Source organism: Rousettus aegyptiacus, unplaced genomic scaffold (assembly GCF_014176215.1).
Source record: "Rousettus aegyptiacus isolate mRouAeg1 unplaced genomic scaffold, mRouAeg1.p scaffold_m13_p_3, whole genome shotgun sequence".
NCBI lineage: Eukaryota > Metazoa > Chordata > Mammalia > Chiroptera > Pteropodidae > Rousettus > Rousettus aegyptiacus.
In genome coordinates this window covers 93,791,279-93,935,457 of record NW_023416306.1, presented here as the reverse complement: position 1 = coordinate 93,935,457, position 144,179 = coordinate 93,791,279, and the positions used below count along the sequence as shown (strand labels likewise).

General features: G+C 35.4%; 4 protein-coding genes across 8 annotated transcripts; 2 read left to right on the top strand and 2 right to left on the bottom strand.

The window, feature by feature from the left end:
- Window positions 1-40,134: 40,134 nt before the first annotated feature.
- Window positions 40,135-98,102, bottom strand: SEC23A (Sec23 homolog A, COPII coat complex component). Of its 4 annotated transcripts, XM_036238359.1 has the most exons (21): window positions 97,989-98,072; window positions 97,479-97,560; window positions 82,344-82,585; window positions 81,470-81,527; window positions 81,194-81,280; window positions 80,054-80,290; window positions 77,291-77,370; window positions 76,372-76,516; window positions 74,240-74,398; window positions 73,041-73,156; window positions 68,436-68,559; window positions 66,864-66,944; window positions 65,672-65,761; window positions 64,378-64,484; window positions 61,959-62,112; window positions 56,332-56,409; window positions 54,064-54,225; window positions 52,220-52,306; window positions 50,499-50,654; window positions 48,761-48,826; window positions 40,135-41,528 (listed from the first exon to the last, which is right to left on the bottom strand). In XM_036238359.1, exons 3-21 carry the CDS (start codon window positions 82,562-82,564, stop codon window positions 41,439-41,441), a joined length of 2,298 nt encoding a protein of 765 aa, XP_036094252.1. In that variant the 5' UTR covers window positions 82,565-82,585; window positions 97,479-97,560; window positions 97,989-98,072; the 3' UTR covers window positions 40,135-41,438. The 4 variants fall into 4 exon arrangements, with proteins under 4 accessions (XP_036094252.1, XP_036094251.1, XP_036094254.1 ...); XM_036238358.1 differs by lacking the exon at window positions 97,479-97,560 and having other exon boundaries at window positions 97,989-98,102; XM_036238361.1 differs by lacking the exons at window positions 97,479-97,560; window positions 97,989-98,072 and adding an exon at window positions 86,559-86,761.
- A 15-nt stretch (window positions 98,103-98,117) lies between these two features.
- Window positions 98,118-114,760, top strand: GEMIN2 (gem nuclear organelle associated protein 2). Of its 2 annotated transcripts, XM_036238362.1 has the most exons (10): window positions 98,118-98,349; window positions 98,746-98,830; window positions 100,184-100,273; window positions 100,551-100,610; window positions 103,041-103,154; window positions 105,021-105,065; window positions 106,284-106,352; window positions 109,281-109,391; window positions 110,394-110,452; window positions 114,353-114,760. In XM_036238362.1, exons 1-10 carry the CDS (start codon window positions 98,213-98,215, stop codon window positions 114,390-114,392), a joined length of 810 nt encoding a protein of 269 aa, XP_036094255.1. In that variant the 5' UTR covers window positions 98,118-98,212; the 3' UTR covers window positions 114,393-114,760. The 2 variants fall into 2 exon arrangements, with proteins under 2 accessions (XP_036094255.1, XP_036094256.1); XM_036238363.1 differs by lacking the exon at window positions 98,746-98,830 and having other exon boundaries at window positions 98,168-98,349.
- A 1,544-nt stretch (window positions 114,761-116,304) lies between these two features.
- TRAPPC6B (trafficking protein particle complex 6B) lies at window positions 116,305-129,004 on the bottom strand. The gene is made up of 6 exons (XM_016138587.2): window positions 128,603-129,004; window positions 122,920-122,987; window positions 122,048-122,165; window positions 120,964-121,047; window positions 119,321-119,414; window positions 116,305-118,597 (listed from the first exon to the last, which is right to left on the bottom strand). Exons 1-6 carry the CDS (start codon window positions 128,681-128,683, stop codon window positions 118,566-118,568), a joined length of 477 nt encoding a protein of 158 aa, XP_015994073.1. The 5' UTR covers window positions 128,684-129,004; the 3' UTR covers window positions 116,305-118,565.
- A 3,020-nt stretch (window positions 129,005-132,024) lies between these two features.
- PNN (pinin, desmosome associated protein) lies at window positions 132,025-139,722 on the top strand. Its single transcript, XM_016138585.2, has 9 exons — window positions 132,025-132,221; window positions 132,879-132,950; window positions 133,338-133,406; window positions 134,533-134,605; window positions 134,721-134,815; window positions 134,978-135,053; window positions 136,185-136,340; window positions 136,417-136,555; window positions 137,284-139,722. The coding sequence occupies exons 1-9, from the start codon at window positions 132,109-132,111 to the stop codon at window positions 138,654-138,656; spliced, it is 2,166 nt and encodes a 721-aa protein (XP_015994071.1). The 5' UTR covers window positions 132,025-132,108; the 3' UTR covers window positions 138,657-139,722.
- The last annotated feature ends 4,457 nt before the right edge of the window (window positions 139,723-144,179 follow it).

Below are 144,179 nucleotides of genomic sequence, written 5' to 3'. Positions count from 1 at the left end.
AAATTAAGGCAAAACCAAACTGACACAAAGAGTGATAAATAGTAAAAAGAATCGTTTGGTGCTAGGACAGCGTTAAAGAAATTTCAACAGAGTGGATCCTCTTTGAGCTGGGTTGTATAAGATGAACTGGGCTGTGAAAGGTGGAAAGGAAGACATTTCCAGGCAGAAGGCATAGCCTAAAAACATCTGCAAGGCTGGAGAGCTACACTACCTCCTCAGATGTGTTATGTGCTCTTCAGCCTCCCCTTCTTGGTAATACTTCTCTAGCTGGTAATTCTCTTCCCTCTTATCCAAACTAATATACTCATCAGGGCTAATTGGTTAGTTTGGAAACAAGAAGCCAAGGTTGACTCCAAAATATTTGATTAGAACAACAGGAAGGATGGAGTTGTTATCAAGTGAAATGGAAGACTGTGGGAGAAGCGGTTTGAGGCGAAAGGTAAAGGAAGCTGCAAAAAAAAAAAAAAGAAAAGAAAAAAAAAAGGCATCCAAAGCTGCACACCCTACACTGGCAGCATCTGTCTAGAGAAAGATAAGTCTTTTTCTAATTCATATAAAACAAATGTTATGGCTCTAAGAAAAATCAAGAGTTTGGTTTCAGGCATGTTAAAGGATTTATCATGCATCCGAGTAAACTGTCAAGTAAGCAGTTGAATAAAGAAATCTGAAGTTCCCTGAACAAGTCCAGAAAGAAAATGTAATTTGGGAGTTGCAAGCTTAATTATACTATTTAAAACCATGAGACTGGATAAATCACCAGTGGAGAGGAAATAATAAAGGAGAGATCCCAAAATTGAGTTCTGGAGTCTCCAGTGTTAAGCAGAGTGCTGAAGAGAAACCAGCAAAGGAGACCAAGAAAGAATAACCAGTAAAGTAGGAGGAAACTCAGGAGAGGTACCATGGAAAAACAAAAACGAGTGATATCCAAATACTGTGATAGATCAAGTCAGTTTAGGACTGCAGCGTGACCACTGAAGCTGGCAATACAGCAGTCATTAGTGACTGACAAGAGCAGTTCTGGTGTAATAGTAAGAAAGAAAGCTCTATTTGATGGAGTTTGAGATTGCAGAGTGGGGAATAGGAGACAGCAAGAAGATACAGAAGTTTTGCTGTAAAGAAAAGCAGAAGAATGAAGCAGTTGCTGGCAGTTGTATTAACTCCCATTATTTCTGTTTGTTTGTTTTAAGTTGGAAGAAACAGTCATATGTCTGTATACTAATGGAAACTGCTCAGGAGAGGGGAAATAATGATGCAGAAGAAAGAGGACAGAATTAATGGAGCAATGTCCTTGAGTACATAATAAAGGATGGGCTCGAGGGCACAAGTAGGATGGTTGCCATAGTTAAGAGCACAGACCGTTTCTCCATAATGATAGGAGAAAAGGCAGAGTACTGGGGCACAGATGCATGTAGGTAGGTAGAAGTGTAATGGGAATTATGGCATTTCCATTCTGATTGTTCTATTTTCTCAGAGAAATGGGAAGGAAAGTCATCACCTGAGAATGAAGACTACAAAATATTGGAAGCATTATTGGCAAAAAAAAAATAAAGTCTAATACAAAAAAGAAAAAGTTGGCAAGGATCTCAAACAACAGAAACTTTCATACAGTACTGAGGGGCATGAAAATTGGTAGGACCATTTGGAAAACAGTGTGACATTATTTAATAAAGGCAAAAATGTGCATCTCCTATGACCCAGCATTGCCATTCCTGTGTATTTATCCTATAGAAACGTGTGCACGTGATCATGGCCCACATACGAGAATAATTATGGCATAATTGCTCTTATACTATACTAGGTGGTAAAATTATTTTAAAAAATAAGAATCAATAACAATCATCAAGACTCTGGTTACCATACAAAAATAATTATGACATAATTGCTCTTACACTAGGTGGTAAAATTATTTTAAAAAATAAGAATCAATAACAATCATCAGGACTCTGGTTACCACTAGGAGGAAGGAAGGGGCCTGTGATCATGAATGAACATACTGAAAGATTCTCAAGTACTAGCAAGTACGGTCTTGTTTCTTAACCTGGATGATTTGTTAAACTGTGCATATATGTTTTATACACTTTTAGAAACTGTTCAACATAAAAGAAATGTTTTTAGTCCCATAGTCTTGCCAGTCGCTTTTGATTTAGAACTGTCTCATTGGGTAAATATTGCATCAATTCAAGGTTCTCCCTGGATACAGAGAACATTTTGATGGTTGTCAGATGGGAGGGGGATTTGGGAGGTGGGTAAAAAGGGTGAAGGAATTAAGAAGTATAAATTGGGAGTAACATGGGGATGTAAATTATAACATAAGGAATATAGTCTGTAATATTGTAATCACCATGTATGGCATCAGATGGGTACTAGGTTTATTAAGGTGCTCACATTGTAAGTTATATAAATGTATAATCACTATGTTGTATACCTGAAAATAAGATAATATTGTATGCCAACTGTAAGCGAAAAATGAAAAAATTATTAAAATTAAAAATAAATAAATATTCTCCCACTCCCCTCTGTCTTCCTTTTCTTCAAAGATGATATAATTTCCCAAGGGGGTTATAAAAAATCTTGGCAGCTAAAGAAAGACATCTGGTCCACATGCATTTACCTGTGCTCACTAGCATCTACTAAAGTGTAGCTCACCCCATCTGGTTATAGAACATCATGTGCTGATGTTTAATACATATGTACTCAGTTTCTGCCTCAGCTCCATGACAATCTCAAAGACAGTGCACTCTGAAGCCTCCTCATTCATACCTGGCCCCTCTTTCAGCTTATCAGCTCTTAGAACTTCTGCATCATGCTGCAGGTTCAGGAAATTTCAGCTGCTTTCTCGGTACCACCCTGCTAAACATGAGGACTCAGTGAAGCTGCCTGGGCTTATCCACTTCCTCATTCTTTGCTTTCCATCATCCTGTACCATACTATGAAATGCAAGGCACAAATCTTCTTGCTCCAGGCATCTCCCAAACCTAGCATATTTCTCTGATTTCATTTCCCTTCAATCCATTTCCCTATAAATATCCACATTCTCCATCCCCTTTATTTTCAGGTTGATTTTATAAAACTTTATTCTTAGTCCACCAGGGTCTGACTTTTAATATTTAAGAAAAGCTTTGGACTATAGACTAGTGGTTACCAGAAGATAGGGGGCGAGGGTGGGGGAGGTAGATGGGGTAAAGGGGGTCAAATATGTGTTGACAAAAAAGAAATCTAACTGTGGGAAGTGAACACACAGTGTAAATATATGTATGCCTTACTGTTAAAGTATACAGCTGAAACTTACTGGATTTCATTAACCAATAGCACCATTAAAATAAATAAGTAATTTTTATAGAAAAAGCTTTGGGGTATAGAAATTTCTCAAGTATCTGGTAATTGCCATTAGCTGTAATTCTGTCCAGTTTTACTTTATATACTTTAAATACCTATTGTTAGGCACATACTTTACTTATGACTATTATGTCTTCCTTATGCATTTACCTTTTTAACACTACGAAATCTCCTTTATCTCTTGTAATAAACTTTGTCTTGAAGCCTATTTATCTGATATTGATATACTTTCCTCAGCTTCCTTATGGTTATAGTTTAACATGGTATATTTTTTCCATCCATTTATTTTCAACTTATTCTGATTTTGCTCTGAGGCTTTCTGTTCATTATTTTTCAATTCTTTTACTCTCTGTCCTTTAGATTGGATAATTTCTATTTATCTTTCTTAAAGTTCATTGACTCATTTCAACAGTCTTCAATCTACTATTAAGCCCATTTAGTAAATTTTTATTTCAGGTATTATATTTTTTACTTTTAAATTTACACTTGGTTCTTTTTTATAGTTTCAATTTATTTGCTGAGATATCTTAGCTACTTATTTATTATAGAAATATTTTTTCTTTTATATCCTTTAACATAGTTATAATCACCACTTTAAAATACTTGTATGCTAAATAGAATAGTCAGTCTTTTCTCTTCAGCATGGGTCACATTTTCTTATTTCTCCATGTCCGGTAATTTTGGACTGCATCCCACACGTCATGAATGATGCATTATAAAGACTCTTGATCCTCTTACATTTCTTCAAAGAGTTTTTTGTTTGCTTGTTTGGAAAAAGTTAAGTAGGCTGAACTCAAACTCAAAACTCTAAAATCTCAGTTCAGTTCTTTTAGCCTTGACTGGGAGGTTTGGAATCTTCCTACTCACCCAGTTATTTGGGCAGTCGATACAAAGAATTTGGGCTCCCTCTCTGAGGCTCTCCCTTTTCTAGGATTCCTCCCTTACTTTTCAGTTGCTGTGGTTGCCTCAAACTTTATCCTCAGTAAGATTGTGGTTTTTCAATCCATGCTTTGATTTCCTAGTGTGGCATCTGGGATTTACCTTCAGTCTAAAATCTGTAAGAAATGAGAAACCCACTCAGTGCTGCTTCCTTCCTCCGACTATCCAAATATATGGATACAAATATATGTCCCTACTTCGGTTTGCCCTCCAATGCCTTGAGATGACTGTGTTTTCTATTTTATGCAGTGTTTACAGTTATTCGTGAAAGGGTTAACTCTAATAGGAGCTACTAAGGCATTATCAGAAGCAAAGACTAGCACTTGCCATTAAAATCCAGGAATTTTGTGACTATTGTTGTGGTGGTGGTGTTTGTTCTAGATAGAAAATAGGTAAAATGTTTCTTTCTCTCTGTGCTTCTTTCCCTGGGGCTATAAGATTCTATCTCACAGTCTAATTTTAATGCTAAAAGGACTAAAGGAAAATCTGAAAGGGGAAAATGCATAGATAAACGTTTCAAAATATCCCTCTGAAATACAAATATATTATAGAAGAGGTAACATTAAAATCATCATTTGAACAAATTAGGTCGCTGGTCTAAGAGGTCCTGAAGAAGGATCCATGAGAGGGGAGGGTAAGGAGGAGATAAAAACAGGTAGAACTGGTGAGAGACAGACCTGAGCAAAGAAGCCCCTTAGTGAGGTGTGAGATGGGAGGAAAGGCTGACATCTAGTAGATGAAAGATGTGCCCAAAAGATAGCTTAGAGCCTAAGAAAATAGAGAAACCTTAAATTTTAGAATTATGTCTTCATGGCATTTAAAGCTAAAAGATGCCAGATCATCTAAATTCAAAAGGTTTATTTTGGAGACAAGGAAACTGAGTCTCATGTTTTGCTTGCCTCATAATTTAGTCAAGGTGCTCGCTCCCCTCAACACAATGTTGAAGCTGTCAAATTCTTTTTAACAATAGCCTGGGGCCTGTTCACATTTATATTTTGACTAATCAATGTTGTGTATGATAGCTTTAGGTCTGAGCCACTCAATTCATCCTTAAACATGCTGGAGAATTCTAATGTAGAGCTTTTTGTTCTTTCTCTGTATTATCTTGGAGTTTTAATCACAGCAGAGTGAATTGAGGCTTTTTTATGATTGCACACAATACACCAGGCTCCAGCTCTCTTTTTTAATTTTGATAAAGCCATGTGGCCTCTCATGGATTGCTTGGTTTCGTGTCCAAGTATAGATGGCTCACAGGATTTTACGAAGATTAATTCAGATTAGCTCAAAAGTTTATTGAAGGAGGTATCTATCAGGTGTTCCTGTCTGTCTGTGTGACTGCTATTGATAATAATAAAATGATATGAGTTTCAAACTCCCCTGTCCCATGCTGCCTTCAGATTTAATCATTAGTCAGAATCTGCATTCTTTCCTAAGGTATCTTTTTATCATATCAAATACAAATAACAAGCTGAGATCAGTGAATCTAAAAAATTTTATTTTAAATACTGCTTCTGTTTTTACAGGTTTGTCCTCTCCTCTCCATATCTAGGTTAACATCTTCTGGACAAATCAATAAACATCAGGATGAATATAATTGTCTTTTTACTCAAAAGATAGGATATGCTTCTAAAGATAGCAGTGGCCAAGTAAGAAGAGATTAAACCATTGTTCATGGCCCAAGGCCAGGAATTGCTATGGGTTTGTTTTTTTTTTAATGATGCACCTTGTCCTTCTACCTTCCTGCCAACCAGTAAGAGCCCAAATAGTAATTTAACCAATAGCCCCAAAGTGTCCAATGTATCTAAGAGTAATCTAGCTCTCAGAAAGAATGAACGTAAGTAATGTGGCTTGTTTTCATTTCTCTTATTTAAACAAAAAATAGAGATTATTTTTAAATCCACAAAATTTCACCATATTATTTTTAAGCCTGTAATTGTCTTTGCCCCCAAAAATAATTTAAATTCTAGCTCTTAGAAATAACAAAAACAGCAGCCATTTGTTAAGCAACTACTATGTGTAGAATCAAAGAGAAGAAGATGCTGTGCCTAATCCACGAGAGACCTTAGGGCCTCTTCTAAAACTCTAGGGATCATTTAACTTTTTAAAATAATTTTGGGGTTTAATATTAAAATCCTCAGTGTGAATATTTCCTCCAGTCCTAAATTATGGCTGTCAGTTGCAGTCACAACCCTGGTGACCTCCACAATATGTTATCAGAATTCATATATAAATAAGATATTGGATCCTGATTATTTTAAAACAAAATAAATTATTTGTTATTTCTCAACAACTACTATGTAAATATACTGCAGAATAAACAATATCTGATGAAGCAAATTTACAGAATCAATCACAAACTCCCACTAGGCTCTGAAATGACATCTCAGACATTGCTATCAGTCTCTCCTGTTCAAGAGTCCTTACCAACATCGACCGTAGGCACCAACCACCAACTAGCAGGAACAGAAAGGGGAGGTCAAACAGACATCCTTTTAACACTTTCACGCTATGTCTTTGACTCTTTGTGAGGTTTTTTTTGGCACCATGTCCCTGGCAGTTACTGGACTCAATCCCCAATAGTCTAAAGAAAATAAATAATGCCTCCAGACCACTTTATCCTATCTGTGTATAATTGGTGTGTAATGTTAATAAATACATTCATGTCAAAATTTTTTGCTACTGCCCTAAGGCAAATTTAGAAACCTCCTCTCTCACTAATTGAATGTACTCGTTCTATAAACAAATATTTGGGCGCCTACTAGTTATCAGGCAACATAGAAAAGCAGGACCAAACTAAGCAAAGAAGGGGATGGCCAACCAGGCAGAGGAAAGCGTGCGCAGTTTTCCTCCTGCCAACCAAGCGCATCTTCCGCTGCTCGGTTGCCTCTAATCGCTCAGCAGCACCGATCCATCTGGAGTTGTGGGCAGTCTTACCTCTATTAATCCCGACCCACTAAAGACACTTTGTATCAAGAAAAACAGATTATATTGTATAAGGACTTGTTTTGGTGGTAAACTGTAATTCAGACCAGTTATTGCTTATCCTTACAAATTAACCCATCAAGTCTACTGCCATACGACCTTGTAAAAGCCTATCCCGGCTGATCTCAAAGCTAAGCAGGGTCAGGCCTGGTTAATGCTTGGATGGGAGACCACCTAGGAAGACCAGGTGCTGTAGGTGTAAAAAAGTAAATAATAAGGAATTGTGTTGTAAGCTGACAATATAAATGACAGGTAAGAATAGTGGTATTATTGTGATTTTTAAGATAAATTATACTTTATATCATTTTAAAATTTTTCTTCGGAAACTCTAACACCCTCCCCCCAATTAAAATGCCTGAGTAGATAAATTATCACTAAGATACATGTACTTTTTAGCCATACGATGCTTTAGTAATAAAATGAAAACTTGTTTTTTAAGTATCATAATTCTTTGAGTTCTTTATTGAACTAATACATCTTGAAACAAAATGAAAAACTTAAGCTGAGAGCCATACTTGATTAGATTGGAAAAGAACGCATTTGCTTGTAGTTTAGCATTATAATTATATTTTAGCACACAATACGTCCCTAAAGGTTTTACTTCAGAAATAATCCCCTGGGAGTCTACTTCAAGACATCAATACATACATGTATACATAATGAAGTATTAATGCAAAAATGTAATATGTTAAGCTTCAAACAAAGTTAATTTATGCCCTTTTTCAAATGGCATTCTGAGTACAATATTTAATATTAATACTGAAATATAAAAACTAAATGCAAAACTATCTCAAACGCATTCCCGTAGGATAAATAATTTAAAAAAATACAACCAGATGAAGGTGACATCAAGATTATGAGTATCCTGTGGAAAACAAAGACTGCTACCTTATTTCAGATAGAAACAAAAATATGTAAGAGGTTATCACCTACTACAGTTTTCTCAAACCAGGTGAAAAGGAGAAAGGAAGAAGGGCACTTCCAGAGGACTCACCCTATGCAGGCACTGTGGTAGGGTCTCTGGATTCAGCAGAGAACAGCAGATATGTTCCCTGCCCTTATGAAATTAACATGAAACAGACAAGAATTGACAATATACAATATTGCAAACTGTGATAAAACAACCAAGTGTTCACTTTAGATTAGGACCTACACACCACCAAGTCCCAAAGGTAAATACACAGAGCCTTTTTGTTGTTAGTTTTAATGTTTTTATTTAAATTTCTATGGAGGGTAACAAAAATAAATAACATTATGAGAATTTAAGAAACCTTGCCTATGTCTTATAACCATCGTCTCTACGCTATAATTTCTGACTTCTCTTTCCTTAAATTGTAACAAAACTCTAGTGTTTACTTCATATTGAAAAAATATTATGAAGAATAATAAGCTGTTTCAAGGATGGCTTTCATATATATTTAACCTCAGTGATGGTATCACACAGAATGTATGGCCCTTGGCCCAGACAATATGGAAAATATAAATGGACATATGTAGCATGGTTGCAGTATTCAATCTGATTTTTAACCACTAGTTCCAGGTTCCATAACATCAATTTAGTGGAGGCAGATATTGATTATGAAGACCCCTAAAGGAAAGATAGCAACACTATCCATTTCTCCTCATTTTCCCAATAGCTCCTCAAGGTCAGGCAGCATGTCTACTTCATTCAGTAAATCTTCATTAGGCCTAGGACAGAGCTATCTACAAAGGGAGCTCTTCTAGATGCCCTTAAGATATTAAAGGATTCAGTTAGTTATTTTGAACAAAAGTAAATTTGGCATCGTGAAATCATGAATAGATAAATCTGAATGAAAAAAAAACATGCATGTGAGAAAGTGGGAGAAATTAAAATGGAATTGTGGGTCGGGGGCAGCCTGAGAAAGGCTAGGAAAATCAGGTCAGAGAGCTGTAATTGTAGATAAGGAAAAGGTGTCAAAGGAAATTCCAGATGCATTTCTCATCCTTATGCAGAGGGAAGATACAGGGAGCTTGGGAGGGAAAAGAGATGGAATTTAAGAAAACTATCAGGATGTGATTAAAGAACATCAAAAGGGATGAGGACCAGAAGTTAAATGGTCATGAAGTTACAATAATTAACGGTAGGAAGGAATATGGGGGAAGGAGAGGGAACCAAAGAAGCCAAGGTTCCCACTTTTCACACGAAGAACACTGTTTTTATTGAGACTGAAAGTTTTCTTAAAGCGACTTGGAGGTAGGACTAAGGGAGGTAACAGGAGGTATAAAGCCCCCTCCTCGAATCATCTCTCATCCCTGAAAATGGTGCCGAACAAAAGAGACATGGCCTCTGGCCTCATAGAATTTACAGTTTAGTCTAGAAAACAGATTTTTAAGAAAAGGAAAAAAGAAATAATGAAGGAAAAGGAATTATGTAAAAGAATAACTCAAATGGGATGGAGGACATAATTTAGATTATAAAAATCAATGAAAGCCTTTTAAATAAGTGACATTTGAACTAAAGCCTGAAGAATGAATTGGACAAAACCAGGAGAGAGAGATTTGTAAACAGAGAAAATGACATGTGCAAAAGCCCTGGAGCAGAAAAAGGCTTGCCACCTCTGAGGACCAGAGATAAGAAGCCAGGTGGCCAGTTCAAAACAAGCAAAGAAGACAAGGCAAAAAATCAGGTTGAAGTAATTGGCACTTTACAAATGAGGAAACTGAAGCTCCAAGAGGTTAAGAAACATGCCCGAGGCTTACCCAGCTGGAAAATGAGAGTCAATTCCAGAACTCAGGTCAGTTTGACTTAAAGCCTACACTCATCACTAGGCCAACAAATGCCCCAGACTTTCTGATCTTAAGAGTCACCTGAGGTACTTATTAACATACAGATTTCTAGGCCTTACCCCAAAACTTCAGAATCCTATAAGGAGGAAAATTAATTAGAGTCCTACAGCAAAGAGACACTACAATCTAACTGGATAATTTCAGGAGAGTTTAATAAAGGAAATGTATTAGTTGTTGGAGCTATCATAACAAAATACCACAGAATACCACTGGATAGCTTAAACAACAAAAAATTATTGTCTTACAGTTCCGGAGGCTAGAAAGGGTAGGGTTCTTCTGAGGACTATGAGGGAGAATATGTTCCATGCCTCTCTCCAAGGTTTTTGGTGGTTTGCTGACAACTTTTTACACTCCCTAGCTAATATCTGAACCACTGAAATCTACACCTTCATCGTTACATGGCATTCTTCATGTGTGTGTGAGGGGAGGTGGAGAACAGCTCAGATTTCCTCCTTTTATGAGAACACCATTCACATTGCAAGAAGGCCCACCCTAATATTAACTTAATTGTCTAAAGACCCTATTTCCAAAGACCTTCCAGTTTTCAAATGTCATATTTACAGGTTCTAGGATTAAGACTTAAACAACTTTTGGAGATGCAATTCAACCCTTAACAGGGGCTATCTGCAAAGATGTGGGCAGGGAAAGCACAAGTGACCATGCAATATTCCAAGACTAGCGACAGTAATTTCCTATCACCATTCCCTGCGGCCTGCAAGAAGAGAGCTGGGGAGGTAAATACCCCAACTTCCCTCCCTCCAAACTCCTGTTAGAGTTGAAGCCAACCAGAAGCCATAAGATAGAGGAGCCCACTAAATTATTTCTGAAGGTCACCCTCCTGAGAGGTGAAACAGGATGGGGAAGAGTCAAAAGTGGGCCCAGAAGGACAAACACGATATTTAGCCAGAAGACACTTAAAACCCTTAAAATTGACCCCAGAAAATTCCTATACTCAAATGCAGTTTAGAAAACATTTGCCACATTAAACCGATTGGAAAGATATGTTCTTGAGCCTCAATAACTCCTACTCATGTAACCTAGTACTTTTCTCATTTTTAAAGAAAAATTTGGAGGAATTTGAACTGCTTAATAAGAAAGACATCTATTGAGTTCCAGTCAAGATAATGGAGTAGGTAAACACTGTGTTTTCTTCCTCTCAAGACCACATCGAAATTACAACTAAATTACACAGCAGTCATCACCGAGAACCACCTGATGTTTGACTGAACAGTTAGTGCTATAACTAAGGACATACAGAAAAAACTACTTCAAGACCAGTAGGAGCAATAAAGATGCAGAACAGCCTAGTCCCACTCCCATTTGTGGTGGTTAAAACTCAAGAGGGATATCCTGACTGTGAAGATCCCCCCCCGAGGAGCAAGGGGTCCCAGTTTCACATCAGGTTCCACTGCCCGGGGTTCTCGGGCCTAGAAGAGAATCCCCACAACTTCTGGCTGTGAAAACCAGTGAAGATCATGGCTGAGTAAGACAGAGGGCAGCTAGAGTCTCAGGAGTTCCTCTTAAACGTCTCACACATAGACTTCCTCATTGATGAACTAACTCACTCTGAGCTCCAATGCTTGTGTAGCAGTGCAAAAGGCACCAGGGACATACAAGGAGGAATTGAATTATCTGGCTTCAGGGCAAGGACTGGAGGGGAACCTTTCTCCCAGAAAGAAGGGCTGACAAGGGCATTGTTCCTGGTATGCAGACACAGGCACCCACCATATCTGAAGATCCATCACATGGCTGACTACTGGTCACTCTCCCCTGGTGATTCCCTGAGACCCCGCCTCACCCGACTTGCAGGGCCAACCAAGCCACTTCCAGTGGCTTTTCCATACAAATGGCCTGTTTGGGTTCATGCCGTGGACTTTCCTAAATTTCTCAAAGTTTCACAAGCCCCCAAACAAGCAGCATCTGGCCTCAGCATGTACCATAACTCTCACTAAGCAGGCCTGATCCCAGCAATAGTGGCAGCTGGCTTCGGTTCACAGCTTAGCCTCTCCCAGGCACCTCCGAGCCCAGCACAAGTGGCAATCATCTTCAAATCACTTTGAAGTTCATACAAAATGGCCCCCAGGTAGGGCACAGGCAACAGCTGACCTTGGCCTGCAAAAGAGTCCCCAAAACCATGAGGCCCCAAAACCAACACACTCAGTGATCAGCTTCAGACCATGCCAGAGCACCACCCAACAACCTCCACAGGCAACACACCCAAAGGGGAGACTGGGCAGGCAGGCACCAGAGCTCTACTAAAGTGAAACCTGCTCTGTAGAGTCAGCTCCTGCACAACAGCTCTTCCACTATAGTCATGGCCAGTCCTCACAACCAGTCAGCCTGAGGGTCAATCCCTCTCATTGACATGCAAACAGTAACCAAGGCTCAACTACAACAGGAGGACACATACAACCTACACAAGGGAGTACCTGGCTTGGGTGACCAGGGTTACTACACCACTGGGCCCCACAGGACACCTACTACATAAAGCCACTCTGTTAAAACCAGGAAATATAGTAGCTCTACCTAATACATAGAAACAAACACAGGGAGGCAGTCAAAATGAGACAAAAAAATATGTTCCAAATGAAAGAAAAGAGCAAACTCAAGAAAAAGAACTAAACAAAATGGAAACAAGCAATCTATAACATGCAGAGTTCAAAACACTGTTTATAAGGATGCTCGATGATCTCAGTGAGAACTTCAACAGGATAGGAAACATAAAAACAGAGATAGAAAACATAAAAAAGAAAGTCAGAAATGAAGACTACAATAACTGAAATAAAGGACACATTAAATAGAATCAACAATAGGTTACATGAAATAGAAAATCAAATCAGCAATTTGGAAGATAAGATAGCAAAAAACACCCTATCATAACCGCAACAAGAAAAAAGAATCCAAAAAAAGTGAAGACAGTTTAAAGGGCCTCTGGGACAACATCAAGTATACCAACATTTGCATCATTGGGGTACCAGAAGGAGAAGAGAAAGAGCTAGGAATTAAAAACCAATTTCAAAAAATAATGACAGAACCTCTCTAATCTGGAAATAGACATATCAGCCTAGAAAGTACAGAGTCCCTAACAAGATGAACCCAAAGAGGCCTACACCAAGACACATCATAATTAAAATGCCAAAGGTTAAAGACAAAAAGAAAATCTTAAAAGTAGCAAGGAAAAAGCAGTTACCTACAAGGGAGCTCCCATAAGACTATCAGCTGATTTCTCAACAGAAGAGACTTCTGTAAGAAGAGTTAGTTTTTACAACAGAACTAAACTAGCCCTGGTCTCTCATTGTCTTTGACAAAATTCTCATGCCTTTATGACACTGTACTCACAGAAACTGTGAATTAATTGAGGAAGACTGTAGAATTGAATCGGCTCTGACTCCTGGCTCTGACCCTATGAATGAGGGATGTCCACAAGGTCCCGTCCTCAAGAGCCCTCTCAGCTTCTGGAGACTCACGTCTGTGGCCACTTTTATGGAGTCAGTGTGTCTCCTATTTGGCCTTCCTCTTTTCCTGCTGCCTTCGATCTTTCTCAGCATTACTGTCTTTTCCAAAAAATCCTGCCTTCCCATGATGTGTTCAAAACTGCTTCAGTTTTGCCATTTTTATCTCCAGTGATGGTTCAGTCTTAATTTGCTTTAGGATTCACATGTTTATCTTTGTGGTGGTCCAGGTTATCTGCAGAGCTCCCTTCCAACACTATATTCCAAATCGATTTTTTCCTGTCAGCCTTGTTTACTAACCAACTCTCACACCATACGTGGTAAGTGGGAACATGAGGGTGTGGGTGATTCTGGCCTTGGTCTCTAATGATAAATCTTTGCCCTTCCAAGTCTCAGCCTTCTCTTGATTTCTTCACTTCAGTTTGTATTTGAATTGACAACTGAACCAGGGTAAGCAAAATCTATAATAATTTCTACATTTTCATAGTCCATGTTCTGTGGTTATGATTTTTGTCTTGATGTTCAAATACAGTCCTGCTTTTGCACCTTCTTCTTTCACTTTCATCAGAAGCAAACCTTGCTACTTTCTGCCAGTAAAAATGGTGTCATCTGCATGTCTTAAGTTATTGATATTTCTTTTACCAATTTTCACTCCTCCTTCCTCTGAGCCTACTCCAGTTTTTGTGTGTGGTATGTCTAAGTAAAGATTAAACCAATAAGGAAATTAAATGCACCCTTATCTGACATTTTTGCCCATAGGAAACCATTCTACTTTTCCATACTCTGTCCTGACAGTAGCTTCCTGTCCATGATACAGGACAATCAAGTGCTGAGACATGGCCATTTATTTTAGAGAAACCCATAGCTTTTCATGATCCACAAGTCGAAGTCTTTACTGCAGCCTATAAAATGTAGACTAACCTTCTGAAATTCTTTGGAGCATCCCAGTATCCAAAGAATGTTCACAATTAGATCTCAAATGCCTCTTCGTTTTTGGAATCCAGCTTGAACTCCTACCATTTCTTGCTCCTTATAAAGTAGAAGACTTTGTTGCATCACTTTGAGTATCACTTTACTTGTGTAGGAAATGAGAGCCATGCTTTTATACTTAGTGCACTCTTTAGCATCTCCTTTTTCAAAGATTGGGGTGTATATTGAATATTTTCAGTCTGCAGGCCATTATTTTGTTTTCCATATTTATAGACATACTTGTCTCTGTGGCTTGAAATAATTCTATCAGTGTCCATTTACCTCTGTGATTTATTTCTTCCCAACACTTTCAGGGCAACTTTCACTTCACTTTCTAGAATTCAGGTTCTTCCTCATAGTAATCTTTCTCAAAGTATCTGTCATCCTTTTGTCTCTTCTGTATAGATTTCCAGTATACTATCTCTACCTTCCCTTTATTTTCTCTCATTCAGAGTGCTTCCTTGTAGGTCACTCAGCACTCCTAGTCTGGGTTTGAATTTCCCCTTTTATTTCTTGAATCTTCAGATAGAGATAGTTTTTCCTTTTTTCTTATTCTCTTCTATGTCCCGCCATTGACTATTGTAATAGTTCTCTTTATCTCTATGTGAAAGTCATTGCAAATTCACATTCAAGATTCTAACCCTGCTTTTAAAAATTACCTTTTATTTTTGTCTCTTGCCTGTCTTTAACAAGTTTTAGTGTTTCTTCTGTCATTCATCTTGATTTTTCTTTCCTTTTCACTTTTGGCACTGTCTTTTCACATTCCTTTCTAATAATATTTTTTGTTTCAGTCCACGGTTCTTCTGGTTCTTGGTCAATTAAGTTTAACAGTGCAATTCTGTTTTTTATGTGGATTTAAACCCATCAGGAATATGATTTACATTATATTTTGGCACTACAATTCTTTTAACGCTCTTCTTCAGCTTTAATGTTTGATATCAGCAGTACATGGTCAATACCACAACCTGCTCATGGCCTTGTTTTGGCAGAGAGGATACAGCTTTTACATTTCCTGCTTCCGATTACATAATCTACATGATTTCTATATTGGCCATCTGGCAATGTTCATGTAAATGGTCATCTGTTTGGTTTTCTGAATTTTATGTTTGCAATGGACAAGTCCTTGGCATCACAGAAATTCACAAGCCAATCTCCTGACTTCATTTCTGACCCCCTAGTCCAAATTTTCTGACATTTGATTCTGCTTTATTTCCTACTTTTGCATTGCAATCACCTGTAATTATCAGTATGTCTTGTTTTGGTGTGTAATCAACATCTTAGTTGATACTTGTGTAAAAGCTTTCAATTTCACCTTCTTCAGCCTCTGTAGTTGAGGCATAGACTTGAATGATGGTTATATTAAGAGGTTTATCTAGAAGTCTGATTGTATTATTTAGTTCAGTCTTGCACTGTAGCCTATAAGTATGCTTCATGTTGTCTTAGTATTAAAGCCACTCTATTTCTTCCAAGCTTGTAATTTCCAGAGTAGAACACTATAGATGTACCATTCTGGTCCAGCTGCACTACAATATTTAGATGTTCCATTTCTTTTTTATAATTTCCAGTTTACCTTGGTTTGAGCTTCTTAACATTCCATGATTTGATCATTATGTGCTTTGCAGTATCGTACTTTCCCGTCACCTTTTGTGCACATCAGCTGCTAGACATCCTTCCCCCTTTGATCTAGTTGTGTTATTAGTAACAGTGCTATTTGTATTTTTTCTCTGCTTTTCCCAGTAACTGTTTGACTGTTTTCCAACCTGGGAGTCTCATCTTTCAGCACTATCTCATATTTCACTTTGGACTGTCTCACATAGGTTTTCAAGATGAAAAAAAGAAAAAGAAAAGGAGGAAGGAAGGAAGGAAGGAAGGAAGGAAGGAAGGAAGGAAGGAAGGAAGGAAGGAAGGAAAGGAGGGAGGTAGGAAGAGGGAAGGAGGGAGAGAGAAAGAGCAAAAAAGAAAGAAAGAAAAGAAAAAAAAAGAAAAGAAAAGAAAAGAGAAGAGAAGAGAAGAGAAAAGAAAAGAAAAAAGAAAAAAGACAAAATACATGAGTGGTTTACCATTGCTTTGGGCTCCTCAGTGTGTGTATCCAAACCACATCATAATCACCAAGTGCCTACGAAGTTTGAATATATTACCTAGTCCGAAACAAAATTTTTAGTCTTTTGTACTTCTCAATGACTTATCTTTATCACGTTTCCCTAGAATTATACCTAAGTGATTAGTTCGGTGGTTTAGTCTTGATTTAATATTAATTATATTCAAATATCTATCTGTGTAATATCTTTTTTTTTTCTTAATTTTCTATTTGGTCTCTTTTCAAAGGTTAAAGTTAAGACGACCTAGGTAGAAGGGGACAGTCTCAGCACCCTAGCAACTAAATAAGGCTGAATATTTTCAGCCCATGCTTCTTAATAACAGGTTTACCAAGAAAGTCAAATAGAAAATAAACCACAGTTGGGGGGTTGCCACTAACAGGAGTGCAGGAGACACATGTTCTCTTTTATTGTTCTATTTTGGATCCAATATTAACTTCTCTTGGATCACAATGCTGCCTCTATTGTTTTCCTATTAACTCGGTGCACCCAATGGGAACATCTGGCCAACACTAATGAGCTATTCATTGGAGAAACAAGAACAGGGTACCAGGAGCCAAGGTTGAACAATTAGAAGGAAAGGGAGACTTGGCTCCTGACCTAAATTGAATTGTTTTTGAGAGACATAAACAGATTTTTGATTATGTAATCCCTTTATTTCTCATTTCCTTTAATACGTAAAGGGCAATTTTCCCCTTTCAAATGCTAAGAGCTGGATCTGACATTATTGCATCTATGAGACTGTCTGGACTGAAAGAGGTGCCCTGTTTAACCCAGAAGGATGCAACGTATTTTTTCCCTTTTTTGTTATCATACAAACTGCTGTTTAGAAGAATTAGTTAATAAGTACTGTCTTTCTTCCTTTGCATTTATTTTTCTCTCCAAATTGTATTCTAAGAGAAATTTAGTCTGCCTTTACTAAGGGAAAAAAAAACTGTTTGAAGGCATAAAGAACTGAGATAAGAGGAAGTGTAGTTAACTTACACTTTTGCAAGACTTGACTTTGAGTTGGCTTTAACCTACTCTTCTCTTACATTTTATTGTTTGCATTTCAATAATGGAAGAGATATTTCTTCTCATGCACTTTCCCTCTGCCCTTCTTCCTCCCCCTCCCCCGGCCTATACACCTCATCCTTCTGAGCACAGTTAAACCTACCTCTTCAGTGGCAACTTCCCCAGTTGCATCAATCCCTCTGATCGTGATCTTCTCTGATTTCCTATAGCTTTTACTTTCTGTTTATGTCACTCTCCTTAGCACTCAAGCCCATATCATCTTATCTTCCATTGGCAAGAAATCTAATAAAGAGACTGCACTGGTTCCCAAAACAGGAAGTAAAAAAAATTAAGGTTCATCTGTGTCCAAAGATTCAATCAGTATCATCAGGATCTCTTTCATTTTCTTTTTGGCTCTGCTTTTCTCTGTGCAGTTACTTTCTTAGGTAAACTTTCCTCACAACGTGGCTTATATAATCCTAGCAGTTAGAGACCCCAAGAAAAAAGACCCTCTTTCTCAAAGTTCCAGTAGAAATCCCAGAGCTGTTGGTAAGAGGCCTACTTCTGAGTTACATGCTCATCTCTGGAACAGGAGTCAAGATCAGCTCCACCTAAAATCCATGCACTGAGAAGGAGGGAGGGAGGATTCCAAAAAGAAAAGAGGGACTCCCACACCAAAAGGAACAATGCTACATAGACCCTCCCCCCACAAAAAAAGTTGTCCTATCTTAGCATCATTACTGCTCCATCTTTGTGTGCATACATTTTGTTTTTGCCTGCCTAGACAGTAAGTTCCTGAAGATCAGAGGCTTTCACTATTCTTCAGCATCTGGCCTGGTATGAAACACATCATTAATGAATATTCTATATATATTCACTGAGTAAAAAAAAAAAAAGTCCTTTTGCCAAAAAAAAAAAGAGAAGCCAGTGTAAACTTCACAGTCTCTACACAGTTGGACACCTCCACCAACGGTAGAGGAAATCCTCACCACTGTGGCCACTATTTTCCATAGTGGCTGTACCAATTTGTAATTCCGCCAGCAGTGTATAAGGGTTCCTTTTCCTCTGCATCCTCTCCAACATTTGTTATTACTTGTCCTGTTGATTATAGCTATTCTAACAGGTGTGAGATGGTATCTCATTGTGGTTTTGATTTGCGTTTCCCTAATAGCTAGCGATGTTGAGCATCTTTTCACATGTTTGTAGGCCATTTGCATATCCTCTAGGGACAAGTGTCTGTTCAGGTCCTCTGCCCATTTTCTGATTGGATTGTTTGGTTTTTGTTGTTGTTGTTTTTGAGTTCTTTCAATAATTTAAAACTAAGAAGTATAATTTGCAGGCCATACAAAAATACACAAGGAGGTAGGATCAGTTCATGGGCCATAGTTTGTCCCTACAGTGTTTCAGTTTTTTTTAGGAAGACCTTCTTATGATTTCAGTGAAATAAGATAAAAGCAAAAAGCAAATATGTCAAGTTTAACACTTTCAGTTGAATTTTAATTTTTTGAGAGATGATACCAGTCACAGTGTCTGTTTTTCATACCTAAGTGTACTAAAATCTGATCTCAGTCTGAGGGCTTACAAAAACCATTTAATTGTGTTCAGTGGGGTTTTCTAGAATTTCAACCGTAGGGCTTGGTACCGGAAAAACACCTTCTGCAGGCTTAAAAGCCATAGTTCGAGCATAGTGAACATCAGGTTACCAATGAACCTATGGTTATTTAGCTAACAGTTATGTTACCATTTATTCAGCACCAAATTTATCAAGTATGTCGTTAATCCAGGGAAGGCTTTCCTCAATTCTGTATAATTTCAATCAATGTTTTACTGATTACCATATTCCAGACATTGGATAATAATAGCAATGAATATTTTACTTATTCCACAAAGGAATTATAGTAGCCAAATAACATTTATATGGTGTTCTAAAATTTTCAAATTGTTTTAAGAATTATTATGTCATTTATGTGTTATTATTAATCCTCCTCTTGACTTGGTGAGTTAGTTGGCAAAGTTATGTTATTATGAAAACCCACTTTATGACAAGGAAACAGAAATCTAGAGAAGTTAAGGGACTTGAAGAATTAGAACTTAAGCAGTGCTTTTTTTCCCATGATACTTATGCAAAAATAGAGATTTTGTATATAAAGTCAGACCTTTTATGAGAATCAAATATCTATGGTATGCCAGAAATTTAAATCCACACATAAAGACAGATATAGAACAGTGAGACTATCAGTCTCTTCGCAAGAATAGAATTTTAAATTAAAAATCCTCTCTTGTGAGGCAAACAATTTCCAAATCAGAAGATAATCTTATTTGCTGTGCCTTTGGAAAACTCTAACAATGGAAATGCAGGCATCTTTCCCTCAGAAGATACAAATACATGTCCCCCTAAAAGTAGACCAGTCCTGAAATAACAGATGGTCTTATCCCTGCTCCTGCTTTGCCAAGATTTATCCTCTTTGCTCTTGCCACACATTTCTTTCCATCCTGAGCTAATCTCTGCCCAAGGAACCAGAAGGCATCCGAAAGATTCTAAAATGAAACAGTTATTCAGAGAGGACATCAAACATCCCAAATATGGAGTATGAACTATTACAGAGCTCAATGACTGTTGAAGCACAAAGCTCAAAGACTTCCTCCTAGGGACACTTCTACTTACCTCCCAAGAACCTACCTCATTCATCACACATCCATGATCTTGCCTCAGTACTCCATTCCCATATAGAACTCTTCTCTTAGCATGGATTTAGCATTTGTTCAAGGCCTGATAGCCTTAATTCAGTATCATAATAGTACCTATATATTTACCATATCTCCAACTAGAATGTAACCTTTTGACATCAGTTTCACTTTCTTATATCCTGGCCTCTCTGTCGATATTTACCACAGCATTAGTCATGGTGACAGTCTATTTCAATAGTGTCCTCCAAAGAACCACGACTCCCCGCTATTCACACACCCATGTGCTTCCTTCTTTAATTAGAGTATACTCTCTAGTTAGAGTTATTGTGTAACTAGCTTTAATTACAGAATGCAGAGGAAGTGATACTGTGCCAGTTCCCAGCCTAAGCCTTGAAAAGACCCAGAACTTCTGTTTTTTAGTCTATGGAAGTTCTGAGCTGTTCTATAATAAGTTGGCCTACTCTGCTGTAGACAGAGTAGCCTATCATCTCAGTGTTTCATTTGAGTCCAGCCCCGAGCTGACACACAACTTGAATGAGCCACAGGAGTAGCCATTTGTAAGATTAGCAGAAAAATTCTCCAGCAGAGCCCATGTTGTAGAACTATAAGACAATAAAGTTTTATTATTTTAAGCCACTAAATTTGGGGGTTAATCTTGCAATAACGAGTAACCAAAACAGGTACTTGGAAAGTATATATTGAATGAATAAATAAATGAATGGAATTCTCAATTTTCTTATTGCTTTTGCTACAAAACTACCATAGCAACAAATGCGATATTAAAAACTCATACAGAGTGGATTATAAAAAGGAGAATGCATGAAAAGAGAGAAAATAACATGCACTGGGAACCTACTATGTCCCAGACACTATACCAAGGCCTTTTCACATTCACATTTCGTTTTCTTAGCAACCACCCAATCCATATTTTTTATTGATGAAAACTAAAGCTCCGACAAGTAAATTAACTTTGTCAAACTGTTGTAAAATGTAAAATTTTTACCTCGGTTACAAATATTTTTGTTTACAATGCCCATGTTGTTTCCATTCCGTCATACCGCCCTCATAGATGCTTATAGCCGGTAGGTGTCACCATCAGCCCCATCTTCATCATTGGTTTTCCATGGGATTTTGAGCTGCTTCCATGACCCCATACACTCACGTTTCAGCTCCCTATGCATGTTGCTACTAGGCTGATACTGCCTCCTTTTTAATAAAATCCATTTCAATTCCTGGAATCATTACAAAATTCTAGTAACTCCTTTTTGAAAGACAGTTGCTTGTCCCTTCAGGGCAGTCTGGGTACAAGAGGCCCTTGGGGCCAGGAGACCAGACCTGGGACTGGACTCAGTGATCCTTCCAGTCTAGATGTACCACTTGTAAAGGTAGTATCGCAGAAGCTTAGAAAAGCAAGAGAAGCCATGCATCCCAGTCCAATGCATTAATGCTTACTAATAATATCCTAGACACCTGTGGATATGCTGGCTCAGTAAGTTTGGTGTGACACTGATTAAGTATGCATTTTTTACAAGCTTCTTAATTGCTATAGATGCATAGTCAGGTTTGAAAACCACTGTTCAGGTCCATTAAAAAATATAACTAATTCAAGAAAAACTTAGTTTTTACTCCTCAGAGCATATGTCATACTAATGGTATAAAAAAGATAATACATTTGTAATTATGTGAATTGTTAATCCTGACATCTTTAATTCACTAGATGTCATCAACTACCTTTGTTAATGCTGATTTATAAAAAACCAGTTTAATATCTCATGAGGTGGGTTTTTAAAGTCTCAGTAGTCATCCTGAAACTGTTACACTTACCCCCAAAAAATGAACAGGTAGATTTAGATTTTGTCCTTTAAATAGATACTAATGCATATTTCCAACTGATATAATTCTATAGATTTAAAAATATATACTTTGCCTTCATGCTTCTTTACTTTTCTAATTATATGTAATGTGTCATGATGTCCAGAAAGTGAAATCTGATTAGCATCCCCATAAAGCTGTTCCTATGTTTGCACTAAAATATCCATGAAAATATAAGACAAAACCCACGACGCATATACTAACTGATAAATAACCTCCTGCCAGAATCCTGGTGGAATCAAACGAAGCCTAAGGCACTTGAAATGTACTGAGAAAAACTATTTGTTGTTCATTGCGCCACATACTCTAGTTTGCATTATGAAAAAGAAGCCACTTGGGGGAAAAAATACACAATCAAAAAAATTTTTACTTGTTTTTTAAAAATTTTTAATTAAAGTATAATATAGATACGGAAAATCTCGTGGATCATAAGCGTATACCTCATTGAATTTTCACAAACCAAACTCCTCTGTGTAACCAGCAGCCGGATCAACAGACAGAATATTACCAGCTGCTCGGAGGGTGCCCGCAGAGTCCATCCCAACCACTACTTGCTCCCACCCTTCCAGGGTTTGAAGCTTCATCTAAAATTCAAAAAGATGTTTCAATCCTTTGATTCAGAGTCCAAAAGAACATAGCAAATGGAGACTAAGGCAGCTGCCCTCTGTGCTCCCTTGGTCCTTCTCTGTGTGTCAAACGCAGTACCATACGGACACCCCTACCCTCCCCACTCCTCCAAGTCTCTGCCTCCAGGAAGGATGCAAATGCAGAAAGCAGTGAGGTACGAAGAATGTGCACAAAGTGGGAGGAGATGCAAGGAGGGACTGGTGGCAGTTGGTGGCTTCAGCCATAGGAACACTGGGATTACAGGGGATTTTTTGCAAATTGTGGTGGTTTGCATATCACAGAATCAAGCATTAGAGATAGGCGGCACACCAGTTGAATGAATTCCCACTTAAAATGGAAAATTTGGTTTAAGATTTAGTGTATTAATCTTCCTTACACATCTCCTCTGGGGAGCGGGGCGGGGGGGGGTGGGTGGAGGGAGCCATATCAATACATCTTTGGACCCTATCAACACATCTCTGTGGAAGATATGGCAAGGGGGTAATAAGAAAAAGCCTACTCACCCCATCTGATGACAAATACAGGGTGTGGATTCATCTTGCCTCGTTCGAGGAAAAGAAAGAAGAAAAACCAACTTGTGTCGATGGCGGGAAATAACAAGATAAAGAAAAAGAGAGCAATATTTAAGAGACCTGAGAAAAAGAGCTCTTTTTATATTGAAAATAAACTCATATTCCAGAAGAAATTTTCCAAACTGTTTAGCCTTCTAAGTACAGTATAAAAAGACACAGGCTCTAACAAAGAAATGCAAAACGAGGAGGGAGCAGGCTGAAATGAGATGGTGAGATGATAAATGATTTTAAAGAAATTAAAAACAGTATTGCACACAGCATTGTTTTGGTGAATGGTTTGACAATATCTACTAGGCCGATTATATATATGTTCTATTATTCAATAAATCTTCTTGTAGGTATAATATTTATACTAGGAAATGTCATAGAGGTACCAGGAAACAAATTTTAAGTTAATAATACTGTATTGAATACCGGAAATTGCTAAGAGTAGATTTCAGGTGCTACCATCTCAGACACACACACATACACACACACACACACGCACACACACGCACGCTGCCATCTGTGAGAAAGTATGTTAATTAGCTTGAGTATAGTAATCATTTCATAAGCATATCAAATCCTCATGTTGTATACCTTAAATACATACAATTGTTATTCTTAAAAAAATAATAATGTTTATTGCAGTATTGTTTATAGTAGCAAAAAAAAAAAAACAGACAACTCTTAACTATCTAACTATAGATGGGTAGGATGGTGGTATGTATAAATGATGGAATAATATATGTATTTGAAAATGAGCCACTATACCTACTCAATACAATACAGACAAATGTCACAAATATAATGATTTGTGGAAGAGGCCAGACAAAATTCGATATTGGTATATTTCATGTATGTAAAGGTTAAAAACTAAACTACGATATTTAGGGATGTATACTTAGGTAGTCAAACAATTATAAAAGAACAAGATGATTACCATCGAAGTCAGAAGAACATTACCTTTGAGGGTCTCTGCTTGGGATGCAGCATATGTGGAGGCTCTGTGATGCTGCAGTGTTCTCTTAAGCTGGGCTAGTTCACAGTTATTCTTATAATTTCTCAAGATATGCATTTAGGATTTATACACTTTTCTGCATGTGCATTATATTTCATGACTTTAAAAAGTTTTAGAAACATATTAGCAGAATTAAAATCTAGGTTAAAGGAAAAGACAGGTTTGATAAAAGAAAAAAATGAAGAGGAACTGGTATACTCTTATAAAATATAAAGAAAAAGACAAAAGAAAAAAACAATGAGAGAGCCAGGCAAAATGGCATAGATGATAGAGGCTCTGTTTATCCCTCCGGCAACCAAATCAAAGTTGTGACAGAAACAAGGAACAGTAGCAAGGAAAAATCACCTGGGATAAATAAGCCATACAACGAGCAATCCAAGAATCACCCTGCAACAGCAGAAAGTAGGACTGGATGAGGACACAGAGCTGCCTGATCTCGGGCAGCTGAGTAAGACAGAGGCTGTGGTAGCGGCAAAAGCAGAAGCCTCCTAAAGGGCCACATCCCAGAGAGGATTTTCGCAGTGATGGACCTGCTCATTCTGAGTACTGGTGCTGATTGGGCTGCGCACAGGGAGCACCAGGAACTTACAGGGAAACATTGTTGGAGTGAGGGCCAAGGTGAGGCTCACTCTGGACAGAAGTGCCAGCAGTATCCATTGTTCCCTGTTGGGCCCTTCTCCCTCCCAATGCACTGGACACAGTGCCACCATAGCTATAACATCATCAAACTGGATAACAGAGGTCGCTCTGCCCAGAGGATTCCCTAAAACCTGCCTCCCCAACTTGCTGCCCCACCCAAATCACACCTAGGTGTATCTTCAGCGACTCAGGTGCTCCTTGCTGAGCAGTACCTAGACTCACACTGGAGGTAGTTGGCCTAGGTTTCTGGTGTGGCCTTTTGAGGCAACTATAAAAACAGCATCTAGGGATTGCTTGCTGAATCTTACCAGGTGGCCCCGGAGGGGTGGAGGCTTGAGCTAAATTTGGCCAACAGTTGAACCCCTCTCAGGACTGTGCCACTGCACACCTACTTCACAAATCCACACTAATAAGACCGGGAGACTTAGGAGCTTTCCTTAGTACATAGAAACAGACATGGAAAGGCAGCTAAAATGGGAAGACAAAGTAGCAGAAACCATAGGAGAAAAGAGAACAGAGATCCAGAAACAGCAGAGTCAAGCAGTCTAACAGAGGCAGAGTTCAAAACACTGGTTATAAAGATGCACAGTGAACTTTTGGGAAGTGTAGGGAACTTCAAAAAGAGATAAAAATGGAACTAGAAGTTATAAAAGGGAACCAGTCTGAAATGAAGAACACATTATCTAAGATGAGAAATATAGTAAATGGAATAAATGAAGGAATAAACAAAGTGAATAAAGAAGAGAATCAAATGCCTTATCAAGAGGATGGGAAAGTCAAGGACATACAATTAGAAAGCAAGAGATAAGATGCCAAGACTGTAAAAATAATTTAAGGAGCATATGGGACACTATTAAAGGTAAAACTATTCATGTCATAGGGATACCTGAAGGAAAGCAGATGTTAAAGAGATATGTGAAGAAATAATGAAGGAAATGGACACAAAACCTCAGGAAGCTCAGAGAATTCCAGAAATCAGGGATCCAAAGAGGCTCACACCAAGACACATCATAATTAAAATGCCAAAGGTGAAATACGAAGTAATTACGAAGAATATTAAAAGCAGCAAGAGAAAAACAGATAGTTACTTATAAGGGAACACCCATAAGACTGGCAGCTGATTTTTCAAAAGACACTATGCAGGACAGAAGGGCTCGACAAAAAATATTCAACAAGATGAAGACCCAGGATCTACAACCAAGGATACTTTATCTAGTTATCATTTAGAGTTGAAGGACAGGTAAAGATCCTCCCAGACAAAAATAAGCTAAAGGAATTCATCGCCACCAAGCCAGTATTACAGGAAATGTCGGAGGGACTTCTCTAAGAAGAAAAAACATGTATTAGAAACAGGAATAAAGAATGGTAACAACTACATTTCTATCAACAAGTACCTTAAATGGAAAAGAATTAAGTGCTCCAACCAAAAGATAGAGTGGCTGAAAGGATAAGAAAATAAAACCCCTACATATGAAAAGGAAAGGGATAAAAAAAGATATTGCTTTGACGGATCTAGAAGGTATTTAAATCAGACAGGAAAAGATAAACACTATATGATTTCACTTATATGTAGAATCTAAGGAATAAAAAGAACTAATCAAAAATAGTCTCACAGATACAGTGGACAATTTGGTGGCAGACAGAAGGGAGGAGGGTTTGGGGAGCTGGGAGAATGAGGTGAAGGGTTAACGAAATACAAATTAGTAGCTGATGGATGGTCACAGGAAAGCATGGCATAGGGAATGCAGTTAGCATTAATACGTTGGCTAGGTGGAGGGTCAGGGGAGGGAGCAATTGGGGGAATTGTTTTACGAATGATATAGATGTCTAACCAATGTACTCTATACTTGCAACTAATTAAAATTAATACTTTAAAAAAAACTCAGATATTTCAGAAAATATATGCACCCATGTGTAAATATTCAGACATATATATTTTGTTACAAATTTCTATTGACCAAAAGAAGAAGCCTAGAAGGAGTTAAAAATGAGAGAGCAATAACACAGAAGGATCATTCCATAGCTCCGCAAATGACCAAAACGAAGGCAAATATGGTAGGAATAGTTCAAAAAGAAACAATTGACTGAAGCAATGTTAAAACATCCCTGATAAAACCAATATTTTTTAATTTTTACAGTAACCTAAATTTTAAAACCCAGATAGCATTTTAAAAACTGTGTGAGGGACAATAAGCAACGAGAAAGTAGGAGATAGGTTAAACTGTTCTGCATGGTAATCAAAGATACAGTTTTATCCTTTAATGCTTAGATAAATTTAAGTTAAAGAATGCTTTTTAAAAAACTTTGAAATTTAAGTACCACTAGCAGAATTTAAATATGTGTGTACCTATTTCTAAAGGAAGGTAAAAGCAAAGAAAATGAGATCATATTTAGAAACAGTGGGAATGCAGAGAAATAGAAAACAAAACACGCAACAAGAGGACAAGTATCACCAAATGTATTAAAGTCAAGGATGGCAGACTGAGTCCCAAATGGCTGTGTTTAAGAGCCCCATATAAAATGAAGTGAAAGTGAAGTGACATAAATAGGAAGTGACATAAATGAGAAAGAAAAGAAAATGTATGAAAGACAAAGGCAAACAAAAAAGAAGCACCAGTGAAAATACTTACATAAAATTAAGAGGAATTTAAGGATGAAAGTATTAAGAAGGACAATAGAACCACTTTTTATTAAAAAGCGATATGGCAAAAAAAAAAAAAGTGATATGGCCCTTAGTACCAGCATAACAGTTAAATGTTTATATGTTGACCAGAATTGTATTGAAATACATATGGGAAATATGTCCTTAGAAATACAAGTATACATTTCCAGCACTCAATGATAGTAGGAGATGGGAATAGTCTCCATCTTGACAAAAAAAGTTAACCAAGTAAATAAATAAATAAACAAGGACAATATTTCAAGAAATACACAAGAAGATCAATTAAATGGATATGTACCTTAAATTATGTACCTCACAAGCAAAACATTGCCTCCTAAAAATCTGCTAAGGAAAAGAAAAAAATTGAAGCCATCATTAGGATCAATTTAGAAATAACCAAAATACACTATATATAAAAGGATATGGTATCACCAATGAGGCACTCAGAGGAAAATACTCATAAGTACTTTAAATATTAACCAAAAAAGCATCAAAATAAATGAATTGGGCATTTATAAGAAAGCAATAAGCAAGTCAAGAGTAAATACGAAGAGAAATGAATTAAAGAAGAAAGTAATAACTAAGAAAACAGAAAAATGTTAGAAAAAATAACTCAAAGACGGTTCTTTGAACGAATTAATAAAATGGACAAACTTCTGCTGAATCTAACCAGGAAGCAAAGACAGATAATACTCATACAGGATCAGGAATCTGGATACAAGAACTTTTTTTAAAATAAAAGATAAACAGTTTTCAAAATCTTGTTCAAACAATTAACTAGTTTCACACCAGCTAGTCAAGGAAAAATCATAAAAATCTAACAGTAACAAATGCTCCATGTATGTGGTGGATGCTCTAGGACAGACTGCTGAGGGCTGCTTTAGTTCTAAGGTTAGGCAAGATTTGAGACTTCAAGTAGTTCAAGTTGCTCTCGTTTTGGTCTGCTCCCAACACAGCAAATAATCAGTGCAATGAGTATCCAAGATGCAGGTGGTTGAATGCAGCTCCCCATACCTCCCTTGCTTTTCATGGTGACACACAAGAATTTTAATTCACCAGGTCAGAGGAGCATAGAATGAAGGGCTCCTTAATTTTTAATACATCCGGACACATTAAAAGTCCAGAAACAGCTTTTGCTACCAAAGAAGCCAAGTTGCCTAAGTCTAATATTCTTGATATTCTTTTGTACCTGCTCTGAGGCAATATACCCTTATCTGCACTGCAAAATCCAGGTGTTTTCCATTTATGTCTATACCAAGGCTTGGCCATAACCTTTCACAGAGTAACACCCACTACTCTGAAAGGTCTATTCACCTGTTCGGTTATTCATTCAAAAAGATTAGACAACTTTTTATGTGCCAAGAATTGTAATAAACCATGAAAATACAAAAACTTTGGGCAAAAATAACTGTGCTCAATAAAAACAGCACATTCTAGTGGGAAAGACAGACACAATTAAAAAAAAAACATAATTGTGTATAGGTAGCTATCAGAGCAAGCCATGGGAAGTCAGGGAAGGCTTCACTGGGAAGGTATCTTTAAGAACAGGGGCATATTCACAGGGGCCAGGACATGGAAGCAACCAACGTGTTCCTTGACAGATGACTGGTTAAAGGAGCTGTTGGACATATATACAATGGAATGTTACTCAGCCATAAGAAGAGATGAAATACTGCCATTTGCGACAACATAGATGGACCTCAATATAATCATGCTAAGCAAAATAAGCCAGACAGAAAAAATTGAAAATCACATGATATCGCTTATATGTGGGATAAACAGAGACTCATGGACATAGACGATAGACTAGTGGTTACCGGAGGGGAGAGGTAGGAAAGAGTGGGAAGTAGATGGGGCAAAGGGGTCAAATATGTGGTGACAGAAAGAAATCTAACTGTGAGAGGTGAACACACAGTGTAAATATATATATCCCTTACTGTTAAAGTGTACAGCTGAAACTTATTGGATTTCATTAACCAATGTCACCATAAAAAAATAATTAATTTTAGAAAAAGAATAGATATGCAGTATCTATTTCTGTCTGACTTATTTCACTTAGTGCAAATGGCAAGAGTCCCTTCTTAAGACTCAGTAATATTCCATTGTGTGTGTATACTATCATATATATTATATTTTATGTAGTATGTAAAATATATGTATAAGCCGCATTTGCAACAATACTGTATTGTATACTTGAAATTTGCTAAGAGGATAGATCCCAATTTAAATCTTCTCACCACACATAAACACACACGCACCACACATACCCCCCCCACACACAATGGCAACAATGTAGAGGTGATGAATAAGTTATTTAGCTTGCGATCTTTACAGTGTATACATATATCAAAACATCAAGTTGCACACCTTAAACATATACAATTTTTATGTAAAAGATATTTCAATGAAGTTAAAAATAAAAAATAAGTATAAATTTTCTAGCTAAAGAGGCTGCCTGTCTCCTCTCCCTCCCACAACCCATCTGCAAGTCCTATTACTTCTGCTACCCACCTCCAAGCATCATCCCTCTTGCCTAGATGTCCAAAGGTACTTTCCCTCTGCTCTCCTTATTAATTACATCCAGCATTATTACCCTTCAGACTTTTCCACTCCGATCATACATTGCCTTACTTAAATCTACCACGGGATCTTTGCTGTCTTCAAAGTGAAATATAAATTTCTTAACCCGGTTTAAATGACTCTTCAGGATCTGATCCATGTTTTTCTCACCAGTTTCATCTACTGTATTTTCCCAGTGTATTCACTGGGAGAAACAGAAACTATCCAGTTGAAATAACCCCCTAGAATCTTGGAAGTGAATTACTTGTTAGATGTTCTTGCAGGTACCAACATTCTCTTTGCAACACATGCCTAATATAGTACCAGGGCCTGGGATAATAATAATTAGAGAAATAGACTACAACGCCATTAAAAAAAATAAACAAAATCAGAGCCCTTGGAAGAGGAGGAGAGGAAAGGAGGAGATTGCCAGTAGTAAAAGAAAGAGATTTTGAACGAGTGTGAGGCCTTGCGCCCCAACCCAACATCAAAATGCTTGGTGGAGGAGATAAGTGGCAGAGATTCCAAATAAATATTAATCTCCAATCGAAAGAAGCTTGAGTCTTTCTTTCTGCCTGGAGTTCTATTCTAACAGGCAATTACAGTAAAGTAGATAATGGTGTGGAGAAGGCCTAAGCAAATGGCACGTCAACCCTACTCAGGTGTACCTGGGTGTGGGCAGGGAGCTAGAAAGAGCCACAGGTTGTTTCAAAACCTTTAATAAAGGGTGCAGAAGGCACTTGAAAATCAGCACTGAGCAAGGAGTCACCTCAGCTTGAGGTAGTGTGGACAACCTCACAGCCAGTGTTCAGAGTGTGGATCACCTTAGTTTGGAAGATCAGCAAAACCAATGTGAGCCCATGGGAGCCTGGTTGGCAGGGGTCACCTCTGAGTTCTCCCAGAGCAAAATAGCCCACAAGTTACAGGAGCAATAGACAGGGAAAAGCTGATAGCCAAAGATCAAATAGAATAAATAACCTCTAGATAGAAAACAGGATGACCGAAGGACACTTTGTTGGTTCATAAACTGGCCCCTGTACACAGAAGGCAAGCAGAGACTGAAGAAAGAGAAAGTCCTCTCCTGATTGGCAGTTTTGACAGTAGGTGGCAGTTTTAACAAGCAAAGGAACTTACGAGGCTTGCCTTCAGAGGCCACAAGACAAACAGATCTCTGCGCCCACCCGCCAGAATCTTAAAAGTTCATGTAGAGTCCTTAACTGGATTCAGTCACGTACTCAGTGCAAATGGACTCAACACCACCTTACTCTCTCAAGACAGTGTCCTTGAAATTGGGTCTCACTGGAGAATGGTAGGCTGGAGCATACATTTTATGGGCACAGGATGGGGTGAGAGCTTCCTATTACCCAGATCCAGCTTGCAGGTCAACCAGCGGTCACATCTCAAAAATTCCTCCAGCACCTTTCCCTGATCTCAAGACCTCGTACAAGCTCCACAGGAATTTTGACCACCCTCAGAGAAAGTGCAGAAAAGGGCATGGATTCTGGAGCACTACCTAGATTTACATCTCAAGTTTACCACTAAGTTCTATGTGATCTTGAGTAAGCTATTTAACCACCCTGTGCCCTGGTTTCCTCCCTGGCAAAATGAGAATAATAATAGTGCCTATCTCAGAGGTTATCCTTACCAGACAGAATAGTGCCTGGCAGAGTGAGTGCTCAATTCACGTTATTAATTACTATTGAACATATTATTTGTTTGCAGTTCATGATGCATTTGTCTATGATCTCTACAGAATAATCTCTGGACTTTACTACTTACCAGCTGTGCAAGCTTTTATAAGGTCTTTAAAGCCTTTGTGTCTTTATCCACAAAAGGCAGATAATAATGTGAGGGTGCCTAATAGGCAATGAAGAGGCAAAGAGGGGTAAGTCCTCCCATGACAATGATGACATTCAATACTTACAGGGTATCTAATAAGTGTCAGGCAGTAATCTAACATATTGCACACATTCTATTATTTAATCTTCACCCGGTCCTAAGAGGTAGGTACTATGATTGTCTCCATCTTACAGCTGAGGAAGCAGACCCAAAAATGTGCCCAAAGTGATTGCACAGGGACATGGAAGAGCTAGGTCTTGAACCTATGCAGTGTCCCAGATTCTGAGCTCCTACACACTTCACCTGCCCCCCTCTACAATCTGCAATTGTGCTTAACGTCTCAATTGCGACTTTAGGATTTTTTTTCCTAAAGATATGGACTACAACTGTTTTTCTCTCCTTGCTAGATAAAAATACATTTGATTATATCAAAAGAAAGAAAGAAAGAAAGAAAGAAAGAAAGAAAGAAAGAAAGAAAGAAAGAAAAAGAAAGAAAGAAAGAAAGAAAGAAAAAGAAAGAAAGAAAAAGAAAGAAAGAAAAAGATGTCTCTGAATCTGAACTGTTGGATTACCCCTACTGCATAGCAGGTACTCAACACTTGATGCTTAAAAATAGCTGAAACATTCACTATTTCTAACATTTACCAAACCTGTTTATCTCCACAGAATATCACTCATATGACATTCTAAGATGTTAAAAAATTATCTCACTCTTACTCAGTTTCCATGCTTGAGTGAATTACTTTCTGACACAAATTTTTCTGGTTATGGTTATTGTGCTTTTGATAAAGAGTATAGTCATCATTTAGATCTATATTTAGGTAGTGGACAAAAGAGAAATGTGGCCAAAATATTAAATATTCTAATAAATTATAGGTCAAAATGAGGCCAAAGCTGAAGATGTTAGGATGTGACCTTAAAACCCCATCCTATCCTTTTTTATTGTGCTGTGTTCACGATTGTTGCTTTTAGAAGAATTGATTTACAGAGCAAATAAAACATTTCATGTATTCATAATTTTCCTCTGGAACCTCAGATTTTGAAAGCTTTTCATGAACGATGTGGAGCTAAATTATATTTTCTTTCCAATTTTGTGCCCTTTCAACAAACTCTTTTTTACTTTTTGTGTCCAATTATTTCAGACAGGAGTAGGGATTAGCTTTCAAAAATCAAACACCAAGGCATGGGTGTTGATAGAAAAAAAATTGCATAAAGAATTAGAAAAGTTCAGAATTTAAAGTGGAGAAGATAGTAAAATGTGACTTGAGTTTCCAAATATGTGGTAACTACTGCCCCCCTGTGATGAAAAGATGTTAATGCCTCCACCTCTTAACTGAAATTTATTCTTAGCCTACCTAACATGTTTCTCTGAAATGCTGTTATTTTTATTATATCATTCTTTATTTTCTTTCTTTAGTCATTCTCTTCTTTGTTCGCTGAAGGCTTATAAATATACGAAAAAAAAAACAGAATTAATTAAAATCTTCACTCAATTTGAGCCAGACATGCAATTCTACAAATAAAGAGAAAGTAAAAATAATACAAAGAAATGTAATGATACATCACTCAGCAAAAAAAAAAAAAAAAAAGTGCACAGAATAATTTTTGTCTCTTGACAAGTTTTGTTTCACATTCTTCTAAAATTTAATAGTAAAAAATGCTTGGCTAGAAATAAAAATTGCAATATTGTGTTAAATCACAGGATTCAGAAATAAAAGACAAATGTACTGCAGTGTTTGAATCATCTAACACATAGAAAATCTTTTATTGATTATTTGCAATGAAATTTAATTTTTTTTCATGGGAGGATAAATGATTAAATACTTTATGCCTTTCTCCCTGCAGATATCTGGCTGGTAGGTTAGTTCTTTTTCTAAGTTTCTAGAATCATCAGCCACTGATATTTTTAGCTCAAGGCACCGCTTTATAAATCCTTTTTATCTCTAGTCTATCAGCACTATGGAACCTATATACTATTGCATATAAAGTGATTGAATGATAATATCTCTGAGTTACTTTTTAGCTACAACTGCCAAGAAGCACTTACTGGTGTTACACAAGGTGTCATAGAGTTGTGCGAAAGAGTGTCTGTTTTTAGCCCAGACGCCAAGCAAAGAGAGACTCTCTTGTTACCAAAACACCCTTCCCACAGCTATAGTCCACAAAGAATCCCCACACTACAGAGCGGCCCCAGCAGGCAAAGAAGGCCATAATGACACAACATTCTGCAGAAGGCTGCAGCATCATGTCACGGTTTTCACCGTGATCTAGGAACCATCCCCCAGCTGTGGCACCATCATTGTGTCTCTTCCAATCCTTGTTTCTTTATCATTTTCCCTCTTGTTTCAGAATAGCTGTTGCTCTCTAAATTTTCCTATTCAACTTTTAGCGGAAGAGAGTTTAATTAGTCAAGTTAATTACCATATTCTTACTGGGGAAACTTTTTCATACCAAGTCATGTCACAGGTCAGCAGCCAGACTATTGATTTTGATTAAGTGCCTTTAGGAAACTGGATTCCATCCCATGCTTAAGGAACAGACTGGACTGGCTGCTTAGCTCAGCAGAAGGCTGCAACCAGGTGGAGCTGAGAGTGTAGCAGGTGAGATGATTGATATGTCAAGTACACTATGTTAAGGATTTCTTTTTCTTACTGTGTAGAGGTAACTTTAGCTTTTATTTTTAAGTGGGTCTTATCCATGACAGGAACAGTGCCATATAGAACAGATAGTATAGCTATGTCATTATTAAACATGTTTTATGATTATACTCTTCTTAATAAATAAAAGCAAGCTCTGGACATGTTTAAATGCGTCTGACAATCACGGTTTCATAAGTTATTTAATCATAAGAAATCCCCACATAATTCCAAAAAACTATTATTTTGTGAAGGGTCTTGCAGAAAGGTAGACAGATTTTTCAAACCAGTTAGTTTCCTTCATTAGATAGTCAGATTCTTAAGTGATACAGACAGCTAATGATATCACCTTAAAATTGAAAGGTGCAGATGGAGAAGCAGATGTCGCTGTCACCCACGTAGGCTGAGTAAGCACAGCAGGTGCCAGGAATGTTCTTGCCAGAGAACCTGCGGTAAAAAAAAAATCAGCTCCCTAAAACCATGCTGGACTTTAGACTCCAAGTGGAAGCTAATCATTAGAGTTATTTACAACAAGCCATGTCTAAAGTGTGTATGGCACTTAATGAGTAAACATAATTGAAAATGCCCACTGTAAATATATAAGAAGATGAGAAGATACAGCACACACAAAAACAGTAGTCTTTTGCTCTAAAGTCTGCTCAGACTGTCAAATTTATTTTTCTGACTCCAGGAAGATTTGTATCCACCTAACTCATAATGGTTATCTAACCAATTAATAAATACACCTAATTAAGAACATTTATAACATGTGCTGACAATCTAGGTCATGATCCAAAAATGGGGGCACCTCTTCCTTCAAATAATTAGATAATGGTTAATTAAGCCATTTTACAGTTTGTTACTCAGGATCTTATTTTTTCAACATTCCTATTAAAATATGGATTCTGTGTATTATCAAAACCCAGGATTCAGTGAAAAATTTCTCTTCAGTTACCTGATATTGTACTACCATTAATATTTCAGTAACTTCATAGCCTTTTTAATAGAAATAGTTATTTGCTGAAAAAGATATATTCAATAAATCAGTTGGCTTAATGTTCTCATTAAAAATCGAATTTTAGAATTACACATTGCAAGAGACCATACATGATAGCATAATCCATGCTGAACAGAAGACTGTGACTCTCTGCTCCCTACCTACCTTGTTAGCACTTAGTAAATAATTAAACAGGAGCAGCCTCATCTTATTTCGAAACTTTTCTGCTATGAATTCTATGCTCATGGTTCCCAAACCTGAATCTCCTGATTCCAGAATGCACATTTCCAATTAACTACTGGACTTTTTCCTATGGAAGTTCCAAAACATGGTGAAACATTGCTTTTCGCCGAACTTGCTATGCAAATTGTGGTCCAGGAAGGAGCACTGGTATCACCAGGAGCTTGTTAGAAATAAATGCAAAATCTCAGACTGTTTCAACCCTACGTCAAAATCTGCATTTTATCATTATCTTCAGGTGATTCCTATGCATGTTTTAGTTTAAGAAGCACTGCTCCATGATTCATCTCTGTTGAATTTTACTTCATCACTAATGTTTACAAACATGCAAAGTACTTGACCTATCAGCATCTCACAAGTATTTTATGTAATTTTTAAACCTCTCCATATTGTTATTTTTAAATTACCTTGAAGACAGGAACTATCTGCTCAAAACCACTAAAGTGAAATATGATCCTTCCTCATTGGAGATTCTTTAATCGATGTACTTTTCACTTCAAAATGACATCTTTACTTAACTCAAAAGTAACCTCTAGATTTGTTATTCTTAGAAAAATTTCTAACTCCTACAAAAATGGTTGATTTTACAGATTTTCCTATTTTGCCAAAACAAACAGTGCTGTCCCCAGAATAGGTTAAATGTATACATGGCATCATTCTGTGGCCACTTTGCCCCATCAAGTCAGCTGAGCAAAATTTTGACACAGATTGGAAAACGGCATCTTCTACCAGAGCAAGCCACATGTCCCATAGAAAACAGATTCACACCACCAGCCTCTATGATGCACTTTTTCCACCAAAATACTCCAGTTATTGGAGCTTGGAAAAGTATAGTTTCTGGTTGGAAACTGGGTGCATCTGTCCTGCTGAGAAGCATGTTTCTAAATTGGCAAACACCTTCTCCATTACGGGCTGCCCCACTCTGTTTTAATGACAGTGTCATAGTGCTAGATGCTTTTGAGGTCCGTGGTTATAATCCCTCAATATGTGTTGTATAAAACAGATTTAAATATTCTCCATCAAACTCTGGTTAAGGTTTCTTTGGTATGTCACATATAAATACATCCCAGTTTAAAGTGTCACTTAGCATTCAGCAATTTACTGCTGTCTTATTTGTCACTGAAAGCGTCTACAGGGATCAGATGCCCAACCATCAGCGATAGTATGAGGGAATTCTTGAGTTAGGTGAGGAGACAGGGCTTAACGATCTCAATAGATCCTCTTAGTTCAAAATTCCTTAATCTCTCAATTTTGTAACTGCCTCTATATCATGAGTGGTAAATTTGAGTGTAGTATCAAGTCTTCCCTTAAATTCGTTAGAGGAAGAATTTAAGATGGTTTAGTCATTAAACAACTAAACAATTATGCTTCTTAACTGGCCTGGACACAAAATTTTGAATTGTTGCAGTCTAAATCAGGCTTGAACAGTGTGCAGTAAAACACTAAGCTTTGAAATTGTTCTTTGAAGATTGGCACACAGAAACTGTAGAGAGGCTATTAACTACGCAATAACAAAATATAAAAAAATAGACATTTACATTGAAGAGAGATTCAATTTTTAAAAAATGCCAGAAAATCGACAAAAGATGTTGGTCTTATATGGCCATAAGAAATTAAAAGAGCAATGTTCAAATGCCTTGATTGTTCTCACCATATCTGGACATTTGTCCTAAATCAATGGATCAAACAATGTCTATGTTCACATTCAGTCATTTGCTCTCATTTTTGCAAAAGAAGAAAAATTTTGGAGGGTTTTACCAAATAGAAACTTACCTTAAATTTTCTAGTTCATTTATTTTAGTGGAAATTTTTTGACCAAGAAACTTAGTCACTAGAATCAACCCTGAAGAAACAGATTAAGAATTTAAGAATTCACTATGAAATGGGATTTTTATGATTTTCTACCAAATTTACCTTTAAAATTTTTATTTGTATACCTATTGCTTTAAATTAAAAAAAAATATTTTTTGAAATACTATTCTTCAACTATGAACAAAGATAGACATATCTGGCTATCCTCTGTAGAACATGGATATGTGAAAAGGTCAATTTTTATCGTCTTATGACAAATTTGCAAAACATTCAAAAACAGTACATGTAATGTTGTTCATTACAGTGAAAGGCCAACAAGTATTTTCCATATTTGTAAAATACGCTAAAAGTATTAACCCATTATTTTTTTTCTGTTCACATTTCTTACTATGCTTTCCCTTTACTGGCTTTTTAATCTTTCTGGCCTTCTCTTTGATCAAATTACTTTTTTTGCTTCCTCTCCTCTCCTGGTTTGGAAGTTATAGATTCCAGTTTTAAAGTTATATATCCTGGTTTAGTCTTTATCCCTCACGTTTAAAAATAGTTAATCTCCTCTTACTATAATGAAGCCTGAAGTTAATATTTCTATCCATCTTCCAAATGCTCTAGAAGTATTACTATTTTTTTTCCCCAGGTTTCCTTAATGAGAAAAAATCCCCAATATCCCATCATCCCATCCTCAACCCAAATAATTGGGATTTATGTCAGTATATTCCATATATGGGGAAGAAAAGTGATTTAGTAATATAATTTCACCTGGTATTGCATACCTATTGTTATATTCACCAGATAATACAATAAAGCTAGACCATTTTTTGTTTCAATAAAGGAGAAATAAACATGTTTTCATTTCATAAGGTAAACTACTAAAAAAGCCAACAAGAGAAACATCTGTAGAATTACTTGATAAGATGCTCAAGATGAATACAGATCAAGAACATAAGAGTACAAGTATATATGCATGTATAATGGAGACACAGAAAAATAAAAATGTTAAGATGAGCATTAGAAAGCCAATAATCCTAATCTGTCGGTGTTGTTTGAAAAATAACTAAGAAAAACATCACACTCATTTTAAATAAAGCCAAGTGCAATAAGCTACAGCATTAAATTTATAACAGCCAATAAAGAATGCATTTGCTCTTGTCACTATGTGGTCACCAAAGACCACACCTAAGATGAAAGTGTAGGTGAGAACTAGAGACACTCTCCAATGCTACCTTTTCAACTGTGTCCTTTGTACTATTTTTCTAGGGGGAGCTGGGATTCAATTTAATGCCTAGTATACAACGTCATCAAGCCAAGGTGTTTGGAATTTATTATATTATGAGGGCAACGTGAATAACATGATTAGATCTGTACTTCAGTGAACTGAAAAGAGGGATGGTGAAAAGGAGAAAGCAGATGGATTTAGGAGCCTGTTTCACCAAACCAGGTTAGATATGATGAAGGCAGAATAGCACTAAGATGGAGAAGAGTAAATAGGTTAGAGAGATATTAGAGTGCTAGAACTGGTAAAGATGTTGAGAAAAATAAAAGTTGAAAGCAATTCCTTTGGCTTCCTGTCTACACTGGACAACAAGCACATTTATTAAACATAGTCCCTGAGATAGAGAATATGAGAGGGAAGATTTTCAAGTGAGGAATTGGATGGAGAAAATGTCAGCTCACTTTTGGAATCGTCAATAAAAACAAATTAATCCTGTTTCACCAAAATATAAGTGTACACTGATGAGGTCTAAGGGCAAGAATGAATTCCAAAATAGTTCTGGACATACCAAAGTTGCTCAGTGCTGCGACTTAGCAAATACCCTTTATTTACTCTAAGTTCATTAAAAGGGTTAAACATTTCTTCCTTCAATTTAAATAGCTTGCAATTTAGTAATAACTAAATTAAACACAAAAATGATCCATGGTGGTCTCTTTCAAATGGTAAACTAAAAGGTTATGATAATATATTTGTTCATTCTTATCCCTTACAGAGGTACTTTAGCATCTTCAACTGTAATTAATTTAGAAGTAGAGAACAGTTTAGGGGAAGTATCAATATCACTCAAGATAAGATATAATGTATTCTTAAAGGACTTACTTTAGGGGGCCAGGCAAATTAAACATGCATCATCATCATCACAGGGTCTTTACTCAGTTTAAAACTTGTTAACTCCGAAACACAATTCCTTATAGAAATAAATGAATGACTATTTGTGGGGTGATGAAAATGCTCTAGAATTGATTGTGGTGACCCAGTGAACTATATACTTTATACTTTAAGTGGGTGAGTTGTATAGTATGTGGATTATATCTTGGCTGTTATTTTAACAAATGAATGACTTTTTAATCCACTAATAGCAGATTTAAGTGCTCTAATTTTACATTAGGTTTCCTAGGCTTTACTAGATTTCAAAATAAGCAAGAAAACAGAGAAAAAGTATACTTTATTGGTATTTACGCCTAGTACAGTTCAATTCAAATAAAATAGAACAGTGCAATTTAATCTAATTGAGTATAACATAAACAATTTTTTAAAGTTTGTCTGTTTTACCATCATATGATTGTGTTCATGCAAGTGCAATCATCAAAACTATCTTTCTAAGCATACAGCACCACCTTTTATTTGCAGTACTTAATGTAAATTTCATTATTAAATATATCTGGCTTTAGCAATGTAAACATTTGCTACAAGTAAACTTTAAAAGGTAAAAGTGAATGATACTAATGAATAAATCAAAATAGAACTGAGCATCACCACATGATATAATTCAACAAAACATTATATAATACTGTTTCAATAAGAACCACAACTTAATAAATTTCACAAAATGGAAGCAGAAACAAAAAGGAATATGTAAACTCCCAAAATAGTGTTAAAATACTGAAGGATACAATGTAAAATTTACATCAGAAAAACAAGGGTAAAGAAACAAAACTATGCACTGAAAACCAAATTTGGTTTTAGTAGTTAAAACAGTCATTTTTTACTGCAAAGGCTTTCTAAAATCCACTCTCACAAAATGATTTATTTTCTATCTCCCTTTTTTTTTAAAAAAAAAATGTTTAATCGCATAAGTTGGATACCTTGTGGGAATTTCACAATTGTGGGATTGTTAACCCAAAAAACTTTTCATCTCTAAACTATTTTTCCAAATGACCAAAAACATTAAATTATCTTCATGAAAATTACTATAAAGTCAAATAATTCCTAAACAAATTGTCATAAAAATAAATCTGCCTTAACAGAAAAAGTATATATATGTGTCAAAAATCACAGAAAAATATTCAATGAACAGGCAAAAATGTTCACATTAATCACTACTGTTAATGATTTTGTTTACTTTCTAGCTAAAATTAAGAAACACATTTTCAAAAGTCAGCATGGATATTCAGTGCCACTTGGATTTGTCTGCAACACACAAATGAGTTATCTCTCTGTAGTACGAGGCAGAATCTATTTTTACTCTTTAACATAATTAAGTTATAAAGACCTCAAATTTCCAAAACCAATTATAATACTGTGGCAAGCAAAACAAATTTGTTCTTATTGCTCATATATTCAAGCTTAATCTACAAACGTGAACATTTTTTCATATGTTGTCTCAAACTGCACTAACACAAAATAGAGTCAAAAATATCTGTTGGTTTCCATGGATGAATTGAAAAAGGAGAACAATGAAACTGAAATATTATTTCATCTTCTCAAATGTCCTTAACACTTTTAGCACTTCAAGCAGCACTTGACACTGCAAGTTTCTTCAAATGATCCATAAACACTTGTAAACTAACATCATCTGTGAGAATAGGTGCTCCAGACTCCTAGAAATAAAGATATTTGTTATGATTAAATGTGATATCTTCAAATCTGTAAGCAATGTATAAGCAATTTTAGTTTAAAATAAACAAGGAAATCATTTTGAAAAAAATAATGCCTATGTTCCCGCTATAGAATAAAGAATATAGCTGGCCTTTGCCCCCAGGTTCCTGAGAGGGAGTTTATATCCTTGGAATTTCCTAATAGTAGTGTCTTCATTCTTCATGAGCCCCTCAGATCACACCTGAGTTTATGCTATGAGAAAAGATAACTCTGGTGGAGTCTAGTCACCAGAAAGATCAACCCTGTGCTTAGAGGGCTGGGGCTTTAAGACAGCCAGATCTCCAGGAAGGAAAGGGAAAAGGAAGGGGAGGGATGAGTGGAGATTGAGTTCAATCAGGCACAAATGATTCTATCAACCATGCTTATAAAAAGGAACCACTCCCCAGAAAACCTCTGGATATCCAAGCCCAGTGGAGTTTCTTGTTTGGCAAATACATCAATGTGCTGGGAGGGTGAAGCACCAATTCCATTGGGAAAGGGCACAGAAGCTCTGTATCTGGGACCCTCCCAGACCTCACTGTCTCTTCATTCAGCTGGTCTTAATTTGTAATCTTTATAATAAAACTGTAATCATAAATAAGGCACTTTCCTAGGTTCTATGAGTTGTTCTAGTAAATTGCTGAACCTGAGAGAGAGTATGAGAACTCCACCGCACCCCCCCCCGCCCCCGACACACACACACGGATTTATAACTAGTTGGTTGTTAAGTGTGAGTGGTGTGGGATCCTACTTGCAGCTGGCTTCTCAAGTGAGGGCAGTCTGGTTGTACACCATGTCCTTTAACTTGTGGGGTCTGAACTAACTCCAAGTGGTCAGCATCATACCTGTATTGCAATTTACCTACTGGTGTTACTGGAATAACTTCATACCCAACTTAATCTTTAAGGTGGTGTTAATTTTCTTGAATGTATTGGTGCTTTTATTACTACTACTGAGTAAGTCTCCTTATTGGTGCCCATTTACTAAAATAAAACTCCAATTATACATATTTTTGTACGTATTTTAGCAGAAATTCCAGCTGAAAGGAAGCAAACAAATGATTTTTTAAAATAAACTATAAGTTTCCAAGTCATTGTAATTGATTTTTGTGGGTTCTAAGTAATTAACAAGAGTTAGGAAAGAGTCCCAATCTCTATTTTAGTGAAAATGGTGTTGACAGGATGATCTTGGTAATCTAATCCATCAATAAGGAAATTTTATTATAGCAAGAAAAAGATGTTATATCTGGATTTGTAGCCATAGAGATGCCATACCTCTCCTGACTAAAGAAAATTCAATTTTATTATGTGTTTTCACATGCTAATTTATAAGACTTGGAAAACCTTGGTGATGCAGGAAGGCGATAGCACTAATATCCAAGCTTAGAGTCTGAAGCCAGAATGCTTGGACTCGAATCCTGACTCTGCCACTTACTGCCTGTGTGACTTTGAGAAAGTTACTTAACCTCTCAGTTTCCTTATCTGTAAAATAAGGGTAATAACAGGATCTATTTCATGTGGTTGTTGTAATGATTAAATTAGTTAAATTGTGTATAGCAAACAATATCTGACACACACACAGTAGCCATACAACATGTTTTAGCTATTATTACCTCTTTTGAAAAAAAATCTATGACTTTATAACAATGAAATACTTCTCAGTCTACAATTCATAGTTAACACAGAGAAGCAGAGGTCTCAATAATGCTACAAACTAATAATAACCTGCTAGCACTTGCTTTTTCCTTCCTGTAACTGTACCTGATTTTTAAAAAAATTTTATACATATTTCCTACCTCAATTCACCCAACCCCAGATCTATTTCCCCTAGTCAAGACAAAAAATATATATATGGATGTTCTAATTTATATACTTAGAAGATCTTATTTGAAATTTTAAATACAAATGCTCAACTCAATCTTATTGAAATTCTGAAGTTGGTTGGTTGATCTCAATGTTTCAAATGCACACTTTCTTTTTAAAATATATCCAAGATTAAGCAGAAAGGTCCAAACTTTATGTGATCTAGCGTATGAGGCACTACAGCAACACAGCCTCCCGCATCCTGTCACGGAAGCAGTGTTGCAGCGGTGCCCTCTGCAGGCCATTCGTGCATAATACTTATCATTGGGTACTTGATTTTCTGACAAAAAGAAAACTAAGGTATTATGTTCCATAATTTTTAGTAAAATGCTCGGCTACCAATTCCCTAGTTCCAATAATCAACTTAGCTTAATGATTAAAAATTCAGATTCTGGAGTCAGATTGGCCTACGTTCAAACCTGAAGAACACTGCCACAGTTTAGCCATGGGATTTTGGGTAAGTTACTTTACCTATAAAAGCCCTTAACTGCTTTTCCTGAAAAACAAGGCTAACAGTACCCACCTCAAAGGAGTGTTTTAATTACTAAATAGGAGTGCATAAAAAGTTTAGCATAGTGACCAAAACAATACAGATTCAGCTTACTAAATATTATGATCATCATCTATAAAAATATTAACATAATTTATCTTATAAAAATCATAGGTAATGCCCCTACAGCAATAATTAAACTTCAAAATTTAAAAGTTTTTTTCCTATTTTAAATATCTTCAAGGAGAATCTTTTTTCCCGTTGATAACAAGGAAAACTAACAGCTAACATCTGCTGCGTATCACTGTGCATACCCAACTGTATTATTAAACTCTGTGGCAGGCAAGGATGTGAAGACAAGAAGTCGCAAAGTCTGCATTTCTAACTACCCGCCCAGAAGGATGCCTCTCCAACTCAGCAAGTTCTTTACTTTCTACCAATTACATCTCTATGTTGAAATGTAAACCCAGAAAAATGGTGAACAAGTCATTATTTCCATGAGCTAAACCAATTTCTTAATGAGGTAATTCAGCCACAAAGAGACATGTTTTATTTGGTCTGAATGATGTGGGCTCATAAAATTTTGTTAAGTGGATTATGTGAAGGGCAGCAATCAGCTAGAGAAAAAGAACAGCTACGCCCTTTAGAAAAAAACCCTGAAGGTTCTCCCCACAAACCCTGGTTTACCAGAGCCTCCTTCTCCCAGGTACTGCTTCCTGCATTGGGAAGGTTAGGGTTTCTTATACTCAGCCAGCTACACTCACTTGTTACCCGATGGGCCCCTATGGGTGTTTGATTTGTGACCCCTGACAAATACTATTTAAAGTATCCTTTAACCTCCACTTCTCCAAAGCAATTTCCACAAACTTTATTTATTGGTGCTACTCTTCTATTTCTTGCAATTTTCTTAACTAAGTCTAAGTTTCTCTGAAATTGTGGGATCCAGAACTAAAACCAATACTCGACTGACTAGAGTTAAATATAAGGGAAAGGCTGATTCATGGTACATTATGTACTCCAAACTTCCACAGCATAAAATTATACTTGGCTTTTTGTCCCCCAAGGAAGTGGAACAGGCTGGAGGATGATACTGAGGATATAAATGTAAATGCATTATACGGGCATAAATTTTTTTTCTCACATGTGTTACCTAACCTTTCCATATCTTCCAAGATTAAACTCCTTTCCTTGATATAAAAAAATACTCCTCACCTTTCAGGACTTTTAGACTTTGGATTCAATTTATTTCTCTACATCAGAAAACCTCCTTAACTCCTCTGCCACAGACCTCCAGTACTCTAACCTCTGTTCTCTGTCCACATCCGTTATATTCAATACATGGTATTTTAAAGTACAGCGGAAAGTCTAAAATGAAAATGACAGTTACTCCCCTCAAGTAATTTATAATCTAAAAGGAGAAATAAGTGCCATCAGAAATGGGTAAGAAATAAAAAGGGATGAAGGGGCGGGAATATTATATAAATCTAGTCATGTAATCAGGAACGGTTTCATAGAGTCAGTGAACTCTGAACCGACCCTTGAAGGATGGCTATGACATGTCCAAGTGATAACAAGGACAAAGTTACAGAGATGGGAACATGCTCATTGCATTCAAACAGAAGGACAAGTTCAGTTTGGCTAAAATGATGAAATAGTAATTCAAAGTAGAAAAAGTTATTTGGATCATACCATAAGAAACCTTCAAGAGCAATATAAAAAGTGTACCTATAATTTAACAGGGGGATACTTAAGAGTCCTTAACAGAGCTCTGACTTAAATAAAGCTGCTTTAGGGAGACCGCTCCTGCCAGTGCCAAAATGGAGGAAGAGGGTGAAGCACTGAGACCAATTAGCAGGTAATCCCAACAATTATGTGAATAGTAACAAGGACTTGACCTTGGTTAGTGACAGGGAAAGGAAGGAATGGATAGAGGAAAGAGATCAAACCATTCCTGAATAATTAGGGCAGAAGTGATATAATGTGAATGACTGAAGTTCCAAGGCCTGGGAATTGAGAGGATGGTGGGACCTCTAAAAAAAATAAGAAAGTCAGGAAGAACAAGACCGTGTGAAAGAAATATGTTTTAAGTTGGGGCATGCTGCTTACAAAATCTCTATAGGAAACTCAAGTGATATTCTGCACACAATTATAGAAATTCAAGTCTACAATCCAATGCGAGGCCAAACCAAAGGTGGAGATTTGCAAGTTGGCCACATATGAAAGCTGAAGCCACAGGAGTAGATGCAATCACCCAGAGAAACAGTGAATGTAGGGGAATCAAGGTAAAAATTTCAGGCACCTCTGTATTCAAAGGGAAAGGGCCATAATCTCAATTATTGCTTCATTTGTCTCCTATCCAAGTTGGACCCCAGAGTCAGTTGTTTAACTTTGTTCTAAATTATTCTACTCCCTTTAATGTGTCCATCTTTCTTACCTCCAGGTCTAAATTACCGCCAAAGTCTTTCATCTTTGGTGCAATGCCTGAACTACAAAGCATAGTTAAAGAACATTATGGAAGCATGTTCGAGAAATTGTTAGGAAATAAAAGGGGCCCTCATCACTGCTATAAAAGCCTTTTATTCATCTTCTGTTGATTTCTTGTATTTCTTAAAAGCTGTTTTTAATCTTTTCTAATTTCCATCTTTAACCCCAGCATTTCTCACTCTTAGCAAGTAATCTATTACTGAAAAGAAACAAGCAATTATCTAACGTGAGCTTTCTCTCTACCTTTCTCTCTACCTCTGTCTTCAGCCTTCTTCTCACCCTTTTCTTGTGCAGAAATAAATGCCTGCCTTAACTCCCATATATGCAGTGCTGGCGATCACACAGTCTCTTTTTGAGGATATTAAACATCTATAATTGTTCTTTTGTGTCCTCCCATATTAGCTCCTTACACTTGGTCTATAAATAAGTTCTGTGCCCTAACTCTAATAACAACCATCCTGCTATCCTACTATTCAAACTCTGGGTATTTTTGCAAAAGGATCATTTATACTTACAACCTCCATTTCTTTACTACCCACTAATTCCTTACTATCAATCTCCTACTTGACCACTGTATTAAAACTGCTTCCAACAGCCACAAATGACCTAGCCATCAAATCCTTCTACCTTTTTTCAGTCTTCACCCTCCTTCTAGTGTCTGCAGCATCTGTGTCTGTAAACCCCATCTTCTTCCCTCTATAAAGTCCTCCCTCCATGGTATTCAAATAGCCTGCTCAATATGGACATCTAGATGGTATCTCAAACTCAAATGTGCCTAAAATCAAACATTCTCTCTCCATTTTCCCATTTACTGGCACATGTTCTCCTAATTACCTAAGGCTCAAAACCCCAAATTACCTTGTTCTCCCTCAACTATTTATTTCTTAAGAATTCAAACTTACAGAGAAGTTAAGGGGAAAGTACAATAGCCAAATACTGTGTAACTGAAGTCACTGATTAACATTTTGACACATTGGCTTTATATTTCTGCATTTTCCTTTCCTTTTTCTTCTTGAATCATTTCTGCAAGGTAAAGATATCATGACATTTTACCCCCATTTTAGGATATATTTCTTAAGGTGAAGAACAATCTCCTACATAACCACACCACTGTTATCATACTCGAGAAATTGGATATTATTATACTGGCATCTGATAAACACTCCATACTCAAATTTCACACACCATCCCAATTAGAGCTATCTCTCCCTCTAATCCAGAATCCAATCAGAATTCAGACTTTGTATATAGCAATCTCTATCTGTAATAACTTTTACTTTCTTGAAACTTCTAATTAAGTCCCATTGTGTTCCCTTTGGAAATATCACCCAAATCCATTCCATCACCTTGCATTCATTTCCTCTAACTTGGATTACTTCAAGAGATAGTTTCATCTACAGAGTGTTCCCAATTAATTTTATCATTCAACTATATTATCTAAGACTCAAATTCAACCCTCTGTTCAAGAACCTCCAATAATGTTCCATTATTTAACAAATAAAGACTAAGACTCAGCTCCTTGATCAATTCAAGATCCTCCACAATTTGGCTGTACGATACACTTCCAGTTTTATGTTTTATTTGTCCCTACATGTACTCTCACCTTAGCCCGTACTATCCTCTACCCAGAATTCCCTTCCTCATGTAATTCCCATTGAAATAATAACCATTTTAAAAAGAAATTTTTCTGAGCTCTTTTCTGATCACATACCCTCTCCTGCTGCCACCATGTAACCTCCTCCCATATTCCTTTTCTAAACTCTATAATACTTTACGTCTTTCTAAAAGCACACAACCTACTCTGCTTTGTATTTCAATTCCTTAGGTATGTATCTTTATCTCTAATAATAGACTACAAGCTCTTAAAAGGCAACAATGATTGCTGTCTACCCTAAAATACCAGGATCTCACATATTAGACACTCGGTAAATGTTGATCTCTTATACCAAAAGGTAAAACTTCTACTAAATTAAAATATATTAATAATGATTTCCAGGTCTCCAGCCTCTACTGCTCAACTATAATCTCTGACCTCTCTTGGCTCATTGTGGCCTTTTGTGGTTCCTGGCCTACCACTTAGTTTAAATCATCACTTCCATCTCATATTAAATACTTTATTGCTTTTTCTCTCAAGGGTATAGTGCTAAATGTGAAATATAGAAGGGTTTTGTCTATTTGATATGATTCCTTTTTTTCTATGGTGCCACCAAATACTAATTATATTTTCTACTCGCACTTTTTCATTATTGTTCCAACAGAAATCGTTACCAAATACTTAGCAAAAAATGTAGCTCTCGCTAAAATTACAAACTATAAATACAGAAAGAAATAACTTCCAAGATCTGCTGTTTACACTTACCTGTCCCCAGGCATACATATTATTATGAGTCTGGGAAGGGTTGACTTTGGAAAGCAGAAAACGGGCCTTAAAAACAAAGAAAAAATAATATTATCCATCAAAAACAGACTGTCAATATAAGTTGAACAAATACATTATGCCATCTAAAATCAATTTTAATATGTTGTAAAATTAATTTCTTAAAACATAACTTTTTTAAAAAAATTAACTAAATTTTCAAATATATAGGCCACTGTTACAAAGAAATAATAAATGTACACTCTTCTCTTCAAATTATATAATAAATAAGTTGCTGATTCCAAAACTCAGCATATAAAAATTATGTGTGCAACAATTATGAAAAGGTTAATGTGAAATGTACTAAAACTTGTTCTGAAACATCATCAGAGGTTTAAAGTAACAAAAAAAGATAAAAACAGAAACCATGAAAACCTATACATTCTGTTACTTTAAACAATGACTCTCAAACTTTTTTAAACTATAGGCTATACCAGGAGACAACCTACCCAACATTTTACCCATCTATCCACTATGCTGTATCATTAAAAAGAAAAAAAAAAAAAGAATAAAAAAGGAAAATAGCATTTCATGTGGTGACACACCAATGAGAGAACCAATCATAAATTATTATTTCATACTGGAAGAACACAAGATCTCATTTCTTTTGAAATTTAATACTATACAAGTATTTTTCTACTCTATAAGTAAACAGTTTAACACGAGACAACTGGCTCTAGACTCAGAGCATCTGGATTCAAATCCTACCTCCTCCTTTTACTGTGTTTCCTGGGCCACAATAATCTAAGTCTCGGTTTTATTAACTGTATAATAGAGATAACAACAGGACTACTGTGAAGATCAAATGACATACGATGTGTAAAGTGCTATTAGCTTTGCAAATTCTCAATACATGGTAGCTATTATAAAACTCTAATAATAACTGCTATCATTTCTGAAAAATGGTCACTGACATGTACTATCTACTTTGTAATAAGGTGCTAGGCACAAGGGATACAGAAAAAAAAAAAAAAAAACAAAGTGTAATCCCTGTTTCAAGGAACCAAGTGAAACAAACTTATAACAATTTATAATTAATTATAACTCAAATAAGAATTACAAGGGAGAAGTAAAAAGTATTTTAAGAATGTATGTTAAGGGGTCCAAACCTTACTTCTGAAAAGCCCAAAAGAACCATGTGTATGTGTACATTTATCTTATTTAATCCTCATAATTCTGAAAACTACAAAAGCTTTTTATAATACCATAATGCTTTCCTAATACATGACATTTTCTAGAAAACTGGAATGACAGAATGAGGAAAACAACAACAACAAAAATTTATGTGACCACGAACTTCATATTCACAGACTTAACCAATAAATAACAGCTTTAAGAAAAGTACACTAAATTATTTCCCAAGTTGTTCACATCTTCTTGCTCAACTGAAGCTGGAATTCCCCCAAAATACCCTGGCTCTGTTATTAGAGGTAGGCTGGAGGCAGAAAATGGGAGAATCTGCCAGCTTTAGGCAACTAGTCAATAATGTGCTTGTTCTGCTCTCAGAGATAAGGCAAAAAGCAAACACACCTTCTCCCTGGACACCAGTATTTCCTGCCCACCTCTCTCCTCTTTCGTTTGCCTAGTGAGCAGCCTATTCAAAGTAAAGTCAGGAGGCAAGGAGGAATAGCTCACTGCAAAAGTAGCAACACTACACACACAAACTAATAACAATACTTACCTGGCTGCCCCCATGCTCAGTGTCGATGTACCTCGGCATAGGAAATCTGGAGTGAAGAATCTCCTGGGCGTCATCCACCGGGGCCTGCAGAAGGTGGCGGAAATTTTCATACTCTGGCATGTCCTGGTATCCTGACTTGCGCCACTGGGCTATGGTCTGATTTTAAAACAAAAGAATTAGCATTTTTGTCTATCCAAAAATTTTAAGAGATTTTTTTTCCAAAGGAAGTAATCTTCAGAAAATAAAAAAATTATGGAATATAATTTCATTTATCACATTAAGAATGCTCATTTCTGTATCCTTGAGTAAATAAATGCAAAGTTAGGATATCTCTTCTCATTTAAAAAGAAATAATTACACCAGAAAACTTTAAAACACTATGCATATCAAATTAATATTGGTTAAAAGCTATCTACTTAAACTTATGATACATGAGGAAAATTTTTGTTACATAACATCTCCCAGAGACATTTAAATTAATGACCTACTATTTATTATGAAGTCTTTCCCAATGGAGTCACATTTTGGCAAGTTATATAAACATAAAAACTTTAATAACAATAGTAATAATGTTATAAAGATACGATATCTTTAGAAGGGCATTTGAATCAATTCTTTTATTAAGGTAAATAGCTCTAAAAACCATGTAATTAAGTCACCCCAAAATTTAAACCTGGCTTGGTTTTTAAGTTAACTGAATCAAAGTGTGCTCAATATCATTTTATATCTCTGTATTTAATAGAGGAGCAGTCATCTTCATCTCTGATTTCTCCTTTAAGCACATTAACAAGCTATTTAAAGACACAAACATTATCAAAAAACAAAAAAAAAATAAGCAAAAAACTTTGCTGTTACATTATAGGCATTATTCTTAAAAAATAAAGGGTGTTAGTAACCAGTATCAGTTAAAAATAATCATCAATAAATCTTTTAAAAGTCCCAAATAATATTACTGAAAAGATACTTTAAGCAACATCTTTACTACTACAGTAAAAATCTAAAATCATTTACAATTTAAAAACTGAAAAACGAATCACCAAGTTAGAACACTAGACTATGTCTGTGAATAAAGAGGCTCTGTATCTTTCAAAGTATCCAGAGTACAGTGCTTTTTTCATGTAGAGGAAGCACTTAAATGCTGGCTGAATGAATAAATTCAGGAATGAATAGAGTTCTGCTAAATACCTTGCTAAAGATTGATAGCTACTCGAATATTCTGCTCTTTTCAATCATTTCCCATTTCAATTAAGTTTTAAATTTTAATTCACTTAGGCTTTAAATGAGTGTTGAGATGGTGTGGAGTATTTTTTTAAATACTTTAAATACTTCATGTGGAATACTTTTTAAATGATTACATGAAATAAAAAAAAAAAAAAAAAGCCTGCCCACTGACAAAGGCTGACTCTTCCCCTCTCAATGTCTTCAGGTAAAATGCAAAGTATGATATGCCTAATGTATACATCAATATTCTTATTTACCTAACATGTGTTTTATGTAAAATCTATTTGTCCAATCATGTGTGGATAAACAGATAAAATAACCACAGGTGAGTCAAAAGCAAATGAAGTCTAAAAACCTGTAGTAGAAAGAACCACGCTTTACACATATTTAAAAAAAAATGGAAATAAAAGTTTATCATAGTGGAAAATACTAGCCATATAGTGAAGGAAAAAGGCTTTACTGTACCTATGTGCACAGCTTTAAATGCTATGGAATCTTACCTCACCATGATAAATCAAGATCTGGAAGAATGTGTCCATGAGAAGAATACGATCTGCAAGAATGCTGCTGCTATCAAGAAGAACCGGCTAACATGAAGAAAATGAGAAAGAAAGAAGAAGAAAAAATAAATTATGTAATGACAAAAGATCTTTCCAATAACTATTAAATTTTTTAAGTTTAAATTTATGTCATATTACTTAAAACCTCTCACTATCAGGAATTCTCACGGCATATTCTAATTTAATAAGTTTCCAAATGGAGGTAACAATTGAAAAAGAGAGTCATGAGGAAATGGAGGATAACTCATAAGCCTGATGGTGGCACCACTGAGTGAGAGGGGGAAAGGCTTAGGGTACAGCAAACTTGGAACAGACAGAAAAATAGGGAATATAAAATGAAACGGGGTGGCCTAACTAATGACAGAAATTTGGGTATCACATGCATGAAGACGGAAATTAAAGTTAAAGGATTAAACTGCATCGCTTAAGAGAGGGAAGATAGAGAAGAAGCCAGAGAGAACCCTGGAACATGCTAACACTTAGAGGTCTGAAAGGGAGAAGCCAGAAAAGGAAACTGAAATGCAACAGGCAGGAGTTAAACCAGCAGGTATTGTGGGTGTCAGAGACGTCCAGAGCAAAAGATTCACAAGGGGAGACCTTTGTGGGACAACACTGTTGGGAGGTCTGGCAAGATTAAGATGTAGGATGCCAACAGCCTTAACAAGAGTGGTATGGTGATAGGGACTAACATCTGACAAGAATATGAGGCGAGAAAGGATAGACAACAAGTAACTTAGATTCTGAGTTTAGCTGTGACCAGAGAAATGGGGTGGCAATTAGAAAAAAAAACAAAATGTGAATTTGAGGGGGTTGTTTTGTCTGTTTATTTTGACATGAGTGCTATTAAGGTTTCTATGTTAATAAGAATGAGCCAGAAGAAGAGAAAATGATACAGGAAAGAGGGTACCTCCAAAAGCAAAGCAAGCCTTAAGAAAATGAAGCTAATGAGATTCATGGAATAAATGGAAAGACTGGAATCTGACAGGAGCAGTGGGGTTCCAATTTTCCTCTAAACAATACTCTACATTTTCCAGATGTCTATGATTTACATATATTAACCTGAAATTTTTTTTAAAGTTATTTCTAAAACTTTCCTTCCTGATTTAAAGAATTACAAGACCAAATATATAGCTAGATCAATATATAAAAATACATTTTTCCTAGAAAAGTAGAGATAAATTATTGAACAACTACAGTAACAAAACAAAACCTACTATTTTTCAAATATAGTCATTACATACTTTTAAGTGGTAAGACAGACAATTTTAACTACTGAATGAAAAAACTTTGATAACAGGTTAAAATAAGTGGGACAGTTTGTTAACTAAGGCTAAATGGCTGCTTTATCCCTTTTCTAAGTGTATGTCTTTATAATCAACTGTATCTTAAATTCAAAAAAGACTAGAGGAAAATGAGATTAAAGCAAGAGACTTTGTTCCCACACTAAACTCTGGAATAAGCTACAAATTCTAGAATTATCATCACCTTTAGACACAGTTAAAGACATAAGAATCATAAGCCCGAGAAGATCTAATCAAACGACTGGATAAAATATCTTAAAAGTCTCTTCCACCTCATTGTTTCATTATTTTTTAAAATTATTTCCTAATATGGCCTAGCATGGTGTCAAGTACATAGTAAGCACTCATAAATTTTTTAAGGGAATATATGAATAACTTAAGGTAATTATTCTTGAATTAAATTCTTATATTTAGTAACTATGCTTCAAGAAAAACTTGTTTTTACTTTTTAATGGCACACATCACAGTAACAGCCCCTCTCACCTCTGGCGGTCCACTAAAAGAATATGCATACAGAATAGGCTGAATCATGATTAGAGACTGGGTCAGATCTTGACGCATAAAATGGTGACGATAATATGAACTCTCATCAGGACTATTGTTAAACACTTGCAAGAAAGGAGACCTTCTTAAATGAAACATAAACTGCAAGATAAAACATGTGAGACAGCTTTTACCGATTTTAATTTTGATGTTGTTTACTATTATAAAAAGCATTTGATTACAACTACTAACACCATAATAAAACAAGTTATAACATCTAAATTGTATTCCTCAGAAAGAATCTTACTCATATTTACCAATTACTTGAAAATATAATTCAACAATAAAAAAGTTAAAGAGGTGACTCAAAAGAAACACAAGAATAGACAAAAGCCTCTAGCTAGATCCAAGTTATTCAGAGGCTGATCCCAGGTTGTACATTATCAGCATTCTTTGTTTTTATTCCTCAACTCATGGCCACGTTTCTGGGCTTTTTTATTACTACTCAAAAAACTAAGAGACCATAAGAAACAGATTTTCTGCTTTTGTATACCTCCAAAAAATTACACTGGAAAGGGTCTGCACTGGTTTTTAAAAAAGGACTATGTACACTCAGATTGTTATCTCCAAATAACATTCTCTATACTTAGTGTTTCATTTATTCTTTCTCCCCTTCCACTCACTCCTCATGTGAAAGAGATCAGAAAGGGGGAGTGTTAGGCCTGAATGAAGGACAGCTATGCTGTTCTCTGATACGAAGGGTCTTTGAATCAATCAATAGGATCAGCTCCGAAGTATTTCAGTTACTTCTCTCACCTTCCTTCAGTCCTCAGGTCTTAAATGCCTACATATTACTCCTGCCTGGGATTCACTCCACAGTTCTCTCCCAACACATTCCACACTGAAATTCTCATTCCTTTTCTTTTTCAATGATCCATAATGCACTGAGAGGCTGGGCTCTCTCATCTCTTACCATTTCAGCCATTCCTGTTTATTCACAGGCATGTTTAATTGGTAAACTTGGGGTTAAATATTTTGGAGATAAAGATCTCCCTTAAATTTAGACTGTCACCCTTTAGAAGATCATCAGGCTTTGAAACCCCAAAGAAAAAGTATTTTTGGGTTCTCTGGTCTCTATTCCCAGTAGAGGGGAAAGAGATGCCCATATTTCTCAGAATCTAAAAGCCTAAAAAGCATTTAGTAAAGTACTTAGGCTAATGACTTCACTCTCTTTCCTATTAGTTTCTACTAAGAAGATAAGGCCTAAACCCTAAAGAGATAGGGTTTTTACCTGCCTTAAGACAAGTGGATTCTGCCTTTTCTTGGGTCTCCAAAACCTCACTAGAGGTTTAGGGAAGTCTTCCTCTATAAACATGGAGTTCTAGGTCACAGATCAATAAAATTTTTCCAAAAATGTAAGAGGAGCTCTGAAAAGAAAGCTGAGGCTTTAAACAAAGTTTTCATGGTCAAAATTAGAATTTCCACATCTCAATATTAATCATCCTTCAAGGATGAGTTAAAATACAAGCTCTTCTATAAATATGTATCAAACTGTCCATTTGAAAGAATTCCTTTAGGTTTTCTTTAAAGTCTGTATTTCTCTCACAGTATTTCTCACTTTCTGTTATGTGTTTATGTACATTTCAGATCTCATACTTCAGACTCAAAGTTCCTTGAAAATGGGATCCATGTCAGTCATCCTATTCTAAAGTTCCTTGCACACAGTACTTAGTTGAATAATTACCTGTCACTCATATAAAAAACCTAAACTTTTAAAAATAGCTATTAAATTAAGAGATTGAGGGACATATTCTAATGCCCGAGTTAAAAAGTTTCTGTAAGATAAATCAAATTAGCTTTTTAAAATTTATCTAGTATGTTGTCCCCATAAAACTGTTCTCAGGTGATACCAGGCTATAAGACTAGTTGATTACTAAAATTACTTCAGATGAAGTTCTTTTGGTGCCACTATCATTTGATTCTTCATATTAGATAGAAAGCTAATCTTCCCTGCACCTAATTCTATTCCACAATAGGGTTCTAGTGGAAATTTCTATTCATCACAAACGAATGACTATTTGCAAAGCCAATATAAAAATACTACTCACAGCACAATATTAATTTCTAAGCTAACCCAAAACTTACTTAACCAAAAGAATAACCCAATCTAACAGGTTATATAAGATGAGTAATAAAAAACAAAATAACAAGAAAAATGAGACCCAATGCTGTTGTCACTATAAAGAACACAGACCTGTATCTACTTACTTGTGGATAAAGGGAGAAAGTTTCTGAAAATCTGAAGGAACTTGGATCATCTTTGTGATATTCTCCAAATTTCTGACACTAAATAAAATAAAACATGTTAGTAATCTACTTCTTAGCAGAGAATTAAAACTGCTGCCTATATACATATTCTATTTTTAAAAGTTATTACCCTTTAGCAGGCAAATATTTGATATATAATATCAGAATATTACTTATAGACTTACCATGAGACTGACTACAATCAAAGAAATACATTTGAATTTCAGAAGTAAAAAACACACTGCTCTAATACAGTAACAACTCATCTTTATATGTTAGGATTTTTTCAAACTATCTCTGACAGCTCTTAGATAATGACCAAAAGAGCGCAACATGTGCCCCTTAATACTCTACCGAAAAAAGACAACAGCCAAGTGACAGAAAGATGCACTATCAACATATCATAAGGCTACGAAAGCAAGTCGCTGGTATAAAATTTGGCATATCAGAAACAATAAATACCAAATAGAGGGGAGGACTGAGGAAAAGAAAATTAGAGACCAACAGACTGGCAAACAAATAAGAAACATAAAGGCAGAAATTAGAAGGAAATAAAGTAAAAAAGACACATACTCTGGCAAGAGAGAAGTCTTCTAGGATAATGTGACCAAAGGCATCTGAACAATTGAGATACTTCACATAAAAGAGTGCTTTAGCATAATGACTGACACTAAGTACTCAATAAATGTTAGCTTCCTCTCTTTGTTCTTGAACAAAGTCTCTGCCCTGAAAATATTTTACAGTACTTATGCAACTGGTCTATTTCCTGACAATGGTTATCATAATGGTTGGATATCATTAAGGGCAAAAATAAAAACGAAAGATAACAAAGGGTTCACTGCTGCAAGTAATACTGAATTTTGGCTGCTTGGAATGTTGAACTGGATCATTTATGTATTTATCTATGTCTTCCAGGAAAAATCATTTCAGAACCACAGTTATCCAAAAGATAGAAATGCTATAGTTGCAAAGCTAATCCTCAGAAAACAGATCTTGGTATCTGAGAGTAAGAGTCTGGCAGTCTTCAGTGCCCCTTAATTATACTTTGCTGATAAAACGTATAGATTAAGATGATAATCCTCACTGTCCAATATGATAGCCACTAACTACACATGTAGTAATTTATAGTAGTTAAAATTAAATAAAAATTCAGTTCTTCAGTTGAACTAGCCATATTTCAAGTGCTCAATAGCCATATGTGTACAGCAGTTCCATAATGGGCAGTGCAGATTATATATATTTCCACCACTGCCGAAAGTTCTCCTGAACAGCGCAGATCTGGAATAGCAAATAAACTTGAAGAGATCTAGACTATCAAATACATTGAAAAGATTTTGTGAAAAACCAATGTCATACATTATTCAGAACTACTGATCACATTATATTAAATATGCACATTTTAAACTGTGCCTAAAATGTTAAAGCATTGGACAAATCTCATAATTATAGTTAATGATGGCAACAAGATTGCTTTTATGGTTGGGTAACTAGGGATGTCCAAAAGGTTAATTTCCAGAGTTGCATGTATCTGATACCTATGTCCAAAATTTTTGCTTTTATTATGAATATTTTTTATGTCATTAAATATACTCTATTACTCATTTTTAATAGTTGACTAGCATTCCACTATATTCAGATACATACCATAACTCTCTTAACCAATCCCCTCATTATTAGCATTTACATTTGTCCCATAATATCTTTAGAATAAATTCTTAGAGGTAGAATTTCTGAGTAAAAGTTTTTAAGCTTTTGATATATGTCACCAACTGCCTTGTATATCTTAGGTTATAAAGATGTTTACAAAGGTTGTACAGATTCGTACACCAACCTAAAGGTTATGAAACTGTCTGTTACCCTGAATATTAACCAATTCTAAGCATTATGCTATTTTTCTAATTTTTACCAGTTTGATAGATACAAAATTGGTGTCTTGTTGACTTTCATTATAAGACTGGCAACTTTTTCATATGTTTATCGGTCACTTCCATTCCTTCTTTTGCTAATTCCTTATTCATGACCTTTGCTCAATTTTGCCAAATCTTATTGATTTGTAAGAGCTCTTACATATAAAAATTTTCACATTCTATCATATATGTAACAAATAATATAGTCTATACTTTACTATAGATAACATAAAATTTGCATTAACGTAAACAAATTTTTCATCTCTAGGTTACTTCTTTAAAAAATTTCTGAACACTTATCAAAATGCTCTAGAATTAATTTATCATGAGAAGTAGTCCTTATTTACGACCTACCCAAAACACCAACACAAATAAGAAAAAAGATTGAAACATAAAAGATATCTATCAAAGATCCACCATTTGAGTTATTCAGATAAAGCAACAATAACACAGTTTTCTTGAGGAAAATAACACTTGCAAGAAGGCTAGTCCTGTCTTTAATTCAGAAAACAATTATTTATGCATTAAGGCAGTCATATAAAGGGTTCTAAAAGTCAAAGCTTAAGCTCTATAAGAAAATGGTAATAATAAAAACAGGATAACAAAAGTTCTTGGTCCCACTGGTGTAGCAAGAAAATTTTGCAAGGGAAGCCCCAAGAGTATGAAAGAAGAGAAATCTTCTGGGCCAAGCCTAATCAGATGAAGTATTTATCCACTGGGCTGGACTACAATTAGTGCTTAGCTAAAGGAAGAATACAATTAGTGCTTAGTGGGTAAACCAAAGATCAAAGATGAAAAAGAATCAAATACTAATTTTAAGTTGTAAGAGAATGTCATTCAATAGCAAAGGTCAAGAGTCAAAAGGGTAAGGAACAGACTCATGAAGGTGGACACAAAAGTGACCCAAACAAGAGAAAGATGGAGGCAGCAAATCATGTGTTGATGCCAGTAGCTTAAGTGCTGCTGACCAAACAGAGCAAGGGCTTATTTTAAAGGTGTCGGAAGTGAATGTGGTGCCAGCACCAATTTGGCCATATAATTGCCCATTATCTAAAAAGGTTTGTAAATAGATGTTTATTTTTAATTAAAATTACTTTGAATACTCTAGGGGAAAAAAAGTAAAACAATTATATTCACTATGCCAAATTAAGGCAAAGCGGTTGGTCAGTACAATTTCATATATTTTTTCATAAGAATAAAACTTTGAAAAGCGTAGTACCTAAAGGCATTAACCCTTTCTCTATTTGTGTTGCTATCAGGTTGCTAAAATTCAACAGTATGGAATCAGTACAAAAAATGAGACTGCACTGTATTAGCTACTTAGAATAGTTTGTATAACTAAAGTTCATTTATCATCACCTGAAGCTTCACGTGTACATTAATTTGAGTTAATCAAATGAAGAAAAGAAAGATCACATTCTCGCCACTTTTACCATACATGAGGGGTTCTTAGCCACTAGTTCTATAAGAGACTATGATTTTTTTTTTAATTGGTTTTTGAACTTTGTATACCTTAAGATACCAGCCACAGTAAGTTTCCAAGTTACCCTGTAGCAATTTCTTCAGTCCCATGTGGCAGTATGCATAGAACTGTTCATTTGAATTAACTTTTTTTTCAGTTTTTGACACAAGTGAGGCCACAGATAATTGGTGAAAGCTGTGTTTTGCACAGGAAGCAGGGCAGGAGTCTGACACTATCAGCCTCTCCCCGCCAAACTGCCTCCACCAATTTCCTCTTGGACACGATTGTCATCTTACTTATGAGGACAAGCTATACTGTTGTTATAGAAGATCAGAGTAAAATGTCCATTATGTTATGACTCACCTGTCCTCTAGTCCCAACAGCACTGCTGCTGTTGTAAATGTTATAAACTGAAGAATGTGTAGATTAGAAGTGAATTACACTGTGAGGTTTTTGTAATTTTGTACTTTTTGCAACTCTCTCATTTAGTTATTTATAAGGCCATTCTATTTTATATTTTATTAGTGTTTGTGTTTTACAAACATGTCAGTTTTTGAAGTGTGAGATAGAAGAGAAACGTTTTAGACATAAGCCTACCAGAGAATTCTGAAGAATTACAATCTTCTGTAGTCACTTCACTATACTCATGCAACAAAGGACACAGAAAAGTCCATCTTCACAATGAAAGCTACTTAGTGGTTTTTACCTGGGCTGATATCCCAAGTTGTACTATTCAATTTTGTGTCAGTGCAATAACCTACAAATGCAGTAACAGCTCCAGCAAAACCTAAAAGCACTTTACTACAATCACAGCCATTTGACAAATGAAAGTGCTGATTTCTTCACACAGCTTTTAGAATATCAAAACAATAAAGTGTTTGTTAGTCACACTTAGTGAAAAGGATCAAGAAGCAAGCAATTTCTTAGGACAACCTCCTACCCAGAAAAGGAAAAGTCACACGGTTGGGGAGAACCTAATTATGCCAATGTGTAATAAAATTACACTAAGTAAAATGCTGGGACAAGATGCAATATGAGAAAATGAAAAAATTCTATCTGAAAACAATATAACAAGTGAATGAGTTAATGATGTCACATGACACTGAGAGGTTTGCATATTAGTTGAAAACTAACGGCTTCTCTAGTCGTGTTGATGAATCAACAGATTTCACCAAATTGCTAAAAGGTAGTTAAATTCAGGAAAACTTTTCTACTGCCCTAAACAAGCAAAAGTCAAAATATATTTCATGTTTTATCTTCCTATCTTGGTCTATGTTTGAGAAACTGTTAGCATTTGTACTAGTGGTGTACAATTAATAGTTTACTCCATGAGAGGTTTTAAGTCCCTTGTTTAAAAAAAAAAAAGAAAGAAAGAAATGCTGATATTAAACAATACTGCTTTCTTCAGAGGAGTGCTAGTGTGAAAACACACTTGGAAATGAAAGGGAAAAAAGCTCTGAATGATGCTATAAAACTGGCTAACTTTACTAAACAAAGACTAGTTCACTCAAGAATGCTTTAAAAACTACATGAATATCTGGACAAATAGCACAAAAGGCTCCTGCTACAAACAGAAAACCAATAGCTTAGCAGAAAGAATTCTCAACAGGGTGTTTGAGCTGAAGGCTCAGCTAAAGAATTCAAGAAGTACTTTCAAGCAAATAATAAGCCATAGTTTTCTGAATAAAAATGGAACATTAGGAAAAGAACTCAATTAAGCATTCTAGGTCATAATATAAGTAATAGCTTCCTGACATGTTAAAAACCCATCGTTATCAATAACTTCACTAACATACAATTTGGTAATCCAGATACAGATAATCAAGACTTGTCTATATTTTTCTATAATTATTTATAATTTTTATATCCCAATTTTTCTCGTAAAAATTTCCATTAAAATGAAAATAGAAAACTAAAACCATTGCAATGAAGAAAATATGCAAAAATGCAGTAAAAGCAGTTATAGTAATAACAGCCAAAAAAAAGAAAAAGAATAAGTTACATAATTGTCACTTTCATTTACAGAAAAAAAGGCATTTTAGTTTACTGGAAGAGGTAAGGGAATTCTATTTATTATTATGCCTTTCTCAGCAACTTGAACGGGAGTCCCTCATACAGTCAGTTATACTGTTAAGTACTTTGAAAGAGATTATCAGCAACAAATATTTACTACAAATAAAGGCAAACAAATTTAGAAAAGAACCATGTTCACTTCTTACCAGTCGAATGAGCTGTCTGTCTAGCCATCTAAGCACATCTGGCCCTTCCTCTGTTTCTGCTCTATATACTGCCAGCCTGGCCATAAGAATGGCAGCTGCCTCCTGGTCAAAAGATGCAGCAATATTTTGGATTTGAGTTTGAGCATCTGCCCAGCTAAAGAAAAAGCAAAGAAATACTGTTGAATTATTATATTCACAATATCATAGTAGGCTATGACACAGATTTAAATTTAAAAGGTACAGTAAATTACTCCAATATTTCAAAATTCCAGTATTACCTAGAAAAATAAGCTTTTTTTTTTTTAAAAAAATCACTAATAGCAAGTTTCAGTACAGCAGTCATTGTTTTTCAGGAAAATATACCCAAACCTAATGAAATCTTCTAATGTAACTATAAAGGTAGATCTCTAAACATTCCTTAAAATATTAAGATTTTTACGAATAAAAACCATAGCATAGGTTTGTGCATGTGCATGTTTCATAGATGCACAAGTACCTATATCAGACTTTAAAAATTCATTGATTTAATTTTGTAAAAGCAGAAATATGAAAATATAAAATAAAGATTATCTCTAGTCTAAATAATTCTCATTTACTGAAATGGAAAAAGAATATCAGAATTCTTTTTCTCATTGGTTGTTTTTTTAATGGGCTATTAAGAGCTAGTTTATTTTTTTATATCAATTTTTTAAATTAAATTTACTGAGGTAACATTGGTTAATAAAATTATATGTTTCAAGTGCACAATTCGACAATACGTCATCCGTATGTTGCATTGTGTGTTCACCACCCAAAGTCAGATCTTCTTCCCTCATAATGTATTTGACCCCCTTTACCCTTTTCTACTTCTCTACTCTCCCCTTTCCCTCTGGTAACCACTAAACTGTTTTCCTGTATCTCTGAGTTTTTGTCTTGTTCATTTATTGCTTTCAGCTTTATATCCCATATATGAGTGAAATCATATGGTTCTCAACTTCTGTCTTATTTCACTTAGCATGATATTTTCGAGGTCCATTCATTTGTCTTTATTAGCGAAAAAAATTAAATTTAAAATTACCATGTATTTTCTCTCCATGTTAATACCTAAAACCAATTAAAAGTGAAAACTTTAGTCCAAGGGATCGATTTGATATTATATATAAAACAGCAGTAATTTATTAAAGTAATATGTTCTATACATCCAATCCAATTAAATTGATCATTGGTAGACTCAGCAATAGTTTTTGTTTGTTTAATACTTCACAGAAGTTTTGTAATAGTTAAGCTTATCCTAGTTCTAAAGTGCCTCACTTTAAGGAAGTTTGGCAACACTTATACAAACTTGAAAAGCTGGACCACTTTTTACATGACTCAAAGAAGTAAGAAGTGATCTCAAGGGAATTCAGGAAGTAACATGTTCAAAATTCTTCTCTCTTCTTCCTCTACTTTTCGTTTTTTTCAAATAGACAGTAACTTTTTAATATTTTCCAAATAAGTGACAATTGTGAATTATCTCAAGTCTGTGCCTAATTATTCCCTCTTAGAAACTATCTCAAAAAATACAGTAGATAACTATGTTACACAAAATACTACCCTATAATTTTAACTGTTAGACTTTACCTTTTGTGGTCTTAACCAGTGCTACTCAAAGTGTGGTATGCAAACCCAATGCCAGTTTGCCATAAGGTAAGAACAGAAAACTGAGAGTAAATGTTTAGAAACTTTTGAGCAATTTATCTAAATTTTAAGTCTGATGGACCTAATAAAAATAGGAATTTGTACTTTGAATAGTTTTTTAATTTTAATTTTCCTAGTAATTCGTCTTATTGTATTTAATAAAAGTACTAATCTCCAAAGGATTGGGGGGCAGGGGGGAACCTGACCTTTCAGCAGAGAGTTGAAGACTGATGTATCCCACATCATCATTAGCAGACCAAGTATGTTCAAGTCTTTTGCATTCCGCACCCTTTCCCAAAAGTACCCAGTCTACGAAGCAGATGCTAAGTTTCATAAATGAATTAAATGACAACACTTGAAAAAAAATATACAATGGTAAAAGTAGCTAAAACTTTAGCATCGATGAAAAAGTAATGTTATTAAGTATTGTGCTATTTTATATATGTATATATAATGTGTCATATATATATTCTAATTGCCTTTTACAAGATAATATTTAATAGTTTTTCTCCACCTCTCAAGGGAATAAGGTAAATAAAAGAATATTTTTAAGAATGTGTCTTAGGAATAGTTTTTAAGTGGCTTTACATTTCCTAACAATGAATATTTAACTAATAAGATGGGCTAAAAAGAAATAAAATGCTCTTAGCCTTAAATGTTCATTTTCTAGTTATGGATGTCACTCAAAATGGGAACCCAGTTTGGGAACACAACCCAGAATAGTTTTGATACGTAAATTAAATTTCTAACAAACAAGACTTACTTCCTCGCAATGGTGGTCACTCGGATGCGTCTCTGCCCACTTGAATGCTGATACTGGGTCACAAACTGGATTGCACCACGTCCTCCTTGAGGAATGGGAGCATTATGCTGTGAAGTAAGAGTAAAAACTAAGAAAAATCTATTATCTTGTTGTCATACAGTTATTGATGCATATCCTAACATTAACAAAATTCATTCTAATATTGATAAGCACGATGTCTTTCACAGTGCATACAAAACAATTGTGATTTGCCCTATCAAAGATAAATGGATTTGGGAAAAGGGAAAAAATGATGAAGATTAAGAGGAGTGAGTCTAGCTAGGAAATTGATTTCAAGTAATATATAATTCAGAGGGACATGAAAGCACAAAATTAAGAGAGAAGTGTAAAGAACTTGAGATAAAGGTATAAATGAGGTAATTTTGCCTAATAGTAATCGGATGGAAAAACTGAGCCAAGTCCTACTCCCCTATCTATATAAGATGAAAACAGAACTTTTAGGAAGATAATCACATGATGAACAGATGACCAATAGAAAACTATTAATGATAAGAGACCAATATATAGTAATGATCATCGGAAAGAAATAGCAAGTGGTCAATAGGAAACTTTCTTTATACCCTTTAACAACAGATATTCTTTCTTTCTTTGTTTTGGTAAGAGCCATTACCTTTTTCACAAATTTTAACTATTAAACAAAAAATTTCTGCACTTGTCTTAGGATGGTTAACTATTTATAGTTTGTTCATTTTATGCCTTATAACTATTGGTATAAAAGTCAGTAATTTATATTTAATCATTCTTTAATACTGCTTCCTTCTGTAGCAGAAAAAAAAACCTTTCCAAATATTGGAAGCTTTACCTTCCAATCCCTCCTATGGATTTTGATACATAAACTTTCTTATAGGACTCATATATCATTACCTGTATGTACCTTGTGCCAATTAGGAAGAGCTAGATATTGAATTACAAAAATGCATAGCTAGAATAAAATTTAAGATTTTATTTATGCTTCAATATTATACTTTAAAAAAAAATAAAACTGAGACTAAAATTTGCATAGCTGATGGCTGGGCAGTTGCCAGTTTCCCTGACATCTCTATTACAGTATGTCCTCTCACTAAGGAGTACTGAGAAGTATAGGTTTGAGAAATAGAAAATGACAAATAAAAACTCCAAAGGAGAGTAAGCTTTGGGTAAAATTTACTACTGGAAAAAAAACTATGAAATATTCATGGCCTAAATTCAGTACTTGTTCAAATATGTTTCAATATTAAAATATAAAAAGTCATACCTGATTAACAACCTCAAAATATATGGCTAAGGTTGTAGTGGGGCTAAGTCCACATATCTTCCATTGACAAGTGCCACCTGTTCCTATCTCCTATAAAAATAAAACATATGTTTGAAAGCTAGATAATACAATTTATTACTGTAATACATACTATGGTGAAAAAGGGGGGGACCGCCAGTAAGAAAAAAAGTCTATTTTAGGTTTCTAATTCATTGAATGTTAAAAACTTAAGATTTTTTAAATCATAGAAAATATACCATAAAATAAAATTAAGTGATTTTTACACAAAATTATAAAATAATTCAAATTCTTGCTAAGTAAATTACAAAAGTATTGATACGAGTTCTTCATATCGTAGACTTTAAAAGTATGCATCATTTAATGAAGTAACTACAACATTATCCTTCTATACAACTATTTGATCTGTGTAAAGAGATAACTGGTTCAACACATAATATATGCACATGTAAAAACAGGTTTTTTGGATGCACACTGCATAATTTAAGCAGTCTGATTTCCACGAAAATTTCTAAGATATAAATCTTTACCATGTAAACTGCTTAACACTAATTTTTAATTCTGTTGAATTGTACACCTGAAACTTACTAGAGTTCATTAACCAATGTCACCATAATAAAAAAATTTTAATTTTTAAAATTAAAAAATTATAAATTGAATAAATAAAAAATAAAGATTAATTACTTGTGTTATTTGTCCCTCATCCTCTCTACAGCTACAGTACATAATTCTACCATTTTTAAGTGTACTATACATTCACTAGATAGAAAGATAAAAAAAGGAATTGAAACTTAAATCTTGCTTTGTTACTTTGTTGTAAATTCTACTAACAAAAAAAATTTCAGAATTCATTTTGACTTTCAGAAGTCTCCAGATTACCAAATCATAACATTTTTTTTTTAGAAACACTGGGGCAAGGAATAACTTAGGAGTAAAAAAAAATAGAAGACTGGTGACAGCACAAAAGTTTTAATTTAGGGGTGAGTACGAAAAGGGGTATTCAGAAAAAGCAACCACAAAAAGAAATATAATGATGGAGGCTGAACCACATTCTACTGAAAAATAGTCTACATGATAATTTTGAAAGGAATGCTACATGCTGCTACCCAAGGTCTCAGTTCATTTTGCCCTGAGAATTAAACTATACTTTCTTTTTAGAATAAAAGTGACTTACATTTTCAGACACACAGGGTCCTTTAGAATTGAGAGACACACAGGGTCCAATAGCTCCTGAAATCTTTATTTCCCTTGAGGTCTGCAAAATAAGAAAATACTACACTTTAGTATGCTCAAGATAAGCTCAAACATTCAACTGTAAGTATATAAGAAGAAAGATACTGTTCTACATTTAAAATTCAAAAGTAAATGAAAATATACTAATGTTAAAAATAATCAGTGGACACGACTATGTTAATTTCCAAATTTTAACTATTAAACAAAAATCTAGCCCTTACCTAACTTTAATCCTATTTCTAGCTTCCCAGAGGTTGTCTCTATTTGGGAATGCTCACTCAATTAAATCATACCATACCCCAAATTCCTATGTCCTAATCCAAAACCTTAGACATCATCTTCTATTTCTCCTCTCATAAAAAAATCTGTTTTTTTTTAATCTGCACTAACACCAAAATTTAAGCTATCATTACCTTCTATCTAAAAAAATTAGAAAGCCTAACTCAGTTTTCTTACTTAAGATTCTTTTTCCTCACAAATCCTGAATGCCGCTGTCTGAAAAATTCTATACAAAACATTGTTCTTCATTAATCTACAATGGCTGCTTCTGCCTACACACGTTATCTACAAATTACGAGCAACACGCAGACTTAAAACTACTTCCCTTACCTTTCAGTGCAAACCATCCACTCTCACTGGTCCATTTTCCCCAACACACCATGCTGATTCTCACCTCTGTGCTTCTCCTAACACTGGGCTTCTGGCTAAAATGCACTCTCTTCAACCAGCTTAAATTCTGCCATCTTTCGAAAACCAGTGTAAGTCACTGTAAAACCATTTACCTTCTAGGATAAATTCTGTCTTGCATACATTCATTTTTTCTTCTCTAAACCTTCATAGCACTTTTATAATGTTATCTACTGTTATTTCATTCTATCACATGTGTTAACCTTGTCTTTCTGTTAAGACTAAGTTTCTTTGTAAGAAGATCAGCGCCTTGGATATCCCTTGACATCTCTACAGCTTTTTAATGTAATGCTAGACATACAGCAAGCATTCAATAAAATAACAAGATTAATCAATATACTTGTAAATAATACTAAGCTTTTGGGTTTTTAAAATTCAAATTTAAAATGAATGATAGGACTGAATAATATCAACAACCTACTAACCATAAAACAATTACTGATCATCCAAATAGAAGAGAACATGTTTCTCTTGTTAGATACTAATTCCTGCAATTAAAAAAAAAAACTAGCACTAACATAACCAAATTTAGCATTTAAAAAGATCAAATACATTTAAAAGTTAAACCCTAAACGAACAAATAGGTAAAGCAAAATTTACCTATGTATCTTTCCTAACAATTATTTAGAAATGTTCAAGTAAATTTAATTGCACATTTAATAATGACACATTTTTCTAATGAACAAAGTCTTTAACTCTGGGTTTCAATATAAAATAACCATTACTTTTAAAGCATATATTGAAATTGATTACTGGTATTTTAAAATTATGATTGATCCTACACACTGTTCTTGATAACAAATACATGTCAAGTTTTGGTTCTTACCTTTATTTCTAATGTACCACCAAAGCCCATTTTAAACTGTCCATGCATATCTTTGGTAAAGACTCTTTGAAAAGTTTGCTTGAATAAGGAAGTGTTGAAAGAGTCACCCATTACCATGTATCCTCTGCATGGAAAGAACAAAAAACAATTTATGTGATATAAGTAATGAGTCTATGTGCTAAAACTAAGAGAGTAAATTACTTTTCAGTACTACTAACAGATTTTAAAGATATTTCTCAAAATGTGCTAATTTTTAAAACTCATATATGTGAAAATATCCCCACCACACAAATAATCTCAATCCTGAGGATACCTGAGTGCCGCTAACACTTGGCATTTGTTCTCAGTAACTTTAAAAATCATTTTTAGACAGGTAATACATCCACACATTACAAAATTCAAGAGGCAAAAGGGTACACAGTAAGAAATGGGTCTCTACTACCCCAGGCACCCAGTTCTTCATACTGGTGAAGATAACTGACAGTTTATAGAATGCATTCTCATTCTTAAAAACAAATACATATATTTGTTATGTCTATACATGTATATATTTCCTGTGTGTTGTATCAAACTTAGTGTTACACCCAATGAATGAGAATAGAGGGCTATTAAGGGAGCATTTTCACTTTTTGTACTAATGTACTATTTAATGTTTTGTCAATACGCATCTAATTTTTTTTTAAAAAGTTTAAAAATATAAGCTGTCAAAAACTATTCTATTATCTCTTCTCTAATGAATCAGTAAAAATCACAGTTTAACAACATATCCTGTTCGTAAGGCTGTGGAAAAATAGTTACTCTCATTTACTGCTGATGAGAATGCAAAATGGTACAATCCTGAGGCAGGGGAACTTGACAATATCTAACAAAATTACATACATATTTTCTGTTTAATCTAACCAACCCACTATTGGGACTCTATCCCACAGATATTCTGGCAAAACAATAACAAATAGCAAAATATATGTACAAGGCTATTCAATGAAACATTATAATAATAAAAGATTGGAACCATCTATTAAGAGACTAGCTTAATAAAATATGGTACACTCACACAATGGAGTCATACATAGCTATAGACTGATTTCCAGGATACAATAAAAAATGGAAAGTGGTTAAAAGTATGTGGAATTTTCTGATATTTATATAAAAAGTGGGATATACACACCCATAACACACATGCATACAAATATTTGTATATATTTTCTCATATTTTAAAACATTTCAAGTAGTTTTTAAGCAATACAATACAACTGAAAATTAAAATAGGCAAAAGTAAAACTGATATCCTATAATTAATGGTTATTTTATATTAGATAATGTTAAAGTCATGATTTGTATGATCTCTGATGCTATTATAGATTGTAACCTTTTTAAATTTTGTATTCTATTTATTTGTTACTGATATACAAAAACAGTTGAATTTTGTACATTGACCTTGACCTAGCAGTCTTGACAACTGAATACATTAATTCTAACAGTTTGTACTTTGTATTTAGATCCTTTCAGATTTTCTTTTATGAACATGTCATCTGTGATGATCTGTGTTATCACTAAACCTGATAATGCATCATAGGCTAATGACAACTTACAACACTCCACTTATCTGCCTCCTTTTATAGCAAACCTCTATGAAAGCGCTCTCTATATCCACATTATTCAGTGTAGCCCTTGGTCCAGCAATATCAGCATCACTAAGGATGTTGTTTGAAAAGGAGAATTTCAAGTCCCATCCTATGCATACTAAATCCAGAATCTGTGTTTCAAAAATATACCCAACTGATCTGTACATGTGAAAGTTTGAGCAGCTCTGGTCTGTATCAACTGCTTCCAATTCCCTCCACTTGTTCTCTTTCTAATTCACTCTAAGTTGACTTTCACTGCTCTCAGGAAGGTCACTGATGACCTGCAGTGTCATACTACACAATCTTACAATATCAACTATTTTTATTGCTGTAAAAAATCAATAATGCTCTGACAACTCCCAAATTTATATCTCCAAGCCAGACCTATCTCCTGCACGTAAGGTTGTAATCATACCCACATGCAAGGTTGTAACATACCCAACTGCCTACTTGATATCTCCTTATGGATGTCTATTGGCATTTTAAACCAAACATGTTCAAAACTGAACCTTTTCCGAAACACTCTTTCTCCCACAGTCTTACCCATTTCAATAAAGGGCAGCTCAATCCTTCTAGTAGACTCCTTTGGTTTTCTCAAACCCCAGATCCAATCTATCAGCAAATTCTCTACCTTCTTAATGTATCCAAAATCCAACCACTTCTCACTACCTGTGATCCTACCACTTGGTATTCCTGTATCCCTATATGGTAAAGTCTCACTTAACATCATTGATAGGTTTTTAGAAACTGTGACTTTAAGCAAATGACTGTAACAAAACCAATTTTACCACAGACTAATTGATATAGACAATAGTTAAGCTCTCAGGGAATATTTCTGGTCACAAAAACATCACCAAACTTCTAAATAAAGACTCATTACATTTCTAATGTGAAACACTAAAATAAATGTGAGCTATACATACATTTAAAGAAAGATTAGTAAAAACAAGTAAGATAGTTATATTCTGGCCCACTTATTCCAGTTCAAGGTCATAGGTGGCTGGAGTCTATCTCAGCAGCTCAGGGTATAAGGCAGAAGGGAAACAACCATGGACAGGACACCCTTCCACTGCTGGGCCGGCCACACACACACACACACACACACACACGCACACACGCACTTAGACTGGGACATTTTAGCCACACTAATTCACCTAACTGTACATCTTTAGGATGTGGGAGGAAACTGGAGTCCCTGGAGAAAACCCATGCTGACATGGGGAGAATGTGCAAACTCTATAGACAGTGGCCCTGGCCAAGAGTCTTTCTTTTGCCTCATCTATAACACAAAACACTGAAAGAAACAATGTGTTGGAGGACCTACTGTACTTTACGGAAGACAACTAAAGTCAGATGATCCTTTTTCCCTCTCTTTAATTCCCTCCCCAACTTCCACCCCTGACCTACAGATGTTGCCGTCTCCCCTTTAGAACTGGATCTCTGAAGCCAGGGCATCTCCTCCCATGCACTCGCGGCTCACCCCGGGCCTGGTGCACTGGGGATAAGGTCCATGGCTCCACCTGGGGTGCAAACCCAGGACCTTCTGCGTGTAAAGCAGACGTGCTAACCACTACGCTATGGAGCCACTCCCCAGATGATCCTTTTAAAACATTATGTCAGATCATATCACTTCTGCTGAAAACTTTCCAATGACTTCCCACCTTACCCAAAGTAAAATCTGAAAACCTAAAAATAGTCAAAAGACACTCTCAGTCTGTCCCCATTTCTTATCCCACTCCAGCTACTTTGGCCTCCTTGCTACTTCTCTAACATCTCAGGTTATGTTCTCAACTTTGCACTTGTTATTCCCTCTGCTTCAAATACTCTTCCTTCATATCTGCACATGGCTCACTCTCTCACTTCCTTAAGTCTTTGCTAAAATGTCACCTTCAATGAGGCCTTCCCTCTCTCATCTTATTAAGATTTATTTGTCTGCCTAACAATCATCAACATCTGACATACTATCTACTTTACTTGTCTCATTTTCTCTCACTGGAACTGTACATCTAACATGTGGCTATTTAAATTTAAATTAACAAAATTACAAACTCAATTCCTCACTCTCACCACATTTCAATGGCACAATGCAGAGAATATGTCCAATAAAAAATTACACTAAATAGTCCTGCGCTAGAAGATAAGTTACATGAGAGTTTTATGTCTGGTTCACTGTTTTATCTCTAGTACTTTGAACAGTTTGATACACAGTGGGTGTCCATTAATATTTATTATATAAATGAATTAAATACACAAACCTGACAATGAATTGACATATTAGCAAATGAAATCCAGCAACAGATAAAAAGATTATTCAAAAGTCAGTCGGCCCAGGAATGCAAGGTTGGTTTAACATATAAAAAAAAAATCACTGTAACAAACCATATTAAAAGAATAAAGGACAAAAATCATGTGATCATCTCAAAAGATACAGGAAAAGCACCTAACGAAATCAAATACCCTTTTCATGAAAAAACTCAACAAACTAGGAACAGATAGGAATTCTTTAACCTGATAAAGGCATTTACAAAAATCCACAGCAAACATGATACTTAATGGTTAAAGATGAAATGGTTTCCCCCTAGGATAGTTCTAGAATAATGTAAATGTCTAAAATTAAATTATGGTGATGGTTGCTCAACCTGCCAATATACTAAAAAAAAATTTAATTGTAAACTTAAATGGGTAAATTTTATAGTATGTGAATTATATCTCAAAAAAGCTCCAAAATAATTCAATGACTGCAGGATATCAAGATAAGCTTTTCAAACAGAACTGTGCCTTTATAACTATATTTTGGAAAAAAATTAAAATGAGCTTTACTAAAGAGAGTATCCAAAAGTATTGCCCTACAGTGGGAAGATGATGATGACTGTTTTGTTTTTTTTCCCCTAAACTGTCATTATATCTGTAATGACAGTTTATATTTCTAAACTGTCAATATTAGTTTACAAGTGCAAAAACTGAAAATTTAAATACATACCCAGTAAGGTTGGGACAGCATTTCATCTCCAAGAGACCTGTCTGATCTAATGCGCATGCATAGATATCAATAACATGACCAGTCGTTGCAGCTCGATTAGCCAATGCTTCAAAATGCTACAAAAGATTTTTTTAATCAAATAAAATCAAAGTACAAACTTAATCATCCTATATATTTTTCCCATTAACAGATCAAAATAATCTAAGAAATACTAAAAGAATAATCCATAATTTAAATGTGATGTTATCATTTAATTTGCTATAATGCCTCGTAAAATGATACAATAATTTCTATAAGTCTAATATTTTTTAAAAAGCCATTCTTTCTAAGTATAGCAGTCCCCCTTTTCCATGGGATACTAAATTATGTGAAAACTAAATTATGCGAAACTTGAAGAAAGGCATACTGAACACCTTGCTCTTCGTACATAAATTTGGTAGAACAATACAGAACTCTTTTTCCTGGCTTAATTCACACCCAAGTAACAAAAACATCAAAAACGGACAATCACAAAAACAATAAGATAAACATAAAATATTTTTCAAAACTCTAAGAACAATTCCAAGCTCAAAAGGGAAATGAGGTGGCAGGGAAAAAGCATCTATTAATAAAAAAAATTATGTTATTAATTATACTTTAAAAATATAATGACTACCAATGAGAAATATAAGAATATATATAGCACAACTAAATTAAAATTATGAACTGTGAAGAATTTTTTAAAAGGATAGGAAACATTAACAAGCAAAACTAATACAAGGAAGTAAAAAATGTACTGGCACAAACAGAAAGTTACATGAAACAACTCAAAAAAAATGACAGAGTTTTCAAGCTATGAAAAATATACATATCTAAAGTATAGCCTCTTGAAAATGAAAAAGTAGAAAATGCAAGAAATTTTTCCTGGAAAGACATTCTTTAACATGAATATTAAAGAAGGTACATAAAGTTTTTCTCAGGAGTAATCTTTAAAAAGATACCTACTGGTGTCTACTATTAAATTTTTAAACATTTTATTATCAAGAAATATTAAAACAAATTATCAAGAAAGAAAAAGAGGCTATTTCTCTAATTCTGAATAGCAGTTATAAAGTATGACTTCACAATATCAGATTTCATACCATAAAATATTTATACTCTTCCTCTTCTATCAACTGAATTTTGCTAATAAGGCAAAAAGACTTAAGCACCAAAATTACCTTAGTTCCCTTTTTAACATATTTGGCATTGTCTTTTTCAATGTCATGCCATGATCTTATAGGTGTCTTCAATTCATCTCCAACCACCATTCCAGGCCCCTGAGTAGCTGGACCACCAATGAACATCATGATACGAGCACCAGTGTTGGGAAAAGTACACTATCAGAAAAAAGTAACTTGTCAAAAGAGTTTAAAGGAAAAAATATGTACATTTCCAATAATAAATTCTGATATACACTTTCTAGAAAGCAGGAAATCATACATTTTCCAAGAAATAAAATAATCAAGTGTTTAATATGAAATTTAAAACAAGGTATTTGTTTGGACAACTTTCTTTTAAAAGTCACTTCTAAATAATAGTGCCTTCCAAATTTTAAAATAAAACCTGGCAGAAACCATCTTAACCAAGTGATCAAAGCTAACTAACATTAGCAATAACAAAACAAATCAACATCCAGGACTTCCTCATGTGTTGTTACACTAAGCAGAACACAAATCAATTCTGTAACATTCCTAGAAAAGTGCGTAACCTAAATCTACTCAGGAGAAAAGTCCAGATAAACCTAAATTTTCAGTCATTCTACCAAACGACTAGCCTATACTATTAAAAAATATCATGAAACACAAAAAAAGTATTCCAGATTAAAGGACACTGAAGATAGTAGACAACTGAATGTAATGCATAATCTAAGATTTTCTTTTGTTAATTTCCAGATTGTTAACTGAACTGCAGTTATACAAAAGAGGTTTCCTATAATTAAAAAATACACACTGAAATATGTAGAAGGAACGTCGTGCTTGTAAGTGACTTTCAAATGGTTTTTTTCAATTTATATATGTAAAAGAAAATATTTGACATCTTGCTTCTTAGCAAATTGTCAATTTGGGCTCAAATAAACTCATAAAAATTTGCAAAAAAAATTAAATAAAGTTTATATGTGTTTGATATATAGACATATAGAGATCTACATAAGTTTGGAAAGAGAAGGATAAAGCAAATGTGATAAATGTAATCTGGGTAAAAGTTCAATTAATCTTTGACCCCCTTCTCATAACTTTTCCTTATACTTGAGTTTATGTCAAAGTAGAAAGTTAAAAGAATAAGTGATAGAAACAGATATGAATAACACACTGTATAAAACAGGAAACCATGAGCCCATGTTGATATTAATAAATTGAAAGTTTGATGAGTATAAAATATTTGCATAGTTTCAAAAATCCTCACATCTAATGTTTATTAATTACAAAAGGAGAGGAAATGAGAATAATTTTACAGCAGACAAATCTAATAGATACAACCTTAATGATCAAAGTGATTATCATCAGTAACAGAGCAAATGAAAATCAAATCCCACCTGATAGGATACAACAAGGACACAGCATTACTTCTGTGATATATGCAAAGACCTGAATCTAATTGTGAGGATATATCAAGACAAACCTAAATTGAGAGACATTCTTTAAAATAACTAGCCTGAAAATTCCAGAGTGTCAAGGTCATGAAAATCAAGAAAAGGCTAAGGAACTATTACAGACTGAAGGAGACTAAATGGACATAACCACTAAGTGTATGCCTCTGAAATAAATCCTTTTAGTAAAAGAAATATTGAAATAATCAGCAAAACTTGAATGAGGTCCAAGAATTATATGGTAGTAATGTGTCAGGGTTAACATTCAGATTTTAATAGTTGTATTGTGGTTATATAGGAGAATATGCTGGTTTATAAGAAATACAACCAAAGTATTCAAGGGATCGAGAAGATTATGTCAGCAGCCACTTAATTTCAAATAATCAGTGGGGTGAAGGGTGGGAGCTCTTTGCAACTCTTCTGTAAATTTGATAGCATTTCAATTTTTTTAAAAAACTAATTATAAAGCTAAAATATGTGTGTAAAATTTTCAAATTCTACTTAAAAGTAAAATTCCCCTTATACTACCACTTTTAACATTTGAGTGAGCATCCTTCCAGAAGACTCTTTATACACAAAAAGACATACTGAAGATCAAACTTTAATAAATAAAATCATGTACTCACTCTCCTATAACCTGATTTTTTTCACGCAACATTATCTTGTACATATATTCCATACACACACATACACATCTACAGTCTAAAACAAAGCTGTCACTACCTCAAGTAGCCCTACGGCTATGGAAAGAGCCACCCCAGAGGAACGCAAAGGTCTCTTTCCCTGTGGCACAGGCCAAGGGTCTCGCTGCAGTTCTCCCAAAAGATCTGTGAGATTCATATCTATTTTCTGTACTGGCTGCAAGAATCTGCAAAACAAAATTAAATAAAAAGCCATTTATTTGTGGGTGAGGATTTAAGAAATAAACTGTCCACTTTCTTAAAAACAGGGAAATAATTAGAACACACAGATCAATGATTCTCAAAACTACTGTGAATATCAGAATCAGTGGAAAGGCTTGTTTGAACATAGATTGCTGGTTCCATAGTGTCATTCAGGAGGTCTGGGGTGGGGTCCAGGAATCCACATTTCAAACAAGCTCCCAGGTGATGCTTACACTACTAGTCCAGGAATCACACTTTGAGTAAAACTGCTATAAATCAAACAGTCAAACCAAGTATTACTTTAGCACTGCATTTTTCATTTACCCGTCAAATACGTTTTACGGTTATTGAAATAATTATGAGAAGATACATCGACTTGATTTTAGTAACACATCTCTGATTAGAGAGTTGGGGTGGGGGTGGGAGGGAGGTGAGCTACCTCTAAGGCTAAGTAGGCAAAATGAAAAGTTTCTGAGGCCCTACTTTGTTTGGCTGCCCACAACAAAAAAAAAAAATTAAGTTTTTCTGAACTTAAAAATAGAAAATCAGGAATATATCAAAACTAAAGTAACTCCTTATATTATAATGATGAAAAACCAACATTTCAGTGGCATGATTCTGCCTCAACTCTTTAAAAAGTGTACTAATGCAATCTATTTATATTCCTAAAAATATTTAACAATACACTATCAAGTTAAATGTATGCAATGCTGAAAATAGTTCCATGAATTGTCAAATTCTCTGCCATATTCAATTACCTATTGGAAGGAGGTGGCTGCTGTACCTGAGGACCACGTGTTGCTTGAGTAACAGGTACTTTAGAGAGCCCCAGCATTTCCTGTAAAGAGATTACTTCTGTGATATCCATTTCATTACTCCTACAAAGATATAGCAACTATATGCCATGTGCAAAGTACTAGGCTAGGCATTAGGAACACAAAAATAAAACACAAGGTCTCTTTCCTCAGAAAGCAACAGGTCCAGCTGGGGAGACTGTCAAGGAAACAATAACAATACAGTGAAATAATCATCAAAAGAAAGCAAAGTACAAGGTGCTATGAGAGCAAAGAAGAGAGATGCTAGCTCAGAAACATTTTTCTAATTAATTGTCAAATTAAATTACTGTGTAACTTGAATGCGTATACTTCTTAATTTGTATTCATTAATCCCTTTCAGCAATTATATCTCAAGTATCTGTTATGTGCTAGGCATCTAATGGTGAAAAAATATAGTTCCTGATCTTATGGAAATTAAAAATCTGGTAAGAGATAGGAGTTAATCAAATCATTAAGTATAAAACCACAACTGTAATAAGTGTCATGCAAGAAGGGTACATGGCATCATATTAAAAGGGGTACACATACATAAGGTAAATATAGAAGGTACACATACTTTGTATACCCATATTTCTTAATTTTCTGACTTAAATGTCTAACCACATTGCCAGTTTTGTTTTGAATTTTAGAAGTGTACACAATTCCTCTCTAGACATATGAAAATAATGTTATTTTACTAAAGTTTTCTTAAATCTAGAGATGCTTAGTCATGAAGGCAGTAAAAGTATATAACAGAAAATCAGAATGTCTAAAGATGTGCAAGGGAAAAATTATTGAAGTAATCCTGCCATATTTCCACACTGCTAGCAGAAAGAGCAACTTTTTACTACAGACTTATTATGTTCTAAACTCTTTATATATACTATTTCCTTACAAAAAAGTAATGAAGTATATTTCTTAGTCCCTGATTTACAAATGAAAACTGACACTCAGAAAGTCTAAGTAACTTGCCTAAAGCTTTACAAACTAATAGGTGAAAAGCAAAGATATTAACCCAGGTTTTATTATAAAGCCCTATAATTGCTTACACTATACTGAGTGGTCTCACTTACAATATTTTATTTAGTACTAATAATAACCTTACAAAGTAGGTATTAATTTATCCTTTTCCATAGAGGATGAGAAAATAAGCAAAGAGATCAACTCAAGATCACACAACTTGATTAAAATTTAAATCAGGACTATATGGGGAGCAAAGACCAGACTCTTTTCAACCAGTTGGTTAGATACAGAAGATAAAAACATCTTAATGGAGAAAAAACTTTAGTCTGCAGGCATTCATTGCCTGTTGCAAAAAGGCAGATGTTTTATGTATTATATATGTATTATATAATTTAAGTAAAATGTACTCTATAATCAGAACATTAAACCATTTTAAATTTACAATTTAACAACAACAGTAAACACTTAAAGGCACAATCCATTTAATTCTCATGACCATCCTGTAAGGTAAATACTATTCTTATTTATCTCCCTTCGCAGATGAAAAAACTAAGGCACAGAGAGATTATAATTCACCTACTTTCTCTCTTGTCTCATGGAAATAGATGATCCTCCTCTCCAAGGTACTCTGCTTCCCATGCTTCAGAAGGAATCCCTATCACACCTTCTGAAACCTCACTCTTCTCATCTCGCTCTTGCTCTCACTCACACTCTTTAGTCTCTTTCCCTTCTGTGTATAAACATATGCAAGGGTCCCTCCTAAACTCAGTTTCTCTCAAACCCCCACACTATCGCCTTCCTGACCTTTAACAACCAACCTCTGAAAATAACAGAGACTCTATTTTCTCCACTTCCTCAATTCTAATTCATTACTCATTCACTATCTTTTTCACTGTTCACTAGTCTCCCCATCCAAGCCTGCAAATTCCTCCAGTATTTTCTATCTCAGTTAACTGCAGCACCATCACCCCTGTCTGCCAAGCTCCAAATTACTCATTCTCAAAATCTTTTTCCTTTTGGGCTACCTGGATGCCTTCAAAGTCTGATTTCAGGTCTATTTTACGCCAGGCTTATCTATCATCTTCCAGGATAACTGTTCTCCACTGGGGGTTGTATCAGAACACTTAGAAAGTTTTTCAAAATACTTACATGAGCAATCCTACCCTTCCAACCACCTCCCAATACAAACACATATTCGCTCACTCGCTTGAAATCTCTGGGCCGAAAAAAGATTTTGAAAAATATTCCCAGACAATCCTGGTATGCTACACATAACTCCTGTTTTAAAGATAAAGCTTCAATTTGCCCCAAAGATAAAAATATTGTCCTAGTGCATGAAAAAATATATACTTGTAGTTCTTATATTAAAAACTCTGAGGCCTTAAAAATCTTCCTTTGCCAAACATAATAAAAGTGTTTAGTTCCTAAGATGTCAAGAAAAATATATTCCGCAGTTGTTTTCTCTGTCTTAAGCATGACTCTTCTGTAAGCCCTTACATTTCTAATAAAATATTTTCAGTTTCACTCTAAATTTTGGATACTGTTAAAAGTGAAAGATCATCAATATGTATAACAATTTAAGGCAAGTAAAAGAAAACTGATGCTAAATGTAAAGCCTTAGTTACAATTATATTAGTCGATTATAATAAAAATATTTTCTAGAAACTTATATCCAGGTTTTTATAGACATATATACAGAGTGATGCTCATAGATAGGGTAACACTATCATTCTTGTTGTTTACCTGCAGTTGTTTGGCAGACAGATCTTTTGTTCCTCTGAAGACATAGCTTTTTGAAATGCCTTCACATCCAAGTTCATGAACCTGCACCATTCTTCCAAAAGTAATAAGTCCAACCAAAGCTGTAGGTGGTAAAAGACTTAATGACATCTGCATAGATTCTTTCAGGGCTTGTAAATCTTCATCTTCCATGCAAGTATCAACCACATAGAGGAATATCAAAGGCATCTGAGGACCACGCTGATAAAAGACGTTGCCATAAGAAAAAAAAAAAAAAGTATTTAATACTTCAGCACAATATATGAGGATAATCAGTAGAGGACTAATTAAATAATTTATAGTATATTCATACAATGAAATCCTAATAAATATATTTCTGAAATGAAATAAGTTACCTATGCATGGAGAGATATCCAAGATATATCAAGTGAAAAATTAAGTTTAAAAACATTATTTACAATTACATACAGAAGACAACCACTTTTAATTTCATTTAACTACATCAAGTTTCATTTTTTATGAGTATTTATTTCTTTTTAAAATAAGAAAATAGTAACTACAAAGGTAAAAAAAATATGAATTTATACAATAATTGTCTAAACCTGAATTAGATGGTAAGAGATTAAAAACTAGCCAGGCTAGACAATTACTGACTGGTTCAGGTAAACCATATTTCGCTTTCTCTGTAACATTCATAAAGGATATTATTTTTGCTCTTAAATATAGAAACAACTATGTAAAGCTGTTCAGAAAGGGAAGAAAAATGATTTTCCTATCAAGGACCAAAACAAGAATAATTTCATTAACTAGACTTAGGGATATATCATCAGGCTCCAGCATCACAACGACTATCTATAAAGTGACCTTTCAACTACAAAGCAAGATTAATACTTTAGTGTCTACTCAGTATAGCAAATCATACCAGCCTATCCAATATACTGGTCACCCATCAAATAACTACAACAGAGATATTACCTTGTTTAAAATGACCTTTAGAGGTCTTACCTTTGAAATGTTCCATCGATTCAATGTGAAAATCAAGAATGATCTCTTTTAAGTCATCTCAAGTGAACAATTATTTTGATATAAAGTAAATTACCAGATATCTAAAACTTCCTTAAAGATTTACTCTTAAGTTCTTACCAGAACTACATATTCAATGCTAGAAAACTGAGGTAAAAGTTCAGCAGGCTGATTCAGTTCAGATATACCAGCGTAAGTAGGTGGAAACTACAGAGAGGAAAAAAAAAATTTAACAAATTTGTCAGAAAGAGTAATAAAATTTTACCAAAAATAAATATTTCCTGATCGTTTAATTATTAAAGATATTTTCATCACATAAAAGCGATTTCGTCTCTATAAATATGCACATTTAGACCAGTATTACAGCATTAACACCTACAATGGGGGTTTTCTTACCTGATTCCTTTGATAACAAAAGTTGCAAGCCCAGAGTTTTGCTCGATAATCCACTTGACTGTTTTAAGAAAAGACACAATACAGCTCATGTTTCAGTGCAATTTTACAGTGATCGTAAACTCAATTTTATTCAGTTTAGGATCATGAATGCATTCAAAGTGATCTTTAAAAGCTATGTAGTTTTAAATGATGCCAATATCTATATACTATAACTTTTAATATATAGTAAATATCAATTAAAATTAAGGTAATTCTATTTTTGTCTCTAAATGACTTAATAACTTCTACTCAGATCTAGGAAACATTTATTCAATTTAAAAATACATTTATCAAATGCTTAATATGTACCAGCTATATTCAAGGTGCTGGTGATAGCACCACTGAGTGTGCTATCTTCTATGTTCTAGAAAAGACAGACAATAGACAAGAAGATCCTTCTAGATAGTGATAATGAAGATTAAACAAAACAGAATTGACCAGATTCTAGTGGACTGGGTAGAGAAAAAGGGAAGAGAAAGAGGAATAAAAGATGGTTCCTGAGATTCTGCTTATGCAACAAGAAATCAAAACGTTCTTTAAACACCATGCTACTCAATTATACACGTCTAATGACGTGAGATGGGCTGATACAGAGCCAACACCAGTATCTAGAGGATACTGATAGGATCTAATGGTTTGTTTATATGGCGGTAATTTTACATTTGGTCCCTTATCACCTCACTACTCCTAAAATATTATAGCTCTTTGGATTTGACTATCCTAATTTGAAAACATAAATATCAACAGTAATAAAAATATTTTTATATAAATGAGCAAAAAAGAAACTACATTTTGAAGTCATATGTCACATTTTTTTTCTATATGTTTTAATTACCATAAAGGATTCAAAACTGCACGGCAAGTTGTCCTACTACACAAAACAGGTTCATATTGAATAGGTGGTAAATCAGGCCTCTCCTTCAGTGGTGTAAACAGGGCTGCTACTGGAACAACCATTCTTGTAGCTTCTAGTCGACTTGATGGCCAAACATTCCAACTAAATCGAACTCCATCTCGTTCTTCATTTTGCTGGATGAATTCCAAATAGGTTGTCATTGTAGAGCTTGACTTTTATTTCTATAACAAAATTAAAAAATATTTTCAAATTCTCTTCAAAAAATTCTAAATAGATACATTTTTCTCATTTTCAGCAATATGAATCCATTACAAATCATTACCAAATGAAAATACTATCTCAGAAAAAAATTAGCAAGCAACAATAGCGCCACTTAAAATAGTAAGTAACTCTATTGAACCCAACGTCCATTAGGCCCAATAAGAAGTAGTAAATTTACTACTCTGGCTAGAGGCTGGTATCAAGCAACGTCTCCATCTTGTTACTCTCTAACTGCCTATCTAGGATGCCAACTTTCCTACCTAAACAAAGGCCAAAAATTAAAATTAAAGGCCAAAAGATTTATGGGAGAGATGAAGGTCTTTAAGAACTGAGAATTATGAAGGCAGAGTACCAAAAGGGGCTACATGGATGCTGAAGTTGCTAAGAACAATAATGGGATGAGGAACTGATGCTCAAATATAAGTGAGGGAAGGAAAAGTTTATAATAATAATTTTAATTTTAGAAAAACTTTCAAATAGATTTTGATAATATAAATTACATAAACGCTTAACAAATCTAAATATCTTAAGAAGTTAAGAACTTTCTTCTTTAAAAGAAATAATATGCCAATAATACCTCAATTAATAATAAAATAAAAATTAAACGCTATTTCCGCCTATCAGAATCTGAGAGACAAGGAGAGAATCATGATAATCAACAGCCACCACAGATTTTCCCAAAGGTTGATAAATAATAAAAGGAAATCCTAAAATAACTAAATTTGTTTAGAAAAGATTATCTTGGCGGTAGATATCAGAGACAGCTTTGAGAAGGATGGTATGAGTTTTCAAGAAAAAATGGCTGTTGAAAGATAATGGTAAAACAAAGACGTAAGATAGTCAGAGGGGGGATTAGAAGAAGCCAACCTCAGTTCTAACACAGGCAATTATCAGTTAAGAGGAGAAACAACCTCCTTTGCAAGAGATACCAATTTTTAGCAAGAGCTTCCGCTATAGATGCGAATATAAACTTAAGGACTATGAAATCCCTCCCGTTAAGAAAGCAAATGAAGTTTTCTGTTACTTAATTGTATTTTTAATCTAAGGTGCAGCTAAGATATATCATCAAAAAGCATTCAAATAACCATTAAAATATACTAATCCAATCAGGTTTGGTCATCTGAACCACAAAACACAAAAAATGTTTTGAGTGACTATTTTCTCAATTATCCAAGAAAGTTTCTGATTTTCTCAAACACATTGGTTATCTGTCACACATTTTCTCAAAAATAGATAGAACTGAACTTGTCACCTGGAAAACAAATGATAGCATTTGTTGCTGGTGATAAAATTTGAACTTTCAAGCAAATATTAAAATTTTTGAAAACTTGTATCCAGTACAATGAACTTCACGGCTCTAATATGTAATGATTTTTCTGTTGATCAGTGGTGATATCAATGTAATTCTTTAATATTGTATACCAAAACATGTCAAAATTTGGAAGATACACATTATTCAGTGAAGCAATATCTCCCAAATGATCAATGTTACAAAATCACGAATGGGTAAATGACCCATTCAAAGTGCAGGACAGACCAACAGGTTTTAATGCAACAGAGTACAAAGGATTCACTTCTAAGGTTTCAGATTCCACACTACGGTTAACTCGATTTCTTAACTAAAACTGTTCAGTTTTGGTGTAGTATCAAAGAACATGCACAATTATCTGAAAAAGCTAATAAAATAGTCCTCTTTTTTCCAGCTACATAGCTATGTAAGCCCGATTTCCTTCATATAATTCAACCAAAACAACCTATCACAAGTGACTGAAGTAGATATGAAAAATAAAAATCCACCTGCCTTCCATTACGCAAAATTTGGGTTTTTTTTTTTTTTGATCCTCAATAATATTTAAGAGTAAAGAGGTCTTGAGAACTACTGACTTTAGGACACTAGAGTTAAATTCAATCAGGGAGCCTAATAGAAAAAGGATTAAGAGATTTAGCACGAAGACATTTACAAACAGGCAATCACCACATTTAAGTTCCTACAACAGGTAACAAAGCTGGATTGTAATTCCACTCCTTACTTTTCATTAAGACATACTAAATATCACCTGAGCGATATTTGAGCACAATGCCCTCCTCTTTCTCACTATCTTTGCTCTAAGATAGCAATTGCTCACTAAATGACATCTATTTTATTTCCTACATTTTCACTTTCGGGCAGTATTTTGAAAAAAATCCCATCTCTTTCTTCTTAACTGGGACAATTACACAGTCATTCAATTGTTCAATTTTAAAATCACTAATTCTAGTACAAATTGTGACAGGGTTGGTCCCATATCCAACAATCGCATATCTAAAATAAAATCTTTTCTACAAACAAGCTTTTTATAAAATGGCATTATTTGATAAGCACTCTCTCTTCTAACATTATGCATGAATAAAAACATAAACCCAATGAATATGACTCAGACATTATATTATCATACAGACTTACTTAATATACTAGTCACTGTACTTTTTTTTTTTTTTAATAATCGTGCCTCCTTTTCAGTTGTCATATCCTCAATGAAGTGTCTTCAACTATTTCGGAAGATTGAGCTTTATATTAGACAAATAATTTTACCTCTCAGATCCTAAATTCCTCATCAAGAGGGGTTTGGGCTAAAAAACGACAAGGCCCTTTCTAACTCTAAAATTCTATGAGTCAATTAGAACTAGCTGGACTTCCAACTTGATTATCAGACTACCAGAGAATGGTGAGAAGGAAACTTAACATATATTTACATTTAAACCTAAAACTTTTTTTAACCTAGTTAATTTGGCTAGTTATCCTAGGCTTTGAGGGGTGGAAGAAGTTCAATAAGTTCAAGTGGAAACATTATTCAATAAACACTCCCGTGGCTACATGTAGGTCTACTACTTGTCCTTTGCCACCAAACGATAAAACATTAGGGCCGAATGGAAACACAACAGGTAAGACTGGTCCTATCTGAAAACTGAACTCTTTGTAATCAAGGCCCAAGGCATAAGCTTTACCTGACTTTTCTCCTTTTCCCCTTATTAAAGGGGAAATATCCAAGGCCAAACTACGGATGACGAAGTCACATCAGTTCAAAGTCTATGATACTTCTGATCTGGCAAGAATGAACGGATAAGTCCAAACGCCCAGAAGCGGAGATGGGTTAGGGTGAGGAAGGCAGACGGCCTCGGAGGCGGGGTGGGATGTTGGGCGAGATGCTCAAAGTGCCGTTTCTCACTTGACTCCCAACACCTGATCCAGGGGAATTGAGTGAGGGAGCCGGGCTCCCGGACCCCAAGAGAACGAAGCAGGGGGGGTGGGGGGGATGACAGATTCAGGGCTCACGGCTGCCCCGCAGAGCTCGGGCGCGCCCCACCTGCCCCGAGGCACCAAGAAGGAAGAGCCCACACCACCCTAGAGACCCCAACCATCGAGCCAGCCAGCCGCCGCCCAGGGCCCCCTCCCCCGCTTGCCGCTGAGCGCCCGCGGCCGCCCGAGGAGCCCGGAGGAGGAATCCCTGAAGTTGGGCCTTACCACAATGTCCCCCGCTACGAAATCTGCGCCTGTTGCAGCCTCGGCCTTGCAAAAATCAGTCCTACACGCACAGCCGAAACAGCCGTGGCCGTGCAATCAGGGCTGGAGCCGCCCCGCCCCCGGTCTCCGCGCAAAACTCTGCCGGGCCAACATGGCTGGTGCCGCCTCTGCCACGTCAAAGGGAAGGGCGGGGCGTGAAAGGGAGGGGCGGGGCGGGGCGTGAAAGGGAGGGGCGGGGCGGGGCGCTGGGGACGGACGCCCGCGGAATCGACCCCGGGGAGGAGACGAGGAGAGAGGAGGCTAGGGGCGGGAGGTGCCGAGCGACTGGGCCTTGGGACCTAAAGGGGTAGGTGTGACACTAAAAAGAGGGAGAAGAGAGGAAAGGGGCAGGGACGGAGCCGGAGGGGCGGGGCGACCGAGACAAACCCGACCGTGGAACGTGGGTGGGGCGCGGGTGCCGGGCGGAGTTGTCACTGGAGAGCGGCCATTCGCGGTGGAGCGCCTGTTCTTCTGCTGGGAGCCACGGCGGATCCCACTCTCTGGGGACCCGAGGGAGAGTGGGAATTTCTTCTGTCGCCACTCAGACATCTCTGCTCGCCAGGAGAAATGGAGACGTCCTCTAGGACAGTCTCCCTTCTAGGGCCTTAGTTGATTCCTAGACAGCAAACCACATTTCCCCTTTAAAAAAGTGAAAAGTTCATTCTCTCACTTGGTGCAACAAATATTTACTAAACAAGCTATTGTGTGCTGGGCACAGTTGCAATGCTGGTGATATGACGTAGGGAAAAAAAAAAAACAGGCCAAATTCCTTGCCTGGAATAATTTACATGGTATTTAGGTATTCCTAGTCAGTTTACTTTCCTTCTGCCTTTGCTACCCACTCCTTCTCCCTCCCTCTCTCTCCCCCTCTCCTCCCCTCCCCTCCTCTCTTTCACCGCCCCGCCCCCATCTTTGGCTGATCAATCTTGATGCATTTTCTGCTTCTCTTTCCAAGAAAAGCACTGTGCAAAAAACTGACATAAACCAAACACGTTAGAGCTTGGTGATTTCAAACCAACCCCATCCTTCAGTGAAGGGTTGCTCAAGGAATTAATCCCCAACGTGACAACAATGAAAATCCTGAAAAGCTTAGCTCTATAATCATTTTATAGAACAGGAGAAATGATAAAATCCTGTTCTTTAAATTTTATATTCATAAGAAATAAGACACGCACCAAGTATTTTTCTTTCTATAATGTTTATGCTAAGGTTGTTTTGTAAGGTAGAAGAGGATTAGTTTGCTTGTCAAATTTTTTCTTCTGTCCTTTTTTAATTTAGTTTCAAGTATACAGTCCATCGGTTAGACATTATAGTTCATAAAATGATCATCTCAATTGCACCATCTCTCTCCTGACCTTCCACCTAGCCAACATATTAATGCTAATTGCATTCCCTATGCAGTCTCATCCCCGTGACCATCCGTCAGCTACTAATTTGTACTTCTTTAGCCCTTCACCCCATTCTCCCAGCCCCTCAAGCTCCCCTTTCTGTCCAACACCAAATCGTCCACTATATTTCTGAGTCTGTTGTTAATTAGTTTGTTCTTTTCATTCCTTAGATTCCACATATAATTGAAATCATATAGTGTTTATCTTTTTCTGCCTGATTTAAATACCTTATAGGTCCATCAAAGCAGTGTCTTTTTCCATCTCCTTCCTTTTCATATACAGGGGTCTTGTTTTCTTATCCTTTCAGCCACTCTATCTTTTGGTTGGAACACTTAATTATTTTCCATTTAAGGTACTGATTAATAGAAATGCAGTTATTACCATTCTTTATTCCTGTTTTTGATACATGTTTTCTTAAAGAAGTCCCTCCAACATTTTCTGTAATACTGGCTTGGTGGTGATAAATTCCTTCAGCTTATTGTGGTCTGGGACGCTCTTTATCTGTCCTTCAACTCTAAATGATAGCTTTGCTGGATAAATTATTCTTGGTTGTATATCCTGGATCTTCATTCTGTTGAATGTTTCTTGCCAAGCCCTTCTGTCCTGCATAGTTTCTTTTGAGAAATCAGCTGCCAGTCTTATGGGTGTTCCCTTATATGCAATTATTCCTTTTTCTCTTACTGCTTTTAATATTCTTTCTTTGTATTTAACCTTTGGCATTTTAATTATGATGTGTCTTGGTGTGGGCCTCTTTGGATCCCTGATTTTTGGAATTCTCGGAGCTTCCTGGGATTTTATATCCATCTCCTTCACCAGATTAGGGATGTTTTCCATCATTATTTCTTCAAACAGCTGTTCAACATCTTCATTTTCTTCAGTTACACTGATCAGATGGATATTTGGAGACTTAATAGCATCCCATGTCCTCCTTAAATTTTTATAGTCTTGGCATCTTTTTTCTTGCCATTCTGATTGAATGTCCTTGGCTTTCCTGTCCTCTAGATAGGGCATTTGATCCTCTTCTTTACTCACTTTGTTTATTCCATTCAATGTACTTCTAATCTCAGATAATGTCTTCTTCATTTCAGACTGGTTCCTTTTTATAACTTCCATTTCCATTTTTATGTTTTTTATCTCTTTGTTAAAGTTCTCGCTGAATTCATCTACATTTCCCAAAATTTCATTGAGCATCTTTATAACCAGTGTTTCGAACTCTGCATCTGTTAGATTACTTGACTCTATTATATCTGGATCTCTGTTCTCTTCTCATATGGTTTCAGTTTCTTTGTCTTCCCATTTTGGCTGCCCTTCCGTGTCTGTTTCTATGTACTAAGGAAAGCTCCTAAGTCTCCCGGTCTCATTACTGTGGTTTTGTGCAGTAGGTGTTCAGTGGCACAGTCCTGAGAGGGGTTCAGCTGCAAGCCAAATTTAGCCCAAGCCTCTGCCCCTCTGGGGTCACCTGTTAAGAGTCAGCAAGTAATCCGCAGATGCTGTGCTTATAGTTGTTTCACAAGGCCACACCAGAAACCTAGGTCAGCTGCCTCCAGTGTGAGTCTAGGAACTGCTCGGCAAGGAGCACCTGACTCGCTGACGATATACCTTGATGTCACTTGGGGGAGGCAGGGTTTCCGAGAATCTTCTGGGCGGAGCCACCAGTTTGATGATGTCACGACTATGGTGGCACTGTGTCCAGCGCACTGGGAAGGGGGAGTGCTCAACAGGGAACAATGAACACTGCCAGCACTTCTGTACAGAGCGAGTCTCGCCTAGGCGCTCACTCCAACAATGTCTCCCTGTTAGTCCCTGGTGGCCTTTACATGAAGCCAAATCAGCACTGGTGCTCAGAGCAAAGTAGGTCCATCACCGTGAAAATCTGCTCGCAGATGCGGCCCCTATAAGAGGCTTCTGCTGCTGCGCTGCTGCAGCCTCCATCTCACTTAGCTGCTGGAGACCCAGCAGCCCCGCGTCCTTGCCCCATCTTGCCTTCTGCTGTTGCAGGGTGATTTCCTGGACTTCTTAGTTGCATGGCTTGTTCAACTAGATCCCTGACGATTTTTCCTTGCTGCTACTCCTTATTGCCATCACAACTTTGATTTCATCGCCAGAGGGATGAACAGAACCTCTATCATCTGTGCCCATTTTTTTTCCTCCCTCTCTGCTTGTCAAATTTGTAATACAATTGTGAAAAAGAAATGGGAATCAAAAGCCAAAACTCATTGTAGACCTGCGAAGAAAGTGGATTCAGGGTGCTACCTTAATGAGAATTCTTGACTGAAAGCACTGCAAGTAAATAGCTGTGGACAATGGTATAAAGGTGGAATAAGGACGTTCACAAACGAACAAAATCCAAGAAGGAATAGGGTACATGGACATAGATGAGAAAATCCTGACGGATTCTGGACTTCAGTGAGGATAAACCAAAGTATAGCCTTTCGGAAACTTTAGTCATTTCATAGTCTCCAGAAAGGCATCTTTTCCATCTAGCTCAGAGAAGTCTAAGAAGTCATAATTCCTTGTTTTCAGCTGAACAAAGACTTTGGTTCCCTATTACAATGAAATAGATGTTAGGATGAGTAACAAATTAATTTACATCTGTCTTTACACACTTTAAGATGGATGAGTTTAAGAGTTTAACCCTAGGATATAACATCAGGATCTAGTTGACCCACATTTAGTGTTCTGGGGTTTTCTCTTTTTGGAGTTCTACTTGTAAGAATTGATATTCCATGACCTCTTTCCTAGATGTCTTCCAAAGAACAAAGACAAAATTTATTTTTTAAAAAATAAAGTGTAGCTTATTTTATTTGCGATTAGCATATGGGTCCACTGGACTCCTATAAATCTAGGATACATCACAGAATCTTAGTGATCTTATTTTTCCTGTATCTTGCAACATTCTGCTACTTCATCATTCATGGAATTATTTCATCATTATTCATCAAAATTATTCCAAACTATGCTTTAAAAAGACTAAAACAATTAAAAAAAATGGAAGAATGATGGAATTACCTAACATGATATAATAGTGAAATGTCACTATTGCATCATCCTTCAGTTTTCTTTTTGCAATGCTCAAAGTGTGGTAGCATCTTTCAAAATCTTTGTACTATGCTTTTAGCTTTCATTGAATATAGTTAAGAATTCAAAATTCAAGATGAATGCACAGAAACAGAGAATGGCACCCTAGACCCTATAATGATAGCAAAATCTTAGACTATGAATCTTTAGATGATCATCTTCTAGATGAATTTCTTAAACTCAAGAATCAATGAGTTAACAGTATATTTCTAATGGCAAAAAGAAAATATGGTATTCTCGTCCAGTCATTCAAAGAGAATAATTTCATTACACAATATTTTGCTACAAGAATCTGGGCAACCTCATTTTGCTAAGAGCACCTATGACAGAATTTCATCCTTTATGATGTTTATATGAATAATTCTACTTGATCTGATTCTGAAGTGAACAAATGCTAATGGTAGTTGTGTATACAAAGATGATGGGAAGGTAATAATCTAGAAATTAAAAATTATTTGGATTGATCATTTATAAAACTAAAAAGAAATGTTCTGCAATTAGGGAGCAAAGAAGATGACTGTCATCACTTCAACAAAATTATAAGTCGTTAAAGTTTTCAAAAAAAATCCTTCAAGTCTTATGTTTTGATGATGCAAGTGCAAGAAGAACCAGAAGTAGCAATAAGCTAGGATGTAATAGTGATGCATTTGAAATCTGCAATCACTATTTACAGGATGGGTATGTTCCAGACTCATGCATCAGAGGTAATGAGCAGGTAGCTACATTTTGAAGGCCACTGCCCACTTGGATATATCTTCAAAACCAGGAAAATATAGAATAAAAATTGGGGTATGCTATGTTTAAATACTTAACGTTCCAATAAAGTTATTTTTCATTATCCCTTTAATTTACGAAATGACTAAAAGATAGAAAAATTTTAAAGGGTCCATTGGACTCAGTAAATGTTCATCATGAAGACTTTTTTCTACTATACTGAAAATTAAGAGGTTTTTATCTGAGGAGGGTAGAGAGAGGATGAAAAAATTTGGGGATCCTGAATGATGACTGTTGAACTAGGAAAAAGACAACCTTCTCTTGCTGTCTAACTTAATTTATAATCCCTGGACCAAGGCATTTGAGATCCATCTGTGTTCTAAAGGATGTTTGTTAAACATTTACCAACATGCAACTGGTTATAATTATTTGCTTTTAGTTACACCATCTCATAGAGGTCCTGGCATAAAATGATTGCTCCCCAAATACGAAAATCTAAACGTAAAAATCTAAACAATTACAAAAAATATCATCATCATCATTTTCACATATAGAGGTTGATTGTAAAAATACAAAATCTGTTCCCCAGAGTGCCCCAATAGTAGTATGCTGCAATACCACTTCATTCTGCAATTCTGACCAACTCCAGAATTACTAGAGTTCATTTAATCAAACTATACAAATGAAATTCTTTGATCTGCTCTTGAACCATTTATAGGGGCCCAAATAAGTAAAACATATTTTTTTACTGACAGCTTTTTTCCTTTTTTTTATCAAATGTGTATTTGATTTATAAAGAACATAATTACTAAAACCCACGTAGCAAGGAAGGGAATTCCTACTTTAAAAGGAAGGAGCCAGATTTGTATTTTTACGTTAAAGAAGTAAAGTTTTGGTTTTGTTTTGTGTTCTATAATTGAATTAGACCTTGCCTTGACTTTCCGGTACTATGTCTTTCTAGTCCTCTCTGAATCTCAACCCGAAAGCTTGAGGACAGTGTTCTTAGAGAGATAAAAGAGACTGCTTGTGCCCATAGAACTTATACTAAGACTAGGATCCTACACCTATCTTAATTACCTCTCTCTAATCTATGATCAGTGGGTCATAAAGGCTCTTAAGTAGAGCAAGTCTTCTGATAACATCACTTCATTCAATGTTGTTTCATTAATAACGTTGATAAAGAAAAAAAATCAATTCCTGGCCAGGGCCACTGTCTGTGTGGTTTGTAAGGTCTCCCCATGTCTGCGTGGGTTTTCTCCAAGGACTCCAGTGTCTTCTCACAACTCAAAGATGTGCACATGAGGTGAACGGGCATACCTACATTGTCCCAGTCTGAGTAAGTATGAGTGTGTGTATGTAGCCCTGTGAAGGGGTCCTACCTTCTGTCCTGAGCTGCCAGGACAGGCTCCAGCCACCCCTGACTCTGAACTAGAATAAGCAGGTTGGAAAAGAATTGTCTCCCTTGTTCTTATTAATCTTTCTTAAATGTATGTATAGCTCACATCTATTTAAGATTTAATATTAGAAGTGTTTGGGGTCTTTACTTAGAAGTTAGGTGGTGTTTTTGTGACCAGAAATATGCCATAGGAACTTAACTCTTGCTTATAACAATTAGCCTCTAGTAAAACTGGTTTCATTGTACATCATTTTGCTTCAAGTTCCAGTTTCCAATAATCTATTGATGACATTAAGTGAGGACTTCCTATACTTATTTTTACTGAACTGTATCTTGTGGAGCATAGTGATTTAGAGCAATGGCTTGTAAGTCTAACCACCCACGATAAAATCTCAACTCTATCCACCTCCTATGTGTGACCTCGGCATGTCATATATTCTTCTCTGAGCCACATTTTCTTCAACTGAAAATAAAGATAACAATAGTACCTACTACTTAGGATTACAATATATTGTGATGATTAAATGAGAAATCAGTATAAAATATTTAGCCCTGAGAAAAAGAAAAGGAGCCTCTGAGAGCCTAAAATTGGCCTGGCTCTATCAACTGGGCCTAGCTGTTGTTAGGAGTTGCCATGGCACTCAGAGTCAGGCCACATTCTTATATTCTATACAAACCATTTCACAGCACACCAACATCAGACAAGGCCACTCTGACCATGAAGGATAAAGACAAAAAAACAAGACCACTCTGTAATCATGTCTGAACTCAGACAAAAATCAGGAAGAGTGTCCAAACCAAAAAATGACCACATATCTTTCTAACCTGGCTAATCTGAGTGACTGCTGCTTCTTTACCAATTAATACCAATTAGCGTTCCTTCTTTCCTATATCTTCTATATAAAACTAGTTAAGACATCGAATCATAGAATTTGTCAAGTGCTCAGATGAACTGAAGAGAAAGCTGGGCTACCAGATGTCAGATAAGGCAATTAAAGCAACAAAGAGCCAAAATGGAAGTACCAGTGAAGCCTCTAATCACTTACTGAGACTGCATAGGCAAGAGGCTAACTAAACCTGGTGAGAGCATCAACTCCCCCTGTTCCGTTACCCTCATGGAATGACACACTGCTTGAGGGTCAGGCAGACTGGCACAAAGGTGAATGTCTGGAGGTCTCTCACAGCTGAAGGAGCCTTAAACAAAAGGCTCCTGTAGATTTACAAAATGGGGGTGGGGAAACGCTGAGAGTGAAAAAATACTGGGTACTGAGTCAGAGAGGGCAAGTTCCCGGATAAAAACACCTCCAAATTGGAGACACCTTGGCTAGGAATGCAGCTATGCATAAGAACATGGTTGGGCAGGGGGCCGGAGTCCTTGGCTGCCACTCCCTTCAGAAACTACCATGCATTGGCTGGGTACACTAAGTCTGGTGTGGGGAGGGCAGTTTTCCTCTCTCTGTGAAGCCTGCCAGGTAAAGCCTTTGTAATTGCATTTGGTCAAGCCTGAAAAAAAAATCACACATAGGTCTTAAACCAGGAGACTTACTCCTCATTTCCTGACAGCAAAGTTCTACTGTCCCCAAATCATCTAAAAGCCCAAATCCTATAGTAAATGACTTAATTCTAACATCCTCTCATTGAGACATCTCCAAGTTTCAGTAATTATGTGACTAGAGGAGTGTTCTGGTGGTCAGAGGTTGCTCCATAAATGTTAACTATATACAACTACAATTCTCACAACACCATTCATCCCCTACTTTCCATGCATCAACCACGTATAAGTTTTTCCAATTTTTCCAACATGACCTACTTCCTGCAGCAATAAACAAACAAACTCTTTCTTCTACCTGCTAAGACTGAATATACAAATGGACAATGGCCTGACCATAAATATTAAAATAGAACTCTGACCCACAATCTGCAGCAACCATCCCAAGAAATCAATCTATTATTCTATAGTGACTGGCCTGGGAAGCCAGCTGACTTTAAGTCAAACTTGCAGGAAGTCGAATTGCTATTTCTAGCAACAATGTAAAAAGCCAAACGAGAACCCCTGTAATAATTCTCTCAAAATAGCCAGGACTTGATTAATAATTGACACATTTCCTAATTTTTCCCCTGCTTCCAATTTAGGACCAAAGAAGATCAAAATATGCACCTCTGACCAATTTCATAAGATGTCCCACTTCTAGGTAGAAAAGGGTTTCTGAGCATGCTTCCCCAAAATATACCACTTTGGCATATTAATTATTTTGAGTTAAAGGCACTTGAAAAACAGAAGATGCAAGAAGGGCACTCTAGTCTTCCTTTCTTCCCGAAAGCTGGAGATAAAATTCATATGTGAAAGGTGCACCTCCCTATACCTGGAAAGAAGACATTCTTACCACCAGAAATGTGGAATCAAGGCCAAGATAAATCTATGCAAACAAGCATTATTAAACTAACCCTTATCTTCCTAGCTATTTTTCCACAATTAACTGCCCTAACCCAAATCCCTTTGTCTTGTTACATTTTCACAATTTACTATTCTTCATCCTACCTGGTATATAAGTTTTGGGCCTTACCTTCTTTAAGTCTTGATTTTTCTTATGAACCCCCCATGTACATGTAAAAATTACTAAATAAAATGTGTATGCTTTTCTCCTGTTAATCCGTCTTATGTCATTTTAATTCTTAGGCCCAGCCAGAGACCCTAAGAGGGTGAAGTGATTTTATTTCTATAGTAGTTCTCCTACAGCATCCCCATGCCAAGAGCCTCTACCGAGGGCATACCTGAAGCCTTCCCTTTTTTTTCAGTATAAAGCTTTCATATTCCTCTTCTTGCCTTTGAGTCTCCGCCAAAATGCAAGTAGCATTGGCTAATTCCTTTCTTATAGCAAGCTGTGAATAAATAGCATTGCTTGTTTTCATTCGTGGGTCTTCATTTATTTCCGTACTGAAAGGCTCCTCTCCATCCCAACTCCCTTAATAGCACTTACCGCAGTTAACACTTAAAATACATTTGTATCACTGTTTATTTAACATATCTCTGTCCACCAAACTGTAAGCACCATGAGAGAAGTTGCTCACCATTGTAATTTCCAATGCCTACCAAGTACCTGGCATATAACAGAAAACTGATAAATATTAACTGGATAGCTGAATTAATTAAAGTTTAATAGCATAAAGAGGCAAGTGAAATTTTATATTGTGGCCAAAGAAAAGGAACTGAGAAATAGTAAGATAAGACAGAAGAAATTCTAGGGCAATAGATCTTTAAAAATAGGGAGGGAAAGAATAAAATGGATGGACTAAGCTGTGTTTCTCTCTTAGAATGTTTCTTAAAATGTCAATTTTAGAGCCCCAAAACCAGTCAACTGAATCAGATCTCTCTGGAGGAGAGAGTTATAGAACCCAGAGTCTGATTTTAAGTAATTTCTTCCAGATAATTCTTATACACACTAACATTTGAGAATAACTGAGCTGCTTAAAGGGCATATAAAACAGAGGGACAAATTTTGCATTTAGCTCTGCAAGGATGACTTAACAGATGCCATCATCATCAATAAACAGCTGATTGTTCTGTTCTCACGACATTCATGTAACTCCTATACCCATCACCAATATAAGAAATACTGAAATACAAAAATCTTTCCATTGTAAACTGAGAAGTAACTGGAAATCTTTGAAAACGGAGCATTAGAAGTAGCTCAGAATCTTAGGAATGGTTCTTTCCAGGGAGAGGTTAATGAAATAGTTATTATTGTTTCAGAAGTTCAACTTTCCGAAAATTAAGCTTTTTTTTTTTTCAGAAAAATTTCATCAACTAAATGTAGCTACTTTACCTATCTTACTGAAACTATCAAAAATACTTAGTGCAATTTCCAAAGCATAATCATATTAAAATGTTCCAAAACTCGTAATTTTTAAGTCATATTAGTTTTGAAGTAGCAGAAAGCAACTCTTATAAATTGTTTATTTACTTTCTTCTCTCCTGAAAAAATTCACGTCTGTGTATTTAAAAATTTTAGAACTATTTCAGAAACATTCGTGTACTTTATTACTCGCTTCTTCTTTTGGAAAATAATTTATTTCCCAGAACAACTTTTGTTCATCCTGCTAATCCTCTCCTTTCTTCATTCATGTGTAGTTCTGCCATATATTTATACAGAGTCCGGTGGGTAAGCACTATTCCATTGGTTGTTGGTAATTACCAGTTCTTTTTCTCCAAAAAAAATGAGGGTAAAATGCTAATAAGTTAGTTTCCCCCAAGGAAAGTAAAAGAAAATCCAGAAATAAGGTTACTGCTTACTTTTTAAAATTCGTTATTACCAAAATGTTTGAGTATGGTAGAATTTCTCCACACTCCTCTCTTTAAGTCTGATCCTTCCAAAATCAGTAACATTTTTCAACCAAATAACTTCTATTTTGATGGTAGCGAGGCAGTCAGTCTTTCGAAGCTCCCAATTGTTTAGTCACCATTCAAACACACTAATTCTTAAGTTCTTAACCTAAAGACTGTCATTTTATCTTCAATTGAGTAAGTTACATTCTGGTTTCTAAATCAATTGCTAGAGGCAGTGCTTAAAAAAAAAAGCCTTAAACATAAACATAATATGACAACTGTATTCACTCAGAGCTTCTTTACAAAGATTGAGATAAAATACTTTAATCGTTTCCTGCAATTTTTGACCCAGAAAATGTTAAACCATTTCTGCCTCGTTTGCTCATCTGTAAATGGAGATAATAGTACTCACCTTAAGATTAATAATGGTGACTTCTGGGTGTTGCCATTAGCTTAATCCTTTGCACTACTTATATTTAAGGAAAGAGAGCATTCTGATAAAAAAAAATAGATAAAAAAGCGATGACTACTCTAAAAGAGTAATTTGTTTCAGATAAATATAAAATGATCTTTAAAGTAGCCAAGCACCAGATTTTCCTCTGGAAAATTAATTTTTTGTTCATTCGGCGTCAGATAAATCTGGGGAATTGGTTTTTTCCTTTGGGACAATGTCACAATTGTAATACTTAACCTCCTCTTTCAGCCGATTTCCTCCCTCACAAAACTGGGATAACACCACCTACTTCAAAAAGTTGTAAAAGTTAAACGAGAAAATATATGTGACCTGTCTGCCAGGGGTCTAAAACTTTAGAGGTCAATAAATGATCATTACAGTAATATTGCTCATTAATTAAAAAAAAATTAAAGACTCCCTCACCACTAGGATTTCATAAAGGTTAATAACCCTCAGTCATTACCCTACCTTTAGAAGCGAGAACACGCAGAAACACTTCAGAACCATTTCTGCAAGGAACTCATGTCGCAGTCTTCATTATACCACCGGAGCCTTAATCTTGGACAATCAGCAAGGTCGCTCATGCGCAATCACGCCCCGTAAACCCTGCGGCTTATTCAAGTCGGCGCCAAAAGTGCCTACTTGTGCGCCTGCGCTGTGACCTGGACGTGGGACTGCCTGGACTGGAAACCATGGCGTGGGTACCAGCGGAGTCCGCAGTGGAGGAGTTGATGCCTCGGCTGTTGCCCGTGGAGCCATGCGATTTGGCAGAGGGTTTCGATCCCTCCGTACCTCCGAGGACGCCTCAGGAATACTTGAGGCGGGTCCAGTGAGTGATTTAGCCTGTGCGGGTGGGCTGGTCGTCTTTCCTGCCCCTGGGCACAGCATACGGTGCCTCGTTTGATCCCCAGGTGTGATAAAGCCCCTCCTCCGTACCCGTCCCCAGTCTCACGCGAGTTTGGGTCGGATCAAGATCACTCGATTACATCTTTACGTGGGAAGAGTTCCTATGAACTTAATTACATTAAATTTGATTACCCATGGCAAGATGTGTGCTCTTAGATTTCCTTGCTTTTAATCCAGATAATTTCAGAAACATATTTATCAGGACCTCAGTTGCAATTCTGAACTTTATTTCTGATTTCATAATGAAATAGCTCGTTTTACTACGCATGAACAAAGCACAACATTCTTCACATTTCTTGCATTTATTACTTATTTGTAGGATCGAAGCAGCTCAGTGTCCAGATGTTGTGGTAGCGCAAATTGACCCAAAGAAGTTGAAAAGGAAGCAAAGTGTGAATGTTTCCGTGAGTTTTATTACCCATCAGGGGACTTTTTTTACCCCCATAAGTTAAAAGACCAAGGCTGTTCCTATAGTATCCAGCAGTATCAATTTTGATGTAGGTAAGATTTGACTGCCACCTACGAAGTTAGACATTTGCTTTATCTCCTAAAAGGACAGTTGGCATTTACTGCCCCCAAAGAGGCTTTCAATAACCCTGGCACTCATGGAGATTTGCTCTTCATATTTTAGGGACATGATCTAATCCTAAAGAATTTTTTAAGTAGGCCACTTATGCTATTCTTTATTTCGAAGTAACTTTTTTCTAGTTGTCTTAATTATTATTGGACTGTTGAATCTTACTGTAATTTGCATTAGTGCATTTCTGCTTTTTATTGGGTTTTGATTTTTAAGACTTATAAACTCAAATATCTTACACTTTTCTAGCAACTTGCACACTTTGAACAATTTCATTTATCCAGCACATTTTTTACTAAGCAGCTAGGTTGTGCCAACACTGGAAAGACAACAAAAGGGTAGTCCTAAACCCTTGGAATTTACATTCGCCTGAGGAAGACAGAGGGTAAACAAGGAAATTAAATGATTACATATTATGACAATTGCTATGAAGAAAATTAACATAATGATAACATGAAGAACTATTTTATTTTTTTCAGAAAGAGCTACTTTAGTCACAGTAGGTTTCTCTGAGGAGATTTGTTTCATCTAAGGTCAGAGGAGAGAGCAATTTTAAATTGTGCTCAGTCCTTTTCTTTTTGTTCCAAGTACTTTCTTTGTCTGATGTTTATAATTAGGAAATTTTAATGCAGTTACTCTAATGTTTCATATAATTTCTTTTCAGAAGTTTTTAGCTGATGGAAGATGATGTGTTATATACCTGGTTTAAAAATTGACCTCACAAAGTTTTATTTCAGGGCAATATGGAATTACTTGTAAACTATGTGTTGTTTTAGGAAACAGATATAGACCTTTTAAAGTCAAATGTCAAATTATTTGAGGACATTCTGCTTCACCAAAATTCTTTATTTGGGATATATCTTTTTGTTTCAAACTGTTTGCTTTATAGAAAGACAGTACTAGATTATTTCTTCAGGGCTTATATCATTTAGATCTCTTAGAAACTGCAACTATAAACCATTCCATATTGTTCTTATTCAACATTTTAAACTCAGAAATAAATAGTAAAATGAAATGCCTTCTTTTCTGCATCAGCATAAAGTAATTTATTTTTCTTGTGTAGTCTTAATCATTTACTTTATTATTCAGTGTTCATGTTGATTTTACTTCTACTTTGCAGAGGCATGAGATTCTAGTTATAACACTAACACTGATTCTAACAATTATGAACTGATCTTAGCTTTCAGGATGCCAACCTGCTCCTGAAGGGTATTCCCCCACACTTCAGTGGCAACAGCAGCAAGTGGCACAATTTTCAGTTGTTCGACAGGTAAGTATACTTTAATCATTTAATCAAATTAATTTTCTTCCCTCTCTCAGATTATCTCTGTTCTTAAACAGTAGCTGGAAAAATAACATTCATGATTCAGAAGAATAAAGAAAAGAATATGTATGAATTAATTACAAAATTATTATAATCATTAGACATAATACAGTTTGAAACATATTTTCCCAGCTTTAGGATTATTAGAATGTTATGCAGCAGTTGATTTCTTAATTCAATTATCCATTCTCTGAAGATCGATGTCTAATTCTTCTTCCTTTAGAGTGTCAACAGACATAGAAGTCACTGGAAATCACAACAGTTGGATAGTAATGTGACGATGGTATGTACGTTTCTTTGTTAAAGTAGTACAGTGGATACCTATTTAGAATAGTCCATATTTATTTCCAGTCTTTAAAGATTCACTTACTTAGTCCATATTATTTTCATTCTCTCCCACCTACCATTAAAAGTAACAATTTTGGTATATTAGTAGGCTGAACAGTATAGAATCAGGAATGCAAGTTTTTATTTTTATGACAGTTTTAATCCACAGCATCTCGAGAGACTTTGGATAGGTAATTGTCAGGCCTCTATAAGTTTTTAAGGCGTCTTCTAGACATTTGTTTTTTAAGAAATAAATGCATTTTCAGTATTTACAAAAAGATTGAATAAAAGCTTTTTGGATTTTCTTGATCAGAGAATGGTGCCAATACCAGTGACATTTTAGTGAAGCCTGTCATGCGTACTGGAAAGTAGTATTTCCTACATTTCATCAGCTTAGATATAATACTAAGCTCTTCAGTAGCTATATCTGGACTATTGAATAAAAAGGGAGCTGGGTAAGCGATGGATACATTGTTCCAGGGCAATACTTTTTTTCTATGATAGATTTTTAATTTTTGCTTTTTTACATTTCCCTCTTTTTTTTAATTTATTTTTTAATTATAGTCGATATACAATATGTGATTAGTCTCAGGTGTACTCAAGGGCAATACTTTTAACCTTTTAGGGGGTGTCATATTCTTCCTGAGAATTAAATAAGTTATTTATATCTTCAGAAAGGAAAAAAAATGCATTTATGCACACAATTTTGCTGACAGGTTTAGGTAGGTAGTGCACAGATTTCAGATTTTAGAAGCTGCTTCTGGACAGTGCTTCCTAACATCTTTTACATGGTGATACATTGAGGTAGATGGAGGAGGCTGCTTGCATAGTCTTCCTGAGATTCCCAGCTAAGAGATTCAATATAAGCCTTTCTATATGCTTTCCATACCAGTTGGAATCTCTGCTCCAGGTAAAGCATTAAAGGAACTGATACCACTTGCCCAAGACCATTTAACTCATAAGAGGTATAGCTAGAAGCTACTAAAGTGTATCTGACTAAAGCCTTTCATGGTGCTGTATGGCCTCACAAAAGGGAGGCTAGGTAGGTAGATACATTATTTTCTTACTGGTGTAAGGACTTTGAGTGTATGCTTATTAATTCAAAAAGAAGCCACATCAGTAACATGATAATGATATAATTTTGTCAAAAATGAAAGTGACCTAACATAATTGAATAAATTATGATCTATCAAAAACAGATATATTATATAACAATAACATGGGATCATCACAGCAAATGTAAATGAAAATAAAATGAAAAAAGTTAAAAGCACACTGATGTCACCTATGTAAATATAAACATTTATTGATTTGTCTAATTATTTGTTAAGCACCTACTGTATTTAATAATCAGGAAATTCAGTGCTACCTGAAGCAGAAATAGGCTCTGACCTAATGGAGTAAGGGGGAAAAGGTGGATACATTGTTCCAAGACAATAGGTTTTAACCTTTTAAGGGTCTCATGTATCCTGAGAATCTAATGGAAGCTCTTTCTCCTCAAGGGAAAAAAACTATACCTTTGCAAAGTAATGTGCAAGACAACGTGTATAAATAAAAATTGTTTTGCGAAGGTAGTTATATTGAGCTGAATGCTTCTCCCCACTAGTCCTGCTTTTTCCACCTGGTGATGTAGAACAAATCTGTTCTTTGGCTGGACAGCCCATTAAGTTTGTGAAGTATATAATCATGTCTCCTTCTTTGGAATAAATATCCTTCATTCTTGTAAGCATTCTTAGTGTTTTTTTCCTCATACCAATTTCCATCTTTATCATCCTCTTTTAAACACACCCTTGCTTGCCAGTGTCCATTAAAGTGTGATCCAAACTAAATATGTCCCACATATGGTGAGACCACTCTGGTACTGTATTAGTTTGCTAGGGCTGCCATAGCAAAATACCACAAACTGGGTAGCTTAACCAGTAGTAATTTATTTTCTCATAGTTCTTTAGGCTGGAAGTCTAAGATCAAGGTGCAGTAAGTTTGGTTTCTCTTGAGGCCTCTCTCTTTGGTTTGCAAATGTCCATCTTCTCACTGTGTCCTCACATAGTCTTTCCTGTGTGCATGCCCATCTCTAGTGTCTCTTTATGTGTCCAAATTTCCTTTTCTTACAAGGACACTAGTCAGGTTGGATTTAGTACCTCTCTACAGTCTAATTTTATCTGAATCTCCTCTGTTTAGTCCCTATCTCCAAGTACAGTCATATCCTGAGCTCCTGGGGGTTAGGACTTCAACTGTGAGTTTTAGGAGGATATAAATCAGTCCATAACAGGCATCATATCTTTGTATTGAAATGGTGGTAATAGAGAGGAATCCTCATTTTGCATAGTTCAGTATTAAAAAAAAAAAAATACGTAGAAATAAGTAAATTCATTTTCTTTTCTTTTAGCCAAAATCTGAAGATGAAGAAGGCTGGAAAAAATTTTGTTTGGGTGAAAGGTTATGTGCTGAAGGGGCTGTTGGACCAGCTAAGAATGAAAGTCCTGGAATTGATTATATACAAGTAGGTGATAAAAGGATAAACAAAACAAAAAGTATTCTAATTTTGATGCATCATGTAGTATAAAGGGTCAGCAAACTATGGCCTAGGCCATATCCAGCCCACAGCCTTTTTTTGTACAGCTTATGAGCTAAGAATGATTTTTATATTTTTAAAGCATTGTAAAGAACAAACTAATATGTGACTAATACTGCGTGTCCTGCAGAGCATAAAATATTAGTTCAGCTGTTTACAGAAAATGTTTGCAAACCCAATTTAGTTTATTAGCTCTTTACCTTAAAAATTGGCAGCCCAGTTTCTAAGACAATGTACTATGATGTTTTTTAGGTTGGCTTCATATCTCTTATGTTTTAGCTGTGCAGAAATTTTGAGAGTTAGATGAGATTGTGTTTCTTTAAATGATTAAATATTGGTTGAACATTGAGTGATGCATAGTCAGAGAAACAGGAAAACATGGCACTGTTGGAGAGGTACTTAAAAATACTTAGTAAATTGCATGTTCTGGAGATGAAATGTTGAAGTTATGTTTAAATTTCACATAGCTTTATTCTAATTATAAATGATTGGGAAAACAACTTGCCCTTCAGGATTCACCTGCCCTCAAGTTTGTGGATGTTTTTAGGGAAACCCTCTGCATACATCTGCATTACTACCACCTCCTTATATTGTTCTGTTCGTTGAATTGGTATTTTTTGTTTGTATGTGGTACCACATTGTGTTTTTTCTATTTAAAACTAATTATTCCCCAAAGGTAAAAGCTCCAAAAATCACTAAAAAGACCAAGAGTCCAATTTTAAAAAAGAGTCAAAGAATATAGACATCTTAGGGGAAAGGTGAAGTGGATAAAGGAGATCAAATATATGATAGCTGAAGGAAACTGAACTTTGAGTGGTAAACACACAATAAGATATACAGATGTCAAATTATAATGTACATCTGAAAATTATATAATTATTAACCAATGTTGTACCAATAAACTTAATTTAAAAATTAGTTAATTAGAATAAAAAAGAGTATAGACATCTCACAGATAGGAAATACAAATCAATATTATATAAGAAGATGCACAATCTCACTTGCAGTAGAAATGCAACTTATAACGATGCTGGCTGCTATTTTTCAGGTAACATATTGGCAAAGAAAGCTTGATATACTGTGTTGATGAGGACAGGGAAAACCGGGCACTCCACATGTGCTGGGAGCAAAAGTAGATTCAACTCTCTAGGGGAGCTAATTTGGCACTGTTTCTCATGCAGCCTGTTGTTCTGGATAATCTTTATGTTACATTTCAAAAATGTGTTTTAATTTAATAAAGAATTAAAATTTATTATCTTGTTATTATAAAATATATGAGTACCATATGTCATGTGAAAGAACCATTTAAAGATGCAAGAGTTCTCTTAAGTTTCTCAAAAGTTAATGCTGTTTTCATCATCAAGGCTCTCAGCTTTAAACTCCAAAGTAGATTTTTTCAAATTAAATTAGGTTAGGCTTGAAAAAAGTCCTAATTCGAGTACCCTTATTCCTGAAAATATTAGCTTTATTCAAAAAGTATCACATTAATGTCATAGTACCAATAGTATCATTATCATTTTAAAATATTTTATGCTTTAAAATTTTAATTATTAAAATTATTCTTTATTTTTAAATTTACATATTCAGAGTTCAAGATATTATTTTTTTGAACATTACCCATGTAATAGTTCATGAAATATTTTATTGCAATGGCAGCAAAGGAATTTAGTTTCATTTATTTTCATTTATTCTTTGTTTCTAAATAACTGTGTTGAGAAATTCACCAGTTTGGAAAAAAATAAAGGCCCTTATAATACCATTTAGTATATTTCAATCTCATTTTTTTTTTTCCAGATTGGTTTTCCTCCTTTGCTTAGTATTGTTAGCAGAATGAATCAGGTAAAATCCATCTAATAATAAGTATATATGCATTCTTTTGTTTGTGATGTATGTGAAAGTATTTAGTATGTTTACTAAATTTTTTTAGTAGGCAAGACCCTGTCCTAAACTTTCTATAAGTTCATATTTAATTCTTACTAAGGCCCTATATAGGGAGTTATTATTAACACCTCTTTTTTGAGACAAGGAAACAAAGTTAGAAGTTAAGAACATGTAGGTAGTTTTTCAGCAAGTTTTAATGGGATTCTAATTCTAGAACTGATGCTCTTAATCATGGTGCTAAACCATTCAATTGTGTACATATCAGTTACATGTCTTAGATTCTGGGGTTTGAAGTAAATACTACAGTTAGATTGCTATTTCTAGTTCCATATATCCTACATAATCCATTAAGAATGAACTACAGTTGACTCTAGAAAAACACAAGGATTAGGGATACTGACCCTCCATGCAGTCAGAAATCCACTGTAACATTTGACTCCCTGAAAACTTTACTACATAAATTTCTTGGAAAAAAGGAAAGAAATATAGACTTTAGTTCCTCAGTCTTTAGGATGAGGAACTCTTATCTACTTAAAGAAAATAAAAACTTTGATGGTTTTGTCTTCACATAGCATTGGATACCCTCAGAAAATACTCTTTTTAAGAGTCATACTCTTGTAAATCATATAACTGGCTGACAGTTTCTCTTACTTGATCATTTGCATTAAGATACTGTAGTAATTATACTGAATTCAATAAGAGTTTTTTCAAGTGTCCAATTATATTTGAATAAGCCAGAGAATAGTTTTAGCAGTTTGATAAATTCTATCTGTAGTTTTAAAGCAGATCTTTCTCTAGCTAACTTTCTCTTCAGATTATACTTTGTTTTAATGAAAATAATCTGAAGATATTTATGCAAAGACTTTTTTTAACAGCTCTTGGAATTTTTCAAGTAGGTATAAACTTAATTAGTAGTTACAAACTAAATCCTAGGATTTAAACCAAGGTATTAATACTTGGAAGTATACAAGAATATGTGTCTTAAAAGCCTCTTCTCACTGAGTGAGCTATCGGATCAAATTACTAAATAGAGTCACAATTTTCTCTGGAAGTTTAAAGAATGGGGCCAATTTAATCATCAGAGTTGCTTTCTAACTAAAATTAACAAAACTCATGTTGAACGGGTTAGTGTTTTATTATTAATGCAATTCTTCTACTTCCTTCCCCCTTTTTTAGGCAACAGTAACTAGTGTCTTGGAATACCTGAGTAATTGGTTTGGAGAACGAGACTTTACCCCAGAATTGGTAGTATTACATCTTTTTAATTTCATAATGAAGACAAAATTATGTTTACTTATATATGAGTTATGACTCTCCAGTATTTATAGATAGTGTATGTATTATATGTAAACTATGTATGCTTATTTCCACTGAAATAAGGAATTTTCACTGGAATGTAAATCAACATACTACTTTCTTCATTAAGAAAGTCTTGCTTTGGGGAAGAAAAATGTCAACTAAACATTTTGATTTCTATCCTGGGACAAGCTGTTTATCTCATTGCAGACCAGTTACAGGTTACAGACTAGCAACCAAGCTGCAGACCCCATTTTGAGTGGCACTGGTTTAAAGAAGTTTGAAAAGCATTTTCTAAAATGGCCTCGAAATCCAGTTCACAAAAGCATATCATAAATAACAACAATAATAGCAAGCCCATTGTGCCAGACATAATTCCTTGCGTCTTCTGATATGACCTATGAACTATTATTATTTCCATTTTACAAATAAGGAAACTGAAGACCATAGAGATTTGGTAACTTGCTTGAAGTCACACAGATCGTATATAACTAACTAGCAGAACTGAGACTCATGCCCGGGCAATCTGACTGCTCTTAACAACTATGCTACATTACCCCTCTATTTTATGGCTTTATAGTCACAGCTAATTTTTCACCCTTAAAATTGTGTAAATTTGGTGGGCATTATATAATTTACTTAATCCTCTAAGAAGTTTTGTCATCTGAAGTTAGATGTAATTTTTAGAAATAAATATTATTCGCAGTTAGGATATTTGCCAAAGAATGTGTCTGAGAAAGTCTCGCTTTGGAGAAAAAAAGTGTCAAATATATAATCTTTGCCCTCCAGAAGCTTATAGTCTACTGGGAGAAACAGATAAATCAACATGGATATAGTGTGTAAGTTTCCCAACCTGCCATTCAACCAAGTGGCTTAGATAAGTCTCTTTCATAAGTATAATGACCATATTATTTATCACTAGACTTTCAGTTTACATATTTATATTTTTCTTTTAAATCTCTACATATAGCATACATTTTAAGGGGAAAAAATCATTTAATATCACTATTTCTGATTCAGTGGTCCTACATGTCTTTTACATAGTTATAATGGATATATTCTGTTTTTTTCTGACTCACATTTATATATTTCTGTATAATAAGATAATTCACATAATTGCCATTGTGTTAACACTCATAGTTTACTTTGATTCTCTCATTATTGACCATTTAAGTTCTTTCTTATATTTTACAAACATGACTAAATTGTAAACATTCCTACTAGTTTATTAGAGTATATTTGGAGTAGAATTATTGGATCAAGGTTTTATAAGCCTTTGTTACATTCTGCCAGATTGCTTTCCAGAAGAAATGAATGAGTCGATAACGTACCAGCAGTGGATGCTTAAAGTTAGTTCTCGTCCCTGGAATCCTACTTTAAGTTGAACCATGAGAAATTGCCATTTTTGTAGCTAAAAAACATTTGGTTATCAGTAATTCCATATGGTTCAATCTAACATTTTATAATGAGTTTCGCAAATTTATAGTAGTACTTCAAAAGTAAATAATTTATATTTCTTTCAATATCAGCAAAACATAATATTCTTCACATACTTTAGTATGTTAGCTATACCTTCAATAGATAACATTGTCCATATTGTTAGGTTACTTATTCATTGGAATCTAGATGATGAACTTTAAATTTTTTTCTGTCTGATGGTGACCTTTTTTCACTATTATTTGATCTGTTTTTCTTATCTTCCTTTAATATTTTTAACTTTGTTGTAAAATTTTTTTAAAAACATAAAGATTACCCACTCAAGAGGTAATAAATCTGGCTTTTCCTATTAATTAGTGAAAGCATATTACCAAAAAATGTAGCTAGACTTGCCAGGGGAACCATTAACTGTTTCTGAACCACTGACAAGTGATTTACTGAAGTTTAACCTGTTAATCATTTGAGTCTTATTTTGAATAATCCGTCTCTTAAATCAACAGTGTTCAATTACTCTAGGTAACCATAGCTTCAGTACTCTAATATTGGTGTTTAAAAACCTGTCACAGGAAGTTTGAATATCATAAACTGGGAAAAAGACCTTTTTAAATTTTCTTTACTTAGTATTACTTGTCTGATAGTTTTTTGAGAAATACAGCCTTATTTTATCCAAGTGTGAAGCTATTAAGGAAGTTTTTTGGGTACTTGGTTTTGGATTTCGCCTTTATTTTTTTACTATTGTCACAGTGTGCACGTAACCTTGAGGAAAAGAACCTTTCAGCATAGATACATCTTAGTCACTAGAGGAAAAATATGAACATTTTAAAAATTAGCAGAAAGTTCATCTCGATGATTGTATTGCAAATTTATTTTTCCTTTGTGCTTTGTGTATTCGTTCATTTTTCTTCATTAAGTATATCCTACTTTTGTAATTGAAAAGAAAAACCCACTTTAAAAAGGGATGGGGATAAATTTAGCTTGCCATGGCATTTATAGAAGTATCAAAACTTTTCATCTATAGTTCCTTTGTATAGATATGGGGGACAAAGTTAAAAATTATAAAATGATTTGCATATCTGTCTATAGAGGGCAGAGAAAAAAAATGTATCTTAATTTTTCCAGTGATTTATACAGATCGTAATGTAGTTTTCTACCTATAAATTAGGACTTTAATTGTAATAAGAATCTCTGAAACTAACTGTTTGGTGATAGGAGTGTTTTTAAGTATCTAATGTTCTGTGTGTCTATAGGTAGAAGATATAAAAAATATCACTTGGATGTCTAGATGACCCTTTGTTGTTTATATCTAAACATAATATAATTAAATGTTCTGTGAACTGATTCATAACAAATAACCAGGCACAACATTGGACATTTAAAAAAACAAGTTAAAACATATGGTACAATATCTGCCTACTTATTACTTTTTTAAATTCTATGTAGGGAAGATGGCTTTATGCTTTATTGGCTTGTCTTGAAAAACCTTTATTACCTGAGGCCCATTCACTGATTCGGCAGCTTGCAAGAAGATGTTCTGAAGTGAGGCTCTTAGTGGTAAGTTGTGATATGTTGATAAAGAAGGATTCCAATTAAGAAAACACAGAATATTTTATGAGGATTAGACTGGGCTACATAATAGAAAAGCCCAAAATAACAGTAGCTTAAATAAAATGGAAATTTTTCTCAGATAAAGTCTGAAGGTAGGCTGATCAGATTTAAGACACCTGTTATCCAGGCCTTTGAGTTCTGCCACGTGTGGCTTCCATCAAGCTTACCTCATTATCCAAGGTGGCTCCTGGAGCTTCTACCATTATATTTCATTATAGGGAGTTGGAAAGAAGAGGAAAAGAAGGCCGTCCGTTTTTCAAAGAGCCTTCCCAAAGGTTCCACAGTACATCTGACTATATAGCTCACTGGCCAGAATTTAGTCACATGGCCATAAAAAAATGGGCAATGTTCACTTTTAACTGAGTGGCAGTATGCCTAGCTAAAAAAGGAGCTTCAGTTACTAAATAACAAGAGAAGGCAAGAAACTGGAGTGGTCAACTAGCAGTCTCTGGCCCAATGATTGCTTTGAATTTCTCCAGTCAGACCGTTCCTCTAACTCGTGCCTGCAACATTATAATAAAAATTAATTTAAAACCAGATTAAGCTCACTTCTAATTTTTTTCATCCCTCTTTTCCCCTCCACAAAATGTATACTTGTTCTCCATTACTCCAAAATACATTTATTGAACAACTGCGATATAGTCCAAACTAATTGACATGGCCTATACTCCAAGCAAAATGTACTTGCTTCTCACTAAATATTCCCTGTGCTTTGTTCCTAGACTTTATTTCCTCTACAGAAGAGCCACTTCCAATCTGCATCCAAATACCATTTACTTTTCACAATCCAGATCATATTCTACCATTTCTATGATACTTTCCTTGTTCCTAACAGCTAAAAAGAATCTCTTCATTCTCTGTTTTCCCAGTATACTTCAAAGATATTAGGGTGGAACAGACTACATTTTGAGTTCTGCCACATGTGGCTTCCTTCCTTTTTTTTTTTAGGACAGCAAAGATGATGAGAGGGTTCCTGCATTGAATTTATTAATATGCTTGGTTAGTAGGTAAGTAATTCTTGGCTTTTGCTTTGTAATAGTATTAATGTTGGTAGAGAGTATTGTTTCCATTTCACAGTAGAGGAAATTGAGGTGTAAGGAAACATAATATTATATGTATTATATGTATCACAGTTCCCATAGTTTTTCTCTATAATAATGCTGTAGTGAAGATCCTTATATATATATATAGCTCCAGTATTTCTTAGGGGTAAATTCCTGGAAATAAGTCAAAGGGCATTAGAGTCATGCATGGCTTAACAACAGTGATCTGAGAAATGCATCCGTAGGCACTTTCATCATTTTGTGAACATCAGAATGTAGTTACACAAACCTAGATGATAAAACCTACTACATACCTAGGCCATATGGTATACCACCATTGTATGTGCAGTGTGTTGTTGACCAAAACATTATTTTGGCGCATGACTGTATTTTTAAAACTGATTTGCTGTCAGTTTGCCTTACAGAAAGCTCATATCATCCTGTGTTCCCACTAAAGTGTAATGAGATTGGCTCTCTCCTAGTCAACATTGGGCATTTTCCGTTGATAAAATATTTCCATTCTAATAGTTAAAAAAAAATACAATCAAATTCTGTTTATTTGCATACGTTTACCAGCAAAGGTAGACTGTCTTATTTTACTACAATATTTTTTTAATTGTCTGTGTCCTTTGTTTTTTAGTTGGGGCATATTTTTATTTAGCGTGTGTTTGATTTCATTTCATTTTTCACCTGGAATTTGAGAACTTTTTTATATTCCAAATTCTTGTATCTATATATACTTACACATATACGCACACATTTATTTTAGGTCTCTTTCTAAACTTAATATTTTTGTTTGACTGGTGAGTGTTTTTATTCCAATGCTGATGCCTTTGTAGAAATTTATGATATATTTAAATATTGGGAAGGTAAGTAATCCTGTGTACATTTTTCCCCACCCCCACATAAGACACTTTTTCACAGTACTCACATATTCAACATCTAATTTCTTGATCTACAATAATTATGCTGCTAATGATAATTAATACTTACTGGGCACGTTGTGCCAAGCATTTTTCTTAGTGCTTCATAATAGGAACTCGTGTAATTCTTAGAAGGTAGGTACCATTATCAGTTTACAGGTGAGGAAACAGTGGCAGAGAGGTTAAATAACTTTCCTGCAATCACATAACTAGTAAATGGCAGAGCTAGAACCTAAACCTTGCAGGCAGCTTTACTCTAGAGCTAAGCTCTTAACTATGCTGATACACCAAGTTAACACCTACCACATGTGTTGGTAGTGAGAGTTAAGTGAGAAGCTACATCATTGCCCCAGGCAGAGAGAGAGAGAGAGTGTGTCTAATCCTTACACAATTCAAGTTTTTTTCAGGAACCAGAGACTTAAACATATCATCTGCCTCCTAATCCACTGATATAATATTATGCAGGTGTGACAGAAGATCCAGTTGTATTGGTCATGATTATTTTTTATCCTCAGTAGGTAAAAATGAAAAAAAAAAAAATTGTAGACTAGAAAAGTATCTGAGACTGTAAGCTTCACTTAGGAAAATATATAGATTATAGCAAGTTTGTAAAAAGATAACAAGCCTTGACTTTCTTTGCAATAGCAGCTTCAATAGAAGTAACATATTATTATAAGTCTTTGTTGTTGGTTTTGCTTGTTTAAGGCAATAAGTGTTAAGTCATAGCAGTACCTACTCAGATGAGTGGAATCTCTTTCAAACAGGATCTAATAGCTATATATTGTAGCCGCCTTAATTATTTTACCAATCATAATTTTTAAACTTATTATGGAGATTTCTAAACATACAGATGTAGAATAACCCCACACCGATTCGTCACCCAGCTCTACAATTAACTCTTCACCAAGATGTTTCATTTATCTCATCTATTTTGTTAATGTATTTTAAACAAATCTCAGACATGTCATTTCTCCTCTTTTAGTATGTAACTGACAAGGACTTTGTAAAAACATGACTATAATACTAGTATCAAATCTGATAAATTTAATAACTACAGTATCATCTGAAATCCAGTCCATGTTTCATATTCTCTAATTGTCCCAAAAATATCTTTTGTTTAAATCAGGATCCGAGTAAGATGTACTCATTGCATTCCTTTGATATGTTTCTTACGTCTCCCCATCAACCCCCTGGATTTTTTTCTTTATCATTTATTTGTTGAAGAAACTGGGTTTTTTGACTTGTAAAATTTCCCATTTTGGTTTTGGCAACTTTATCTTTATGGTGGTGTTTAATGTGCCCCTCTATCCTCTGTATTTTCTATAAACTGGTAGCTAGGTCTAAAGGCTTGATTGTAGTGTTGTTTGTTTGACAGGACTCCATGAGGCTCATATCTAGTTGTCCCACTTATACTGGTGATAAATTTGATCACTGCTCTTGGTAAAATCCATACTTTTTACCTGTTGAGTTTGTCAGCCATTCGACTGTTGCCTAGATCCATTATTTCATTAGGATTCAAAAATACTGGTTTTTCTATCATTTATCTATACCTAAAACTTTTTCTATGAAACATAACTTCCTTTAATCAATTTTGTTACCCTGAAATATAGTTTACCCCCCCCCAAAAAAAAAAAACCGGGATACATGCTAAATTCTTCCCCTTTATTTACTAATTTTTAGAATAATAATTTGTGGCCTAACAGTCCCCAGAGATGACCAATAAGGTTGTTTCTAGTTTGAGATTATCATTTTGAATTTAAGGTTTTTAACATTTGATACATTTCACTATATTACAATATTTTTGATGCTCAAATTGTTCTATCTTTGGCCAGTGGGAGCCCCTCAGGTTCATTCCTATGCTTTTTGTTATATAATCCTAGTGGTCTTTTATAGTTTTCTTATTTTCTGGTATGTCTAGATGATTCATACATATCTTGGATATTTCTAGATCTGGATCTGGAATCAGTCTTTTCTCCTGGGGATGCTGGTTCTTCTTTTAAAGTAGAAAATGGTATTTAGTATCCACAATTTGGACGTTAAGAGAAGCGAGTTGTTGTTCGGTTGGTTGTTGCATTTAGGCCTTTTCTGAGAACAGAGCTAGGAACTATATTTTTAGAAAGAGCTCAAATTGATATTTCAGATCTAACTTAAGATTACATGATTTTTCTTTAATGTTAACATTTTTTTTTCCTATGCTAAAAGCCTGGTTTCTAATATTATTAACATAATTGGCTTTATCCTATAGTATGCACATAATAGTTTCAGAATAACAACATTAACAGTGTCACTGATAGTAAGAAAATATTGAAATCATTTAAAAACTTTCTTGCAGTTCTTTTTGTCCCTGGTATATCTCACTAGGGACATATAGCAGTACACTGAGTCTAAAACCACTTGAAATTATTCTCTTGTGTGTCTGTGCCACCAACTTGATATATGGGAAGATTCATTTGGTAGAGTTTGATTAATGATTCTGTATTTTCTTTTGTTTTATAATTACATAAAACATTTACATTGTTCCAAAGTTAAAATTATAATTCAGGTTGCACTTTGAGTTTAGAATCCACCTTTATCATTCCTAGCCTCTTTTCTCCCTTCCGTAGTTATCCATTTTATTAATTTTTGGATTATTCTTCTATTGTTTCTTTTTAAAAGTCTAAGCAAATACATATATCTGCATTTCTATATAGGCTTACAAAAGGTAGCATACTAAATGTAACATTCTGTACTTTTTTTTTCACTTAATCCTGGAAATCACACTGTAGCAGTGTATTTTTCTCATTTCCTTTTTGTAAAAGGTTTATAGTCTTCTACTGTGTAGATGTGCCATAGTTTATTCAACCAGTCCCCTCAGATGATTGGGTTGTTTGCAGTCTTTTATTACTGTAAGTAGTGTTGCATTTAGTATCTTTAATCATACTCTCGATTATTTCTTTACTAGGTATTTTGACCAACGTGATTTAGCTGATGAGCCATCTTGATGTAGCTGATCTCTCAGGAATAGAAGATACTTGTGATGAAAGCAGCCCAAGTCTGAGGAATGCCAATTAAAGTGCAAATTGCATCACATCCTACATTATGTGAGGGGTCTTCATCTTAGCCTATGCAACTCAAGTTGCAGAAGATTGTGTATGGATTTGAATATCTGAACTATCTTTTGAAAATCCCACTTAGTTTTTGATAAACTGTTTTAAAGTTTTCTATTACCACATGCAAAACTGTATGATGAAATTTTACAAATGTCCTTGGTGCTGTTTCATTGTTTATATGTATATACATAAAATTTTATTGAGATGTTTTGGTTACTAAAATTTTGTTTGACTCGAATAAAATACAATGGAGAAACATTCTTAGTATTGGGATTAAAATAATTTAGATTAAATGGCAAATGTGTTTATAGCAACAAAATTATTCAAACCTTTCCCTTTTTAAGCTGAATACTTTTAAGTGATTTATTGCACAAAATCTTTCTTAACAAATCATTTTTAATACTCTAATCCACTGCTTTAATTTTTCTGTCAAATCTTCTGTTGATATCATTTATATTTTCAGGTAGAAGTGCTTTCTACTTTAAAAGATCCAAGTAGCAATGGTTTTTCAAATTGGAGTTTATCTTTCTCACATAACGAGAAATGTAGAGGAGCTGGTTATTGGCGTTGGTTCAATGACTCGAAGATACCAAGGTCTCAGATTCTTTTGGCCTTTCTTTCATGGTAACGAGATGGCCACTGCAGTTCAAAGCAATGTGTATGTATTCAAGACGAAAAGGGGAGGAGGCATCTGATCCCTTTCTCATAAAAGCAAAACCTCTAGAAATCCACAGCAGATTTGTGTTCATCTGTTGGCCATAAGTGTACAAGATGATCACCTCTACCTCCAAGAAAGGATGGGAAATGAAATTGTAAGCCTTTCCAGACTTTCTAATAGAAGTGGATAAGGAAAGGGAAATTGGGAATAACTATGACAACTAAGAGTTTTCCCACAAGTTATAAATGGAGCAAATACAATTTTACATTTGAATCTTTTATATCTTCATAAAGCTGATTTCTAAAGGTCAGCTTAATAGTCCAAGTTTTTTACCATAATTTAAACATTCTCTCATTATTGGCTATCTAACATTTCTGGTGTTAATCTGATATAGAAAAGGCTACCATAAATACCGTAATATACAGAACTTTCCTTTCATTGGTCAGAAGTTCCCAAGGGTAGGGTTGCAATTCATAAGAGTCTTATTATGAGTTAATATTGTATTTGAAAACCTGATGAGTGAAATTTTAAAAATTGGGAACTTTGGTTTCTCATCTGACACTTCTGGCTTAAGAAGTTAAGGGCTGGTGCAGCAACTCTATGATAAATGTCCTAGGCTGCACCCAGGTTTCTTTCTCGTCAATTTAAGTGTGTAGCTTTCATCTTTTTAGTCATGATATGATTGCTTTGTCTCTTGCATCTCATCAACATTTCAGGAAGGATGAAAAGGCACCACCCCTTGTTATCTATATCAGGGGAACAGCAATTCAGGAAACCCTCAACTTACATATCATTTGCCAAAGTTATGACATTTTTTTATAAAGAAAGCTGGAAATAGTAATTTTTTTAGCTGCACACATTGCCATGGCTAACAATGGGGTTGTTAGAGGGGAGAGTAGCTACTGGGTGGACAGCCAGCAGTGTCTACTATATAGAGTTTAGATTTCTAGCCTGTACTACAACTGCTGCTAAAACCTCACATATTTTGTTGATTTGATGCTGAGGGCAGGGCAGATTTAATATCGGTAATGTGTCAATTATTGTTTTAATTTACATTGCTTCCATAACTAGTGGATGAACATGTAGTTACGCACACTACTTACACAAAATTCATGAGGACTGGAAAGCATAAAAAACAATTTTCCATGTGAAGATGATAAATTATTTTAATGCAGTTACATCTCTATTTTCTAGTAAGCTGGAAGAACTCTAATAATTATCAGAGAACTCATTTTTATAATGACTGAAGTTGGCATAAGAATATTTTTCATGAATGTAGAGACAAGTAAAAGACATTTTAAGCCACTAATATAATAAGGTGTTGAGACTACCAGTATAGCCATAGGGTTTAACAAGGCATTCACAATTAAAAGTATCTTATGATTTTAATGAGAAATTTAAGAGAAAAAGTTTCCCAACTCTTAACACAGATAGAAAAAGTCTATTGAGAAATTACACATTTTAAATCTAGAATGTAAAGGTAGTTTTGAAAGTAATAGCTACCAAATGGTAGTTTAATCGGGTCTGTGGGGCAGTGACAGATTGCACCCATACTTTTTTTTTCACATAAAAGAACTTTTAGTCAGGAGAATATTATACATTTACTAAATTGTGACAGTACTTTTATTAAAATTGTACTCATTTCTATTAATTTTTCAGAATTATTTCATCTGTGTCTCAGGAGAATAAACCGATTAGAGGCTGAATTACATTAAAATTGATTCAGGTCACTGGTTCTACCATCTGGGAACAGAGAAAAATGTTTTAGAAATTAAAGAAAGGTCAAGTTGACCTGTGTCCATATCATAATTATATTGTGCCACACATGTTACCAACTCCCACCAACTTCCTAAACATTTCTAAACATTGCCCCAGAATGATTTATTTGAGCTGTTTCTTGAAAACACACTACTCTGAATAAATACTAGGTTACCTTTTTTTCAGAACCTATTAACATGCTATTAATATGCATTAAAAATCTACAAAGAGGATGAATTTTCAAAATGTATTTGATCATAGCACTCATTTTTCAAAGAACTCTTTGAAAAACTGATAGATTCTGTCTAGTGTCTTTTTAACTCTTATGACCCCAAATTTGTGCCAATCCATTTACACAATCTAATACCTCAATTCAGTCTGAGAGCTCCATTACTATAATAAAAGTAAAATACAGATTAGTTTAAATGTGAATTCAGTGACTCCAGGGCCCAAGAAAATAAGGTATTATTTTCTAAAAGAAGGCCATCCTACAGCTGTGTTCTAGAGAGACTTGGAAACAATTCACCAGGTAACCTTGGCTCTAGGATCTTGCTTTCCCTTAGTCACTGCATGTTGGGTTCTGCTATAGACTGAATATTTGTGTCACCCCACAAAATGCATGTGTTCAAATCCTAACCTTGAAGGTGATAGTATAGGGAGGCAGCACCTTTGGGAAGTGACTAGCCATGGGGGCAAGTCTTTTAGAATGGGATTAGTGCTCTTATTAGAGACCCCAGAGATTTAGTTAGTCCCCTCAAAAGCAAGTGAGGGCACAGTTAAAAAACATCCCTCTGAACTAGAAAGTAGACCCTCACCAGACACCAAATCTACCCTCCTATCATGAGGAAGACTCAATAAGGAAATAAAGAAAGAAGTTAGAAACTTCACTAGTACTTCCAGGCAAATGGAGAAAAGCTGAAACTGTAACAGGAGTAAATATAAAAATTCCTTCCTAAAATACTTTATTTTCTTTGGCCCTGGAGTCACTAAATTCACATATAAACTAATCTATATTTCACTTTTATTAATGGAGCTCTCAAATACAGAATTCTATTAAAGTGAAGTTTAAGTTTTCAAGCAATTTAGGTAGTCAGATATGACATGTCACATATACAATGTAAAAATGAAATCCGATATGGGCATAAAAATTCTTACACATAAGCAATAAAATAAAGTCTAATGTGTGCTGTTTGCTTTTTTAAATAACAATTTCATAAAATCAAATGTGTTTATTCCTACGTAAATGATTCTGATTGGTGCATATTTTTTATTATGCTAATTTATCAAACCCTGAATTTTGCTTCTCCATCTGTGGTTAAATATCCATTACTCTAAGCAAATAAAAATGTTTAAAATAAGGGTCCTACATCTTGGTGTTTATTTGAAATCAGGTTTTCTTCATTCTGAATAGTTTAATTACAGTGTATGTTATTGTAGAATGTCTCCATACGCTTCAACTTGATCTATGTTAAATTGTTTAAATACAATCTTATTCCTGCTTAAGAGTGCATCTTTTAATACATAAGTTAGCAAATAGCTTATATTAACACAAATGTCCAACAATGTAATTAAATCATTGCTGCTTGAAATACTTTATACATGAATAATTTAACTCTTTACACAGTTGAAGCCTTGTATTTCAGTATGTTCTACAGCTTCTGTATCATCACCTGAAATTTACCTAAAAAAAGAAAACATGAAGAATCATTTTGATTTTAGGTATAAAGAAAATAAGCCTAAGTAAACATCATTGTCTCCTCTATTTAGGAATTAGTTTCAGTCAAGAAACTTGCTGTCAAACAACTTTTCACAATATTCGATAAAACAATTCCATTTTTATTAGATGATTACCTGACTGGTGAATTGTTTTTCTTTGTTATTCCTACCTTTGGGTATTTCACTGTTAATTATCATTGTGAATAGAAAGGCAATACAGTGAAGTTCAAGTTAATTTTATTCTTGGTTCGTAGCTCTGGTGAAAAGATCTTTCATAAAGAGTATAATGATAAAAGAATAGTTAGCATTATCTAGCTTTATTTAATAGATATAGTCTAGAAAACTAGAAAAAAAATTTTCAATGCTATAGGATAATTTGCTATCTTAAAAGAATACTGCAGAAAATTTTCCTTTAAAAGTTAAGAATTAGTGCTTGATTTGTCTTTTAAATTTGGATTTCTTTAGCACTTTTTCTTAAATCATTATCTATTATGAATTCAAAAATCACTGAATATTAATATAAACATGCTACATATTACTATATTAAATGTTAAATTGGTCAAAATAAAATTAAATAGTTTTAGCATTTTAAATTTGCTCTTAAGTTAACAAAACCAAAACACAAACAAACACAGGACCTGAAAAATAATCACTAAAAACATTTGTAAGAAATGTGAATTCAACTTACAGGCAGGCATTGAAGACACTTCAGCTGTTACAATACTTTTTATCCCCAGGTTTGATAAGCCACCTCTGATTAGGCCACATGTAAATGCTAAATACTAAAAGGAACAACAACAAAAAAATGTAAAAAATATTAAGGATTTACTAAGAGTAAATGGATAAACATGGCGTTTAGTTAAGCTTTACCATTATTAAGTTACTACTTTTTGAAAGAAGGGTTGTGGAAGAATTTTTCAATCTACTGAAAATTCTGATTGACGATTTCCTAGTTCCTTGGCAACTAAAACAACAATACCTGACTTAAGCTCTACCAATTGTGTGCCCCAGTCCAGGACTCTGAATCTAGAGTGAGTGACAAAATCAATCTGGAAACAGGTTAGAATTCATTTTAGAGGCAGCAAAGGTGGCTTGAGTCTAATGTTTGCTGTCTGAAGTATTCTCACTAGACCCTTCCTGTGGAGTGATTGTGCTGTTTTTCAGTTGCTTTAACCTGTGATTCTTGTCTGTTTCCTGAGCTTTCCCCATCGATTCTGTAAGCGAATATTATTCCACTCAGAGTTTGATTTCTGCTTCCTACAACCACAAATCTTGATTTAAGACATAGCCTGCCACAAACCCTGTGCCATATAGAAACCAGGAAAAGGAGAGGGACTGAGCTACAGCAGAGAAAGCAAGAACAAGAAAGGGAACTAGAAAACCAATAGTCGAAAGAATTTTTGATTATCTACATTTTCGTATTATATTATATTCAACAATATATCTATAAATACAGAATTATTATTTTATAATTAATATATATAAATAGGTACTGATGAGCAATTAAATCTAGAGTCATGAGATTTTGAGCTGGAAAAGACCTCAGATATTTTTTATAATATAGGGATTATTATGACCAATTTTACTAATGAGGAAACTAAGGTCTAGAGGGCTTATGTAACTTACCCAATGTCACGAACCTGTAAATTGTTTAGCTTAGTTTAAATCTAGATTTAGTTGGTCCCAAGTCCATGTTCTTTACACTATACCTACACTGCCTTAGTGATGGACACATTTATACGGAAAAATAGCAACTTACACTACCCCATATATTTTAATCCCTTGAAAGGAACCCTTACATTAAAACTTGTCATCTTTCTTTAATACATCTGTCTACTTATTGATTTCTACATGAGATTGAAAAAACAAAAACTACACAAAGCCCAGAAACACAGATATACTCAACACAAAATATGTATTCTTAGAAAGTGTTAACTATGTTTAAAACCATTTTTTTAATCTATTAAAGGAGATTGTAAATATTAACTGAGGTCAATAATTTTGCACAGCTAATATGAGTTTTAAAAGGTTGAGTATCTTTTCTAATATTTTTATGCTATATTCAAAAATCTACTATTAGTCTACTTTGCACTGTCATTTAGTTAGTGTTTCTTTAATTGGTCACTATAAGCCCACTATGCCACATTTTAATATGTTATTTTAATATGATGAACATCTGTCTCCTATTTCATAAAAAAGTGTTTAAACAAAAATGAACAACTGTAAAACCTATTTTAAATTCAAAAGTCTGTTGTGATTGGTACTATACTTTTCCCTATGGTTCTACTCTTTTCATAATAAAAAACCCTTATCTTCTATTCCATTAAATACCTTAGATGCATGTTCTAAATATTGTTTTCCTGAAGACATTTGAGTAAGCAGACGAAATTTGTTGTCCTGAAGTACATAGATGCCCTGTTTCAAAAAGATTTAAAAAATCCAAAGTTAATGTATTCTTCAGTCCTTAAAAATCACTTCTCTACAAAACAATTTTGAGGTTTTTTTAATTATTAAAACTCTCTTTTCCATTGGTCAAATTTCTTTACATGAAAGAGTTTTGCAATGTTTAAGCTGAAGAGCTGTTCAGCATTTTAAGACACTGATATTTACTGAATGCTTTTAGAAACTAAATATACGAAGATGCATAAGACATAGTCCCTATGCTTAACTCATCTTAACTCACTGTCTAGTATGCAAAGGAATTATAAACACTTGTCCAGTTATATATTATTAACTCATATCTAGAATGTCAATAATCAGTTACTTCTTCCCATTAGCATTTCAAGTACTTTCAAACTATGGTTGGTATTGTTATATGAAAAAAAATAAGTTCTATTGGTAGCTACTAGATACGTTCTTTTAATTTTTTACACTTAATCAAAAGACCAAATCCACTTTATTTCCTTGAGCATTATAAAATAAATCTATTTAAATGTATACTTTTCTATGCAATCTATTAATTTTTATATTAAAAAAATATTTTGAGAACAGAAAATAACAGCAACTGAATAATGCAAGAGTTATTTAAAAGTTAAATATGGTCTACAAATTAGACTTCAGAAATTACTCTAAAGATATAAATGAAATATATTTGTGGTTCTGCATATTAATACCACTAAGTAACAACTAAAGAACCAAGTCCTAAAACTTTTGTCATTCTGATATTTGCTACTTTTTAAAACTTAAAATAACTTATTTAATTGGGGGAAAGAAACAGCCATCATTACTGAGAATTGTCTCTTTATCTTTATTCACTATAACCTACTAGAGAAAAAAAGTAATGACTTATTAATAACATGTAAGAGAAGCATTTCAAAGTTGACTAGAATTTTGTTTTAAATAGGTAAATCACTAAAATAGGACATTCATATTAAGTTAAAGGACTTAGAAAATAGGCCTTAATTTATCTAAATACCTGATGATTTGTCCTTAGATTGTCGATTTGTTTCTTGAATACTGTAGTCCAGAAATCTTTACAAATGAACTTCATGATGTCTAACTCATCTTTGAACCTTGCAGTATCTTTTGTAAACCTAAAAAGATCAACTAGGAGTAATACAGTATTTTTCTTCCAAAGAAAGTATTAGGGGTAAATTATTAACTAATTTCCAAATGCCAGAACAGCACTGAATATTTGACAGTCAAAGTGATAAATATCAAACAAACTAGATCCCATCTCAATAGATTCATATTCTGTTATAGAATTATGGGGCTAAAATTGATCTAACGGTAGAATCTAATTATTATACCTAAAAATTTTAGGTACAATTAATCCTAGTATATAAAAGAAAAAGCAAAAAGCTGAGGATTATGTACTGTTATACCAAACAAAGTTCAACTATTCAAATAGTAAGAAAAGAATACTTAATAGAATTGTTCTATAAAATTGTTCTATAAATTGGAAGATTATTGCATGCATAAACATAGACTCTAAGGCATTTCCATTCCTATGCATGTAAACAAAATCAAAATTTAGGTTATAGACCTATGGACCTTAAGTAGGTAATGCAACAAGATTTTAGGTAGTTGTTTCAGCACACCAAAGTTTTCGGGGAAAAAAAGTATAAAACATAAAATATATTTTTTCTTCAAATATTAAAACATAAAATTTGAATAACTTAAAATAGCATCGGACCTAAAAAGAAATTTCAATCTGTGAATTAAAAAGGAGAAGACATAAAATTTGAGAATTAAAATTAAAGTATCAAGTTTTATACAATCTTTTGAAATAGATCACCTTTGTTCATAACCTACCTGGAAGAAAATTTTCAAATCCATACTGCTCACCTTTCTATCAATCCTTGTCCCACTCGAAACCCCATGTTTTCCAGCTTAGTAATACAGCGTCCATTTTCCTGTTTTAAAAAATAATAGCTTTGAATACTTTTAGAATGACAGAATATTGGTATTAAAAATTGTCTTAAAATGTTGGCTAAAAATACTAATGTAAATATATATTTTTTCACTGAAACATTGTAAGAAAAAGTGAATTATAGGTCATACTTGAATTTTCTTAGTAATAATCATTTTCATAAGGCAATAAAATAAACAGGGAACTGTTGCTTACGATTACTTTTCATAAATGCCAAAGCCTCTAATTACTCTCCTCCCCCTCTTTTTTTACATTTTCAACAATTCCTCTTTTCTCCTCAGTTGTAAAAGTTAGTAACACTTTTGACGTTTCTCCTGTCAGTCATTCCCTTTGTGCTGTCACTAAGTTCTATTGTTCTTGTTTCAAAATGTCTCTTAGAGTCATTCAGGCTTTCTAGTCCTCCCTGTGTCTAAGTTGATGATCTCACCATCCTGTGCCTGGAATCATGTGATTGCTTTGCTCTTCCTTTGACCATTTCATCCAGTCTTTAGGCTTTAAATACCACCCCTATGGTAAAGACTCCTAAAATCTTCTGGATGACCTACAAAGCCCTATACAATCCAGACCGCTGTACCTCCTGAACCTCAATCATCTACTTTTCTTCAGTCACTCCACTCCAGCTGCACTGGTCTCCTCGCTGTCTTCAAAAACGCCAGATGCACTCTTATCTCAGGGCTCTTGCGTAGGTAGCTCTTCCTCCAGATATTCACAAGACCAACTCCCTTGCTTTAAGTCTTCACTCACATGCCACCATCTCAAATGAGGCCCACTTTAACCATCTTCATGAAAACTGCAGCATCATTCCCCTTCAGCAACTCTCCTAGTGATTTTCAAAGTGTGTCCCAAGACCAGCAACATTGGCATCACATGGGAACCTCTAAAAATGGTGAATTCTGTAATCCCATGCCCAATTTACAGAATCAGAAACCGTGGATGTGGAATCAGTAATCTGTGTTTTAAGAAGCCCTCTAAAAGTGATTGTGATAACTTTATATATATATTTTAATGACAATGCAGTTTATTTACCCAATATGGTATTTGCTTCCAATTATTTGCAAATTTAAGTGGTTTTACAAATTCACAAGTGATGAAGGATGGAGAACCACTGTATCAGGAAAAGATCTGACAAGTGAGGCAATGATGGATGCTACATGTGTTCTACATGATGTCACACCAAACCCAACTAAATCTGCTTGTGGAGCAGTTAAGTGTCAAGTTGAGTTATTTTTCTCTCCCAGAAGTTACTGGTGGAGTTCTGTTAATGTTGCTTTTAAAAATACTTCAGGAAATGAAGTTTTCATCTGATCCTTCTTAACTTCTGCTTATCTTGCTTCATATCTATAATATCTAGAATGTGTATTTGAAGATAGAACTTTAAATACATCCTCACATGAGAATAGTCTTTAACATACATTCAACTTGTTCAATGGGCTCACAGTTCTTCACAAATTGAAAAATTTTAATAGATGAGCGTGAAGGGCTTATCAAGTGAGGAAAATAATGGAAGCACAGGCTCACATCACCATATTTCTAAGAAAATACTATATTTTTAAATGACTCATATTTGGAATAATCTTTTTGATTTTTATTTAGAAACATGGACTGTAGGTTCATTTTATCAGAGATTTGATTCCTGGATGTACCAGTTAAATAAGTTTGACCTTAAGCAACTGAATTAAAACCATGTTTTCACTTACATAAAATGAATTCCTATGAGAACTAATATATATGAAGCATTTTAAATGCAGTCCAGGATCCACTGAGTATCAGCATTGGATTATCACTATTGGAACTCTTTGATGTTATTATTGGATTAAATATATTTTTATTAACTTTAATTTATCCTTTACCCATTAATTTTCTCCCTGGAACCACAGAAAGTAAATATAACACTTTTACATATGGCAGTCCTTGAAAGTCTTAGATTGTACAACCATGATCCAAATATCTTTATTTCTCAGTGACAAATCTTGTACCTTTAGAAATTTTTATGACATGATTTTCCTTGCATTTGATCCTCCTGGACACCATTTCATAGATATTTATTACTAACATTTCCTTTTCCATATGAAACCTTCGGCTAGGTATTTCAGATATGCTTTCATTGAAGATGTAAAGATAATTCGCTTTTAATATTTTTAAGCCTGAATTAAAAATTATAGTTGATGACCTCTGAAATTATATTGGACTCTTTCTCTTGTCATCTTTTCCTTTCACAATTACTTTTTCCTTCCCTTTACTTCATCAACTATTTTTGTCATAGGTGTGGCAGAACAAGGTAGGCATCTAAGTTGGAGATGGGGGAAGCAGTGTCCTTGAGGATGTGTCAGGGCAGTGGTATAGACTTTCTAAAAAACAAATCATGTTCTTCTCAACTGGACCTTTTGGCAACTCCCTTCTTCAAAAGTCCAAACTTATTAGCACAGCATTATGTGCCTCTTCTTAAACAATCCCTGGCTAGTTAACCAGATTTACTAACAGCCACTTATACACAAACATCCTCCTTCCACTACTGTGAAATTTCTGAAGCAATTCCAGAGGGCCATTCTTTCCTCTGCCTCCATGCCTTCGCACATGCTGCTTCTAAAACTGTACATCCTTTAAAAGGAGCTCAAGCATCACATCCCCCCGGAAATCTCCCGTGATACTCCTTTGGCTCTTATGCTGTCATAACACTCTGCACATACATCTATTACTGTACATATCACTACCCTTGATTTTTCTCCACACTCATTCCCAAACATGCTCAGATGGAATGAGTACTTGTAAATCACGATGCTGTTTGTAGAGCAATTTGCTTTGTAGAATCGCCCAGGAACATAATAAATAGCAGGCAATAATGCTTATGTATGTAGACATTCTCAAATCTTAACCATGATCACATGAGCTTTTGGAATTAAGCCTTAGTAAGCACCTTCTGATGTTACTACTTACTATTCACATCAGCATTTGAGTGCTCATTAGCAAGCACTAAATTCGTAAGAAAAATTAAACTTGAAAATATTTTATCCATTAATTTTTCTTAAAAAATCTATCCTCCATAAATTGGTAAATACTAAATTATTCAGTTTTTAGAAATTTAATTTTCCTCTTCAAGCGTAGCTTGAAAATCATTGATTTAGAGAATGAGAACATTGGTTCTTACCTTTATGTTATTTCAAAATTTATGACTTTATGTCAAAAAGATATACAAAAAACATTTCTGGATGACAGGATTTTGTGTCTTTCTTTCACATTTTTTACTATGAAAAATCTGAAGCATACGCAAAATATTGACACTAACACAATGAACCCTCTGGATTCTAATCACTTTTATTTATATGCACTTGACATTTTCCCCCTATAATTAACAATTGCAATAGGAAAAGAAAGTTATTTTTCATTTAAATAATTCAAAACTTATGGATTTCCTTTCTCTTGTATAACTAGCACACCTCTTAAAATGATTAATCATGATTATAACAGCTCTATTTTATTTTTTGTTAATCCATGGGAAAAAGAGATTTTTTAAAAGGTGATGTTCCTGGGCAAGAGCTGAAAGAGGGCTAGAAAGTAGAGAAAATTAAGAGAACTGATGGTACACGTTGGGAGTGGAGGAAGCAGGCATTTTATGATAAAGAGTAAAAGGGGTGTGTTGCTAATTATTCTTTGAGGACAAGGCAGGCTAGCTTTGCACAAATGGCAATTGTTTCCTACTTAGCAAAGATGCTAAACATTAATAACTATTGGTTGCTGGTGATGATAAAGCCAAAACTTTATAACTTGGGGGAAAAATCTCTATTACAGATGGGTCTGAATAAAAATAGATTTTGCTTCATTTCCAATACTCTTCCTGATGTCTTCCTAATGACATTTCCAAATGCATCATGCCTGTCTGCTATAGACTGAATGTTGTTAACCCTCAGTGTTATGGTATTAGGTGGTGGGGCCCTTGGAAAGTGATTCTGTCATGAGGATGGAGCCCTCAATAATGAGATTAGTGCCCTTAAAAAAAGAGACACCAGAGAGCTACATAGCCTTCTGTCATGTGAGGACAAACACAAAATATACCCATTTATGAACCAGAAGCAGACCATCACAAGACACTGAATCTGCTAGCATCCTGATTTTTCAAAACTGTGAAAAATAAATCCCTCTTGTTTATAAGCCACTCAGTCTGTGGTATTTTGTTATAGCAGCCAGAATGGACTAAGACACTATCCTTCTTGTAGCTTACAAACTAGTAGTACCTTTTCCTGAACGTCCTACAGGCATCTCAAAATTCCAACTTGTCCACAAATAATTCATTATTCTCACCTCTTCTCTGTTATTCCTCTCCATCGAACCCAGCAGCTTAAGCTAAAATCCTGGGGATAATTTTCAACTCTCACTTCTGTACCTAACCAAGTCCTAGAGATTCTACCTCCTATCTCTCAAACCTGTTAGCTCCTCTTCTCTCTATTCCTGTCTTAATTCAGATGTTCATCATCTCCTGCCTGGACTCTTGCAATAACAGACCTTTTCACTACAAGAATCTTCCCTCTCCAAACCAAACCCTCTTTCTAAAATGCAAATGGGCCATGTTATTTCCCTTAAAAATTCTTAAAATCCTCCACTAAGAATGTCCAAATCATACAAGGCTCATTCTAGTTTTAGCTCTCAATTCTTCTTGCTCTCCACCCATTCAATCAGTGAAAGCTTAAGCATATTTAAATACATCACACTCTTTCATACCTCTGTGTCTTTACCTTGCCTAGGATGCTTTTCCTTCCCCCACTGTCCACTCCTCTTTATCAACAGCATTATAGAATGGCCTTCTGACTTGAACATGACTTTGGAATATCTTTTATAAAATCTGTTACAACTCCTTGATTCTATACCTAATTACAACCCAATATCTTAATTACTCATTGAATTCCAATCATTCAACGACTGAGGCTGGAGTTTATCTTATTAATCTAGTACAGTGTCAGGTCTACTATACACACTGAATAATAAATGAATGAGGACTCTCACATCTTAGGAGTAATTTCCAAGAGTTTGGGGTCATCGTTTCCCCCATTACTACATCCCGGGCACCTAGAACTAGCTCTGACATTTAATGAGCACTAAATAAATTTTTTAAATTCATCTGTTTCCTACTTATAGTAACGCCTGCAAACTTTCCTTTCCTTTGGCTTCAATTCTCATTAGGCTTCCGTCTTCGAGTTTCGTGGCGTGGTTGAGGGTTAGGGATAAGGAGGGAGGGACAGGATTCTCAGGCTGGGTCAGGTCTGTGCAGTGGACAGCTCAGCAGGGCTGGAAGTACGGGGTGCCCAAATCAGCTCTGCAGTTAACCCTGCCGTAAATCATGGTAGAGACAACACTAAAAGTAAGAAAATCTGCGGCCTACCGGACACAGGTACGGTAATGGACAAAAAAAGTACCAAATATTTGAAGATATGAGAAAGAAAAGACCGAAGACAGCTGACAGGTTGGAGGACTTAGGATACCTGCCGGCAGAACAGCTGCCTACGCCACGGAAGGCGTTGGGTGGCAGAGGAACAGGGTTTGAAGGAAAGAACTGAAGGAAAACAATGTCACCCAAAAAGAACTTCAAGCGCGTGTCGCAGCACTCACCACCTCCCCCTGCTCCGCGGACTTGTAAACTCCAGACACCATCTCGTTATGGAGAAGCAAAAACAACGCCTCGTCCGCCATTTCCTGCTTATTCTTCCAAACTCTGGTTTTCGGCTCCTATTTGAGCCTGGCTCGGGAGTCCCGGCTAGCGCCCGAGCGATTTGGACTGCGCCGCTGCTCCTTCAAACCGCTGCCTGTCCTTCGTTGCTAAGAGACCGAGTAAGTCACTCGGCTTCCAGAAGACACTAGTACTGGAGTGAGCCCAACACCGGAGTGAGCCCACTCCAGGGCCACCAAGCCCTCGGGCAGCACAGGAGCGTCTGACAGCTGTGGGAACCAAACAGAACCTGCCGAGACCCGATCCAGCCCCTGGGATGCGGCGGGGTTGGGGGTGGGGGGCGATAAAAGCAACTTCCGGTCGCCTCTACCCCGGCATTCGCCAGCTCTATGGTCACTCCCCGACCCCGCCCCGCCCTAGGGTGAACAGCTGGCTTTTCGAGCTATGCTGGGGACTGGAGCGGTCGGGGGAGGGGGCGGGTTGTCAAAATAAGATAAAAGGAGCTCCTGCTGCCAACTTTGTGTTAATTACCTAAGAGTCAGATGAAGTGACAAGAATGTGTACGCACGTCATCAAAAGCTTCCATTTCCCGCCATATGTTCCTCAACATGAAAAGCTGTAAAAAGAGTGAAGCTATAAATTTTAGGTATAGTAAGAACTTACCCCATTCCATATTAGATTAAGCCTACATATGCAAAAAGATTTAAAGCCATTTTGGCCACCAAGAAGTTTACTGAGAGTGGCGTCGACAAGGGAGATGGACTAAGCAAAGAACAAGGTTTTCTTTAACCAGAAATACAAATTAATCAGAGAATTAGGTGAGTGGAAAAAGTGCTAAAGACTTCAGAAAAGCAACGTCATCGTGGGACAGAATTCATAAAAACCTGTAACAGATGTGAGACTTCTACACAAGTGTGTGTGTGTGTGTGTGTATTAGATCATATGCACCTCTTAAATTTGGCAAATCTTGTTTAAAAAGTTACTTATTAACATTGATTAGTTCTTAGTAATTCACAGCCGATTTTTTTCCAATTTATTGCTTCCCCAAACTTAACATACTGAGTTTTCGTAAATTAACAAACTCTCAATTTTTCATATCTTTTCACAAAAAATTTAAGATCATGTTCCATAATTGGAATTATGGTAGCTTTTTTACATATCCCTTCAATATTTAGATTAGCTTATTCGATCATCATATAAATGAAACATAAAAGTTCCACCTAAGCCTTCAAAAACACTAGGCAGTATAATTTTGTAATCATAATCCTAATTTTTCCAGCACTGAAAATTTTCAAACACAAAGTCAGGACCTTTATTTCCCAATTGCACTCTCTCCTTTCATCACCACCATCAAGAAACAAGAGCCCAAGCTCATAATTGAGGTCAAAGAGTAAGCAATTGATCAACTTATTAAGATTGATTTCTCAAACTACAATAATGGGACGGGGGACAGGTGGTGGTGCTGGTCTTAGAATATTTGGGAAAATAAGAGGGGAAACTAATAATTACTGAGCACCTACTAAATGTTGAACGTAGCATCGCACTGATTCTCCCCCATAAAGCAGACTATGTTAAATTGTGCAGGATCCTAGATCCTACGGAAGCAGGAATAGATCCTTTTTTTTTTTTTTTTTTTTTTTTTTGTTAACTCAAAGCATTTCATCATACTTGGAGGTTAGGATCTATTGTTGCCACATTCTGGTGCTTCACGTACCGCCCATGACATAGGATTGTAAATACAGATCAGATCAAAACTAAGTATGCTCACCATCAGAATTAAGTAATAATCAATCTTCACCCCTCTTGCTTAGCTTTACTTTTTTTTCAATAGTACTCTGCTTCTAAAGCTGGGATGGAAAAGGTTTACTTCTACCCTTCTAGGTTTTTTGGCTGGTCTAATAATTATATTGATATAAAATAGATTAACAGGAGTAAAACAATTTTTTTACTCAATAAATACTTGTTGAATGAATGAGTACATGAATAATCTTTGCCCCCTAAGGAGCTTATAAACTCCAGGGAAGCAGGAACCATAGCTATCTTGTTCTAGGCCTTATTCTCAGAACCTAGGTTACTGCTCATACACAGGCGATTTAAAGGTGGTTGAGTGGCCCTTGAGCCCTTGAGCCTTTTGAGTTGCTCTTCTCTTGCTCAGGCCCACTTACACGTCTGGGAGTGTTCTGTTGCTTTACCTTCCCTTCTAATAAAGCTATTCTTTTCTGCCTTATTTTGGTGTCTTGCTCAATTCTTAAAAAAGAAAAAATATATATATATATATGTATGTATGTATATATGTGTGTGTGTGTATACATACATACATACATACATAGTGATTGGGCAAATTAAAATGGTAAATTAGCCTGCTAATCCTTGGTGTTAAGGAGGATGCCTGACTGACAGATGGAAATGAGAATCCAAAGGTTATTCATAATATTGTTTCTGTGGGAAAATGCTTTCTGAGCTATAATTTGCAGATACATTTCTGGAATAAAACTGGTTCCCATGCTGGCAGTGCGGGTAGAGCGGAACCAAAAGTTGGACAATACCCTCATACACACAATAACGCTGATCCAGCAATCCCATCTTAAACGAACCAACTCTAGGCCAAATGTAGAGAATGCCTGCCTCGTTTGTCTCATCGTTGCTTTTCTCTACTAGTACATCCTCGCACAGGGTCTGATCCGACGGTGACTCTAGGCTGGCAAGACCTAGGGACAGCTAAAGTAACCCCAGACTCAATTTCCTTATCAGTAAAAACAGGCATTTTAGCCAAGCTCTTGACAAGGATAAGGCATGTAAAGCGTTTCAGTGTCCCTAAAATAACTATAACGATTAATAACTTTTCCTGTTCCTTCTTTGCTTCTTCCTGCTCATTTTGGTTTAACCTAGTAGAAGCCCGCGTCTCCCACACTCCCTGGGCATGCGCACCAACAGAGTGGCCGCACCCTTTCCTAATCTAATCATTTACTGGGGACGGGGGGGGGGGGAGGAATAAATTCGCCACCGTCTCACGCTGGTGGATGGGCAAGGGGAGAACAGACTCGCCTCCTTCTCACTCTGTGATTAGGTGGTTAAAATGACGTAAGTCACGTCATAGCATAGGTTAAAAGACTTGCAAAACTCCGCGCTCCTTGCCAAAGAAGAAGGCCCACGAGCCCGCGTCTCCGAGGACGCAAGGACTCACAAACCCGCCCCAGCTCTGCGCTAGAATCGGAGCCCGGCCACACGCAGCTAACTGGGGAGGGAAGTGGCCGCCTAACGGACTTTTCATTGGCCAGGAGGCACAAGGGCCGGCAGGTTCTCCCCCTTCCGGTTGCTGAGTGGTTGAAGCCGAAAAAACAACTCCTATCGTCATTGGCTGAGCCCAGCTGTCAGTCTTCGCGTCCGGCGGCGCGACACTGCCAGGCGCGGCCTGTGGAGCAGTCTCGAAGCCTGCTGCAGGGAGAAGATGGCGGTCGCAGTGAGAACTTTGCAGGAGCAGCTAGAAAAGGCCAAAGAGAGCCTAAAGAACGTGGATGAGAATATTCGCAAGCTCACCGGGAGGGATCCCAATGACGTGAGGTAAAGGCTGAATGGGAAATGCCGGCTCCGAGAAGCAGTCATCAAGTCGGGGTGAATTGGGGGCGGGGAGAGCGACCAGCTTTGATAAGGCTGGAATATCGAGGCTTGCTCCCGAGCCGGCAGTAGAACCCAATCCTCGGTGAGGTGGGGAGTCTCCAAGGCCCCCACTGTAGGTCCCCGGGCTCAGGTTCGTGAGGAGGGAGAGCGGGGCCTGGGTGCGTCGGGGTGCCTTTCGCGTCTGTGGGAAGGCCCGGTCTGCGGATTCCCGCCTTCGGCTCTGCAGGCCCGGAACTGCAGCACAAAGCCCCTTCCCCCTCCAACGGCTGGCCAGGAGACCCTCCTGGGACTCGGTCGCCGCTTCGCCCCAAGGCTCTTGCCCACGTGCTACTTCCTTGGGGTTGGCGAAATTAAGACCTGGTCAAAGCTTGTTAACGTATCGTGGCATCGAAATAAATCTAATTTCTGTGATACTGGTCTTGAAAAAACAGAACTTAAATGAAATAATGCTTTCTGTCCTTTTTCAAACACGTGGATTTGATCCGTCTTTTTAGAACTTTTTTGGTTATTTTCTCTATGATGCACCGCACTCCTGAACGTATATGATGCCAGTAGATATGTACACAAACCATTTTGTACTGATTTGTAAATATCTTACAGGCCCATCCAAGCCAGATTGCTGGCCCTTTCTGGTCCTGGTGGAGGTAGAGGACGTGGTAGTTTATTGCTGAGGTAAGATTTCCTTAGGACTTAATTCGTACATTAAGACTATTGGTGCTTTTAATACTAAATTCGCGTACCGTTTTAAACAAAATTCATGGTAGAACCACTGTTAGAAATATTTGTGTTTAAAGTTGTAATCAGTTGTAATTTGCTGGATAGTTATTCTGGAACTTCATTTACCTCTAAAACTAGAGCTCGAATATATTAACTGTAGTAGTTTTGTATAAATTTATTCATGTGGGTTTTTAAAAAATACTTCAAAAGCATGTTGGAGTGAATGGCCATTTGAGGTTGTTTTAACTGGAAGGATATTTAAATTTTTAAATTCTCTTGCTAAATGGAAATACCATTTATCTTACATTTCAAGTGCTTTGTGTTGGAAATTTTTAATTGCAGGCGTGGATTCTCAGATAGTGGAGGAGGACCCCCAGCCAAACAGAGAGACCTTGAAGGGGCAGTCAGTAGGTATGTTGGAAAAAAGATTCTGAAGGCACATGTATATGTTCTACTTTTTAAAGTAGCATACAGATATAAATAGTTAATAAATATAATAAACGTTGTTTTGTCAATGAAAGATTGTCCAGCCTATTGAAAAGTTTTGTAAGTTTAAGCCAAAATTTTAACAGTTAAGAAAATGCTCTGGAAGAGTGGCAGTGTTGCAGCTTATTTTATACATTAGAATCAAAGGAGAAGACGTAAGGAGGGTTACATGAAGTCCATTGGTAATATTAAGGAGGTAGGAGAAAGCAAAGTGGGGCAATCTCTAGGATTAGATAAAAAGGAAAATGGAGAGACACTTGCATTGGTGAGTATTGGATAGTTAATAATTAACATTTACAGTTAGAGATGGTATGTAAGGAAGACGATAACAATGAGGGGTTTTGTGGTCTTGTGTTCTTGAGCCTGTGGTTGTGCCTTCAAGGGGTCTAGGAAATTACTTTGACATTTCAAAAGTATGTTATCCTAGATGCGTAAGAGCAGTGGACAGAGCTCGCTTAAGGTAAAGATTGACTTTGCTAAGGAAGCTGTAGACCTGGGACATAACTACTTGTCATGGCCTGCCCAGTTAGGAATTTATGATCAGACCAAGCTGTGTGGCTATTTTTGGTCACTGAGCTTGTTGGACCTGCCATGTAGCCCCTTGATAATTTGTCAGGTTTATTATGTTGTGCCTTCATTCACAGTTGATTCATATTAGACTTGAATAGTATATCACTTCCCTTGAGTCTCATCTATTGGTATTTGCTGAACTAATAGCCAGTATCCCTCAAAACTGAGTTCTTTACTAATGATAACAGAAATTTTACCAAAATAAGGGTCATGAGGGGAATAATATTAAGAAAATGGTCAATTTGTGTCACTTTTCTGTCTTGTATGTAAAAACCAGCTTGAGAAATAAAGGCTCTCAAAGTCTGGATTGGACATTGATGGTACATTTTATCTTTTCACTACTGGAGGAAAGAGTAGAATGGGATGGAAACTGACGGAATGAAACTTCTGGAAATGAGTCCTGGAAAAAGTAGTCGTTTGCCCTTGGTAAGCACGTGAGTCAAATTCTGTAGTGCTCATTTAAATTATTTTCCTCTGATAGGCTGGGCGGGGAGCGTCGGACACGGAGAGAATCACGCCAAGAAAGCGATCCAGAGGATGATGATGTTAAAAAGGTAATTGAAATTAAAAGAACTTAGAGGATGAATATAGTGTTTTCATCTTACTACATTTTAAAGGATTCCACTTATATACTTGTTAACTTACGGAGATTTTCTTTTTCTCATGCAGCCAGCTTTGCAGTCTTCAGTTGTAGCTACCTCCAAAGAACGCACACGGAGAGACCTTATCCAGGATCAAAATATGGATGAAAAGGGAAAGCAAAGGTATTTATATTGACTTCTAGGAGGGAATCCTCACGTCAAATAATGCAGTTTTAAGAAAATTTAAGCAATTGTCCAAGCGCATATAGTATATTTCTTTTTAAGAAATGGCAGGTCTAAATGAAGTGGATCCTATTGAAACAATCTTATTTTTCTGTTTTTTAGGAACCGGCGAATATTTGGTTTGTTGATGGGCACTCTTCAGAAATTTAAACAAGAATCTACTGTTGCTACTGAAAGGGTATTCATGCAATTTCTTTTCTTATCAGAGTAGTTGCTTACGTGTTTTTTAAAAAGCTGAAAAGTTCTCTTAATACTTAATTGAATCCTAAAATGAAGCCAAGGAAAAACTTAACAAAACTTTCTGGAGTTAACTTTTTAACGGGTCTTCTGTTGTTGTTTTGTTTTTAAGCGAGGCAGCCCTTGGTTGCCCTCATAGATTGCAAGCACCTTACAATCCCTTATTTTTTTATTTTTTACACCTATAGCACCTGGTCTTACTAGGTGGTCTCCTATCCAAGTACTAACTAGGCATGACCCTGCTTAGCTTCCGAGATCAGACAGTATCAGGCTTGTTCAGGGTAGCATGGCCATATACTAACTGGTCTTTTTTTGAAGTCAGCTCTATATTAACAATCTTGTTTTGTGGTCTTGAACACTTTCCTTTATTTTTTTAGGCCTCAGAGTGCTTTTTCTTCAGTAAGTGAGTTAAACTCATTGATCAGTGCTACTGGTTCAGTAATTAGACTTATGTACACATTCAGAGCAAATATTCAGCACTCTAGAAGCAAACGTATAAATATTTACTACCCTACATAGTTTTAACTATTGAAGTTTTTTGTTGTTAAAAGTACAAAATTATGTCTGTGGAGTTGAACACCCAAGTTAACTGTTTGTCAGGGGGTAACTATAGTGGAAACGGGAGATAATTTGGATATAGGAAATTAATAAAGTTTTATTTCAGCTTTTATGTATTTACTAGAGAATATAAAAGGCTTAAAGGCATTTTATGTGTGAAGAGTAATTTTTTTAAAATAGGTGGAAAATGTAACTTATTAGAGCATCACTTCTGTCAAATTTTTTTATTTAAAAGTAACCGAAGTGTTCTTTTGTGGTTAATTTATGAAAGAACCTTACCTAAAAGTTCTGTTGCATTGGAACAGTTACCAATATTATGGCTTTAAAATTTAGATTTTTACATGAAAAAGCTGCAGCCCCCATTTCTTGAAAGAAATTGCAATCCTCAAATTCTAAGTGCTAGGTTTTAATAAGTTGGTATCCTGAATTGCAAATGTGAAACACATGCAGGTAACTTAGTAAAATTGTCATGTTCATGTAATCAGGATACGTAAAGGTCATTATTTATCTTTAGCAAAAGAGACGCCAGGAAATTGAACAGAAACTGGAAGTACAGGCAGAAGAAGAGAGAAAGCAGGTTGAAAATGAGAGGAGAGAACTATTTGAAGAGAGGCGTGCTAAACAGACAGAACTGCGGCTTTTGGAACAGAAGGTTGAGCTTGCGCAGCTGGTGAGTAGTATTTTGGGATTTTAAGATTGATAATGCTTCATGTTTATAAAAGTGCTGACCTTTACCTTTTCCTTAGCAAGAAGAATGGAATGAGCATAATGCCAAGATAATTAAATACATAAGAACTAAGACAAAGCCCCACTTGTTCTATATTCCTGGAAGAATGTGTCCAGCTACCCAAAAACTAATAGAAGAGTCACAGAGAAAAATGAATGGTAAGTGTACATGAAGAAGTCATTTGCAGTTTTCCTAATGAGTAAGGTGATACAGTCACACATACACATTTATCTGTCTCCTATAATAGTTGTGATTTAGTAGTTGATTTTTGAAATACGATGCTAATATGTTTGGAGTGTAGGAGCATTTGTTTCATGATGGAGTTTAACTGGAAAGTTTTGTAGGCGATGCTTAATACATGTGTATTTCTTAAGCATTTGAGTAACGTGACTTCTTTTTTGCTTGTAGTAGCCAGGCATAAGTGCTAATGAAGCAAGAAAAAGTGAATGTCAATGTAATCCATAGAGGGAGCACACATTGAAGGGTAGACATTTCTGAATTGCTGATTAGGTGATTTATTTCTCCTTGGGAGCAGAAAAATTAATGCATGTTATATCATAAAACTGATTTGGTTTGAAAGAAGTTTTATTCCTTTTCAACTAGCATTAAGTTAAATAGCAAAAGATTGTCCTTTTTATCCATCACTTAGACATGGTAGTTTTGTCTGCTACTCGTTTTATATATAAATAGGTTTCCAGTGGATCACTGCTTTTGTTAATTTGTGTCAATTGATAATTACTTATTTGCCACAATCAGTCTTTTGTCATCGTCTTTTTACAAAAAGACATTTAGATAAAGCTCAGTGACATTTTGTGGCCAGGTTTCAAATTGTGATTGAATTTCTTATTCATAATATATTTTACACATCTAAAATTTTATTCTTTAGCTTTATTTGAAGGTAGACGCATCGAATTTGCAGAACAAATAAATAAAATGGAGGCTAGGCCTAGAAGACAATCAATGAAGGAAAAAGAACATCAGGTGGTGCGTAATGAAGAACAGAAGGCGGAACAAGAAGAGGGTAAGGTGGCTCAGCGAGAGGAAGAGTTGGAGGAGACAGGTAATCAGCACAATGATGTAGAAATAGAGGAAGCAGGAGAGGAAGAGGAAAAGGAAATTAGTATAGTTCATAGTGATGCAGAGAAAGAACAGGAGGAGGAGGAACAAAAACAGGAAATGGAGGTTAAGATGGAAGAGGAAACTGAGATAAGGGAAAATGAGAAGCAGCAAGATAGTCAGCCTGAGGAAGTTATGGATGTGCTAGAGATGGTGGAGAGTGTCAAAAATGTAATTGCTGAGCAAGAGGTAATGGAAACGAGTCAAGTTGAAAGTGTAGAACCGTCAGAAAATGAAACTAACAAAGAATTGGAGCCAGAAATGGAATTTGAAGTTGAGCCAGATAAAGAATGTAAATCTCTTTCTCCTGCAAAAGAGAGTGCTAGTGCTCTAGAAATGGAAAATGAGCCTGAGGACAAAGAAGAGAAAGAATCTGAGCCACAGCCTGAGCCTGTGGCTCAGCCTCAGCCCCTGCCTCAGCCTCAGTCTCAGTTCCAGTCTCAGCCCCAATCTCAGTCCCAACCAGTACTCCAGCCCCAGCCTATCTCTCAACCTGAGACTTTACCATTAGCTGTTTTACAGTCATCACCTCAGGTTATTCAGGAGCAAGGGCATTTGGTACTTGAGAGGAAGGAGTTTGCTATAGAATCTGTAAAACTCACTGAGGTGACTGTAGAGCCAGTCTTGACAGTACATCCGGAGAGCAAATCCAAAACAAAAACTAGGAGCAGAAGTAGAGGTCGAGCTAGAAATAAAACAAGCAAGAGTAGAAGTCGGAGTAGCAGCAGTAGTAGTTCTAGTAGCAGTTCAACCAGTAGTAGCAGTGGAAGCAGTTCTAGCAGTGGCAGTAGTAGTAGTCGAAGTAGTTCCAGTAGCAGCTCCAGTACAAGTGGCAGCAGCAGCAGAGACAGTAGCAGCAGCACTACTAGTTCCAGTGAGAGTAGAAGTCGGAGTAGAGGCCGGGGACATAATAGAGATAGAAAGCACAGAAGGAGCGTGGATCGGAAACGAAGGGATACTTCAGGACTAGAAAGAAGTCACAAGTCCTCAAAAGGTGGTAGTAGTAGAGATACAAAAGGATCAAAGGATAAGAATTCCAGGTCTGACAGAAAGAGGTCTATATCAGAGAGTAGTCGATCAGGCAAAAGATCTTCAAGAAGTGAAAGAGACCGAAAATCAGACAGGAAAGACAAAAGGCGTTAATGGAAGAAGCCAGGCTTTCTTAGCCTATTCTTTGCAGCAGAAGATGTCTTGATGAGTAAAAGGATTACCTTTCCTTGTAAGGAGGATGCTGCCTTAAGAATTGCATGTTGTAAAAAATCTTTTTGGAAAATACAGACTGTTTGTTTACCAGACATTCTTGTACTTTTTGCATAATTTTGTAAGAGTTATTTATCAAAATTATGTGAGGTTCCAAAATATGTAAAAATAATAATAATAAAAAAAGATTAACATCCCTTGTCATCTTTTTTAAATATCCTATACTCTTCAGTAAGAATCTGTATATTTTAATAGGTATATCTTTAAGTCTGTTTCCTTCTAATTCTGTATTATACATTGCTTTTGTAGAAATAAATGCGTTTCTTTCATTAGTTTTGGGATGTCCTCGACACTTGTATAATACCTTCTTGATATCATTTTCAGCTTTTATCACTAGATACTGAAGGTGATTAGAATGTCTTTGAAGGTTTCCTCACTTTTATTTGCCTTAGACAATTATTTTGAGTTATCAAAGATTTGCAGCTTTGGGGGCAGGGCATAGTTTTTAATATCATTTACTATTTTTTCTAGTCTCCTTTATTATTTTCATCTAAGCATTTCCTCTTGTTTCTCATTTACACCATATATTGGGTAGATAAAGCAGTATGATTTTGGTTGGCATTTTCTTCACAATTATGGGAGCATCATTCTTTTGTCTCCATGGCTTCTTGTGTGATACAGCATATACATTTGTTAATCACTCCTTTCCAGGGGAGGGAGGTAGAAAAATATATTCTAAACTTGGTTTTTGAGTTGTGGTCTTGTCTTAACTTTTCTGTTGGCTCTAACTGAACCATGCCAATATATGTCAAAAGTTTTGTTTAAGTATTGTATGAAAGTTTACAAAATAAAGGAAGTACATCTACACTTGAATCTGTAAACAAGGTAACACAAGTGTACCAAGTGATTAACTTTGTTGTTTTATAAATTTGTATGAATTTGGAGTATGTTGCTCATTACTACATGTGCAAATAAATGTGGCTTAGACTTGTTTGACTGCTTAAGACTAGTACTTGTATTAACTTTTTGATGCTTTATACAAGAGAGTACATAAATTGTAAATGGTATTTTTTGAGTTTATGATTTAACGTTGACTATAGTTTCAGGTTTGACTTTGATATTATGCCTTCCTTTGATAATGAATGGTAACAGTGAAAATGTCAACAGTCATTTCCAGCATTGTATAAATGTAAGTGAACATGTTAAAGAATTCTTTTAAAAAATCTTTTCTTGGAGTAATTATTAAACAATAAATGAGCAGAACTCAAACTGCAGAGCTAGCTGCCTGCATCCCTTGGGCCAGTCGTTTCCACCACAAGTAACTTTGTCCAGGGATTTTAATATTCGCCAGCAGAAAGTACAGTAGTTCCTCCCTTATCAATGAGGAATATGTCCTAAGAGGCCCAGTGAATGCCAGAAACCATGGATAGTAAAAACTATACTTTTTTCCATAAATAAAAAATTGTAAGTCGCAGTAGATTAACAAAAAGAAAATGGAACAGTTAAGACTATAATAAAAGTTATAGGAATGTGGTCACTCATTTCAGGGGATGCCTTGCATTTAATATTTTTGACAACAGTTAACCATGAGTAACGGACCACAGATAATATTAATGTACAAATTTAGTTTTCTGTGTGCCACAGTGAGGAAAAGGTATACGTTATTTAAGAGGATGACACCCTAGTTCTTTAAAGTCATTTGATGACTTCAAAACGTATAAAGATTCTTCATACAAATTAAGTTTTGTTCACACATATTTATCTGGAAAATTTAAATTTTCATGGTCCTTGTAGAAAAGATAGCTGGTTTCGGCTTTAAGCTTAATTGTGAGTGGCAGTGATGGATGAGGAGAAAAATCTCAAGCAATTTTTGGTTAAGTTCTGACATCGAAGAATCCTAAACTAATTTTACTAACTTGGTATGCATTTATAAATAGGAGGTTTTTAAGATTGAGTTCTTTTTGATATTTCCAATTAATGCTTTATCCTTAGAAATGAAATTTATGATCAGAACCATGTAATTGGTTACTTGCAAAAATACATAGAATGTAAAAGTAAGAACAGTGTCCTCTGGGGCTGGGGAAGGGGACACTGGGGTCCTATTAGAAGTAACAAGTGTTTATGGAAACTTTAGAAGCTGAGGGATAGGGCTAGTGACTAAGGTTTGAAATTAATTTGGATCTCTGTTAATTAGCAAAGTAATCTGAGGGGGATGTTTAGAAAATACCTTGTTTACTTACATTCCAAGAGTAGTTTGTACCACCACAGAAATTAAAAGATAGTTTGGTCTTTAGTGAGCTGTATCCATCCAATCTAGGGCTCATCTGTGCACTCTGGTACAGAGCTCTGGTAACTACACATTTCTAGAACTTAGTTTGGGCTAAGCAAACCCACCAAAGCAGTAAATTGAACGAGTCTGTAAGTTGATACAAATTTAAAAGGAAAAGTGCTAGTGATTACATGGTATAGTAACATGGGCCAATGCTGTCAGAATAATAAGTTATTAAAATTGGGGTTCAATCACTTAACATGAACTAAAAATCTTCATTGAAATCATTGATTAAAAGTTTTACCCAGTTTGGTTTATTGTCTACTTCCCACTACAATGCAAACCGCAGAAGAGCAAGTTTTTTAACCTCATGGCTCTCAAATACCTAGGATAGGGCTTTGTACATTATAGTCAATATTGTGAGTGAATTATGACAGGTCCTTAAAAGTGGCATGTGTCTCCATCTCTGCTTGTCTTTACAACCTTAGTTGCCTTTCTTCCTGTGAACCGAGATACAGGAAGGAACCATTGTGGCTAGAGCAGAGTAAGCAAGGGAGAAAAGTTAATAGGGGCCATCTTGTATAGGACCTTGCAGGTTAAGTATAGCTTTTATCTAAAGGAAAGTTTGAGCAGGGTCAAAGTGATAGAATTTATGTTTTAACAATTACTCTGGCTACTGTGCTGAGAAAAAAAAATGGGAACAGACAGGAACAGAAACAGTGAAAAGGCTAGTGCAATAATTAGGTAAAATATGGTGACTTGGGCCAGAGTAGTAGCAGTGGAAGTAGTGACGAAATTCTGGACGTATTTTGAAGATAGTCCCCAAGTGATTTGCTGGTAGTGTAGTGTGAGAAGAATGAGATTTCACTTGAGCAACTAGAAATGAATTGTCATTAGCTAAGTTGGGGGGGAAAAAATGAACAGGTTTGGGGATGATGGAAGTGAATGGGTCGGAAGCTTAGTTTGAGATTTAGACATCCAAATGAAGATGTGAAGTAAAGGAAACTAGACATACCTTTCAGGTTCAGGCGACAGGTCAGAACTGGAAATAAAATTTGAGTTCTGAGCATGTCGATGGTAAGATCACCAAGGAATGAGTGTAAATAAGGCAGAGGTCTGATGACAGCCCTGGGCACTTCAGGATGGGGAGCTGAAGAGGAACCAGCAACAGAGAAGGAGCATTCAGAGAAATAGAAAAACAAGTGTTCTTGATAATAGAAGAAAATATTTCAAGGAGGAAGTAATCATACGCCCAAGTGCTCCTGATAGGTTAATGAAAATGAAGAGAAAGAATTAACCATAGGCTTCAACAACATAGGTCCTTCATGATCTTTAAAAGAGTTCTAGGAGAGTAATGGGGTAAGAGGCTGATAGAAGACTCAAAAGATGGAGGTAAGCATCACTCCCAATTATGTTAAGTTGGACCAATCCCACTGAGAAGAACTAAAAAGCTGGAGATCTGTATAGTTCAGAAAATCATTAAGATACTGAAGAACTATAGGGCTAAGATCTGAGAAGAAAACCCAGAGAGGTGCCTGACATTTTTTTGCTAGTACTGCCTGTATCCACAATTAACTTCCAAAAGGAAAAATCTTAAGACTTTTTCCAAAATTGCCCAGCAAACAATATTTTTCATTGTAAGTTCTATTTGTTCATTAAATGAACACCCTTATCACCTCATAGGAAACCAATTTCATGATATAACCATTAGAATCTGTTTTGGTCAATATTCTTGTGGGAAAATTGTGGAAAATCTGCAGAAGCTAAAACCACAACACAAACACTTGCATCTTCTCTAGAAAGCAGTGATGTCTATATGACCTATTTGAAGGTATTGAATTCAGGGAGGGGTAGAACATCTTTTTTTTAGCTTAACAGGAAGTTATTTCATCTTTGTTTTGTCCTCAGTGATAAAATGAATGGCTCCCTCTCAATCAGCACTTAATTTCCAGTTCCTGGTTATGCACCTGGCATATAGAATGTGCTTGATAAATATTTGTAGGATGAAAAACTGATCAATCCTTAAGAAATTAGCTTTAGGTTTTTCTCTCAGTAATAGATTGCAAGGACTAACACTCAATCTCTTAATGTCCCAAATGCCTTTCTTTTACTTAGTAAATAGGTTTTCAATAAATGTTCCTAAATTGAGTAACTCGAAAGAGAAACTTGGATTGTTAACATTGATAGGTTGAGAGAATAATTTGTTTGAGTCGATTTAGAAATAATTTGAAGCATGATCTTAAGTATAACAAAGTTACAGAAAAGTACAGAACTCATTGGATTCACACAGTGTCACCATTACCCAACTTGTCCAGCTGAGCCACAGTAGTACAGCTATGAGGTGTATACCTGTCAATGTCATGGTCTCCTGTTGCGTTATTTCTAATGAAGTATATGCTTAAAAGTTCAAGAGAACCAATCACAAGGGTATTTAATGCTGAAAGGTACAGTTTTTGCACTATGGACTTTGAGAATAAAATGTTTAAATGGCATAGGTATGAGAATTTAAAACTTTAGAAGTTATAATAGAGTCAAGCTTAGTGATAGTACCTAATGATTGTGATGTGATTTCTTAATTCTGTGGTTATGTGCAAGAAACTTAAAATTCCAGCCAGATTTCTCTTATCCTAAGGTTGCCTTCAAGATGGTTCTTTTTACCATCAGTTTACATATGTGTAGAGAAATATAAATTCATTTTCATGTAAGTTTAAGAAAAATGTTACTAGAAAAGTAGTGATAATTATTTCCCAGGATCTTATAATGTGTTCCAAATCCAAATACCAATCTCACAATTATTCTTAATAATGAGGTTAACTGAGAGTTCATGTCATATGTTCCTCCATTTAGAGAAGACTGCTTACTCCAGAGGAGGAACATGTAAAATGAAAAGGACAGTAAAGTTGGTATAATAGTGGATACCCTTTGGAGTCTCTGTCAGGAGTATCCAGATCTAAAATGTTGACATGAACGAGGACATAATTAACATGCTTGTAAAATTTATAACTAGAAAGGGAATTTGTCATTCCTAAACCAACCTTAATAATCACAACATTCAGATACATACAAAAACTTCCAGAATCGTGAGGCTGTGAAAGTGAATGCCCAATATCTCCATCATTGTAGGAGATAAATAAACAAAACAATCCCACATGACCAAGGAAAATATCACAATCAGCTTCTCAGATTGACTGGCCAGG

What these genes read in the sequence shown, in the direction of transcription:
- PNN (XM_016138585.2), top strand. Translation starts at nt 132,109, where the DNA reads ATGGCGGTCGCAGTGAGAACTTTGCAGGAGCAGCTAGAAAAGGCCAAA. An exon ending in CTTGAAGGGGCAGTCAGTAG is followed by an intron (nt 133,407 to 134,532) that starts GTATGTTGGAAA and finishes TTCCTCTGATAG; the next exon opens with GCTGGGCGGGGAGCGTCGGA. An exon ending in GATGAAAAGGGAAAGCAAAG is followed by an intron (nt 134,816 to 134,977) that starts GTATTTATATTG and finishes TCTGTTTTTTAG; the next exon opens with GAACCGGCGAATATTTGGTT.
- GEMIN2 (XM_036238362.1), top strand. Translation starts at nt 98,213, where the DNA reads ATGGCGTGGGTACCAGCGGAGTCCGCAGTGGAGGAGTTGATGCCTCGG. An exon ending in AATTTTCAGTTGTTCGACAG is followed by an intron (nt 100,274 to 100,550) that starts GTAAGTATACTT and finishes TTCTTCCTTTAG; the next exon opens with AGTGTCAACAGACATAGAAG. An exon ending in TTAATATGCTTGGTTAGTAG is followed by an intron (nt 110,453 to 114,352) that starts GTAAGTAATTCT and finishes TTTCTTTACTAG; the next exon opens with GTATTTTGACCAACGTGATT.
- SEC23A (XM_036238358.1), bottom strand. Translation starts at nt 82,564, where the DNA reads ATGACAACCTATTTGGAATTCATCCAGCAAAATGAAGAACGAGATGGA. An exon ending in TAGCCGTAGGGCTACTTGAG is followed by an intron (nt 74,399 to 76,371) that starts GTAGTGACAGCT and finishes TTTTTCTGATAG; the next exon opens with TGTACTTTTCCCAACACTGG. An exon ending in CTTTTAGTGGACCGCCAGAG is followed by an intron (nt 52,307 to 54,063) that starts GTGAGAGGGGCT and finishes TCTTCATGTTAG; the next exon opens with CCGGTTCTTCTTGATAGCAG.
- TRAPPC6B (XM_016138587.2), bottom strand. Translation starts at nt 128,683, where the DNA reads ATGGCGGACGAGGCGTTGTTTTTGCTTCTCCATAACGAGATGGTGTCT. An exon ending in GGACAAGGATTGATAGAAAG is followed by an intron (nt 122,166 to 122,919) that starts GTGAGCAGTATG and finishes TGATCTTTTTAG; the next exon opens with GTTTACAAAAGATACTGCAA. An exon ending in ATTTAGAACATGCATCTAAG is followed by an intron (nt 119,415 to 120,963) that starts GTATTTAATGGA and finishes TGTTCCTTTTAG; the next exon opens with TATTTAGCATTTACATGTGG.